A 144,179-nucleotide genomic window follows, 5' to 3' on the forward strand; every position below is an offset into this window, starting at 1 on the left:
AGGATTTTTAATTACATTTGTAAATAGGTATTTAAGTATGATGATGTATGCTTTCTTTTATTTACGTATGTATGTTCGTAAGCAAGTAGGTACGTGCGCTTTAAGACTAAATATGAAAAAATAAAATAAAATAAAGGGCTTAACGCACTGCAAGAATAAAAGGGGAAATTTAAAGAGATATTAAAAAACATTTGGCTAATGGAAAAAAAAAAATGACTGTGAAAGTAGGAGTTAATCAAGGAGAAAAAGAAATAGTGAAAGAAGTGACCAGGGATTAAGAGGCACAAAAAACGTGTCGAGTTGGTGGGAGGTGATTAAAGAGGGGAGAAAGGGGAAGCTAGATGAGAAAGACAAGATGAGATGGAAAGTATAGAGATGTATAGCTGTATGACGGAGGAGGCAGAGAAGTGATGTTTTATGAATGAAGAATAAAGGAGTTGATCAGGAGGTTGGGTAAACCACAGCGTACTTGAGATACCCAAAAACAATAATACAGAAGTCATCGACAGACAGACAAACAGACTGGTGGATAGACTGAGGCATTTGTAATCATCTCAGTATTTATTTATACATGCATGTGTGTGTGTGTGTGTGTGTGTGTGTTTGTGTGTGTGTGTGTGTGTGTGTGTGTGTGTGTGTCCAAATTCACTGGCATGCTGTTACTAGTTCTTAGGTATGTACTTTCTCTTTTCTTTGTTTATGGATCCGACCTCATACAATTTCAGGTAAGAAAGAAGGTCAGAATATTGCTGGGATATTATCATGGAAAGATCATATTACCTCTCCCGTAAAATCTGCTTCCAAGAGATTAGGTGTCCTAAGCCGACTCCGTGCCATCTTTACTCCTACACAATTGTTGACTTTAAACACGGGTTTTATTCGTCCCCGTGTAAAGTACAACTCTGATGTGTGGGGAGGCTCCCCACATACAGCTCTTCTCAACAAGATGGAGTCAAAGGCTTTTCGTGTCATTAACTCTCCTCTACTTACTGGCTCCCTTCAACCTGTCGTTTCACTACACTGTTGCATCTTTATCTTTTTCCTATCGCTACTTGAATGGTCATTGCCCCTCTGAACTGTCTGTCTGCTTCCCTCCATCACTACGACCAGTGCGTGGCACCCTTCTGCCAGCAAACTCTCATCCGTTATCTGTCCAACTCTCTAATGCCAGAGTTAACCGTTACTCCCAGTCCTTCAAGCATGCAACAGGTCAACTCTGGAACTGTGTTGCTCTGTTTGTATTTCCTTTTGCCTATGACCTCTAGTCTGTTAAAACGCTGTGTCCAGGCATCTCGAAATGAACGGATCTTCATTTTTTTTTTTTTTTTTTTTTTTGAGCATTCATGCATGCTTCCAGCCTTAATATCCTTCAGTCTTACGTGAAACACACACACACACACACACACACACACACACACACACACACACACACACACACACACACACACACACACACACACACACAGATTAAGGATACAGGTTTTGGGGCTGATGAATTTGTGTTAAACATACAAAAATCAACAGATAATTATATTCACGGAAATGAAAAATGGACGATGTCATTTTGTTGATTTATTCTATCCGCTGGCAGAGGATTTACATACAGTCTAGGAGAGCCCCGTGGCAGTGAAGGGGTTGAGGAATATTGGGATGACACCGCAGTTGTGAAGGGGTTGAGGAAGGCTAATGAAGGCTATTAAAAGTGTTTCCTAAGGTGAGTAAGATAGTGTAGAGACAGCACGAACAGATTATAATAAGCGTCATCATAGCTTAGTGGGTAAGGAACAAAATGGCGACAATATGCCTTGATGATTATTGTTCTTAATCCGCGCCGAGACGTCATACAGTCATTTCACAAGCCATGAAATGCAACGGTACTAAAAAAAAAAAAAAAAAAAAAGCCATTACAACATTTTTCATCTGCCTTGTTTTTTAAATCTGACATTGTGAAGGTGTATGCAAGCCTATACTTTCTGACAGCCATTTGTCAAACCCAGGATGAGAGTAAGGCGTTTTGGTTTCCTTATGTAGGCGAATGCGCTTTGTGTTGCATGTAGGCTGACCGCATCTAATACTCACAGTTGTTTCATAAATGACGGTATCTCTGATATATTTAAGCTTTAAGGTAGCGAGAATATTTTCGTTTGTGTGGTGAGACTAACGAGGAGTGTATGAGTGAGGTGGAGGAGGGGGGAGTGGGCGTTGGACAGGGCGACATGGAGGCGATTTGTTTGTGGCCACCCCTTATGGGATTCAGGCCTCTGGCAATAAACAGAAAGAATAGGAAAGCGTTCAGATTTTCCGACAGGTTCGTATAAGACATAATATTGTGCTGTAAACCTTTATAACAATTAACTAGAAAATTAGGAACGTCTTTGATCATACTGCCAAGCATAACGAGCTGGAAGAGAAAATATCTTAGCTACAACACGAATCTAATTAAAATGTATATTAATTAATTGTAACATCATTATTATCAACGTCAACAGCCTATGACAGATTACAGCACAACGATCGCCTCTCCCAGCTTTCTCCATCTTGACCTATTGGCTGTTGACCTGTTCCATCTAATCCCAGTGAATATGCGAATTCATCTCTCCATCTTGGTCGCGTCTGCCTTTGCCTCTTACTCTGTCTCAGGACCTGGATTTGCAATGATGATTTCCTCCCCGTACCGTTTTGATTTCACAGGATGGACAAGGACAGGGCAGAATCTACCCACGTGTCTTGTTCCTCCTGTAAAAATAGGTATTATTTATGAGAGAAAAATTATTGCAATTTTTGCTGTGCAGGAAGAACAAGGAAAGCAGAGTCCAGAATCATCCCATATCTTTTGTTACCCGTCCCCGCCCCGGAGGGGCTTGGGAACGGGTATTGTTTTCGCTCGGTTAGTCTGTTTGTTTCTGTCTGTCTGTCTGTTTGTTTCTGTCTGTCTCTCTGTTTGTCTGTCTGTCTGTCTGTTTGTGTCTGTCAGTCTGTCTGCCTTGTGCGATTTTAACTAAAATTGCGGAGATGATGGGCTATGACCTTCTGATCACCTGATTAAATTTTGGGCCAATTTGGGCCAAGGCCTAGGCTGTAGGCCCCCAAAAAAGTAAAAAGAAAAAAAATCATAACTCTTTTCAAATTTGTCATATCGACAGGAAACAAAATCCGAAAGGTGAATCTTTCACATCTGCATCCTATAACATGCCTCATTATATCAGGAGGGTCACCCCCGAGTTAGCGGTAAGGGGGGGGGGTCAGTGTCAGGTGGGTCTGGCCTAAAGTTTTAGATGGGCATAAAATCGTCAGTTTTCACCCAGTGTACTCCAAATTTAATATGTGACATCATTGACTGGATATCCTGTTGTGTTTTACGTCAGCACTAAAATGACTGCCGGGGACGGGTTTGCTGTTCCTTGGCACCGCTTCTTGTTGTTACTGCAGAGCACATCTTAGTTACGATAGGGAACTGGTCGTAAGTCTGTTTGTAAATTCTATCTCAGGGTTGCTGCTCCGTTGCCCTTATCACCCATCTGTTCTATGCAAAACGTGACTTGTACATGTCCATTGCTGCTTTTACAACGCTATGATCATATCTTTTGCGCTTTTCTCCGTTCCCTTATCCAAGCAGGTCTCTCCTTATCCCTCTGGTTGATAGCTTATAAACATCCTTTCCATTCTTTTCTAAGCGCATATACAGTAAGTGTACATTCTAAAGATTCTGTTAGACCCCTGGACCCGCATTCATAGACTTTCTAGAGCTTAAGTTGTATTCAAGTTCGTGTGTGTGTGTGTGTGTGTGTGTGTGTGTGTGTGTGTGTGTGTGTGTGTGTGTGTGTGTGTGTGTGTGTTTCACTGATAAAGGCGCCAAATAGTTCACACCAAGTTTAGAGTGAATATTAAAGTGAAAAAAAATAAGACCAAGAAATCGATTCCACCTAATCATTTCTACGGAGACATTTAGAGTGATGACTGACTTGCGTTTATGGACACTTTCTCCAGGTTGCTGATCAGTAAGACAGAATGGGAAGGACTCACTGAATGCATACCTCTGTTTTGTATCCTGGTGGTTAAGTGATTTAGGACACTAGCTCCAATGACGGTCTTGTTCCCTTGCACGTTTAGGTTCGATTCTGCAGGAGGTGACTGGGGGAGTGGGCGGGTTCAGTCATTTAGTGCCATCACGGAGGTGGATTGGTAATACGTCTCTCTCTCTCTCTCTCTCTCTCTCTCTCTCAAGTCTTATAAAGTCTTCCGGATACACCAAGAATGATATTAATCCCATCAGCACGAGCCTATCATTCTTTATTCTTGATTATACTTATTTTATTTAGTTTAGGAGAGCCCTCAGGTAGTGAAAGGGTCAATTAATACCGTACTTAACCTTTCCAATAAAAGAAGTTATATTAGAAGTTGAATCAAATGATCATCAGAGAGCGGGAATAAAGAATAAAAAAAAAATAACGTCCTCGGGTTGAAAGGGTCGAATAAATGTCATCGTACTGAATGGGTTGAGTTTTTCTATCTATCTATCTATTGCCAGACGCTATTGAGTTTTTGATTGAGAAAAATACTGACAAAATATTTTCCTGCTCATAGTGGTAGTGGGGGGGAAGGGGGTGGGAGGAGAGGACGTGAGATGAGGAGGAGAGGGAGGGGGAGAAGTGGGGAGCGGGGAAGTGGAGTGGGGGAGAGGGGTGGAGGAGGAGGAGGAGGAGGGGATGATGAGCCTGGAGTGGGGGTGAGGGTGGCGTGTCCGTCCTCAAGCTCCACCTCTGAATACAAACTAATCCCGCTTATTCAAACACTGCCAATAACACACACATAAACATCCATGTGATATAAACTTTCTCAGTGCACACACACACACACACACACACACACACACACACACACACACACACACACACACACACACACACACACACACACACACACACACACACACACACACACACACACACTTTCCCACTACTCCCACTCCATCCCTCACTACGCGACTCTCTCTTCATATAAATTCCTCACACACATCATTAGAAAAAAACTACAGATAAATTTGTGTGCCTCCTTCATTAAGTCTCTCTTCTCGCCTACTCACACGCTCCTTTCATGGTGTTCAACTCTAACTTTCCCTCCAACCAGTAAGGGGGTTCAGATTCGCTTCAAGGAGTGCGGGGCGGCCGTATAAGGGATAGGATGCTGCTACGCCACTGGTAAATGGTAGGGTCCCGGATCCTTGCTAAGGCAGGTGGTACAGTGTCCGAACCTTTATAAGGGGATGAGATAGAGTTTTTGATACTCCTTATGGGATGTAGCATTGCTCCAGTTTCTCTTTTAGGGATGTAACAGTCTCAGAACCTCTATAAAGGGACGTGTTAGAGTTTTTGATTCTGTCTGTGGATTAATATAATGCAAGATCCATCATAAGGGCAGGAAAAGAACTGTCAGCTCTTTAAATGGAAAGTCATAGAGTTTTGGAACCTATATAAGGAAAGTGATAGAGCTCTGGACTCTAGAAAGTCGACTCCAACCCTTTTACAGTGGATGTCGTTGCCAATGTTGTTTTATTCAGACTCATCGCCAGTTAATTCAGTACAGCCGAAGAAAAATCCCTCTGAGTGACAGGGTTAAACAATGCCACCAATGGAAATGATAGCTTGGATATTAGTTTAGATAAGCAATACTATTTTAGATATATATAAAATTATAATGAGACTCGGACACCCCGTTTGGGCCATAGCAGAGCTTCGGATTCCCTGCATGATTATTGATAGTCCTAAATCCTCTATGAAGGGAATTGCAATGGTGAATTTTTGTCTAGGGAAATAAATCTTAAATCCCTTATAAGGTAAAAGGCCCTGAAATTTATATAAGTTAACAGTAGTCTTCAATTTATATAAGGGAAAAAATAGCTCTGAATCCACAGCATGGTAACTTACTGAGTCCTAAATCCTCTATAAGGTGAATGACAGTCTTGATTCCTCTATAAAGTAAATAATAGAGTCCAAAACCCCCTATAAGGTAAGCAATGGTCTTGAATCCTGTGTAAGGGAATGATGATGCGTTCCTTTGGGTACACGAAGGCGGGGTCGGGTTGGTGTATCTTATGATGGCTTGCGACACCTCATTTGCGCCAGCCAATTCTGCGCGCACTTTTTTGCTAACTTGTTTTCCGGGGCATTTTTTTTTTTTTTACAGCGAACTTGTCAGCGTATTTGTAACTGCTAATTTTGTGGCTACCTTCTCTTCGAATCGTTTGCGGCAACTAATTTTGTGGTCTTCTTTTTGTGGTCGTCTTTTTGTATTGCGGCGCCTAACTACTCGTATTTGGTCTCGTTTGCCGTAATTATCCTTCTCGTGGTCGCATAATGTTTCGTTTCCTATTCCATTTAACACCTGATCATCTTATTCAGCTGAGAGTGCGTCATGGGAGTCTGAATACTAACTTCCTTTTGGTCGGGACAACTCTATCATTCCATTTCACGTAACGCCAGAGTGAGTTAATCATGACAACCTCAAAATTTAACTTTTTTTTTCCTCTGTATGAAATATTTGAGCTTCTGCTTGATTATTCTCGAGTGAACTCCCACCAGCAAAAGTAATAAAAATTTTCTCTAATTAAGCATACCCCGTCGTTCGTTGAAGCATTTTCGCCAAGGAATTATCCATCAACGTTAACAGCTTCTTACAACATTACTAAGATAACGTCATTTTAGAGTTCATTGTTCCTACCTCAAGACGATTAAATTCAACTTAGGAAGGACATCTAGTTGTGAAGGGGTTAATGGCTGCTATACCTAACTCCTCCAGTGAGAAAAGTCTTCCCACATCAAATTAAAATATTTGGCAGGACAGTTTTAGGAATTTAGTGGAAAAAATACAGCAGATAAGAATGGTGTCCACTCACTTATTTTTATCATTTTTATCACAAACAACTAACACCTCACATTATAGGAGCAAGTTTTCATTGACAACAACTTTCTAACAGGCTTATGTGAGAGTTTCATGGCCAGCTAATTTCCAGCATCCCTTCCAACACTTAACACTCACGCTTCACTGCCTCCCATCCACCCCAATTGCCGATAAATAAACAACTTAACATAATTATCAACTCAGTTTTTACCCTGTCGGAGAATATAATGGATGCTTGATGTTGGGTGTAGATTAGAACAGGTATAAAAATGGGAAAGTGGAGATCCATAAAGGTACCTTGAGAGAGAGAGAGAGAGAGAGAGAGAGAGAGAGAGAGCATTGTCGGAAAAATATATATTGCCACTGCGTTTGTTCTGCCAACTCTTTCAGTATTAGAGGTGTCTTTCAAGTTACAGTACATAATTATAATCGTTTAGCAGTAACAAAAATAAAGTACTGCTTTTACCATACCTGAGAACATGATGCCATTATTATCGATCGAATATATTAGTTCACCTGTTCACTTCACCTGTTGAGGAGAGATCTTAAGTTGAGTCTAGTTGTCTGAGGGGGCAAAGGTAGACTAGGAAAATGCGTCACTATGGTTAAGGGGTGAGTGAAGATATTTAGATTCTTTTTACCTGCCAGCAAGAGGTACCGTATCTTCTCTAAGCCGAAACAAATCGTGTGGAGATAATGAGAACTTCTTAAGGGATTAATTAAGATGGTTTTCAATCCCTTTAAGTATGAGGTGTCTTTTCTAAGCTGAACAGATAATGTAGATAACAGGTGATAGAGTGAAATGATGTCATCGTAGTGGATGAGTAAAGAAGAGCCCTAACAGCATTGTCTAAAGTAAATAAATTTAAAGTTCTTTGGGTTTGTCAGCATGAAAACTGGGTACTGGGTCATGTAGTGAGGGAGTTAATGAAGTGCCCTACTGATCATTTCGAAGCTGAATAGAACGAGGAGGGTCATTCACAGAGTTTAGTGCCCGCGTCCACCGGCTGGTCTAAGGGTTGAATAATTGATTGTACGATCCAACACAGGCCTTCGACAGGTTACTCTCAGTATCGAATTACTTCATTCTTGCATAACTATTAACCCTTGCACCAAGTTAGGTTCAGATCTGTTTCAGTTGACTTTTCCCAATGACACTGACATCTAACACTTCCATGTGATCTTGACCTTTGACTGACTTCCCAAAACTGAATTCATTCGTCCTTCCCAGACCAATAAACCCTTCCAGCAAGTTTGGTTCAGATCAGATCAAACCTGAGTTGACCTCTCCCTATGACCTTGGAGTTTGGTCTTTCATTGTGACCTTGTCTTTAAGTGTATGTTTACAGTGTTCTTACAAACGAATCTTTGTATTCTTTCCTTATCATCAACCCCCCCACACTTTTTTTTTTTTTTTTAATCTGATGAAAACTGTAAGTTGATCTTGTCGTATGACCTTGACCTTTGATCTGTTATTTTAAAAAGCACCTGATTTATTCCTTGTCAGACACTCAACCATTCTAACTAGTGTGGTTAAAAGGGGATCAAAACTGATTTAATCATTTTAATAACAAGCCTACGTGGGTTGAACTATGACCTTGTCCTGTGATCTTTGATCAAATCCTCACCCAAAACATTAGGCTTCTGCACATCCACATAGTTGCTGTTTCATGAAGGTGTGGTGAAAATTCGTCCACAGCTTTTCGAGAAATTTTGGCAACAGATACACACACACACACACACACACACACACACACACACACACACGCACGCACGCACGCACGCACGCACGCACGCACGCACGCACGCACGCACGCACACACACACACACACACACACACACACACACACACACACACACACACACACACACACACACACACACACACACACACACACACACACACACACACACACACACACTATGTCGCCTCGCCTTGCTAAATGCAAGTCATAAAAAAAAATGCTGGACTATTACAGAACTTCGCTAAAATGTACGGAAATTAAAGGACCTTCGGGATGAAAATCGTAAGGGAGTGACCGACAGACAGGGCCGATCTAAAAGAGGCTTAGTGGAAGGTAGTAAAATAAAACGAACATAACGGTAATTTAGTGAAGTTTTTTTTCTGCCTCTTTAAGAAGTCGTCACAATCGTTAATGTAATTTTTTTACCTTCATTTTTTTCCTCGTCTTTCCTCATATTCATTATTGCTCACATATTTTTTACTCCCTGAAGGACAATGGAGACGCCATTTAAGTGCCTCGTATTTCAGGGGGAGATGTTTTGGCTGAGGATAAAGTAATAATCATGTTTATCTTATTTGCGTGTAGTGGTTTTCTGCTTTCCTCACACACACACACACACACACACACACACACACACACACACACACACACACACACACACACACACACACACACACACACACACACACACACACACTCTCTCTCTCTCTCTCTCCTCCCTTCATCTCTCCATATCTTCTCTCCCTCTTGTCTCTCCCTCCATTGATCTCCCCAACTCCCAACCCCTTCTCTCCATCCCTTTCTCTCCTCCCTACATATCTCCAACCCATTTTCTCTCTCCCTTCATCTCTCCATCCTCTTCTTTCCCTCCCTTCGTCTCCATCCCTTTCTTTCCCTACATCTCTCCATGTTTCTCTCTCCCTCCCTTCACCTCTTCATCCCTCTCCCGACACCTAAACATCTCCCCTGGCAGAGTCAACACTCCCCTTCCCTCTCCTCTTTTCCTCTACTCCTTCTTACTTCCCTCCCTACATTCTCTCCTCTCTCTCTTCATCACTCATTCTCTCTCTTTCTCATTTCCCTGCCTGCATCTTTCCATCCCTTTCCCTGCGCTCCTCCTGCCACCTCCCCCCTTCCTTCACTCTCGCAGCAGGGGTGAGGGAGGAGAGAGGGAAAGCAAGTGCTACAACCTTCAACTATTATCATCTGATAGGCTCTCTCTCCCGCCATTGCACCACCGCTTGTGTTCTCTCTCTCTCTCTCTCTCTCTCTCTCTCTCTCTCTCTCTCTCTCTCTCTCCCCTGATTATACTTGTGGGCTGACTTGTACTTAGCCTCTTGTCTGCTTATGTTTACTTCACTGTTTTATGATCTCTTCACCTTACTAGCTTTACTCTGTCTCTCTCTCTACTCAGTCCTCGTCCCTGCGTACCTATACTTTCGTCATCCTTGTTGTCGTAATTTTTCCTCTTTTAATTCCTTATATATATCATTTCCCTTTCCTACGTGTTCCATTGCTATACTTTCTCCCTTTTCATCATGCTTTTATTTTTGTCTCACTTCTTTTGCACCATATCTACCTTTACCATTCTTGTGCCTTTTCATAATTCCTTATTTCTTCCTTTATCTCCATTCATCTTGCTCCCTCTTATTTCGCATACTATTCTTTACGACGTTTCTTATTCCTTTTTCCTCGCCAGTTTTCAGTTTCGTCTCGTGTTCCTCTGTAAGATCACTATTTTTCTAACGTCTCCAGCACATGATTTATCTTTAACGAGTTTGATGTTGTTGCAGTTGTTGTTGTTATTGTTGCTGTTGTTTACAGTTGTTGTTATTATTGATGCATGTTGCAGTTGTTGTTGTTAATGTTCATTTGTGTTTGCATTTTCTTTTTTTTTTTTTTTACTTTCAGGCCATTATACTCAGCTAATGAAAAGCCTCTAATACCGATGAGCTTAGTAACAGTTTTCATTAGCCGTTTCAGTACGATAACGTCACTTTTTTAAAATTAAACTTTCCATACCTCTAGACGGATTCATTTGAGTTAGGGAAGACCTCTCTTTACCAAACTTTGAGAACCTTACTGAGTAATATTTGGACACCATTTTCTCCACTATTCTATATTCTTTCATTATTTTCTTTGTTTATGGTATATGTTTTCCTTCAGACTGCTCCTTGTTTCTTTCCCATCATCATCATCTACATTATCACCTTTTCTTCTCCCCCCTTTTCTTTTTCTGTTTGGTTTCGTTTTTCTTCATTTTTATTCTCACTCTCTTTATATCCTTCATTTACCTCTTTCTTTCTCTCCCGTCTCTCTCTCCATTTTCCATTCCCACGCTCTTTTCTTGCACCTCGATGTTCTCTCCTCATCTTCCGTCTCTTAAATCATTCTTCTTCACCCACTTATTCTTGCCAGTCACTGTCTTTCCTTTTTCTCTCCACTGTACACCTCTCTCTCTCTCTCTCTCTCTCTCTCTCTCTCTCTCTCTCTCTCTCTCTCTCTCTCTCTCACACACCTACTTGACTCCTCTTTCCATTTTCTCCCTCCCCCTTTATACCTACTTTTTCATTCTGTCGTTCTGCTCTTCTTCTTTCTCACCTTTTTCTTTCCCTCCCTCCCTCCTTCTCATCCTCACTCTCGCCCAACTGCAGGTAGTGTGGCATCTTATTATTTCAAAGTACACCAGCCAATTTACGCTAGAGATAATGGTAATAAAAGTATCTTCAAAACTCTCTCTTCCAATAGGGCAAAACACTCCTTCTTCGGTAAAGCTGTAAACCTTCTGAACAAATTGCCTTGCGTCGTGGTGGAGGGCGATACAGTGCACGCTATCTGATGCTGCCTGGACAGGTATCTACTCTGATCCCTGGCTAAGCATGTTCACGTCGGGTAATGGAATAATGAATAATATTTCTTTTCTTCTCCAGTGCAGATCGCAGGTGATGCAGCCACGGTGCACCATCGTTATACGGTCAGTATTATGTATCTGTGTACTTATTTATTGCAGATTAACATCTTGTGTATGATGAAGTCTTATACTTTAATCTGGCCATCACCGGACGGATTTATTCAACTTAGGAGAGACATCGGGTAGTGACGGCCCTGGAAACAGATTCCGTTAACTAGTTTGCTGAGAGAGTTCTCCTTTAGCTAATGAACATCATTTGGCAGCAGTAACAAATAATGCAAGGGAGGTCATTGTGCTGGAAGAGTTAGAATCGTGTAGAATATACAGTATTCTCCATTAATTTTTTCCGTTAAAAATATATACAACAATTCCCATACTGGATTGTGGTCCTTCTCACTTTCTCCTGCCGGTATCATCTGGAGGGGCTGCGAAGTGGTGAGATATCCGCCCTACCTTCCTCTTTTATTCCCACCCAATCTTCTTCCATTCCTCACTCCTTACATTTCTCCCATCTTCTATCCCTGCCTTCCTCCCATCTTTTGTCCCTGCCTTTCTACGTTCTCCCCTCCCGGACGTCGTCCTTCATGCCCACCATAGGCTATCTCCTTTCCCATTTACCTCCTGGTAGAAGATATTAAACCCACATACTTAGATTGTGTTATTGTGAGAATACAATAGTTTTATTCCTACCTGAACCCTCCTCAAGTACGAGAAGGGTCCTAACAATAAACAGTTTCATTGTGTGGGCGTCATTCTTCCATTTAAACATTTTACATCACTGAAATCAAGACTCCAGCCTATTGTCTCCCGATTTTCTTCCCTTTTTAACCTCCTTATTCCTTTCCTTTCCTTCCGTCTTCTCTCTTTCCACCTCCACCTTCCACTTACTGAATCTCTGTGTCTCCTTCTGTCTCAACCCACTTCTTTTCTTCCCTCTCGGCCATCTTTTCTCCATTCCTACAGCCCTCCCATCCTTGCTAACTTCTCCCTGTCTTTTCTTCTATTCCCTGACCTTCCTCCATCCATCTTACCTTATCTCTGTCCTTTCCAGTCATCCTTCCATCCAACCCTTCCTCCCTCCATCCCTCACTGTCCTCTCTCCATCTCTTCCTATGTTCTCCCCTACCCTCGCTATGTCCTCCCCTTCCCTCTTTCTCTCCTTCCCTTCCTTCTCCCCTCCCCCAACTCTCTGCTGCCTAAAACATGACAGATGGTAATCACTCTTTGCCTACTTTAGGTTTTTGACTCTCGTCTTGTGTTCCTTTATTCAGCTATCAATTTATCCCATTCTTCATGACCTGACGATTTCTGGCTGGTGTGTGTGTGTGTGTGTGTGTGTGTGTGTGTGTGTGTGTGTGTGTGTGTGTGTGTGTGTGTGTGTGTTTGAGAGAGAGAGAGAGAGAGAGAGAGAGAGAGGAAGGGAGGGAGGGAGAGGGGGTAAGAAGGGAGATTATACATGAAGTGAAAGGTCTATGAAAATTATAAAAAGAAAGATGACAGGTACAAATGAAGGAGGAACAGAAAGAGAGAGAGAGAGAGAGAGTAGGATTTAATATACCTTAAATCTCCTACATGATCACTACGTTATCTTTTTTACGGCCGTCTCACCACCGATAATATTGCTAATGTGATTACTGATAATGTAGCTATCTTGTACTCAACCACTGCACGGTATTAGCGCCGGCAACATCAGAGAGAGAGAGAGAGAGAGAGGGAGGGAGGGAGGGAGGGAGGAAATAAGATAACAAAATGGAAAGATACTAAAGTAGTGAAGTAAACCAACACAGATAAAAAGCTAATTATGATAGAGAGAGAGGGAGAAATATGGAAAGATACTTATATCCCATTAGCGCCCAGTGTCCTCAATGTAGGACGGAACTGGACCATTTCAAAATCTACTAAAGAGGGGAACCCCGGGGATGGGATCTATGAGCTTCGCGACTATGAGCCGACAGGTGGAGGGCGGCACGGCTAGCACCCTTCCCGCAAAATCCTTCGCACAGGAACTCTGACAGCCAATGGGATATAGTGAAGGAAACCAACACAAATGAGCTAAGTATGAGAGAGAGAGAGAGAGAGAGAGAGATTTTCTCACTCGCTTGCTGGAGGCTGAAGGGTTCAATGGCCGAGGGACCTTAGAACCATCCAGTCAGTCCCCAAAGCAAGGATTATCACAGCTTTGACCTTCCTCGGTTCCCCCCCCCCATCTCCTCTTCCTAATACGCATTCACCGGTGTCTCTGTGTTGTTTGTGTTCATGATTTATTTATTTTCCTCAGTTATGCCTCAGGGGGAAATCATGGACTTCTATGACACACCGGCTGTGTAATCATCGACCTTGATCGTGGAACCAAATGGTAATTTCGGCAGTCCCTGCTGAAACAAAACATAGAGTCGCCTTTCGCAGAGAGCAGCACTTGTTCCAACGGTGATGGTCGATCTAGGGAATGCTCTGGTCAGAAGTTGGAAAAGACACTTACAGAGGCAGTACTGCTTGGTAATAGGAGAAAAGATGGGGTAACGAACAACAAAAAGTATTAAGCACTGTACACATTAGTTTTTGCAGTGCATCACAGCGAAGTACATAAAGGAAGCAACATTAAACGTGCTTCATTAGCTGGGTTAGGTTTCAAAGGTCAACTACATCGAGAATGGCAGGGATTTGCCCTGAATAACAGACCAACATTGGAGCAGATGTCGAGACTGGTGTCTCCACAAACTGATAACCAACCCCTCGCCCCACTATAAGGCGGGATAGGGATAGACAAGCAGAATGAAGTAGGTCTTCTGCCCTTAAGCAAGGCCCTTCCTCCGGCACCTACGATCCCTCATCTCTGCCCCTCGGGTACCGGAGCATGTTGTCAGATCAAGTGACAATTGCTATACTGTCAGAGTTGAGTTTTCAAAGAGAAAGAGGCCCCTCTTGGCACTCTTTAGAGCAGTCAGACACTTGTGGGGATAGTGGTGAGGGAGGAGAGGCCCCAGCAAATGTCTTTAAAATCAGAGAATGCCCCATCAGGTTATTCAGCAAGTATCATATCAGAAGCCTCCTGTTCCACTCCATGGAAGCTTGTAGTGACGCCTTCATTGATGCCTCAGCATCCGAAGGATACCCTACAAGAGGATGAATGAGTCAAGGCTTTACATTTGTGGCAGTCAGGCCTTCCAAGCAGCAGGTCCTTCCCATATCTGCTGCCCCATTTCTACCTTGCAGGCTCTGCTGAACAATAACAAGCATCACCACAATCATACTGCTATGCCGGGATGAAAATGTAACCACCCCAGTACATCGTAGAACCAAAACAGGTGTATATTTTTATGCAAAAAGAAAGAGCCCAAACAGTTGTAGAGTGATTGTCCCCTCATTGGATTCTGTGTTGGACTGGAGATCGTCTGCAACTACTTGTATGCTGTGACAGGAGCTGCTATGTGATCACGTCTCACCCACCTTTGAAGAACAGGAAGTGCCCCTCAACCATGCTTTTTGGCAACACTGCACAGTGGATAGCAACGCATCCCTCTGCCCGTGCCAGGCGTATAGTACCTCGTAGCACTCAAGCTCATATATTACTATCTTCAGTTACAGTATAACGACCGGTCCAGAGACTCCCTCTGGGGAAACCCTCTCACCTTATCGTGCAGTTTTACATCTATACATAGATTTCATTCAGCAGAACCTAGATATTGTTATTTGATGTGTTTAGTTGGCGTTTGTTCACAGTCTACAACAGTTTTTGTAGTTTAAACATTATCCACAACCTGCCTGCCCATAGCAACCGTGAGCAAAGCTGGTGGTATAACCAATTCTTTCATTACAGTTTGCATAATTTCAATTGCATCCCGTATAAAAACAGATTTGTTGTTGGACTGTGTCTTGCACAACGAAGTTCACTTCCTACTCCTTCTCCTCATCCCCATCCTTATCTTCATCTCCTCCTCCTCCTCTCACAGCCCGTTTCATCCCCACATCCTTCTACCTTTCTTTAAATTCCTTTCTTTTTATTTCCCTGTCAACCCTCTTTCCTTTTATATTCATCTTATTCTAATTTTGTTCTCCCAGCTTCCATTTTTGTCCTTCCTTTCTTCTTCTACCATCCATTATATCTCTCCTCCTTTCTGCTTCACCGTTTTATTACTTCATTTCTCCTTACACTGTCTTTTTTGTCCATCCCTCTCCAACCTTCATATTTAATTAGCATTTTTTCTTGGTATCCCCCACCTTTCACTTTGATCTTCCCATTTTCTTTCTACATCTTTCTTATTATTCGTATCTCTTATTGCCTCCCAGTTTATCCCTATTTCAACTGTCCTGTTTTATCTCCTCATTCTTTCTGTGCATATTTTTATTTTACTTTTCTTCTACTTTCCTTTGTATTCTTTCCACCTCTTTATTCTTCCTTTCTCTTCCGTCTCCCTGTTTCTTCTCCCTCCTTCCCACTCCTGCGTCCCTTTTTATTCCTCCCTTATCTTCTCCCTGTACCTTTAGTTAGAGATAACATCCTACCCTTTCCCTCTCGACCCCGCTTTCTCTCTCCCTTCTTCCTTCCTACCACTTTACCCTCCCGTCTCTCTCTCTCTCTCTCTCTCTCTCTCTCTCTCTCTCTCTCTCCTTTTCCTCTCGACCTCATCTACCTTTCATATAGTCACCATCATCGCGGATTCTTCTCTTCTTCCCTTTCCTTTCATTTTCCTCTGTTTTCAGACTTTATTTCCTTCTCTTCTTTCACATCACCTTCTTCCTTCATCTCCTTACTTGCTATTCTTTTCTGTTTTCCATCCCATCCATCCTTCCCACTAATCTACCTCTCTTATCGTCATCCTTCACCCTCCTTCCTTTTCTTCCCACATTTTCCTCTTAGTTTCTTGCTGCCTTTTCCCCTTTTTCCCCTCTTTACCACTATACTTCTGAGTTTTGTCATCCATCATCCTCCTTCCTTCCATCCATCACCTTCCTTTAACCTTCTTGCTTCTCTTTTCCCTTCTCTCTCCTTCTCTCCTCCCTCTCTTCATTCTTCTTTCTTGCTTGTTTTCTTTTTTCTATTCTCCTCTCCCTTATCCCTCCCCCCCATCAAACTCTGCCTCTGTCACCTTCAGTTTCTTCTCTTCTTCATTTTCCTTCCATTTTTTCCTTATATATCCCTTTCTTCCTTTCCTTTCTCCCTCCTTCTTACCACTCTACATCTTCTGTCACTCTGTATCATCCCTCCCTCATACATTTTCTTACCTTTCACTTTCTTGCTTTATTTTTCCTTTTTCCCCCTTCTTTACTTCCATCGCTTTCCCTTCTTTCCGTCCTTCACTGTCCCTTCTTCATCCTCTTTCTTCATTCCCCCGACATCATTCCTTTTACTTTCTTCCTTTATCTGTTATACCCGGCTTCAATCCATCCTTCACATTTACCATCCTCATGCATCCTTCTTCCCTCCTACTTCTTCCTTTCTCTTCCTTCATTCGGTTTTCCCCCTTCTTCCCACACTCCGTTTACTCCTTCCCTTCATGTATCTTCCTACTTATTCCTTCTTCCTTCCTCCTGCTTCTCTTTCATCCTTCCCTTCTTTTACCATTCTTTTTTAGTTTTTCCTTCCACTTCATTTTCTTGTTTTTTGTTCCTGTATTTCCTTTTAGCCCACCTTCTCTCTCCTACCGTCCTTTTTGTCCCCCATTCCTTCTTCCAGCTTTCCAGTTTCTCTCTCCCGTCTGCTTATCTTTTTATGACCTTTTTTTTTTCCCCTTCCTATTACCTTTTTTGTCCCTTTTTTCCCTACGCTTCGTCCAATCTCCCTTCTTCCTTAACCCTTGTTTAATCCCCCTTTCTTCCTTTGTCTCCCATTTTATTCTCTCCTGCCTTCTTTTCTCATTATTCCAACTTCCTTCTTTCTATACCCATTTAATCCTCCTTGCTTCATGTTCATTTATATCTTCTTCATTCTTCCTACATCCTTTTTATCCCTTCTTTTTCCCCCCTACTTATCTTTTTCATTTCTCCTATTTCCTCTAATACTCATTATCATATTAATCCGTTTTAGTCTTTTGCTCTGTTTTTCCATCACTTTTTTTCACTCCTTTGTGCCTCCTCAAGTGTCAGTCAGAATGGCCTAGGCAAGGTTCTTCTGTCACAAGTATGAGTGGCACAGGAGCTGGAGTCAGAGTCAGTGACTGGCTTCAGGCACAGGTATCTTGCAGACGGGTTGACGACGACTGGTGACCAGAAGAGAGGGGGTAGTCTAACTCGCAGCGGAAACTGTCGCTAGTTGCGCTTGATCTAGTCCTCAGCAAGATTAAATGTCTTGTTGCTCGTTCAACAAGGCTCAGCAGTTGTCTGAATTACCTCCTCAGAAGTCTGACATTCCCCCGGTTTCCTTAGCATCATGCCCAAGACGGTACAGGCTCACACCAGATTTTAGCCTCAAGCCTCAACCCTGGTGTCGTAGAGAAAAGGTCGCTTTTTTCCGCACAGTCACAGTTATCGTCGTCATCCATCCATCTGTCCATCCATCCATTCATCCATCCATCCACCCACCCACCCATCGATCCATCCCTTCTCCCCGTTCATCCTGCTCTCTTTCCTGCTGTCCTTTCGTGATCTGACACCCGCCCTCATATTCTTTTTTTTTTTCTCTCTCTCTAAAATATCTTCTATCTTGTCTTCCTCTCCTTCTTCCCTCTTTCCTTCTCCCTTGGCCCTGACAACCATCTCGTGCCTTTCACTGTGGCTCTCTGTGCAGCCAGTCGACCGTGCAACCTAGATACCCGCGCTGCCTGTCCTGTCCCCCCCCCCCCCATCGCACCTATATGGCTCACTTCAGCACTTTACCCTTCACTTCAGGTCAGTGTTAGTCATCGGGGACCATATTAGCCTCTCAACCCATTAAATACGGGATCACTCCAAAGGTAAACAATAGCATCTAACGGTATATAGGAAGTAGTGAAAGTGACTACGATTATATTGCAGGTGATAAGACCACTGAACACTTAGATACTTTCTTCTGTTTAACACCATGTGATTTTCTTCTGGCTAGCATCAGAGTGCTTCCCTCAGTTTATGAGACCTTGTACCTCAAAGATATGTTTTATTCCGATATATCTAGAATACTTCATTCGGCTTGAGGCACCTCTCCGTAAAGGCATATTTGTGCAGTGTCCTTAGTTTTTATTTTTTTTTTTTTTTAATAGTGTATCAGTTAGCCTATGGAATAATTTTGTGTGTGTGTGTGTGTGTGTGTGTGTGTGTGTGTGTGTGTGTGTGTGGTTTAATGCAATAAATATATTGCTTTACAAAAAAAGCAACTGAAAAGATCCTAGTAACTGTCAGCCCATTAGCTTATTACAAACTCTCCATTTAAGTCATTACGAACAGAATAACAACAAATTTAGAAGAAAACCAACCTCGTGAGCAGGCAGTATTCCGAAGTGGGTGATCATCTGCACACAATGAATCAGCTAATTGAGGAAACTACAGAATATGATAAACCACTGTGCTTAGGTTTTGTTGATTATGAAAAGATTTTCGACTTAGTGGAGCACATAAGAACTGTAATTCATTGAGGGAACAAGGAGTAAATGAGATAATTGTAAAAATCCTAGAAAACACATATAAAGAGGGTATTGCTACAGTTAAATTGCATATAGACTCGGAAAAAATTAAGACTGAGAAGGGCGTGCGTCAGGGAAATGCAGTTTCACCAAAATTATTTACAGCATGCCTAGAAAGTATTTTCAGAAACTTAGACTGGGAAAACGAAGAAGTAAACATAGATGAAGAAAACCTAAACCATTGAAGATCTGCAGATGGCATTGCCCTAATCCCAGAAACAGCAGAGACATTGCAAGAAATGCTAAATGACCTAAATAAAGGCTCTAAGTAGGGCTAAAGATGAACCGTGTAAAACTCAAGTGATGTTTGATTGAAATACACCAAACAGCGTCATCAGAATAAGTGAAAAAATTCTTCAAGAAATCGAGGAGTACAATTACTTGGGGCAAATACTAAAACTAACAAAAGACCATGGTAGGCTTGGTAGGGAAATAAAAAGACGCATTACAATTGGATGGAAAGCTTTCGGTAAACATACGAGTAGAGACATCATAACAAGTAGCTTGCCAATATATGTGAAACGAAAAGTATGTAATAAATGTACAGTATACCGGTAATCCCAGGAATGACGTACGTTTGTGAGAATTGGAAATTGATAAAATCGATGGAAAATCAACCAATCCGTTCTGGAAGAGCAATGGAAATGTCAGTGCTGGGAATATCTTTAAGAGACAGGGAAAGGTAAACTTGGGTGAGAGAGCAAACTTAAGTCAAAGACATAATGGAAGTCATAAGAGAACAGGAATGGAGATGGTTATGTCAAGAATAAGGGATAACTGATAGAACAAGAGGCTGACTGACTGGACTTCAAGAGATTGTAAACGTCGCACAAAAAGGCGAGATAGGAGGTGGAGAGATGAGATAGAGAAGTTTGCGGTCAAAACGTGGCAGAGATTGGCTCAGCGAAGGAATTCATGGAAAAGGTTGGGGGCGCTTTTGCTCAGCAGTAGATTTGCAGTGACTGATTATATATATATATTGCACTGCCTTAGATATAGCCCAAGACTGCGTTTTGAGTTAGACAAGGTCTGGATGTACAGCCAAGGGTCATCATTTGTTACCTATTTTGGTCACCTAAGGTTTTTAATAATTGCCTTTGTAGATTCTTTTGAAGGGGATTTGAGTCCCCAAGAGCCAGTGTTAATTTCCTGTGCTATGACTCAGACGAGACCTCAAAAAACTGAGATAAACAAAACGTTATACACCTGTGTCAGAGTGGTGCCTATAGACCCGCACAACCAAGCTATCTGCTGTGTCGTCTGGCATTTATGAGCAACGTAAAGCCTGTGGGAGTTACTGGCATGTCACCCGCGGCCTCCTGTTATGGCCTGTGTTGGTCCTACAAGACATTCAACTTCTTTATATTGCCCAAGCCTACATGCGCCACTGGTATAGGTCACAAGCCTGAAGGTCACTTGAAGCATACTGGACACCGGTCACCTGGAATGCCTGTGACGGGGTACCTGGGCCTGAATGTGTCTTTAGCTGGCCACACAGCCTAGATAATCAGCTCTTACTTGTTCCAGCACTTTGGGCCGTATTCGTAAAGATATATTTGTAGCAATTATCAAGATAAATAAGTGTCTATAACAATTATTTCTCTCATGGCCGGGACAACTCTAATCCTGTATTCAAGCTAATACTGATTATGACATTTTTGGTAGCTACGTGAGTGAAAAAAAAAGTATAGGCAAGCCATCTTAAAACACGTGGATGAGTAAAGCCCATATATCGAAAAGGGTTATTAAGATGAAATAGTTTTGGTTCTGACTGGACCCTCTTCAGAGACAGTCTTACGCCCAACTTCGGCCCAAGAAAGTTTATGAATACATCACCAGGGTTTAATGGTTGACCCAGGGGTAGCGTGTGTGTCGGGGTGTTTATCTGCGCCCATGGTAAGGCCCTCATTTATTATAGGCCAGGGTATTTCGTGATGGCGTCTCTGTGGAGTTGTTGACATTTTGTTTATGGAATTTTTGTTGTATAGTCTTTTTCCATCCAAAGAATTTTATAATGTATTAATGTGTGTGTGTGTGTGTGTGTGTGTGTGTGTGTGTGTGCGCGCGCGCGTGCGCGCGTGCGTGTGTCGCTGGTATAAAATCAGTCGGTATTTTTCCTGTATCACTATTGTCTTTCTTAAATGTTGCCTCTCCCTCGCTTTCCTGCATCGCTGACTTACAGGGCCAAGGAGATGGATTTCTCTTGTAGTAGTATTTCTTTTGGTGATTCTTGTACCGTATGTAACTTTTTATATTTAACCCACACACTACGATGGCGTATTTATATTGTTTGTAGCTATCAACAGACGATTTTATTCAGCTTGAAACCCCTCGTATTCTCGTAGTGAACAGGCCGAAAACGGTGTCCATTAACCATTTCAGTAATATGGAAACCTTTTTTTTTTTTTTCCGATGGATTATTTTATGCAGCTGAAGATAGACCTTTCACACTGGAAGGGTCATCAGCAGCTTCCAAGAACCCCTTCAGTACAATAGCTGCTCCTGTGTCTTGTTCTTGCTACCGACAGACAATTCTATTCAGCCTAAGAGACCCAGTGTAGCGAAGGAGTCAGAAACAGCCACCCTACATCAACCCTTTCAATAGAGTGATTATTTTTCTGTTAGTTTCACTGTTCTGTTGTATTCCTGTTACCGGCTGGAGGTTATATTCCGCTTGAGAGAAACTCGTGGTGAAGGCATCAGGCATAACCTTAATTAACCTCTTTATTTCTTTTCTGTTTCTGCTTCTCTGGTCACTGCTCCTCTGAAGTGTCTGCTTGCATCCTTCCACCTCTACGGCGGGCACGTAGCACCCATCTAGCAGCAAACTCTCATCCATATTCTGTCCAGCTCTCCAACACATTAGTTAACCTTTACTCCCAGTCCTTCTTGTATGCAACAGGTCAACTCTGGAACTGTCTTTCTTTTACTGTATTTCCTACTACTTGTGATCTCCAGTCTTTTAAAGGCAGTGTGTCCAGGTATCTCGAAACGAACGGATATTGAATTTGGCTCTGTGTTATTTGGTTATTATTTTTTCTTGGAGGGAACAATCATGCAGGCTTCTGGCCTTTGATTCCTTCTTCTTTCATAAAAAAAAAAAAAAAAAAAAATCCTTTTCTACTGCATCCAACAGATGAGTTTAACAGAGAGACCTTTAGTAGTGAATGAATTAGAATCAGCCGCCATTAACCGCTTTAGTAGTCAGTACCAGTGAATGGGTTAGAAGCAGCCTTCATTAACCCCAGTATTAGTGAATGAGTTAGAAGTAGCCTTCATTAACCCCAGTCCTTGTGCTTGAGTTAGAAGCAGCCGCCATTAATCCCAGTACCAGTGAATGAGTTAGAAGCAGCCTCCATTAACCCTTTCATTACTTTGAGTACATTTTTTCCCTCTAATACTGATACTGAGGTAAGTTCACCGTGTTTTTACCTTAGGACCGGTATATGACTTTTTTTTTTACATTTTTTTTTTTTATACATCGTGACCTTTGACCTCTGACTCACCCTAACTGTACTCTATAGGTTTGGTGGTGGTTCAGGCTAGAATGTCTACCCGTTCTTTTTCCGTTATATTGCTACCAACAAAGGATTAAATTCGTTCTCTGATGCCTTATGACCGTCATGAGAGAGTGCATTTTTTTTTTTTTTTCCTCCGACCTAGCCTAACTGCATTCTCTGGGGTAGTCGTGATTTACATGCTTGCTGACACTGATTTGCTGGTTTTACTCCTGCAGCAGACAAGATTTTTTTGTTTTTTATTTAACCCAAGACTCGTTATATATGATGCGTTTTTCGACATCTTCTTCATGACCTCTAACCTCTGACTACTTTTCTGTTACCTTCTTACTGCCGAGAAAGCGTTAAGGTCGCCCCTCCCCCTTTTTTTTTTTTGGGGGGGGGGTTGAAGTTCGATCTTTTTTTTCCCTTAGGTCCGTAAATAAGAGTACTTTTATTGACCACATAGTGACTTTTGGCTTCTGACTCACCCTTACTACATTGTACTTGCGGACACGGTTTAGACTGGACTGACAACCCGGTACATCGCTATTCTTGCTACTGACGAAGGGTTGTGTTCGCTTTCTTGTACATCTGACCCTTTGACTCCCCCTCATTCCACTCTCCAGGTCTGGCTGTGACTTGGGTGGTGAACTCCATATTCCGGTGCTTTTCTGCGTTGTTGTTGGTGCCGAAAAGGAGTAAAGTTACAATGATCCTCTTTATTACCTTAGGCCCGTCTCTCTCTCTCTCTCTCTCTCTCTCTCTCTCTCTCTCTCTCTCTCTCTCACACACACACACACACACACACACACTCATCATCTTGACCTCTGACCTCTGACTCAACATAACTGGACTTTCAGTTTTGCCGACTGCTTTTATGTTAAATTCTTGCCACCGACAGAGAACTATTTTTTTTTTTTTATCTTTTACGTTAGACCCATAGTATAGCAGTATGTTTATTGACCTCTGGTGACCTCTGACCTGAAATGATGCATTTTATTCTTGCTACCGACGAGAGGCTAAGTTCGTTCACTGTTACCTTAGGCCCGTAAATAAGAGTGTGCCCTTTGACCTCCCTGTGACACCTGACCTCTGGGTGGCCCTCTTTGCAACTCGCTAGGTTTGGTGAGTTTAGTGATTGGTGACGCTGACTTTTCCGCCATATTCTTGCCACCGATAGGGAGTTAATTTAGGGTAGTTCTCTTTTTACTTTGGTCCGTAGGTGTCTTTTCTTTCAACTTCCGTATGACCCCTGACCTCTAACGCAACCTTATACACTTTAGGTTTATTCTCTGCATTTCTATTTTATTCCTTCTACCAACAAGGGGTTAAGTTAATCCTATTTTTACCCTTGGCCCGTCAACGGGATTTTTCTTTTTAATTATTATCTCTTTGTGACCTCTGAGTCATCTTAACTGCACTCACCGTTCTGGTCATGGATTAAATATTTGTTGACTTCTTTCCTGTTACGCTTTTGATACCGACCGTCATTCTTCATCCCCTTTTTATCACAAACCTGTAATATGTCATTGCTGGGATGATTTTTTTACTTCGTTGATTAACCTTCTCATGACCTCTGACCTTTGACTCACTCTCACGCACCGTCTGAGTTTGATGGCGGCTTGGATGCTTGCTGACGCATACTACCTCAATACATTCTTCCTGCCGCAGAGAAGAAAAGTTTGTCGTGTCACAATTTAGGTCCGCAGTATGTGAGTACTAAGGTGATGAAATTATTTGCCCTTTCATCATGACCTCTACAAATGTTTACAGACCTTGAGTTGCTCTGAGTTTACTTGTTTACACATTTATCTTCACTCATGCATCCCAACACATCACAGTCAGCATGGAGTAAATAGTAAAGCAAGGAAACAAGACCAAGCAAACTTTTTATCTGATAGTGCTTCATTGTTATGGAAACTTGCTTTTCGTAAATATGGGTTAAAATCCTTCTGTATACTTTTCCCAACCTCTGTTCCAACTTAACCCCTTAAATCCAGTAACATATTTATTTTTGTAGCTTATTCTCGCTACCTCATGACGATTTTACTTATTTTAGGGAGACCTTTTGTCATGAAGTTAATGGAAGCTTTGTCTAACACCCTTACCCCCAAAAGTCTCTTAAGCTGAATAAAATCGTCTGTAAGTAGTAAGAATGAAATAAAGAATGTATGATAGGAGTGAAGAGGTCAACTGGGTTATCTGAGCTTGGTGTTGGCGTGGATGTTTGTTGTGTATTGCCAAGACGGTTCAGGTGAGACAGGCAGGTGACTTAAACATTGAGCAATGGACAAAAGGCAAAGCGTATTAAGAGAGAGAGAGAGAGAGAGAGAGAGAGAGGGCGGGCGGGGGACAGACAGACGGAGGGACAGAATAGACAGACGGAGGGACAGAATAGACAGACAGAGCGACAGACAGAACAGACTGATAGAAAGTGAGAATTCAGTGGAAACAAAAAAAGCACACGCTGTAAAACCAAATCACGTTCCTTCACTCTGTATTTTCGTGGTTGAGCATGATTTCACTCTTTGGCTGATCTGTATCTCTTACGTCACTGAACCCTTCACTCTGATAAGCATGTTGAGTTTGTTTAGTCAGCATTCATATTATTCAGGAGAGGGAAAGCTTTCACAATTAAAAAATGGAGAGAGAGAGAGAGAGAGAGAGTCTTTATCAGGCTATCACTGCGCTGCAAGAACTAATGTATTTATATTTTGATAAACTCCTGTTGATATTTATTCAGCACAATCAAACCGCACCCCGTCAAAAGAATTAATGAAACTTAAGCTCAGAGATGTGGTTCAGCTGAGGGAAATCCTGCCATGCTATCTTTCCCCTGAGTAGTATCTGTGAGGAGTATTATTTCTTTCACTGTATGGCGTTGAATTTTTTTTAATGTAAGGAAGAAAGAACCAAAGACCAGAAGCCCGCAAGATTGTTCCCTCCAAGAAAAATAAAAACAAAATAACAAAGAACCAAATTCAAGATACTGAGGGTCGTATTCTAAGAGCCTTTGAAGATCTCGTGACACCTCTTCCTCAGCGATTTATTCTTTACATATTCTGACATTAAGTAAAAGGAAATATAAAAGACATCGGTGTATTGCATTGGTTACCCTTTCCTTTGTTTTCAACACACCTGGGTAGTAAATTCAGGCCAAAACTAGGGATTTCGTTCAGCTGGATAAAATCTTAGGGGTAGAAGTGTCTGAAAAAAAATGTGCCGGTGTATATGTTTTACTCTCATTTGAAGCATGCGACACACCCTCACCTCTGACCTGCACCGCCACTAAAGGGGCGTGTGTGTGTGTGTGTGTGTGTGTGTGTGTGTGTGTGTGTGTGTGTGTGTGTGTGTGTGTGTGTGTGTGTGTGTGTGTGTGTGTGTGACAGAGAGAGAGAGAGAGAGAGAGAGATAAACGTCTGTAGGTAGGTCACTCAGGTTCCTGTATGGTACACTTAGGTCATATATGGCGCCCCAGTCGACCTATATACTCCACACCCACCCGCTGCCACACCCACCCAGGCTGCCTCTCGTGCTATTGTTTTAATGATATTATGAGTACCGTATTCTCGTCGGCTAACCCTCTCACGGGCGAAATAACTCCAGCATTCTATTCGAGTCACCATTGGATGATTTTATTAAGCTGAGAGTGAGTTCAAAGAGCCAGTATCTGTGTTAATAGTGACAAAATCAACTCTCTCTTGACCACGAAAATTGTAGTATCCCATTCCAGGTAACATCATATGATTTTATTCAGCTGAGGGTGATTAACAGGAGCCTGAAAGTGATAATACTTGTACCATTAACCCTTTGATGGTCAGGACGGCGCTGTTACTCTGTTCCAACCAACACCATACGATTTTATTGAGCTAAGGAAGTAACAGGAGCCCGAGAGTGTGAGGGAGTCTGTCTAGCACTTCTCTCAGTGAAACAAACTCTTTATGTTTTTTTTACGTGATCATATATTACAACATATAGCTATAAATTGCAGCTTACAAGTGGGTATTAAAATGCCGTCTGGGGAAACATATTACTGTACTGGTAAGAAAGTGGTGCTCGAGAAAATCATTATGTATCAGAAATCCGGCCTTGAAACTTAACCCTCCCGGAACTTCGAAATCAAATTTTGGTTTGTTTTTGCTGTCTCCAAGCGATTTTATTCAGCTCATGGGAGAATTATTAAGCGTAAGTGGTTACATACAGTCTTCATTGACTCCTTCACCACTAGAGATGACAGAACCCTATAATGGTAGGTATAAGAAAACACAAAACTTCATCGTTTGAGTGGAGTTAACTCTTTTTGTGCGATGACAACTTCCCATTTTCTCTCTGTCACTACTTCATCATTCTTATATCTGTGCCTCCCAATACTTGTCCTCCATTCCATTTCATCTTGTCTTTTTTCCATCTTTTTTTCTGTATTTTTCTTTCCCATATCTCCTGCGTTCTTATATCTTTTCCCTATATCTTCTTCTTCATACTTCTTCCTCCTCCATCCATCTCTCCTTCTTATGTCTGTCTCATCTTTTCTCTTTTCTTCATATTGTCTTTCCTTTCACCTCTTCGTTTCATCCCTCCCTATGTCTGTCTCTTTTCTTCATATCGTCTTTTTTTTTTCACCTCTTCTTTGTTGCTTTCCTCACTCCATCCTTTCTCCTGTTCCTTCATCCCTCTTCCTCTCTCGTCTGTCTGTCACCCTCTTTCCCTACTCATCCTCTTGTGTGTTTTCTCCCATCACTCGTCGTACCGCTTTTATACTTCTCTCATATATTCCTCTTTCTCTTCTGTCGTTTCTTCCCGTCATTCTTCCTATCTTCCTCCCTTCCTCTTCTGTTCCCATCTTCCTTCCCCTTTTCCCCTCTTGATTCTTCCTCTCAGTATTTTTGCTTTCTTCTTTCCACCTCTCCTCTTTCTTTCTTCCTTTTGTCCCTCCTCATGTCTCTTCTTCCCACTCTTCCTCCCGTCTTCCTCATCTTTTCAACACTTCCTTCGCTCTTTCCATCTAGTCTCCTTTTCCCACTCTGCCTCCTGTCTCTCTCCCTTCCACAGGCCAATCAGATCAAGGCTTCAATTCTAGGCCAATCAGGTGCATCTGGAGGCCTTTTAACTTCATACCTTATATCAAAACTTTTATTCTGCTTATGAGAACATCCTGGAAAAGAAAAGAGTTAATTAAGGTTATATTCTATTCCTCTAGATTGGACAGTCCCCCCTTAGCAGAAATAACTGTGTGGTATTAGCAAAAATATAGTAAAGAAGACGTCATCGTACTGAAGGGATTTAAGGGTAAAGCCACCCTGTTTCTGTTTCATGGCCAACTTTGATTTCCCCAAAGCATAATTCCTCCCTTGTTTTTTTTTCTCTCTGTCTTTCTTTCTCTCTTTTTCTCTCCATTTCCCTTTTCTTAATCTCTTTATCTCTTGTATCTGTACCTTAATCTTTCTCGTTTCCTCCTTCACTCTTTTCTTCCTTCCTTTCTTCCTTTTTTTCCCTTCTTTCCTTCCCTCGTCCGTTAAGTATACTCATTCAATTCCTTTTTTTTTTTTTATATGTTTCCTCTTTAATTCTCTCCTTTTTAATTTTCTTCTCTTTTTCCATCCTTCTATATCTTTTAATCGTTTCTCCTATCCCATCAATCTTTCTTCTCGTTCATTTATTTTTTTCATCTCTCTTCCCTTCTCCATTTTCTCCACATTTCACATCTTGTCTTTCCTTCCTTCCCTCTCCCATTCTGTTAGCTTTATTTCCCTCCTCCTCCTCCTCCTCCTCCTCATCCTCATCCTCATCCTCCCCCCTTTCATTCCTCATCATCATCTCAGTCCACTCTTCCTCCATCCTTCTCTCCATCCCTCCTTCCTCCATTTATCCTTCTCCTCTCACCTGATCCTCTCTTTGGCTCATCTCTTTTCTCTTTTTCTCTTATTCCATCCTCATCCTCCCTTACTTTTCCTTTCTCTCCTTCCATCTACCCTCTACCCACTACATTATTATCTTCCTTCCAGTCTCCAAAAGTGCCTCCTCCTATCCTCCCTTCCTCCTACACTTTATTTCTCTTCTTTCTCCTCCTTTATTCCTCGTTTCAAGTTATGTGTGTTTAAGGGAATACGCGTTTTTCATGAAGTATATTTTTCTTATTCTTCTCTTTCTCCTTATCTCTTCCTTCCCATCGTTTCTTCCATCTTTTTTGTTTTTTATCCCTCCCTCCATCACTCTTCAGTTATCCAGTCTTTGTTAGTTATTTGGGTGAAAAGAGAAAGGAAAAGAAGTGGGAGGAATGGGAAGAATGTTAATAAGAAAGATAATGTCAGCGATGGGGGATATATCAAGGTAGAAAATGAAGGTGAAAGTGAAGAGAGAGAGAGAGAGAGAGAAATGAGTGAACAATGACATACGAAAAAGAATACACATTTTACATTAAAACAAAGGGAAAAAAGCAGAAATCTCTCTCTCTCTTTCTCTCTCTCTCTCTCTCTCACACACACACACACACACACACACACACACACACACACACACACATTGCCCTCCCACACACACACACATTGCCCTCCCACATCACGTACACAGTAAATTCATCACACTTATATATTTGGCAACTATCATGTCTGTCTGGGAGATATACACGTACATACGTTTACATACATGCACACTCATTTAGGAACACACACACACACACACACACACACACACACACACACACACACACACACACACACACACACACACAGATCCTCCTACTTCTCCATTGCTACAAGGGAAAAAAAATCTGAAATGTTTGTAGAGATGAAAAACTGCATGTGAGTCAGAGTTCTTTATCAATGGGTATAGAACCCCGACTCGCCTCCCATCCTAAATGCTCTCTTGTTTTTGTACTTTTTTGTCTTGTTTCTGCACTTTTTCCATCTCTACATCTTAAGGCAATTTGGATTTTTTTTTTTCTAGTTTATGATCTCTTTAAGGGAATTAGCTACGAAATACACAATCGCCATACGAAAAAACGACTTTTAACTATGATAATCGCCTCTGTGATTACAGATGCAGAATACGTAGAATACTTGCGTGGACTGGGCATTACGAATCAATGACGTTTTACATATTCAGAGAAGTTCTGAGTGCTAGAAAATCTTTTTAGGCTGTAACTTACGTACTGCAGTTCGAATGCTGCCATAAGTATGAAAAACATCTGTTGTTACGAAGCGTTTGGGTGTTTAACACACTCGTGAACGTCTCTTCCTTTTGGAGTTATGGCTGAGAAAGAATAAAGAGTGAAATCGATAGTTCTGCGACCCGGTTTAGCGGATTCCTGCAAAGGTTAGCGGGACTTTGCCAGTAATCTGCACTTACAGAGCGAAAATCTTTGTCAGTATGCTTAAAACTGGGCATCGCGAGCCATGTGGTGCTCGTACCCCAATACCTTATGTATGGGACTTCATTTGAAACTACTCCATCCCAAGCAATTAGTAATGAAGGTATGATATTCTAACCTATTCCTGTTACCTCCAGAAGATTTTAGTCAGTTACGGCATGATTAATTGTACTGAAGGAGTTTAGGAAGACACTATATCGTCTGAGGATAGTAAGAATACATTATACGAAAGATCCTCGTTCAGAAGGGATTAAAATAAATGTCTAAGAGTTATCGCTGAACGTCGGTGTCAAGGATGAGGAAATTATGTGGTGGTGTGCTCAGAGGCGGGAGGCTGGCTGTGGCTAAGGTGAGAGAGAGAGAGAGAGAGAGAGGAGAGAAAGAGAGGAGCGGGGTAGGGGGAGGAATTAATTGAAATCTTAGGAAGCAAAGTGGGAATTAATGAAAGAAAAATTACATACAAATGAGGGACGTACAAGAAAAAGTAACTAAAAGAAAAGAGTAAGCATAATAAAAAAAATGGAGGAACGATGAAAAAGTGGGTGAGTGAAAATAACGAAGGTAACGGCAAAAACTCCATAAACAAGAGAAAGATAAAAGCATAAGAAAACGAGAGTGCAAATAGAGGTTAAAAAAAAAAAAAAAAAGAAGGCAAGAGAAAGACACACCCAAGCACAGAGGAAAAAAACAATGACCTTCCGACATTACATGCTCCAAATCAGAATATAGCAGAAAAGTCTAATAATTCTCTCTTTCTCTCTCTCTCTCTCTCTCTCTCTCTCTCTCTCTCTCTCTCTCTCTCTCTCTCTCTTATTTTGTAGTCGATATATATAGACAGCTAATTAATTTTTCTCTTCCCTTCCTTCCTTCTTCGTGTTTGAATTCGTTTTGTCTGCAGTTTTGAAGTTGTATTCTCTCTCTCTCTCTCTCTCTCTCTCTCTCTCTCTCTCTCTCTCTCTCTCTCTCTCTCCAGGTTGTAATTCTTCTCTTTCTTTCCCTTCCGTCCACTTTCCCTCCTTCCCGCTCTCTCCCCTCGTGACCTTGGCTGCCAGTGTGACCCCCCACGGTACACTGACCTTACGCCGTGACCTGCTTTACGGTATTACATGACCCCCCACCACCTCAGGCCAGAAAGAGGTTACCGGTATTGTCTGTGGGTCAGGTTACGACAGGGTTAACGTGAAATTTGGTCTGGTTTGTGAAGTTGAGTGCATACATATTTAGTTACGAAATAGAGTGGTGGGAAATTCAGTGTATTTGTATTTATATCACTGCTTCTATCTGTTTATCTGTCTTTCTATTTGTCTGTCTGTCTATCTGTCTATACATAGATCTGTCCATCTGTCTATCTATATCTATCTATGTTTCTGTCTCGTTCTGCAACTTGGATTTATGAAACTGTATGCAGCTGGTGTGTTGTGAAGTTCTGGGTACCTACTGAAAAGCTGCGAAGTGAAGGAGAATTAGTATGGTCTGCAAATTTGGCATATTCTAAGCGATAGTGGAAGTGTTAACGCGAAACATGTTTAGTTCGAGAATATGATGCATCTAAGACAGCAGCGGATGGTTAGTGTGCACCTATAGGGCTTGAGCGTTGACTACATCCTGAGCTGTTACGAAATGGTGTCACACGAGTACTGATTAAGAGTATGTTATGCATGAGGCAACATCGTAATGCCAGCACGGATGTAGGTCGCTCATCTACTCTTAAATATTGTGGATGTCTTTAATCGTAAAGACTTGCTGACACAGTTAACGAAATTAACAACGTGAGTTGAGTAAGATTTTGTTAAATATTGCAGACGGTGTGAAAATTGTGTGTTTTAAGACCTTAGTGCCCAGTTGCCTTAGGAAATGGTTAATATGGCAATTGTTCAGTCTGACAGTTGGATACAAACCGGTGTGCTTGTATGTATTATCATAAAAGATTTAATATGAAGCATCATTTACATGAGAGAGAGAGAGAGAGAGAGAGAGAGAGAGAACGTAGCAATGGATGACTTAATGAATCCTAGAAAAAATATAAATTAATCAGCACACAAAAACCAGACAAGCTAGGTGATCAGAAACTGTCGCTCGTATTCCCAAACTCTACCTACTCTCCCTTCCCCCCACTCCCCTCCTTACTTGACGCTGAAGGTGAAAAAAGAAGAAGAAAAAAAAAAATGGCTGGGGTAAAAAGAGGCGTGGCTGGTATTGGTACTGGTATTGGTAGTCACTGAGGCGCGACGAATGCTCCAGTTACGTGTGAGAACTTTCATTGCGGCTTCTGTAAAAAAACAAAAAGGGCATATTAATTAAGGGTACAGTGAGGAGAGGATGACCGAGAACTAGGTGATAAGGTAATATGGAGGGCGACTAGGATGGTGTGGAGAGGGAGGGCGGCTCAGAGTTAGGTGAAAGGTAGAGATTATGAGACAGGATGAAAAAAGGAAGCTCGGAAATAAAGCTGAAGGATTGTGGGAAAGTACATGAGGGAGGGCGGCTATAAATTAGACGGCAAAGCTTTCATTAGAACAGCAATGGTAACCTCTTCTGTATATTCTGTTTGGTTTATTTTTTACCGCCACTAGACGATTTTATTCATCTTAGGCGAAACTCTTTGTAATGGAGGGATTAGTGAAAGCAATATCTAACCCCGTGATTCTGAAGGCATCTCATAGCACAATTAATCCGCGAGGAAGTAGCAAGAGTGATATAACAATTATATCATAAGACTGAAGGGGCTAATACAAGAGACACAGTGAGAAGAGGATGATAAGGCAGGAAACTGAAAGATGGTGCAAAAGAACATGAGGAAGGACGGCGTATATCACAACAGCTTAAGAACAGTGATGCTATTAATGGCGGGCAGGATGAGAAGACGACGACCAAGAACAACGGTGAAATGAACATATGGGAGAGAGAAGCATTCCATAGAACAATTATGATGAAAGTTGTAATGCTGATTAGTGACAGAAGGGGAGAATGCAAAGACTGAGAACGAGGTGGAATGAGAAAGTGGCGGAGGGAGGCTTTCATTTGACCAGATATGCTGAAAGTTGTCTTGTTAGTTCGGGATGGAATGGAAAAATGATGAGTGGGGGAGAAAAAGCGAGGTGGTATGAGAACACCTGGACAAGGACTGGCTTCCTCATCCAAGTATACCTCGAGTCGATGCTTACCTCAGAGTCAGACTTAACTCAGTCGCAGCTTATCTCAAATCACGTGTTAAAAGGATTTAACTTCATGTTCTTGATTACCTCAGAGTCATTGTTCTTCGTCCTAGACCTAGAGCATCACATTGGGCAGTAATGGGCCGGACTTGCACTGCTGTCCCTACTCACTCGATTATCACCTGCACACCAGCCCTACCTGTACGTCATGATGGAGACCCAGCTCCCCATACAGTCCCACACCACGTCTAAAGTCGGTAGTGACACAGGGACCATTTCTCGTTGCCTGACCCAGCACTGGTGTACAGAGGCACGCAAGCTGCCCTGGACCTTGTTATCCCGAAACAGGTGACGCCTCAGCGGGTCAGTTCAAGTTGACACCTACACACTCACATAGATCTTTACAACGACGTGCTCGTCGTATGCTCTTATCTAACGCCTACCTGTTCACTTGTTCTCCACAGTGCACAGATCCACATTTTTTTAGTTTTATATGTTATAATGCGGAACGAAGAGATTGTTATCAAATGAACCTTTCTTTAATTAGAACAATATTTAAATCAGCCGAGATTACAACGTAAATGTGCTTTATGTTCACCTGCGCTTTTCTCCCATATATAGAAGTATATCTGGATACCTCTCTCTAGCGTACCTGAACATTGAAACTAGTTTAAATCTGAATAATAATAATAATAATAATATTATTATTATTATTATTATTATTATTGTTATTGTGAGTCATTATCACTTGAAACTAAGATAATAAGCAGCGCCCGTCTGTCCACACAGTCACATTCCTATTCTGTCCATCTCTATAGCGCAAGGTAACCGGTTTCTCTGCCTACGACCTCCAGTCTTTTATCTTTAGCACACCATGAAATCTGGAGGTGAAATTGCCTTTTTTTTTTTTATCTTTTTTCCACCTAACTTTTGAAGAGAAATTTTTCCCAAACATTGAGACCCTATTTCTTTTTCCAGTGCCTAATGATGATGGAAATAAAGAAGAAAGTGAAATAAAGTTGCGAACGAAATGAAAGGCGCTGCAGTGAAAGGAAGGAAAACACAATGGCGTCAGCAGTGAGTGTCCCGTTTTCTGTAGCGGGTTAAGGGGTGACTGTGAGAGACGCCCAGGGATTATAGCCTTCAGGATGGGGGGCGTCGGCTCTCGTAAACCTCTCTCTATCGACGCACGGAAATATAATAGTCATAATAAAAATGTTCCCGCTTTCTTCCCTCTTCCTCAGATTATTCTTTTGCCTCTCTCTCTCTCTCCTCATGCCCTCTCATCTTCTCTTGGCTTCCTCTCTCTCTCTCTCTCTCTCTAAGTCAGGTCTGAAACATGATACTAATGATTATACCACCAATAAAAACATTCCTTGACTAGAAAATCAAATCTTAACCATATTCAAGATTATAGAATTAACAACGGCACCAAAAACGATTATCACAATTTTTATTCATGTCTCTTTTAGCACATCAGGTAAATAATCATCCATAATTAAAATTCGAGGGTCTGAAAGAAGTTATATTAAAAAACCACTAAAGCTGTTGATAAGAGTGCATTGACAACGGTGGCGGGATGATGAAGGCAGCATACAAATGAGAAACACTAAAATTGACAATAAACTAACAGCGTCCTTACCATCTTCTTCACGAGTTTGTTTTCCTACAATTGAAAATCAGCTTAAAATATAATAATAATAATAATAATAATAATAATAATAATATGATGATGATGATGATGATGATGATGATGATGAAAAGAAAAAATAAAAGGAAAAGAAAAAAGGTGAAGGAGAAAAAGAATAGCAATAATAATAATAATAATAATCTTCCCCTGGCAGGCATAGTTTCTTAGATTTTTATTCCAAAACTCAAGCAAAAATTGAAATAACGTGAAGGTGATAATTTTCTCTTCTTGCGTACCCCTTATTACCCACGCACTTGAATTTGTCCTCAGTTCAGACGCCAAGATAAAGGAAACGTGAATATCTTAATGAAGAAAAGTATTAACGTTTCTCTTTTATTTTCGGACACTTTTAACCTCAGTTCAAAAAAGTAATAATAATAATAATAATAATAATAATAATAATACCGCCACCACCACCACCAATAATAATAATAATAATAATAATAAGCCCATTGCATTACATCTTCATTACCTCATCCGGAGCGTAGGGACCCGGGGCTAGGCTACTTAGTCTCAAACTATTCACAGAAAAGCTAAAACATCCCTTGTATTTAAGCGCTTTATGGACCTTATCCGTCTGGAGTGCCTTAACCAACTAGACCACCAGGCCTCCGTTTGGTTATATGGTTACTACCTAGTGTAATCAGTGGTATCTGATTGTACGAGAAACTGGTTTGCCATCCAATGAAGAGTCACTTGGAGGTAATACTGTATCAAGTGAATGGATGGTGGCCGACGTCACCTTCCGGTAATATAAATAATAATAACCATTACACCTTTCCCCTCCCAGCATACCATTTTCATCCCAAACATATTTCCCATATTTTAAAACCCCAGCTCAAGAAAGGAAGAAAAAAATGAATAAAAATAAAGCGTTAAATCTTCCCTCTCAGCTTTTGTGTATACATCCTCGAGAATATTTGGCACCGGTGTCGCTCTTACGTTCCAAAAATGGTCGCTCAGATGCGGGATAATCTTACGGTAAATACGGGAGGCTGAGGGAATGGACGAAACGAAAATAAACACTGGGTCCCTCTGTCAGTCTCGCCTTTCAGTGTTTTTTTTTTTCTTAGTTTTTGCTTATTATTTTCGTGCGCTTTCTCTTTTGTCTGCCGCCTCTCTCTCTCTCTCTCTCTCTCTCTCTCTCTCTCTCTCTCTCTCTCTCTCTCTCGTTCTGTTCCGTACTTGTGTGTGTTTTCACCTTTCAGTACAATAAAGTTATTGTATTTATTATTAACCACTTCCAGGTAGTTTTTCTTTGTTTTTTCTTTTTCCTTTTTTTTTTTTTAAGGTCACATTAAAGAGGTCAAAAAGTTCCTTCGAGTACCCATTCACTGTCATGACGATTTATGACTTCTTACGTTTAAATAATTTATCTTCATTTTGGAAAGGATCTCTTGCTGGCATTAAATTTTACCCCTCTAGCACCCATTCACCATAATTATGATTATTATTTCTACCACGCGAGTTTTTATTTTACTTTATTCTTATTTCTGCCACGCGACTTTTCTTAGGTCAGTTATCACCTCTCGTCTTAGAGGTTTTGAAGTACCTCCTGTAACCCTTTCCCTACCATGACTTTTTTTTTTCATTTCTTACTACTACTACCATTCGATCTTACATTACTTCACAGCTGTTTAAAGGGCCAAATATCTGACAGTAACTCGTTCCCTATGATGAGGATATTTTTTTTTCACTTAATTCATAGTCATTCTATTTTTCATCATCAGAACGGACTTGCGGTACTAAACGTATTAATGCAACTGTATTCATCTTTTCCTGCTTGCCCCTTTCGTCCTCACCTCCCTATCTCGTTCATCCCCTCCCCTCAATTCTGCCTTCTCTATCTCTCTTATTTTCCCATTTTGGTTTTCTCCCATCTCATTGACTTCCCTTTGCTCTCTCCCTTTTTCTTTTTTTTTTTCTTCCTTTCCATTCCTTACCTTCTCGGAACTTATTTCACTTATCCCTTCTTTTTTTTCTTTTCCCCTCCGTCCTCATATTTCTTCTCCCTCTCCTCCTCCCTCTCCCTGTGTTTCTTCCACATTTTTCCACGGACTCCCTTAACCTCTTGAGACTGAGGACGCCATTTTTATTGTTATTCCTGCACCAAAGTAATTTTTTTCGCCTTCAGAGACCACCTTAGTAGTGAAAGCTATTGAAGGCTAAATCTACTCCATCCACTTTCAGAAATTACCCTGAGCTGAATGAAATAGTCTGGATGTGGCAGGAACTAAGTAAATTATACATCTTATTTAAGGAGTTGACTTTAACCTCATCCCATCCCTCTTCACCCAGTTTTCCTCTTCCCCCATTCTTCATTTTCTTTATTCCTTTTCTCTTTTCCCGTACCTCTTTCTCCTCCTCCCTTAGTTAAAATTATTTCACTTCTCCCTCACTCACTTTTCTCCTTCTGGTCCCCATCTCCTCTGTCAGCTTGCTTCACCCCTTCCCTTTCTTTCCATCTCTTTTTCCTTTCCTCCTTCCTTCACCATCTCCCTTTCTCCCCTTTCCTCCTTTTTTCCCATCTTATTCTACCGATTCCCCCTTCCCTCTTTTTTTTTTCCCCCTCATTTTTACCTGCGCCAAAACTGCCAGGTCTATAAGTGGTACCCCTGGGGTATATTTTTTTTCCCCTCAAGGAAAGTTCGAATATCTGTTCTTGGAGAGCTCTGAGCGATTTTCCTATGAATTACAAAGTTGCTCGGCTTGAAATTTTGAGTTGATTTAGCATGTCAGCTGTTGTGTCAGCTGACGCTTTAGCTGACTATTAGGCGATTTTCAATTTCGACTCTGCAGCATTTTGGCGATATTGTTTTGAAATACAAAGTTGCTCAGCTTGAAATTTTTAGTTAGCTTAACATGTCAGCTGTTGCATCAGCTGATGCATACTGTATTTTCGCTGTAGGTCCATGATGATAGTCTCTTCTTGTTTTCTTGCAGTTCTTCCTTTCTTCCTTATCTCTCTTCCTTCCTCCTCCTCATCTTTCTCTCTCTCTCTTCCTCTCTTCCTCATCTCTTTTCCCCCTCCCTATCTCTCTTTCTTCTGTCACCTCATCTCTCCCTCCTCCTTTCTTCCCCGCTATCCTTTTCTTCCCTCCTCCATTCTTCTCGTCCCACTCTTTAAACGTTCCTTCCCCGTCCCCTTATCCCTCTCTCCATTCTTCTCCCCCTCTTCAAACATCCCCCCTCCCCCATGATGCGTGCGTAAATGCAAGTACCTTTTTTTTTTTTTTTTTGTATAAGCCATTCTTCACTTCTCTTGCTTTCTCTTTCACTTGTATCTCTTCTTTATATCTTTTCCACCCACTTCTCTCACCATCTTTTTTCCTACCTTGTTTTATTTTTCACTTGCATGTTCAGTTTTTCCATTCTCCTTCCTCATCATCCTTTCCCTTCCTTCTTTTCTCCTTTACTTATCCCTCTTCTTTCCTCTTTCTCCACTCACTTCCTTTATGATCCTTCCCCTCTCTTCCTTTCTCTTTCACACTTGCTTCTCGTCTCACCTCTTCCTTCACTCACCCTTCTCATCATCTTTTCTTATCCTTACTTTCTCTTTCATCCACCCCCTTTACCCCTTCGTTATCTTCATTTCCTTTACTCCTCTTTTCAGGTTTCGTCGCATTTTTTTCACTCGTTCCCTCCCTTTTCTTGCATTTCCATCCTTTTCCACATTTTTCTTTTCCACAGTTCTTTCGCCTTACTCTCCTTTCTCTACCCCTGAAAATCTTTTACTAATTTCTCAGATCACGCCCTACTTCCCACTTCCTCATCTTCTTCCTCACTCCTCTCCTGTACCTCTTACTCATCGTCCCCTTGCCTCTTACTCATTTTTCTTCTCATCTCTTACCCTTCTTTGGCTTTCCCCTCCTCTTCCTCTCTCGTCCCCTACCTTCCCCTCTTATTTCAACTTACTCTTGAGCCTCTCAGTCTTTACCCTGACTCTGTCCTTCAAACTCATTTCTCCGTCTCCCGACCTTCCTCTCCCCCTCCCCCTCCCTCCCCATCCCCATCCCCATTACTCTCCCTCCCTTTTCATCTTCCATCGCACCGTTCCTCCCTTTTCCAAACCCTTTCATCCTCTCTCTCTCTCTCTCTCTCTCTCTCTCTCTCTCTCTCTCTCTCTCTGACCTCTCTTTCAGCACTTCCTCCTTCCTCTACCCTTCCTCTCTCCTTCCTCTTTTCTTTCTCTCTCGTTCCTACCCCGTTTTTCTCCATCCTCGCGTTTTCTTCTCTCTTCCACTCCCACCCTCTTCTCCTCTTGCTTCCTCACTCCCTTCCCTTCCTCTGTCTCAGCCCACATCTCCTTCCTTCCCCTCTCTTCACCCTTTCTCTCCTTCTTTCCTCCTCCTCCTTCCTCCAAGCCCATCCATCATCCTCCACCCCTTCCCTTTCCCCCGTCCTTCTCTCCATTCCCTCCTTCCTTTTCTTCTTCCACTTTCCTCCAAACCATTCCCTCATCTTCTTCCCCAGCCCTCTCCCAAGTCCCTCCTTCTCCCCTCTTTCCCTTTCCTCCTCCCCCCCCCCCTCCCTTGAGTAGCGGTCCACCACAAGGATCATTACCGTGTCCCCTGACGTCACAGCTTTCACCACTCACACCTCACCACAACACCGCACTTCTCACTCTCACACCATTTATCACTCGCACTCTCATAGCAGTCATTTGTTGTGGTTTCTTCACTTTCGCTTCTCTCTCTCTCTCTCTCTCTCTCTCTCTCTGTCCACCTCATCACACCTCCCCACACCACACCATCACACACTTTCTAGCTCACCACAATACCGCAGTCACGCCTCCACTGTTTATTCCCTCAGTCTTTTATTCTGTATTGTTCATTGTTGCATCTTCTTCGTTCTTAACTTTGCTATTTTTTTCTTGTACCTTTTCTCTCACTTATGTTCATATCTTCGTAGGTCAGTTTATTATTCACATTTTCTTTTTTTGCCTTTCTGTTTATTTCCTCTCTCTCTCTCTCTCTCTCTCTCTCTCTCTCTCTCTCTCTCTCTCTCTCTCTCTCTCTCTCTCTCTCTCTCTCTCTCTCTCTCTCTCTCTCTCTCTCTCTCTCTCTCTCATCGTCATCTACTGTTCTTATTTTTGCTTTTTTTTTTTTTCGCTCTGTTTGCTCTTCTGAATTCTTGGCGGTAGATTTTTAACATTAGAACATTCCTAGCACCTATCCCTTAGCGATTTACTTTCTGTGTTACACCTCAGTATTTTAATTTATGTGAGTCATATGTTTCTAGCCCCTTCACTGCGTTGACGTCTTTCATTGTCTTGATATTCAGTCGATTTTATTTAACTTAGAACAGACTTTTCAAAATTAATGAGTTACCTACAGCCTTCATTAAGCCTTTTGCACTGCTAGGCGATTCTCACAAGTAAAATAAAATATCTAGTATCAACAATAAACACTAGGCGATTCCCACAACTTAATAAATTATCTTGTTGCAGCCATAATAAACTTCAAGACGGTGGAATGATAGTGAATGAATAAATAAAACCTAGTATGCATAAATGACATACAGGTGGTCAGACACAGAGATAGACTGAGAAAAGGGAAGGGAGAAACAGGCAGCGCTACATCAAGTGAGTGGATGATAGTCGTCACCACCTACCACCAAATTGCCGAATAACATCTGAAAACATACAGGTAGGCAAGAGGCGCTGCGGTAGCCTCAAAACTCACAAGACGAGGACCCTCACTGACACCATAACCCTCTCATGCTTGGGACAACTCAAGTGCTTTATATTAGCTGATGCCACAAAGTGTTATTCGACTGAGAGAGAGTCACAGGAAGCGGAAAGATTTAGTACTGTTGCCATTAACCTCTCATAATTGGGATAACTTTATAATTTTATTCCAGGTAATGACTGACGATTTTATTTCTTTTTTAATTATGGGTGAGCCAGTGTAGCCTGTGATATTAACCCTGAGGTAGCGATGAAGAAGGCATACTCCATATATATGGCATCATTATTGGAACATGCCATGGAAAATGAAAAAAGTTTAACCGTTCCATCTTACTGCAGACTCTGCTATGAAATGCAGCATAGAGTCTTACCTATCCCAGCCTCACAGGTGTTATAAACTGATCATCATTAATCACATCTTACCTACGCCTTCCAGTACTGGGTTTTAGTAGTATGGCACATAGTATTTTTATTATCCTTTTATACTGCTCCTGTTCCCCTCTGTCGCTTTGCCTACACCATTTTCTTACTTCATTTTCTCACTACATTATTATATCATCACACTTTCTTTTTGAGCATTATTTTTTCCATATTTGCTGTTATATATATATATATATATATATATATATATATATATATATATATATATATATATATATATATTATATATGTATGTATGTATGTATGTATAATGAACGAAAAGAAAGGTCAGGGGAAAAGGAAAGGAGTGACTGTGGGAAGCGAAGGGCGGGAGATTGAGGGCGAAGGGTAAAAGCATGAGGGATGAGGGAGAGTGAACGGAGATGATGTGACGGATGGAGGATGTAGAAAGGTAAAATGTAGAGGGCAGTAAGAGAGAATGAGACAGATTTTATATACAATATATATATATATATATATATATATATATATATATATATATATAAATGTGTGAGTGTGTGTGTGTGTGTGCGCGCGTGTGCGTGTGTGTGCGTGTGTGTGCGTGTGTGTGTGTGTGTGTGCGCGCGCTTACGTGTGCATGCTCATAAAAGAGAGAAAGGAGGAAGAGTAAAAATCTCTCCCCGTCTCGGCTACACCCACTCCTGTCAGGTCTCTTCCTACCCTTTCACCATCCCATTGAGGGTGTGTGGAGCCCCTCTGCGTCCCGAAAGGAGCGTGGAATATTGCAGCAGCCAGTGTATTGTTGCTGCACAATGTAGCACAGGCCACATCTTCATACCCTCGACGCGGGTAGTGCACTGTAAAACCGTTAAGTATTCCATCTTCATTTTTTATCTGCCTTTCGCTGCATCTTCAACATCTGTTCTTCCTCTTAATTTTCTTTCAGTGTCTTTCCATTAGTTTCTTTTCTCATCTTTCTCCTTTTTATCTCCCTTTCTGTCACTTAAAATTTTTTGGATCTCCTCTTCTTTCTGTGCGTTATCTGTCATGGTCATTCTCTTAATTCTTTCCCCCATCTTCATCATTATCATCATCCTCTCATCATCATCTCATCTTCCTTTCTTCTTTAATTCCTGTCACGTCTGTCATAGTTTCTCTTCTTATTTTTCTTATTTTCATCTTACCATCATCTTACCACCTCATCAGCCTCTCTTTTTCCTCTTCATTTTTTCCCCCCTGTCTCTCTTGCTTCCCATTCCCGTCTTCCTCGCCTTTACCCTCCTTCTCCAGCCAACTTTCCCTTTCTTCCACTCCTTCTCAACTCCCGTCTCCTTCCCCGTCTCTCCCAGCTTTCCTGTTTTTGTCTCTCACCGTCTCATCGTCATCTTTACCCTCCAGCCTTCTTTCTCTTCCTCTATTCAGTGTTTTTTTCTCTCCATTTCCGTTACATATTTCTATCTCCCCCACCTTTTCTCTCTGCCACCCTTTGTATCCGTTTTCCTCACCTTTCTATCCATTTATTTCTCTCCATCTCGTTTACCTTCTCTCCCTATCTCTCTCACCTTTCTCCATCTTCCTCACCGTCTCTCCATGTCTCTCTCACCTCTCCATCTCCCTCACCTACTGTCCTCGTCTCCTTCCCCTTCTCTCTCCGTCTCCCTAACCTTATCCCTCCATCTCCTTCATCTTCTCTCCTCAGCATCCTCACCTTTTGTCTTCATCTCCCGTACCGTCTCTCACCACAACCCCATCTCCGTCATTTTCTTCCCTGTTTCTCATTTCCCTCTCCATGTGTCATACCACCCTACTTTCCTCTCTCATCCTGTACATTGTGTGTGTGTGTGTGTGTGTGTGTGTGTGTGTGTGTGTGTGTGTTGTAACATCTGCAATATTTAGTTTTAGTCAAGTGTATTCTAATTTGCCCATACATTATATGAGTATAAAGTAGACAGACATCTCTTTCTCTACTTTGTCAGTCTATTTATATGTACAGTATCCACCAACAGTACATACCTACCTACCTACCTATTTCTCTTTCTATCTGTCTATCTATCTCTGTCAGTCTGACTATATCTGTCTTTCTGTCTGTATCTTATTATTTGTCTATTTCTGTCTGTCTGTCTATCTTTCTATGTACCTGTCTATCAACATTTCTGTCTCTCTGTATCTATCTCTGTCTGCCTATCTGTCCATCTTTGTATCTATCAATCTATTTATCTGTCAGCCTATATATATATATATATATATATATATATATATATATCTACCTATACCTCTTTCTGTGTATCTATCAGTTTATCTTTCTTTGTCTATCTGTCTGTCTATCTCTCTCTCTCTCTCTCTCCCTACCTGTATATCTTTGTATATCTGTCTGTCTCTTTATATGTCTATCTACGGTACCTATCTTGTTTTTCTGTTTCACAAGTTTCCCTCATAATCTCTCACCTTCCGTCTCCCACCTTCTCTCCCCATCTCCCTCACCCTCTCCGCATCCCCTAATATTCCACACCCATTTCCCTGATTTCCCTCTCACTTTCTTCCTCCTCCTCCCCCATCTCCCCTCACCCAAATTTCCCCACCACTGCGTATCACTACCCTCTCTTCTCCCTCTCAATATGGCCGCCATGAAAAAGTTACTACCATGAGCAAGTGACCAAGTGTCCTCCTATCTCTATGTACAGTCACGATCAATAGTTCCTTTACACTTTTGGGGATCCGAACCAGTGATGCAAGATTCCATCCACGTCATTATTGCTGATTTCTTAAACACTAGTTCCTAGTGGGAGTGATGATGACGATGATGATGATGATGGCGATGATGGTGGTGATGGTGGTAGTGGTGGTGGTGGTGGCGGCAATGTTGATGATGATGATGATGGTGATGATTTATTGAAGTGTCTGACAAGATTTCGACATTCATTCGAAGACCTGTAGTTTCCAGCTGTACAGGACTTTATTTACCATTGCTGTTTTTTAATTTTCTTACTGCAGAGCGTTGAACATGTTGCAAAAGAAATAACAGTTGCTTCATGTTCTCTCCAACTGTCTTCATAAAATTCAGCGGTGAAGCAAAACCTGCAGCCACTAATTCTCTCTTAAGCAAACAGAATCTCAGATATAAAGAGTATCCGCATCAACATCAAAGGCAAGCACTCACACCAAGAGCAAAAAACTCTGCTCATTTCTATAAGCGTTTTCACTTTCTCCAAACACGATCAACTTACTCATCAAAGTAAGCTGGTTTCGTTTGGTATTTTCCGGGTGCTAATTGGTTCTGGTAATAATGTGTGTGTGTGTGTGTGTGTGTGTGTGTGTGTGTGTGTGTGTGTGTGTAAATGAAAGAATTAGAAACTGGAAGCCTGAAAAATCACCCCTTTCGAAGCAAAGCAAGAAAAAAAGAAGAAAAAAAAAGGATAGTTTCGTTTGTCGAAATGGCCGGACACATGGCGTAGGTAAGGACAAGGACAGACTGAAAAAGACAGAGCCAGACTTCATTAGCTGCGCACATGAAGGACTGAGATTACTTGTTAACTTCTGCATGAAAGGACTACACAGAAGCGGTGTTAGGGTGGGTAGCCAGATGGGTGCTGCGTGCCCTCTGTAAACAAGGACACGTGTAAGAGCAGAGTTTAGAAGAGCCGTGTTGATGCAATAACATTACTAAGCCAAGTGATGCAGCACTGCAGGGGAGGGAGGGAGGAAGAGAGAGAGAGAGAAAACCGATGCGTGCATGGTGGTCGTGAGAGAGCCCAGCAATCACCGGGAATTACCAGCAACATGAAACACGTCAATTGAATCTGTAGTGACGTTTTCCCTCTTCCGGCCGCCGCTGAGAGACTGAGTGGAGTGGAGTGGTCGCGTACCAAGGAGTGCGTGACGGAATGAGTGGTTGCTGTCGCCTACTCAAATACCTTTTATTGAATCGCAGTTTTTCTTCCTTTTCAGTACGATGACGTATTCATCAACTATTCTGCATGGTAAAGGACCTGTCTTAGTGAAGGTCATATTTTAATCTTCCTATTTCGTAAAGACTCTCGTAAGCTCAATAAAATAGTCTGGATATACCAGGTATAGACAGTATATTGATGGCTTCTGGTTGCAAGGGTAATGATAAAAAAAAAAAAAAAATCAGATCGTATTTTTATTTTGCTAACTTGTTCTTGATCTTTCTTTTTTTGGGGGGTGGGGGTGCTGTATAATTGCTAGGCGATTGCTGTACCTTCTTCAAACACTTTACAGCAGTTGTGGTCGGTGTCTCTACGCAAGTGCTATTTACTGAATGTAGAATTTCAAGAAAGTGTTGTATCTTTTTTTTTTTTTTCATATCGTTGTTCTGGACATTTATTTTTGGATGGTTTATGTAGGTTTAGTGACATTTGTTGCCTCAATTGCCTATTAATTGAATGTAGAATTCGAGGAAGAAAGTGCGATTGTCTGTTCAGTGTGTATATTTGTTTCCGGTAGGTGAAGTGGTGACCTTGTGTCGGGTGAGGGTATCCACCATCCACTCACTTAATGCAGTGCCACCTTGAGGTGGTTGTACACTGAATGACAAGCCAAATGGTTTCTTGTAGCCCAGGAAGTCATGTACAACGCTGGGCGATAACCATATAGCCAAATGGACGCCTGGTGGTGTAGCACATTAAGGCACTCCAAATTCATGTAGACCAAGGGGCAACATCCGAGGACTGGTTAGGGTTTATTGCTCACATAATACCCGCCAATGAAAAACAACCAGTCACTGTCACCTAATCCGTGGGGGCTGCAAAAAGTACGAGTACCCAAGTCCTTTACCTCTCTGCCCCTCACGGAATAGTATCAGATTGGAGGGATGATATCAGGCTTGATTTTTGTGCAGTTTATACAATTTTTGTGATCGGGACCTCCTTCCCGAGCACTTTTTTATTGGTTCGAGTCCGGAGAACAAAGTGTAGTTATATGGTAAGTTTTTTTATTTTCTCTCTCTCTCTTTTAACCTTTTGGGTGAGATTTATAATAGATTTTGATTGCCGTTTCATGGTTTCGTTAATTCTTTTTCCTCTCAGTTACTTGTTGCTTTAATTTTAAACTTTAGGTAGAAAGTTTGGTTTTTGTGGCCATCTTCACAATTTTTTTTTTTTTTTTTTTTTTTTTTTTTTTTTTTTAAATCGAGCCTTCCTATGTAGGTACTTCGTATAATTTATTTTGTCCCGATTTTGAAAAAGAAATCGTGGTTATCTTGCAACGTTCATATAACTTGTTTAGTTGTTCTTGACTTCTCTTTGGGAGGTTTATATCAGTTCTTTGACCGAGAATTCCTCCTTAGTTCGTTTTACTGAATCTCTGATATGAGGAAAAGTGCGCCATTGTCTGATCAGTTGTGTATCGTTTCCAAGGTTTCTTTCTGTGGGGTACTATATATATTTTTGTGATTGTATGTTTCTTTCAGTGAGGTTCATATTTGTTTTGTGATCCCTGCTTCCTTTCCAGTCTTTTTCTTATTGAGCGTAGTATTTGAAAATGGTGTGGTTATTTGATAAAGCTGTATACCCGTTCTTTTCTTTATTTTGTGCATGTACTATCTATCTATCTATCTATCTATATATATATATATATATATATATATATATATATATATATATATACACACCTGTATATGCTTCTCAGCGCTTCCTTATTAAGTGTTTATATTGCAACTCATTTATGAAGAGGAAAATATGGTTATCTACTCAAATTGTTTAATTTTGATATTGGTCATTTTTTTTTTTTTTTGAGGGGGGGCGGGGAGGTTTATATTTGCTTTGCAGTCGATGTTTCCCCCTCCTCAAACAGTTTAAACTGAATCTCAAATTTGAAGAAGTTAACCTGGTTATCAACCTATTTTTTTTTTTTCCTGGGAGTACAGTATTGTGGTCGTTTTGTGGCCACTGTTTCCTCCTTGGCTGCTTTTATACTGAATCTCTAATGTGAGAAAGATAGTGCAGTTTTCGGCCCTAATTGTTTACTTGTTGCTGGCTTACTTTTAGCTTAATTAATAAAAGTTTTGTGGTGGCGCCTATTCACTCTTTTTCTTACTGCACCTCGATTCTGAAGTAGGTGGTGTGAGTATCTGCACTTTTTATGATTTTCTCACTTCGTATTTTTTTATTGGACTGTGATCGGAGTGTTCTCCTGAATCGCTTTTATTTTTCCTTCGTGCATTTTCTAGACGATTGTACTCAGTTTAGAAGAAACTTTCCAGAGTGAGGGGTTAGAGATAGTCATCAGTAACACCTGCAGTTAAATAACTCCATGCTTAAATAACCTCATTGAGAGGTAATATATTTATATATATATATATATATATATATATATATATATATATATATATATATATATATATATATATATATATATATAAACACATCGCGAGTAGTTTTGCACTTGAATAACGAAGGTCTTTTAGTTCATAATCGTAGAACTAAGCTTTGCGACCGTTTTCCTGCGAATGCTCCTGTACCCTATAAGAGAGGACGACACTCTGAGCCTTCGCTATATATATATATATATATATATATATATATATATATATATATATATATATATATATATATATAGGCTAACCATTGGAATGAACAGGTTAATTGAATCCCGAAAAGGCTTGGTTATCTATCCTGATGGTTACAGCTGCTTTTTTTTTTTTTTTCGTAAGTAGGCTAGATAAGATTCTGTGTGTCACATCTGACAAAACTAGCTCCTGGTATAGAGTTATCGTTTCACGTTGCCGTGAGTGTTCGGATTTCAGAAATTGTACTGAAGAGTGCCCAGCTCGGACCGAAGCTGCTCTCCTTCACATTAAACATAGTCTTGGTAAATAAGTATAATTTCTTCCACCTAGCTACTTAGTTCTGAGCCGGTTTTATACTGTTCATGTATTGCAGGAACCTCAATGTACATTTTTCATATTATGAGGTTCGCAGAAATATGTGTAATGTATCGCATAAAATATCCCTTACTGTATCCTGGCCACGACAATGAAACTTCCGCCTATTCTTGCTGTAAGTAGACGATATTTTTCCTGCACTAACATCCATCCATCATCCATCCATCATCCAATCCTAAGTTGCCCCATGAGGAGCTTAGGAGCCCGGGGCTAGGCAAGTTGGTCCAGCCATTTAAGATGAGAGTGACCAGTCTCACTCATCCGTAAGTGGCATTACGTGAGCAATGACCCCAGCCACCCCTTGGATATAAACCTACACCGGCTCAATCCGATTGGACCGCCGTGATTACCCACTAAACCACCAGGTGCCATAATTTGGTTATATGGTTACCGCCCAGCAAAGTAAATCGTTTCCTGGTATACAAGAAACCATTCGGCTTGTCACTCAATGTTGAGTCATCCACAGGCAGAAGGAAGAGGAAAGAATGAAGGACAGAAAGACAAAAGAGGGAGTGTAAAGTCATCCGTTGGCAGAAGGACCTGGAAAGAATGAAGTAAAGAAAGAAGAGGAAGGAAGGAATGGAGGGAGGAGAGGAAAGGGCAGACACCCGAGAGCAGCACTACATTGAGTGATTGGATGGTGAGCGCCCCCACCTACCAGCTGCACTAACATACACGGGGATAAATTGTTCAATATGCAAACTGTATCGCTGAGGGAGAGACTTTAGGAAATCACCAAAACCAGTTTAACTCTCAACTGAATAAAATCACCCGGCAGTCGAATCCAAGAGTTGTTCCGACAATGATAAGATTTTTTTTTTTCTTAAGCAGAACAGAGGAAGGAATAACAAATGAGTAAAAAAAATAATCCATACCCCAGATTACCGGTGTCCTCCATTCATGAAATAATTGTAACAGTTAGACTTGAACTGCTGTAGGTTGAAGTTTGGAGGGAAACAACTCTGGGGAAGCCAGTTCCAGAGAGATGCAGTTCGGGGAATGAAATAATTCTGATAGGCAGAAGCTCTGCAATATGGCTGAGTGACATTCCAGTCATGAGCGCTGCCAGATGCCCGCGTAGCATGAGGGAAGGCATGGAAAGATGGCACAATGGACGCAACTTCGTCTGAGCATTTGCCATAAAAATACTTGTAAAATAATGCAAGGGAGGCACTTCTTAACGATGATGCAGATTTTAAACGTTATTCTTTCTTTTTTCAGTTGATTATAATTAACTGTGGGGAACCTCTTGCAGTGAGGGGTGTAGAAACGATATCCCTCAAATCATTCCATGCTGAAAGTCCTCCCCAAAGCAAAAGGAAATTACAAGATCGTAGTAGGAATATAAAGGAAATGACAGCCTATGATTAAAGGGTGAAAAAAAAAAAATCATTGCGACACCTTACTACTTTCAGATGGTTCTTTTTAGTATAAGAAGAACTTTTTCGAGCTAAGATAAAATATAAATTTCATTAGCCAAATAAAATCGAGACGTTTCCCAATTTTCAACAAAATTACTTGAAGCCAAAAATTAACAGACTCAGAGACATCACATTCAAGGCCTACTAAAACTAAAATTAAGTGTGCTAAGGTGTACGAGTATGCAAGCCCATAATTTTTAATGTGATCATTCTACCTCCCCATTACAGAGTGTAGTCACCAACGATACATAAATGTTTGACATATTCTATCATTATCACATACTTTAGAATGTACGAGTATTATCAGAAATCAGATGCTTGTCGAGACCATCTCGTTTTCAGTTTTAATAATATGGCTCTGAAAGACGACAAGAATTGCAACGTGGACTTTCTCAGGGCTCTTCTTGTTCTCACGATGAACGACGTAAAAACTACATCAATTAACCCAGTGACAGCCATTATTTTTTTCCTACCTAAGATCAGACGATTAAATTTTTCCTAGGATCACATTCCACAGCTAGAGAGTTACTCATAATTAACAGAAGTCAACCCCTAGATTGCGAATGCGAACTTTGTATGTTCAAGCCAGAGACAAAAAATTTTAAGCCTCATAGAAACACCCTCGCAGTAAACACGGTGCTCTTCTCGATAATTTGGTAATGTGTTGGAAGAGGTAACATAATAGGACGCTTTCATGTCACAGCTTTCCTATTATAACATTATTCGAAAATGTGCAGTGACAGGTGTTAAGCAAAGAAAGAAGGCAGATGTGGTGTAATATTTCTGTAATTCATTCTCCATCATGTGGAAAATATAGCAGCCCAAAGATATCCCCATCCTTCAGAATCATTTTCCTTCATTGATGGAGTCATTTTTCAAACCTTCCTTAAGAGGAGTTTGTCCTAAGCTGAAAGGAGCTGTGTGATGGAGGCAAGAATTAGAAAAGAAAAAGTAGTTAGGAAGAGCAAAGTTTCGTCATCGTGCTGAAGGGATTAAAGCACTTAACATAATCCAGTGAAGTAACAGAGTACAACTGAAACACGGATATACGTTTCACCGCCTCCCACAAATTGCTTCCCGGGCCTCCAGCGTACTCTTTTGGCAGTGTGTGGGTCGCTCCCTGTGTATACCTAAATTGCTGGGGAAAGCTGGCGTACCAAACATGACAGCTCCACCCGCACTCCCTCCCGCAAGCGCTTTCTAGGAGTTCCCCCCTTCATGTCTCTGAGAAAACGCTTGTACAATTTGACAGGATTTGCGGTGTGAGTGCTTGCTTGATGGAGGCACGTAAAAACACACAAATTTGTATTGTGGTGTATATACTATCACGTTCAAAAGTTAAGGTGTTACGTGAGAAAAATGTGATAGCAGTATGAAACGGCAACAGAAGAGTACGGGAAAAAACAATATTCTGACAGTGGGGAAGGAGTGAGAAAAATGGACGAGAGGAAACAAAGGTGAGGACTGTCAGTAAAATTTTTCTAGTGATGGCATAGTTGAATTCATAAGTGATAACAGTTATGAATAATTGTTAGCCAGACTACATCTAGCTAAATGGCCTGAAATAGCTTCATAACAGTGGTCAGACCATGACGTTTCCTAAATATTCCCTCTGTGTCTATATAGTCTGGTAGTTCGAACATTCCAGACGCTTTTGAGCTCCATTGTACATGATACTAAATCAGTATGAAAATATGAATAAGGTAAATATTTACTTAAGATAACTGCAGATAAAAGACTAGAAGGACATGCAGAGAGCGCATACCCCCGCCAGTGCCGGGTCCAGATCCGTCCCAAAATTAAATTAATTCTTTCTTGGCCTATGGCCCACCCTTCCACAAAATTTCATTTAAATTCATTGAGAACTATTGGAAATACTGTGTGGTAGTATCCGGATCCACCCCAGAATTTTAAGAATTCTTTCTTGGCTTATGGTTCACCCTTCTACAAAACTTCATTGAAATTTATTGAGAACTTCTGGAGATACTGTGTGGTAGGATCAGGATCAGGATCCGCCCCCAAATTTAAGCAATTCTTTCTTGGCCCATGGCCCACCCTTTCACAAAATTTCACTGAAATTCAGTGAGAACTTTTGGAGATACGCTGTGAACAAACAGACAACAAATTCCGAATCACAACCAAAATCTAATCGATTGTTTATTAGGGCATACCATATCTCTCTCTCTCTCAAAAAAAAAAAAAAAAAAATTTGTTCATAACTTTTTGGGTAATCCAGCTAACAGACAGACAGACAAACCTCCTGGCGGAGGTAAATAAATGATGATTTACATAAACTACATGTTTTGTGAAGAGATTTACAAACCCATCAGATATATACGCTGATGATGACCGGTATATTAATTAAAGCATAAGAAATTGCTCAGGTATGAAAAAAAAGTGTGAAAGAAGAAATCAAGTATATGATAATTAAGGAGTAAACTTAACAAGAAAAATAGATGTTCACGCCCTCTTCATAAATCTTAATCCTTCACTACCACGATGTCCTCTTTTACTTATTATTTTATTCTAGCTGTCTCCAGACGATTTTGTTCATTTTCAGAGGGACTTTTTGAGCTGTATGATTAGAGACTGTCTTCATTAACCCCATTACTATGAGTGCGTTCTCTTAAACTGAATAAAAATCATTGACAGAATAAAATGAAGATTGTGTGTGTGTGTGTGTGTGTGTGTGTGTGTGTGTGTGTGTGTGTGTGTGTGTGTGTGTGAGAGAGAGAGAGAATGTAAAAAAAAAAAAATCTCCCAGACTCCTTCCTTACCCTGGCCCCATAATTCATTCTCCTCTTACGCGGAAGATTTGTCTGGGCTAAGCGGGCTCGGGTCCTGATTGGCCTCCAGTGATTTATATCCGGCTTGTTTACCGCTGCTTCTTGCCGCCCAGGTGTGTGTACTAATTAAAAAACGGGTGCCGGGCTCAGGTGTGCGTGGAGCTGTGTGTAGCGGGATGAGGGGATTGGAGGGAAAATTTAGGTAAGGGGAGGTGAGGGTACCATTTAACTTGTACTGTACGATGGGTTTTAGTTATCTATTTATTCATTTATTTATTTCATTTATTTTTGGTATACCCATATCGTCAGATGATACCTAAAAGGGCTCCACGTTGTACCGGAAATATTATATCTTTTCCGTAAACACAGTTTCATTATGCGGATATAGCTCTTCAGCTTAAATAATCCACGGCACTTTGAAATCTACATGTCATTTTTCTTATATTCTTGTTCTCGCGAAACGATTTGATTCAGCAGAGGGAAAAGATAAGCCTACCTTAATGAAAGATTTGGCGACAGTGTTCATTAACCCGTTCTATACGATGACATCTTTTGCCTTCTATTCTTGCTTCCGCCACAAGATTTTGCTCTGTTGAGATGACTTCTCTGGCCGTGAAGGGTTAAGGGGTAAGTGAAGGGTGGTTTAAGGAGCCATTGTTACGAGGGTTTAGGGGGAAAGTAAGGAGAGGTGTGATAGGGGGATTGGGGGTGGTGGTTAAGGAAGCCTAGTCAACCTTTTCATTTCGAGAGTGGAGCCTTCGGTGGTTGAGTCGAGAGCGCGTGTGTCGCCAGTCCTCCAAACTGGTTTAATTCCGCGTGGTGGTGGATATTTAAGAGGGTTAAGTAGTATATTCTTTGATACAGTCTAACAAATTCGCACCCTGTAAGTGTATCCAGGATGACATATGCCAACTCTTTCGCACTAAAATACTGCCACTGTATCAGATTTCGACATGAACCTTTTACCTTTCACGCCAAAAGTCTTCCACAATATTACTGATGCGTGCAGCAGTGGGTGACACTGAACCAATTCCTCAGAAACAGAAAGTGGTGTTGGCTGTACGGGTCAGTTGCTCTTGAGACCCATATACACGGTTTGCGCGTTAAGTAAAAGTTGCACTGCCATGTCAGGCGTACGCAAGCAACTAGTATGGTATATTCATACATACATACATATATATTCATGCATACTTACTAAAAAAAAGTTCCTCCCAAAACTGAATAAAATCGTCTGGAAATACAACAGGACTAAAATGTCGTCGTGGTTTTTAAGGTTGGCTAAAAACAGTGTTGAGTCCAAGCAACCAAAACGTTTAGTCTAAGCATGGTTAAAGTGTCCTGGAATAGCCACAAAAGATTATATAGACCGTTGAAGATTTTTTTTTTTTATTCATAAGACTGCTAGGATCTATCTGCACAATGAAAATCGTCTGGTGTTTGTCTAAATAACTACCTAGGTGTATCAGTGGCAAATAAAACGATGGAGAAGTAGGTTGTGTGGCTTTTCGTGCTAGCATTTCTTTCAGCTGAACAAAATCCTCCGGTGTCAGCCTGAATAAAAAACCCAAGTGCATCAGCCGCAGCAAAGGGTTAATGGGATCTAAGAGGCTGTTAGGAATTGTTGAAGGGAATTGTTAGGAAGTTTTTTTGATTGCAGTATGAGAGGGATGCATATTGAGTACGTAAACCTGTTAATTAAACCCTTCATTATTCTGCCATCTTCTTTATCATTTATTTGTACTGCCACCAGACGATTTTATTCATCTTTGGTTAGAGAGAGAGAGAGGGGGGGAGAGAAAAAAATATTAGGCCATCGTACTGAAGCGGTAAAGGGAATTCAAGAAGTTGTTAAGGAACTTAAAGGGATTATTAGCTATAATTTCTTGCGAGTGAGGGGGGGGGGAGTACAGTGACCGGAAACGGAGACAGGAAAATTATTTAAAAGAATTTGTATTAAGCGATTATATTGGAATATGTATCATGGATGTAATGGGTTCTGTTAAGCGAAGAGGATGCCTTGTGGTTTTGTGGTTAGTAATTACCTGGTGGTCTGGCGTCCTTGATTTTCTCCCACAAGTTCCTAAATCAAGAGGCGACTTAATGTTCATTCTCTCTCTCTCTCTCTCTCTCTCTCTCTCTCTCTCTCTCTCTCTCTCTCTCTCTCTCTCTCTCTCTCTCTCTCTCTCTCTCATCTTATAATGCCACCAAGGGCATAGGTTTTAAGTGGTCTCGTCTCTGGTTGGCGATTCTCGAACTTCTTCACCATGAAAGAGGTTTTGTGGAGCTGGTTGTTGTCACTTGGCATTTCCAGGACTGAGTTGCTGGGTCTGTGCAGTAAGTCGGAAGATCGAACAGGAATGTGTTCTTGATCTAAGAGATTATTTAGAGCATGAGAAAGTAAGATTTGATGTGATAGCCAATTGTTGTTTTGTTTTTGCTGTAACCCCAGCTGAGCATGGAATTGAAGTTGGTGGACCGTGGCACTGATATACAATTACAACTTTCCCCTTTGACTCGCAGTTTGGTTTATTATAAGGACTTGCACTTTCAACGTATTCTGTTGGCGCTTACAGGTTCCTGTGACTCACTCTCAGCTGAATAAAATCGTCTGGTGTTAGCTGGAATGCAGTACTAGAGTTGTCCGATCAGTCTAAGGTTTATTCAGCGATGCGCAATTCAAATTTTTAATAGCCAAGCCACTTGAGTCTTGGGGTAGTTTTATTAAAACGTTGTTCTTATTGTTGTCAGCTTTTATTGTAGTTGTTGTTGCTGCTGCTGCTGTTCTAGTTGTAGTTGTTGTTGCTGCTGCTGTTCTAGTTGTAGTTGTTGCTGCTGCTGTTCTAGTTGTAGTTGTTGCTGCTGCTGTTCTATTGTAGTTGTTGCTGCTGTTCTAGTCGTAGTTGTTGTTGCTGCTGTTCTAGTTGTAGTTGTTGTTATTGTTGTTGTGGCCCCAGATTCATGAGGATGTAAACCCGGTGGACTGCAAGAAATCAACCACTTAGATCGGGAGGGCCCAGAGATTTTTTTTTTTTTTTTTCCAGAGGTCAAATAGAAAGATTGTAAGTGTTGTGAAAGTGAGGTGCATGATGTGAATAAGTGTGTTGTGAAAGTGAGGTGCTTGAGGTAAGTGTATTGTGAAAGTGAGGTGCATGAGGTGAGTGTGTTGTGAAAGTGAGGTGCATGAGGTAAATAAGTGTGTTGTGAAAGTGAGGTGCATGAGGTAAATAAGTGTGTTGTGAAAGTGAGGTGCATGAGGTGAATAAGTGTGTTGTGAAAGTGAGGTGCATGAGGTGAGTGTGTTGTGAAAGTAGGCTGCATGACGTAAGTGTGCTTTGATGTAAGTGGCTGTAAAATAATGTCTGTATTACTTCTTTACTTGTAAATTACAGAGTCGAAAGAAATTAAACGTAACAGTGCACAGTGGGGCATATATAAGAGGACTCGAGGCCTCTTTAGAAACTGATAGACAATATCAAACGCGAGCGGAAATCAAGTGAGTCAACATATCACTGGAGCTCTCTTCAGGTTGATTACAGTCTCTTGAAAGTAACTTGACTTCAGCTTCATTCGTCGACCGAAAGTCAGGCTGAAGCCAAGTGTAAAGTCAGGTAATTTTTAACACCTTAAAAAAAGTGACGTATTTTTGTAATTCAGGCCACCCCCAAACGATTTTAATGAAGTTGGTAAGGAGCTGTGATAATGATAGGAATTAACGAAGACTGTAATGTAAACCCTCAAATCCCATCTGGAGGTAGTAAAAATTAGAAGAAGAAGAACAAGAAGAAGAGGAAGAGGAGGAGGAGGAGGAAGTGGATGAAAAGAAGACAAAAAATAGAAAAAGATAAAGAAAACAAAGATGAAGAAGAAGAGAAAAAGAAGAAAAAAAACAAGATATAGGCAAAAAGGAGATGGCTATGGAGATGGAGAATTCAGCCAATTGAAGGAGTCAGTTCTCACTCAAACATCCTTCAGGTTTATTCTAAGGATTGGTCCAGTTCACCACCTCTAGTTTAGGGAAGGGAGATGTATGTATGTTTGTGTGTTGGGGATATGTTTGTGTGTTGAGGGATGTGTACGTGTGTTTGTGTGTTGGGGATGTGTATGTTTGTGTGTTTAGGATGTGTATGTGTGTTTGTGTGTTGAGGGATATGTATGTTTATGTGGTGGGGGATGTGTATGTATGTTTGTGTGTTGGGGATGTGTATGTATGTTTGTGTGTTGGGGGATGTATATGTATGTGTGTTTGTGTGTTGGGGGATGTGTATGTGTGTTTGTGTTCGGGATCTGTATGTGTGTTTGAGTGTTGAGGGAGGTGCATGTGTGTGTGGGGAGTGAGGGGTGGTAGTGAAAGTAAGGAACGTTTGCACTTTTATGTGATAGTTTCTCTTACCACCTTAAAGGAAATTATGTAAGGATTCGTATTATTATTATTATTTCTCTGAAGGTATGGGATGACAGGGTGTTTCTCGCATCACCAAGTAGAGCAGATGATAGAAGAAAAATATATACTGTAAAGCTTTAGGGTCGCTGGCATTAAGGTTACGAACGGAAAATATTAATCTTGTTTCTTTTTCCACCTGAACCCTTCACTCCGATGATGTAGTTTTATCGTGTTTTTACTACCTCCAGACGATTTACTCTGCTTACGAGTCTGTACAAACAGAAGTTAAGCATCGTCCCCACTGACCCCGTCACTAGGTCTTTCTTAATTTGAATATATTTGTCTGGGAGTAGCAAAAACTATTTCAAAAATACATCCTTGGACTGAAGGATAACAGGAACTTATGTATTATTATTATTATTATTATTATTATTATTATTATTATTATTATTTTGATTATTATTAACATTCTTATTACTACTTCTGCTACTACTACTACTGCTACTATATTTTTTGTCATTATTAGCATTGGTATTGGTATTATTTCTCTGAGAGCAAAAGATGATAAGGTGTTTTTCGTATCTCCAAGTAGAGCATATGACGGAAGGAAATTATATATACGCGCATGTTGGTATTAGGTTTGGTAAGAGGAAATAATGCTTGTTTCTCATTTCGCTGCGCCGCCTTATGTAAATGGACGAATAACAACAACTTACTGAGATCATTCGCGCAATAAAATCGACTTCAGAGTGTGAGCAAGATTTCTTCAGCGAGAGAGAGAGAGAGAGAGAGAGATCCAGCTGTCTTTTTACGAGTGTGGGAGAAAGTACAGGTTAAGTTGTATAAGAGGTGGGTGATCTTTGTCGCGGGTCCACCAGGGTACTGTGTGGGTCTGCCTGGGGTTCACTGGGGCCTGCTGGGGGTTCACTGGGGTCTGCTTGGGGTTCACTGGGGCCTGCTTGGGGTTCACTGGGGCCTGCTTGGGGTTCACTGGGGTGTGCTCGAGGTTCACTGGGGTCTGCCTGAGGTTCACTGGGGTCTGCCTGAGGTTCACTGGGGTCTGCCTGGGGTTCACTGGGGTCTGTCTGGGGTTCACTGGGGTCTGTCTGGGGTTCACTGGGGTCTGTCTGGGGTTCACTGGGGTCTGCTGGGGGTTCACTGGGGTCTGCTAGGGGTTTACTAGAGTCTGCTAGGGGTTTACTAGAGTCTGCTAGGGGTTCGCTGAGGACTGCTGGGGGTTCACTGATGTCTGCTTGGAGTTCACTGGTGTCTGCTGGGGGTTCGCTGGTGTCTGCTGGGGGTTCACTGGGGTCTGCTCGGGGTAGATGGCTTGATGTGGTGTTGGTGGAAAACTGAGTGCATGAATTAGGTAGATGACTGTGAATGTGGGTTCAGTGGATGACTGGACGTGAGTTGGAGAGTTAGGTACAAGTAGGTTCAGTGACTGACGTTATGTGTGGTGTTGCAAGAGACTGCTTTAATGTAGAGTTGTGTTTCGGTGCTGTGATGCGGGAGGTAAATATTCTGTGTATGTGTTGTGCTGTATTGTTTTGTGTTCTGGTGTGCTTTATTGTGTCTGGTGCTTTCCTTATCAGTCATCATATACATTACTTCTGTGGATCACTGTAGGTAGATAAGTAAGTTTACAATGATCAGTCGGTACATGAAGTCTCCGAATACTAAGTGTCAAACATTACAACGAAAAAAAATCTGATCTGAGTCTTGAAGATAATAAAAATTCTTATTTTCAACCCTAGAGGACAGATGTCATAATGCTCACTCCGAAGTGCATCGTACCCACCTGTCTGTTTTTTTTTTTTTTTTTTTTTCCTTCCCTGTGCGTGAAATTAATGGGTGAATGTAGGTGGTTTGATAGATGACTACAGAAGAGTACCCTGTGCATAGATAATGCAGATAACATGAGGCATGTTGGCCTGCTAATGATGTTATCGACTGGAATAAACTAGTTACGCTAAAGAGATAAGCTACATGTGTGATAAATTGCAGCAAAAAATAACCTTCCCCTCTAAGCCACTTTCTCTAGGTGTTGGAGGTACGATAATAGAAATTAAACTGAAGACAGTCACTATGAGGTACTGATTTTTATCTCTACTTAATAGTGTGTGTGTGTGTATAATATTTTATATAGATAGATAGATAGATAGATTTATATATTTATATATAGGGTACACACACACACAAAACTTATAGAACACAGTTGCATTTAATTAAATGACTGCTTCCGATTCAGTTGTTAGAAGGAAGAACACGTGGGTATGTGGGTTCTGCTATTGAAGTAATCAAACAAATTTTATATGACGCCCTTGGGCGGAAACAGTGAGGAGTATGGGTGAGAGCGTACAACGAGGGAAAAAATTCGTCCCAAATTTTACCTCTTCTGTTTCTCATTTTCCTCTCCTGTCAGATATTCTTACGTTGAGCAACAAATTGTATATTTCTTAGCCGATAGACAATTCTTTTTTTTTTTTACAAATGCCTCAGGAAGTAAAGTGACGGACTTGTCCAGAGTTTGAAGCAAAGGCAGTGGAACAGCAGGCGAACTTTCGTCCCTGACTGTATCGTATTATTAGAGCCTATTGTACTGCTATATAAGGGAGTCAGTATATTTATATATTTTTCTATACATGGTTGCCAACTGTGCCCAGGAGTTTCAGTACCTGCGTTTATGTATTAGAATTTAAGCACATACACGTGATGGGTTTACTGCGAGAAGTTGTCCTTATAAGAAGATTGGGCTGCAATAAAATGGGCTTGTACTTTAAGACGTCAGCATGAATCAAGTACTTATAGCGCTGCTGGGGGGGAACAGGGGAAGGTGCAAGGCATATAAAATTTAATCTTCTCACTATGATCACGTTTTTTTTTTTTTTTTCCAATTTTGGAGACTGTCAGATAATTCTCTTCTTTTTTATCCTTAACTTTGGGGATATCCTGTAGCGAAGGGTTTTGGCAAGACATCCAACCACACAAACAGACAGACAGACATAAATTCAGAAACAGACTGGCTGAGTAACTGTTAAAGAAATGGAGAGTAGATGACAAAAACAAAAAAATAGTGTATGCATGTGTGCGCGTGCGTGAGTGTGCATTTTGTGTGTGTGTGTGTGTGTGTGTGTGTGTGTGTGTGTGTGTGTGTGGTGTGGTGTGGTGTGATGTGATGTGGTGTGTACCCGTTCCAGCGCACCTAGGATAGCAGTACACCCAGCATACCCAGACATTCACCCAGCACACTCCCTCGCTATCAGTGCCTCTCATCGGTATTCCTGTTAAGTGCTCATAATGCTTCACGCTGCCCTCCCTCACCTTCCCACAATCATTCGGTCGCAGAGAAGAGTCGAGATGCTGGGGTCCGTATACAGGTGTCACTGGAGACTTCGGTACACGTCTCCCTTAATGAGTTATTTTACCTGCGACACCTGATTAATCCCTCGTATAGTTTTTTTTTATTATTATTATTATCGACAAAATTTGCATCAGATATAAATAAATAGGTATGGAAGTGTAATGTGTAAAGTAAATCGTAAAAGAAAAGGTATTGCGAAATCTCGAGAGCGATGTAGAATACGTTGTTAGATCACTTTGAAAATGTCAGTTGCTTTCGTTCACTTATCGTCCGTCGCTTCGTCCCCAAATAATAAATCTTCCAAGACTGTTAGTTTTAATGATTTGTGGTATTAGATATGTCTCAGATAATACCGTATGTAAATTACCTTAATAAGCAATACATATAAACAGTAATGGTGAAGAGATAAATGGTATCACGAATAACTCAACTAGTAAGCATTAAATTAGTAATTAGGTTCAACAATAGATTACGTAGAGTTAATTATTTACTATACAATAACAAACTATTTAATAACGACATATTTTTCTTTAATCAGCGTGCATAACTAACAAGGAAAGCAACGAGGACATGGTCTAAGACTTCATCCGGGATTTCAAAGCTGGCTGGGAATTGAAGTGTGTTCAGTGTTCTCCTAACCCCATCAGCAAGGTGACATTATCGCAGTGTTTCCCCCCATTAATATGTGTACAGGACGTGTGCATGCCGGCCGTTACAGTACGCTTAGACATATGGTGATGCCTTCATATTTTATTCTTTTTATGTCCAGACGATTTTATTCAGCTTAGGGGAGACTGTACATACTGTGATGCCTTTATATTTTATTCTTATTATCTCAAGGCGATATTACTTACCTTAGGGGAGACTAATACATACGGTGACGGCTATATATTGTACTCGTTTTATCTCCAGGCGATTTTATTCAACTTAGCAAAGATTGTTGAAACTAGATCGAGTTTCTAGAGAAGCTACAGAGAGAGGATTTTCTAGAGAAACTGGAAGCATTAAACCCCAACCACCCCATCGATATAAACGTACACGGGCTAAATCCGATTGGAGCGCCTTAATTACCCACTAAACTTATTATTACTATTTATTATTATTATCATTATTATTATTATTATTATTATTATTATTATCATCATCATCATCATCATCATCATCATCATCATCATCATCATCATCATCATCATCATCATCATCATCACTTCCATCTTTATTCCTTCTCATTTCGCTTTTACTTCTACCTCTTTCTCATCATCATCATCATCATCATCATTATTGCCATCTTAATTTATCTCACTTCACCTTTACTCCAGCCTCTTTTTATCTCCTACTAAACAACCTTTTATCCTTTCCCATCACCTGTTCTCTCCACCCCCTCTCCCCGCCCTTCTCCTCACCACCCCCTCAGCTTCTCCAATCACCCACCACTTAATGCCAGCCCACTCCTATAAATCCCATTATTCCCGTCCCCTAAATTTCTCCCATTCTTTCTTCCCTATTCCACAAAGAACTTTCTCCAGCGATAAATAATGTACCATCGTGTTTGCTTAGAGATGCTTATTTCGATTTTTTTTTTTTCCCTTTGGTCCTGCTCTTTACTTCATTATTTCTCTCATTTTTATATGCCATTTATTTTCTTATACTCTTCAGACCCTTAACGTTCCTTACCTTCTTGTTTCTCGACTATCCTTTTCACATTTCATTCCACGTCTTTAACATCCCTTACTTTCTTTTTTCTCTCTGTCATTCATTACCCTTCATTTCCCTCCGTTTCTTGTCCATCCCTTACCTTATCGTTTAACCCAGTCTCCTTCCTCCCTTATTCCCTTGCCTTATACTTTTAATCTTTTATCATCCCCTACCTTCTTATATAGGATTCGGAGATTCTCTGGATTGCATGGAACAAGTTAACAGCCAGCAGGTCAGAGTAGAAAGAGATGGGAGAGGCTTTTGCCCAGCAGTAGACTGGCTCACGCTGCTGCTGCCGCTCCTGGTGGTGATGATGGTATTGGAGATGATGATGATGATGACCTTCTTATATTACCCAGTCTTTTACTGTATCTTTGTCTTTTTCACTCAAGCTTTTTTTTAACCCTCATCTTCGTATTTTACTCATTTAATACCATCCCTTACTATACTTCTCTCACTATTTTACTACCTTTTTTCTTCTTACTTTCCAACATTTACTGCTCTTTGTCTTCTTGTTTTTATTAGTCATTTACAGGCCATTATCAATATTTTGGTTGCCATGCCTTAACTCCCTTATCGTAGGTATTACTGTATTATGATTTTCTGGGATTTTTCTCCTATTCCTCATGTCATTTTTTCTTATGTACTGCGTTTTATAAATTTTGTTCATTTTATCATCACCGTGCACCCCAATATTAGACATTATTTTAGCACGTTCTGTCCGCCATACTATCCAGTTTCCTCAGTTTCATATAATGCAGTTCCTTAATTTACCCATAATATTTGTTTCTCCTTTTTTCTTTCCTGTTATACATTTGGGGACAAAAGTTTGTTTAATAAATTCGCTCTCCTTTTATTTTCCTCTTCTGGCTAATATTTCTAAGTTAAGAGAGGTGTGGTATTTTTCTGTGCCCATGATGACCTTCTTATATTACTTAGTCTTTTACTGTATCTGTCTTTTTTTTCACTTAATCTTTTCTTATCCCTTATCTTCATATTTTCCTCATTTCATACCATCCCTCACTGTTTTATTTCATTATGTGTTCTACCGTCACTTACCTTATTATTTTACTCAGTCATTTATTACACCTTCCAGACTAATATCACTCAGTCCTTTAATGGATCTTTTCGTCTCATTTCGCTTAGTCTTTTACTGCATTTTTCTCTGTTTCACTCGCTGCTTTGTTGCGTTAGGGAAGGGAGAAACGGACTGGCCCAGACTTTGATGCAGATGCGGAATAGACGCACTCGTATCCCTGACTGTGCTCTTTCCTATACACTACAGTATCCAGTCCTCTTGTTTGCATCCATTAGACGTATCAACCTTCCCCTATTTCAGTCATTTGATTCTCTCTCTCTCTCTCTCTCTCTCTCTCTCTCTCTCTCTCTCTCTCTCTCTCTGTGCTAACCAATCCTGTCCATCATTCTATGAAATTCTCTCGTTCTTTTCGATTTTACGTATCTCCTTACTCCTCTATTTTCATTTGCTCCGTACTTCGTCTACGCCAGTTTGTTTCTATCTGTTTCATTGTTTCTCCTTTTTCCTTGTTTCTCTTTGCTCAGCCACCACAGACGGCAATAGTTTCAGCCTTTTAAAACCACTCAGATTTACTGTCCTTTTAGTTCTTGCCCTCCAGATGATTTTATTTAGCACAGAAGAGACTTTTTGAGTTGGATGGGTAACGTAGAGCCTTCCTTAACCCCTCAGTAGAAAAAAAAATAATGACAGCAAGAATACACTAAGATTGATGTCCTCGGGCGGAAGAGGTTAATATTTCTCACGTTCCCATTCACTGGTCTTCTCATCTCCTCCTCCTTTCGTCACACTTTCCTTTCCACCATAGTACCGGTATTATCCTTCCCTTGTTACCAAACACCACAGTGCTCTCTCTCTCTCTCTCTCTCTCTCTCTCTCTCCTAATTCTCAGTCTCCTCTCCGTTCATCCACTACTTCACATTTTCTCATTCCCTGCCGTCCCCTCGCTCGTCCTCTGTTTCATCGAGTGTGTTTCTTTCCACCAGAGATTTGCCGGGGTTGTGTGGATCGGGATAATACCCAATAAGTCAGAGTGTAGAAGGATGGGCCTTCTTTCTGTGGACTGCCTCAGGTGATGATGACGATGATGATGATGATGATGATAATGATATGATGATGCTGATTCATTTCATTCACTCCGCTGTCTTCTCCCGTTCGTAATCTTTCGTAATTCCTAAATTCCTGCAGTAAAGTAAATCTTTCTATTACTTTCAGAACCGAACCGTCTAGAAAGTACGGTACCATACTGTCCGTGTACCTGTATAACTCTGTGTAACTCTAACTCCCTGTTCTCCTCACACAGTTCATATTTTATTTGTTTCTCCTTCATTCGTTCTCAAATTCGTACGGTCCCATCCACTATAAGCGTCAGTCCCTATCCTATGTATTTTCTCACACCTTCACTTTTTCACGCTCCTATTCACCGTTCTTCCTGTCTCGTTCTCCATTTCACTCGTTCATTCTTAGTCCTCTCATCCGTTCCTTGGTCCGCATGTCCTTCAGTGTATTCCTACTTCGTTCCCATACCTTGTGCTCGTTACCGCCTTCCGTGTCTCATGCACTGTTCTTTCTCACTCTTTCCCTGACTCACTCGTTCTTTTTCTCCCTCGAGCCTTCTCTTGTTCAGCCTCCCCATACATAGTACCACTTCTCTCCTTACGTTTCTGCCTACATCCCTCTCAACTTCCTTGTCTCGTATATCCATTCATTGTTCTTCTTCATTATTTCTCCGTTTCTCCCTCATTCATTTCTTGATTCGTACGTTCACATCCACCACAGTATTCTCGTTCCTGTTCACTAAGTTCCCGCACGCCAACCCTTTCTCAATCTTGTAGTCACCGTTTTTCTTCGCGTGTTCTCTCTTCCCTCATTCGCCCCCTGATTTGCATTTTCTTATCTGTCGCAGTAAATGTCCCCACAAGATTCTGTCCAAATCATTTCCCTTCTTTCGTTGTGTGTGTACTTGCTGCGGGTCAGTTTTGCGTTCTTTCAATCTCTTTATTTCTCCCGTCTCTTGATTCAGTCTCATCCGCCACTTTATTTCCTTTTCTCCTTCATATCACCATTACCATGTTTCCCATTACGTTATCGATTTCCCATTTCCAGCCGCTAGCTTATCGTCATTCATTCTTTGCGTCATTATTTTCACCCACCTCACCTGTTCCCTCGTTCACGCGTTCTCTGTCCCGCACGTTCCCATCCACCACAGCGCCCTTTTCTCGCGTTCCCAGCCACTTGTTAGCCTCACCTTGCCCATTTCACACTCTTATTCACCGTTCTTCTGTATTCGTTCCGTCGTTCACGTCCCCGGTCTCTTTCCCACTGGCGCGTCCTGTTGTTCATTTGTTCTAGACCACCATATTATTTTTTCTTTCGTTCCTATTCTTTACGGTGTTCTGTTTCTCTCGATCCCCTGTCATCTACATTGCCCTTTAGTTTGATTATATTATTTTTCTCTTTTCCACTCCTAAGTTTATGTCATCAGTCCTCCCCTAATCACATTCTCTCATCACCCATTTTCTGGCTTCCCCCATCCTCTCACGTTCACATCCAAACACCATTCCTCTTAGCTCGTTCTGTCGTCATCATCATCATCATCATCATCATCATCATCATCATCATCATCATCATCATCATTATCATACTCCTCATTCCCACATACACTGGTGATCCAAACCCAGGAACAAGAACGTACACAAAAAAGAACTATTAACAGAGTGCCCAAGTTCTCTCAATCGGCGTTCTTCCTCTCTCTCTCTCTCTCTCTCTCTCTCTCTCTCTCTCTCTCTCTCTTCTTTCCCCATCTCCTGCTCCCTTGTTAACAGATTTCCCGCTTCACACGCTCGCATCCAGCGCCGGTTTGCTCATTCGCCTTTAATTGGTCGCTATTTTTCTTTTCTAACCCCTATTTTAATCTTCATTTGTTGTCTGTTTTACGCGTTCCTGTTCAGCATTCTTTCTCCCTCTCCCCTCCCCCCCCCTCCGTTTCCTTTCTTGCTCTCTCGGCCACACGTTCCCAGGCTAACACGATCTTATCCATCACAGCATTCCAATAAACTTCCTTTTATTTGCTATTTTTTTTTTACATTTTTCAAGCCACCATCCTTCCATTCTCGTTCGCTCAGCCACCATTCCTCCTCTCTCGTTCTCTTGCCTTCCCCCCCTCGCCTGCTCCCATGTTCACACGTTCCCATCGAGCAAAGTATTCCCCTCCGCTCGTTCCCATCCGCCAGGCAGCCAGCCCTCCCCGTTGCAGCACCTCCGCCCCCCATGGCCCTATAGGCGGCCCGCTCAAATGGGTAATCAAATCCTGTGTATTGGGACTTGTACCCTATAGATTCAGCCATTTGTATTCAGGGTGGGGGAGGAGAAAGGCTGGCTGGCTGGTCGGGAGGGAGAGAGAGGAGGAGGAGGAGGAAAGGTGGAGAGAAAGAGAAAGGGAGATAGAAATGATGAAAATATGCACAAAGAGAAAAACTGGGAGTAGATGAAAGGAAGGGGAAGAGACAGGCTGGCTTTCGAGCAGGAGTGAGAGGAAGAAAGGCGAAAGAATGGAGAAAGAGGAGGATTAATGAAAGAGAGGAGGAAAATAGAAATGATGAAAATATGTATAGAGAGAGAACCCAAGAACAGATGTTGAAAGGGGGAAGAATGACAGGCTGGGAGGGCGGAAGGAAGAACGAAAGATGAAAGAGGAGGGATTGTAGAACTGATGGAAGGCATAGGTGCCCATCTATGTATCTGTCTATCTGTCTGTGTAGATAGGTAGACAGAAAGATAGATAGTCAGATAAATATATATATATATATATATATATATATATATATATATATATATATGTGTGTGTGTGTGTGTGCGTGTAGATTTTTATATATAATGCGTATATAAATGTATTTGGATGTACTGTACATATATTAGATACAGAGAGAGAGAGAGAGAGATGGGGAAAGGGAAAGTAGGATTAAGTGGAAAATGAGTGAGAGTGATATAGACGGATTGAGGGAAACAGTGGGGGAAAGGTGGATGCAGGGAAGGAAGAAAATGGGGAGACAGGAGTGTGGGAGAGGGTGATGGAAAGATACAGACGAGAGAATAGGTTTGGGAAGAGAAAGGACAGGAGAAGAAATAACAGCCAGAGACATGTTTATTAGCCCTTCAGATGCTGTTTGTTCCAGAGTACGTTATGGCCATGATATCTATTCCATGGTTCCAGGACGAGGATAGCCAAACAGTAAGAGTACCCCCTCCTTTCGTCTGCGAATCCGTCCAACCGAAACAGACCAGAAAAAGCTGAAAACGACCACCATGCAATATATATGGAGAAAAGGGATAGTGTAAAGATATGCGGGAAGAGTTAAAAAAAATAAAACGAAAAATTAATAATGTTTTAGGGAGAGAGATGACAAGAGGGTAAAATTTAAGAACACAGGGCAAAGAAGAAAGACCACGGGGAAGACTTAACAAAGGAAGGAATTAAAATGAGAGATATAGGAAAGAGGGGAAAGAAGTTAGAAAGACTGAGGAAGGAGAGAGAGAGAAAGGAGGGGGGGTGGAGACGTAGTAAGGTATGGAAAGTAAGAAAGATAGAGTAACAGAACAGAGGGAAAGGTGGATTCTGAGGAGGGGAAAGAAAGAAATCTACTGACTGAATAACGGGAAAATGGAGGAAGGTCATTAGGAAAAAGAAAGAGAGAGAGAGAGAAAGGGGATAGGAGAGAATGGATGTGGAAAGAGAGGGAAAAGGAGAGGAAAAATGTAAAAAAGATTGGAAGCATATACACGATGATGCAGGAAGTGAAGGAAGAAAAGATATATAACAGGATGTAGAGAGAAGGATGGAAGGAGATGAGTACAGGTAGGAAAATCGTGGAGTAATAGAAGAGAAGAAAGACAACAGGAAGAGAAGGAAGGACTAAAGTGAGAAAGACATGAAAGGAGATAGCCTATACGAAAGGAAAGGAAAAGGGGATGCAGAAGTAAACAATAATAATGAAAGAATGGAGTGACAGAGAAGAAGGGAAGAGGAATGTAAGAAATAAGAGAAGAATGAGAAGGAAGAGCATTCAGGGAGGTCAGAGGAGAAGGGCGAGAAGAGATGTGATAAATATGGGTACAAATAATCTCTATGCATACATGAAAATGATACAGAAAAAAAAAAATGTATAGTAGAATAAGAAAGAACAGAGAGAGAGAGAGAGAGAAGAGGGGGGGGGGGCCTCCAGATATGGCAGAAGGGAGGAAGAGAAGGGTTAAAAGATAAGTTGAAAGATAGGGTAATAAGGGAGGTGATAAAAAACAGAAATACGAGCGACAGGAATGGAAAGAGAGAGAGAGAGAAGGGGAGAAGGAGAGCAGGGCTTTAGACATGGAAGGCAGAGAGAAAGAGAAATGGGGATAGGAATAGAAAAAATACAAACAGGCCACATAACTGGATACAGTGGGGAATGAAAGAGAATTCTGAAGAAGAGGCTAAGGGATATAGAGAGAGGAAGAGGAAAGTTAACCTGTGCATTACGATTACGTAATATTTTTTAATCTTGCTACTTCCAGACGATTTTTAGTCAATTTCGAGTTTGTTACTATCAATATAAGGTTAATTAAAGTTAAATTTAACCTTTTCGGTTCGATATGTTTTCTCTAAATTGAGTAAACTGTTCATGTGGGGGAAGGCATTAAGAATGGAGACCCGTAGAGAAAAGGAAGAATAAAAACGAGAAGAGGATGATTAACAATAACTGATCTGAGTGGAGAGATGGAAGGATACAGACCTTTTCGTAGTAGGTGCAATTTTAATATTCAATTCCTGCTTTTGCCAGGCGATTTTATTCAACTGAGGAAGAGTATTGGAACCTGAGAGTGTTGATGCTAGTATTGTTACTCTCTCATGTCGGTGATAACTCTAGCATTTCTTTCTAGGAAACGCTAGGCGAATGCGCTGAGCTGAGAGTGAGTCACAGGAGAATGTTAATGAGGGAGATCCGTAGAGAAGAGGGGTAATAAAAAAAGAAAAGAGGAGGAAGTACTCTAAACATGGATTGCAGTGGAACAAAAAATAGCCCCTTCACTACGGTGGTGTCTTTTGTATTTTATTTGCCCTACCTTCAGACGATGTTATTTCAGCTTAAGAGAGATTATTCAGACTGGAGGGACTAGTTATAGCTTTCATTAACACGCTCTCTCTTACTGCGTTATCTAAAGCTGAATAAAAGAGGCTGACAGGAGCAGGAATGAATTATACGTAATCCTGGGGAATGAATGGAGCAGATAAAAGAGAGAAAAACATGTGCATTAATAGATAAGTAATGTTTGGGGGGAAACGTGGGAAAAGAAACGAAGGAAGAAGAATTGGTGAGAGACACAAAGGGAGGTAAATAAAGTCGAGGGGGAAAAGAAATGCAAATATTTACATCTTCACTGCCAGAGGTCTCCCTAACGCTTTCATCCCAAGGACCTTATAATTTATTTTGACGTAAACATTCAGTTTGGGTTGAAATTTTCCAGCTATAGGAGTTAGATTCAGCCTTCATTAACCCCGTCACTGCTTGAGTTATTTAAATGTTCAACAATGTGGTCTTGTGGTAGATTGACTGAAATGAAGAAAACATCTTTGTGAAGGGATTAAACTGACCAATACTGCATCGCGGTAGAGAGAATTCAGTAAAAAGAAAAGCCAACGTCCTGAAGTGGTAATGAGTAGATGAGGAAGAGATAAGAAAGGGAGGGACAGACAAATGAGTTATAAAGTAGCCAAGGAACGTGAAAGAGGGTGAAGGAGAGAATACTAAAGAGAAGGCAGGAAAAAGTTATAGCAGAAGATGAAAAGAAATGGAATTTAAAAGGGATGGAGAGAGAAAATAATTGCCTGACGTACCCAGGGGCCGGGCCAGAAACACCATTGTCGCTGAGTTACTGAATCCTGAGTTAGTGAATGATTGACACTGACGTACGACAGCAAGCTCATCGACCAGCGCGCACACACACACACACACACACACACACACACACACACACACACACACACACACACACACACACACACACACACACACACACACACACACACACACACACACACACACACACGAGAGAGAGAGAGAGAGAGACGCGCGCACACACACACACACACACACACACACACACACACACACACACACACACAGAGTAGAAAATATAAGAAACGAGGATTTAAAGACGATAAAGAAACGGATAGAGAGAGTGGGGGAAGGGGGATAGAGAGGTGGAAGGTAACGAGAGAAAGCAAGGTAGGGAGGGGGAGGGTACGAAGCTTACGATAGGGGCGCGTGTAAAATTAATGATGAAATATTGTATCCCAGTCACCCGTGCGTCTTGTCCGAGGCCGGGGGGTAGATGTGTTACGGTGTGGGGGTAGGTGTGCAGGTGGGAGGTGATGTGGGAGTGTGGGTGGGTGCAGCTATGTTACTGAGTGTTTCTCATGGATGTGAATGCATGCGAGGTTGCATAATACTCGTACTGCAAAGAAAAAAAAGTTGTTTGGTTAAATGTAGGAACTCGATGCAAATTTCCTGTGTTTATGTATGCTTATATGTAATCAGTTTCCTCCCAGTTTTCTCCATTCTGGCCTCTTAGTCATTACTGTAGTTTGTTCTGACCCTGCCCAGCAAATTAAGGGCTTAACCCCTTCATTACTGTGGCGCCCTCCTAAGCTGAAAAGAATATTCTGATAATGGCAAGCATAAAATAAAGAATACGTATTCTTAATAAAGAAACAAACATTTCAGCCCTGAGATGTATTTTTATTATATTCTTTCTACCCCCCCAGACTGTAATATTAAGCATCGGAGAGACTTCTGAAAGTGGATCATGTAGATGCAGCCTTAATTAATCACGTCACAAATATATATATATATATATATATACGTATTAATCGTCCTTCATGTCCCGTAAAACACGGCTTGAACGTGTACTGTACAGTGTACAGTTTCCTTCATATGTCAGGCGTTTGAAAACCGGCCGCTACAGCAAGTAATTAAATACATACATAGATATTAGCACCTTGTCATACTGCCAGCTGGACTAGTGTTACAATAGTTTTAGAGGATTAGGTTTGGACGTTGCATGTTTATTGATTATATTTGTTGACAGATTACCGTGTCTTGAAACTGAACCGCGGTCACAGCGACTGCCACGCCCGCACGCATTCACTACAAAACAACAACCGCTAGAAGGATTGGGCGGCCTTCATCCACCTATCCCTGACGTCCGTCATGAGGTCAGTATTTGTATTTATTAGTAAGTATCCACAGGTCAAGGAGTAAAGTATGGAAATGAAAGGAAATATAATAATTCTTTAGTTAAAATTGCATGTCGCTCGAAATTGTTGCCATACTTTTCGACATTCATCCCATTCATATTGTTTTGCACTGGTCCCGAGCTTGATATGCATAGTGTGTTTACGAGGTATGTTAGCGCCCAGGTGGTGATGTGGGAAGATGTGTGGTCCTGTTTGTCGGTATGTGGTTAGATTACAGGGTTTTAGGACTTTTTAGGATCTGTCTAGAATCGGCTGCGTAAATAATTAATTTGAAGGCAGCAGGCGTGTCTGTATATGCTTAAAAAATGTGTATGTAATTGTAGTGTGTGTTTATTCGCCGATTTACATGTGTGTGTGTGTGTGTGTGTGTGTGTGTGTGTGTGTGTGTGTGTGTAAAGGCAAAGTAGGAGCATGTGTTTATTTGTATGACTGAAGAGGTGGTGGCTGTGTGTTTTGAGCCTTCGGTTGGGTACTGTGTGGTCACGGATTTATCTTTGTCTGTTGCAGAGAACATTTTTAAGGATTTTAATTTCGATAGTACCCCTTGAATACAATGATGTCTTTATCACCAAACTATATTGTTCAGCATAAAGGAGTCATCTCAAGGTGAAAGGGTTAATGAAGACTTTACCAAACCTCTCTAGTTAGAAGAGTCTATCCACAGGTGAATAGAAATCACCAGACTTTAACATCAGCTGAGTAAAACAAGACATCGTAGTGAAGGGGTAAATACCATCAAATCCGTGATATCCCTAGATGGTGGACGTCAGTGCTCGAATGGTGACGGTGAGGGCTGCTGGTAATCTGCTGGAATGTGATAAGTGTCCTGCAAGGCATAGGAAATGGGCGTTCTAAGCTATGTCCAGAGTTATGCCTCCCTATATTTCGTCACATCCTGAGAATGGTGGCCTTGACTAGAATATCTCTAGGCATTTCTGTCCCTTATCAATAACGACCCTTACTCACGCGACGCGACACACTAAACCACCCTCCATCACCCACTCTGTCTCACTACCTTTATTTATTTACGTATTTATTACCTGTCCTCGCCCCGGTGGGGCTCGGGAACGGATATTGTTTTCACTTGGCTAGTCTGTTTGTTTGTTTGTCTGTCTGTCTGTTAACAACTTTACGCGAAAACTACTAGTGCGATTTTGACTAAAATTACAGGGATGATGGGCTATGACCTTCTGATCACCTGATTAAATTCTGGGCCAAATTGAGCAAACACTTAGGCTGTAGGCAAATTTTTTTTTTCTTTTTCGCCATAACTCCTTTCAAATTCTTCATATCGACATGAAACCGAAGCCTAAAGGAGTATCTTTCAAATCTGCATCCTACAACATGCCTCAGTACATTAGAGGGGTCACCTCCCAGTTAGCGGAAGGGGGGTCAATATTAGGTGGGTCGGGCCTAAAATTTCAGATTGGCGTAGAATCGTAAATTTTCTCCCGATTTGTTTTAAAAAATTTGATATGTGACATCTTTGACTAGATATCCTGTTGTGTTTATACGTCAGCACTAAAATAAGTGCCGGGGACGGGTTTACTGTGCCTTGGCACCGCTTCTTGCTTATTTAAGTATTTTTTTACTTCTTTTCCTTGCAACCACGTCTGTCTGCTTAAAGCACTCAGTCAGTTTGACATATCCTCCCCCCCCCCTCTTTTTTTCTACTTTTCACTTCCATCCACCCTAGTCTCGTGCAGTCTGTCGGTCAGTCTGTCAAGCATCATGATTTTTTTTTTCTTTTAATATAACTGAACCACGTAGAAGTATGTCTCAGAATTTCTACTGCATCACCCTCTCTACGTTTTCCCACTGGCTCCTCCATGTAGCTCCACGGATACCTGTGAGAAAACTTAACTCACTAAAGAAGATAATAAAAAAACTATGAAGGTTGTGAGTGTCCTTCTATTATTGTGTACTTATGTTTATGAAGGCCAACTGTGGATTTATGATAAGTAAATTTATATGCCTGTTTGTTTAAGCACATGAAGTACATTTTTTTGCTTATTCGTCAACACCTGCGTGACCAACCTGACCATGTGTATATGTAGGATGACATAAGAACGCTGTCCTTCCCAAAACCCGTTCTGCAAAATGGCCTAAAAGCTAAAACATCTACGTTACTTGCAGCGAATAAAAAATAAGCTTGACACTGAAACTTGTACGACGTAATACTGTAGATAAAAAACTGTCCAAACCTGTCATTGCATGGCCGTGTGTGTTGGGAGGGGGGAGTGTGTGTGTGGGTGTGGGTGTTTGTGTATGTTTGTTTGTGTGTTTGTTTGTTTGTGTGGGTGTGGGGGTGGGTGTGCTTTCGAAAGTGTGTAGATATGTGAGTGCTAGATATATAAATTCCTTACCACATCCCTTTCTGTCAATTCTTATCTATCACTCTTTATTTCCTTTTGTCTCCTGTTCAGTATTGCATTATCAATCCTCCTTCCTAGCCAAACCACCCACGTTTCTCCCCACTCTCTTCCCCTTCCCGCATCACATCCACCCGTTGTCACTTTCATTTTTACCCTCATCTTTGTTCCTCGCTTCCTCTTTTTTCATTCATCCATTTAAGTCACCCTTTCCTCGCCTCTCTCCCACCTCCTTCACCCTCTTCAGCACAGACTTTTGCCTTCACTCTTTCTTGTCCCTTCCTCCTCTCCAGTTTGCATATTTAACCCATTCACTGCAACTTTTTCTCTTTTAATTATTACAACCTCCAAATGATTTTACTTAGCCAAGTGCTGAACGCTTGTAACAAAGGGCTTAATGAAGTTTATTTTCAAGCCATTTCCTACCAGACTTCTCTCCTATGCTGAAAATATGTAAGTAGTAGGGAGAATAAGATGTAACAACGCCATCATAGTGACGTGAGTGATTTATGCCACTGCCTTTACGCTTTCCCGTCAGTTTTATTGCATCTTCGTCCTACTCGTTCATGCTTCCATCCTCATACCTTCTTCCCCTCCCTCAGTCCAACCCATTCACCTTCCTCATCCTTCCTCCTCCTTCCATCCCTTCAGCTCCTCTCCCCCGTACATTATTCTTCCTTACCTATATCCTCGCTCTTGCTTCTGTCTCCCTTTTTTTTTTTTAATTAATTTCTTATCGTTTTATATGTTCCCTACTTTCCTTTCAGCTATGGACCTTCTTCCTCCTCTCTCTTTCTTTCATCCCTTAACTGCACTTCCCGTACATTCAGCATTCTTTCTTCCATTTCTCTCTCTCTCTCTCTCTCTCTCTCTCTCTCTCTCTCTCTCTCTCTCTCTCTCTCTCTCTCTCTCTCTCTCTCTCTCTCTCTCACTTTCTGTCTGTGTCTGTATATCTGTCTGTATAAGTCTCTCTCCATCTATGTCATCTGTCTAGCTACTTTTCTATGTCTGTCTGTCTGCCTGTCTGTCTGTCTATCTATCTATCTAGCGGTTTCCCATCCTATTAGCAACTTCCTCCCGTACGTACTGTGTCAACTCAATATTCTTTTCCTCCATTCCTCCTCCTCCATTTCCCTCTCCCCCACGTTCCGCCCTCCCTCCCCCTCCCTGCCACACCCTTAAATGCTACTACGGAATGTTGTTTTTGTGGGAATTTGAACCGTCAGGAAAATACCCAGCTTTGCGTAAGAGGCTTTGCTGCTTGTGTGTGTGTGTGTGTGTGTGTGTGTGTGTGTGTGTGTGTGTGTGTGTGTGTGACTTAACTGCGTACCATTACATATTTATGACTTATTTGTTTGTTTGCTCGTTTGTGTGTGTACGCACTTACTCCTTTTTGTCTGTTGCTCTAAGTCCTGTGTTTATGAATGAAATTTTAATAATTCCTTACGCATGTGCTCGTGTGTGTGTGTGTGTGTGTGTGTGTGTGTGTGTGTGTGTGTGTGTACAGTAAACTGCACATTACTTTCCAGCCTTTCGTTCATTTTGTTATGTTTCCGTATCCGCAGTGAAAGATGCCATTTATACTACGTTCCTTTGTCCTTTGCATCAAGAATGTGCTTTTGCCTGCCTCACTTAATCCATGTACTCAATTCTAGCTGGGTAAGTGTGCGTGCGTGTGTGCGTGCGTGCGGCCAGTTTTCTGTGCGTGTGTTCATTCACTTAAGTGCTTTAGTGCATGTGATTTGGTATGATGTGCCTCTGCAGGTGTGATATGATACGCTTGTGTGTGTGTGTGTGTGTGTGTGTGTGTGTGTGTGTGTGTGTACTTACTGTGAACGTGTGTATGCATTTGATATCAGTTATGTAAGGTTTTTCTTCCGGGTTACGCGATTCATGTTCCTGTTTCCTGTGGTCTTTGTGCGTACATCAAAGTTAACTCGTGTGTGTGTGTGTGTGTGTGTGTGTGTGTGTGTGTGTGTGTGTGTGTGTGTGTGTGTGTGTGTGTGTGTGTGTGTATTTTACCCTCAGTATGTGCACATGAAACTGGACGTGTTTTTCATGTACGTTATTCGTGTACATGTCTCTGTGTCTCGTGTAAGTGTGCGAGAAGCTGACTGTGTGCGTAAATCCCCTGTGTGTATTTTCGAGCTCAATGTGTGCGCATGAAGAGGACGTATTTCTTATGTACGTTTGTCGTGTACGTATCTCATGTACGTGTGTGAGATGCTGGTTGTCTGCGTGCATCAAAATTAACCCCAGTGCGTGTATGTGTATTTTTGACCTCGCGTGCACATTCAGAGAACGTATTTCTTGTGTATGTGTTTCGTGTACGTGTGTGGGTGACTGGCTGTGTGCGGTGCGAGGCCATGTACGTGTGAGAGGGTAAATGTCTCGTGCGTGCTGTGGTGGAGGGTCTAGTTTTTCATCGGTGATAGAAATGCTGGTAAGAATTGTGGTGGTAGAGGCTGTGCGTGTGGTGGTAGGAGTGTGGTGGTGGTGATAGCAGGAGCAATAGTGACAGGAGTAATAGAGGCAGTACTGTGGTGGTGGTAGTGTGAGTAGTGGTGATAGGGTTGCAATATTTGTTTTGGTGGTGGTAGGATTGGTGGTAGTAGAAGGAGGATTGGTGATACGACTGTGGTAGTGATAGAGTGGTCGTGGTGGGACTGTAGTAGGAGATGGTGGTGGTGGTGGCGGTGAGAGAATTGCAGTAGTAATGGCGGTGATGGTGGTAGGGCTGTGGTGTTAGGATTTATGGTACCAGTAGTGATGGTAGTATTATGGTAATAGTGGTGATAGGATTGTGGTGGTAGTAGTGCTGTTGATGGTAGGATTGTACAAGGTGATGGTAGGACTGCAGTAATAGTAGTAGCACTGGGGGTGGTTGTGGTGGTGGTGGTGGTGGTATTGAGGTAGTCATGATGATTTGACTGTAGTAGCAGTGGTGTTAGTGGTGGTAGTGGTCGGACTGTCATAGGAATAGTGATTGAATTGTTGTAGTGGTGGTGCTGGTGGTGATGGTGGTGGGTACTGGATTGTAGTAGTAGTAGTAGTGACAGGTTTGTGGTGATTGTTGTAATGATGATGGTAGGACATTAGCATTAGGAGTGGTGGGGGTGACGGGATTGAGATAATAGTGGTGACAAAAGTAGTGGTGGTAGTAATAATGATAGTGACGAGATTATGGTGGTGGTGGTGGTGGTGGTGATGGCGGCGGTGGTAGGACTGTTTGTGGTGGTGGTGGCAGAGACGATGAGATGGTATTGGATGTTGTGGTGGTGGCAGAGACGAAGAGATGGTATTGGATGTTGCGGTGGTGGCAGAGACTGTGAGATAGTATTGAATGTTGTGGTGGTAGCAGAGAGTAGTAGTAGTAATAGTAGTAGTAGTAGTAGTCGTAGTAGTAGTAACAGCGGCAGCAGCAGTAGTGGTGGTGATGGTAGAAGTAGTAACACACACACACACACACACACACACACACAGAGGAATCTTTAAGTTCTTGCTAGTGAGGACACACATGGAATTCAATCCGTGCGCAAACCAAGACAAGCACACAACAAGGCACAAACACACCCTGGTCAAACACCACCACACTCACCAGGTAAACACACTGCCTCATGGTACCTTGAAACCCACCCTTCACCACTGATCTGATTATGGTGGCTGAAGGGTACGTACACACACACACACACACACACACACACACACACACACACACACACACACACACACACACACACACACACACACACACACACACACACACACACACACACACACACACACACACACACACACACACACACACACACACACACACACACACACACACACACACACACACACACACACACACACACACATATATTCCGTGCCTTTTAACCCCTGTACAGCTGTTGACTATATACAGGGATTTTATTCACCTCTGTGTGGAATATAACTCATAACTGGGGCGAACCACATACAGCTCTTCTACAGAGGGTGGCGTGAAAGGCTTTTCATGTCATCAGCTCGCTACCTCTTACTGAGTTCGCAGTGTTGGATCTTAACTTTACTATCGCTGTTTCAATGGCAACTGCTCTTCTGAACTGTCCACATGCATCCGTCCTCCATTATCTGGGTTAGTAGCACCCGTCTGGCAGCACACACACATTTTCCATCCGCCTCTCTGATGCAAGAGTTAACCTATAATTTCAGTCGCTTAGAAATGCAACAGGTCAGCCCAGGCCCTGTTTCCTTCATTCTGTATCTTAATCTGCTGATGATCCTGTCTTTTAAACACAGTGTGTCCAGGTATCCCTAAATGAACGGATCTTGACTTTTTTTTTTTTAATAACAAATTTTTCCTGGCGTCTGGCAATTAGTTCTTTTTTCTTTGCTTAAAACGAAAAAAACTCCGACGTACACACACGTACAGTCCCCCGCTAACACAGGCATGCATACACACACTGACGCGCACACACACATATACACTCACACGTACACTCCCCAGGTAGACATACTGGCTCATGGTACCCTGAGACCTGTACTGCACCATTGATCTGATTGTGGCGACTAAAGGGCACACACACACACACACACACACACACACACACACACACACACACACACACACACACACACACACACACACACACACACACACACACACACACACACACATCCTATGCCTACATAAATGTTCACATTTATTCACATGATACTACATTCACTTAAACAAATAAGTACAAATATACACACACAATCAAACAGACGAACCGGCTTGCACACAGACGATACACATCTGCACACGCACACACACATACACATGGTCGCACACGAGTACATTTGCATACACACACAAGCACACAATGCAAGCACTAGTTCACGCTACCTTATGATCCTTCCTTCTGCCTGGATCTGATTAGTAGGATAAAGGAGACATGCAGGCGCACTCACACACACACACACACACACACACACACACACACACACACACACATATACACGTACATATTCATAGCACACACACGCACAAACACATTCACAGAGAAACACACACACACCTACACACATACAAGTACACACACACACACACACACACACACACACACACACACACACACACACACACACACACACACACACACACACACACACACACAGTATAATCACTACCTCACGTCACCCTGTACACCCTCCCCTCCTCCTTCAACATGCCGATTGATCTGATTGTTGGGTCCGTGCTGGTCAACATCAGACACACACGCACACAGCTGTACGCATACACTCACCGACACACACATATATAGAGTCTTACAAACATACACACAAACCCGCACACTCTCATCTGCACACAAACATGATTCTACCGCACTTTATTGGCCTTATATTCTTTTTCGCGTTGAAATGACTTAAAATTGACATCTGTATCTTGAATGCTAAACTTGAACAACGGATTAAAATTAGAATATGATGCTAGTCACGAAGAAGTGCTAAGGAAAGGATGTAGAACCATAGTATCATCTGTTTCTGGCAGTCAGCTACGTAAAATAAGCTGGAAAAGAATGAAAATCTCAGGCAAGTTAAAGTGAAAAGAGTACAGCAGCAGTGTAGGGTGGTGATAGTGGTTGTGGTGGTGGGGAAGTTGTATGTAGGATGGTGATGGTGGTAGTGAAAGATATAAGTAGTGGTACCGGTGTAGGTGGTGGTGGTGGTGGTGGTGATGGCTGTTTAGAGTAGATCCAGTGTAGGGTGGTGATAGTGGTGGTGCTAAGACTAATAATGTTGTATGGGGGGAGGGTAGTGGCAGTGGTGATGTATGGAGATGGTTGTGGTCGTGGCAGTGGTTATTGTTGTATGTGGAAATAAGTGATGTATGGTAATGGTTGTTGTTGGTGGTGCTTTACCCTGGTCAAGCCTTGCCCAGCAGATCCGTTGACCGCAGGTAAGCAGCCACTCCTAGAGATCGTCCCAAAGGTTCCTTACATCGTTGATGTTATGCTTGCCTCTTACTTGTGTCAGAGTGCGGCACGTATTGTGCAGTACTCCACAATTTGATTTATTTCGTGTGGGTCTGTACTGCAAGAGGGGCACGTGTCATCTGATTTTCACCCAACCCAAATCTACCCTGGTAACCGAGGAGGGTTGGGTGATGTTTTTATCTAAACTTAGCTAGGGGATCTTCATCAGCAGTATTTGAGAATGCCTCTGATGGGTGAATATGGGGGCGGGGGGATTGTAGTATAGTGTTCTGACTGAGGTGTTGTACTGTCTTGCCGTTAAATGAATATGCAGCCTAGGTGTTTCTTCATTGCTGGTGTATGAGTGTCTGGAGGTGGGATGTTGCTGAATAGGGTCTGGTAATATTTGCGTAGTGATTGTCTTGTGTCTAGTTGTGTTGTGGCTCTGTTATAATGACAGGGATGTTGTGTTAACTCAGGGTGCTGGATAGAAGTCGCCATGTGCGAATTCTGGGCAACAGCTAACTTGAAAATATCAACAGTGATCATTTTCATAGTTTAAAATAGCACAGTACCATGTGGAAATAGGTTTGACATAATATCAAATACTTTCTGAATAATATTTTGTTTCCACTTGGCAGTAGATAAAGTACGGTGTCGAAGACTGTCTGCTTTACAGTGCTTGAGAAATTGCTTATTATTTATCTTATTTACTGCTGTACCTCGAATGCTTAAAGTGGTGTTTATATGGTCTGCAAGGTGTTGTAGTGGGTGGGGGCCCATGCCGAGGAGACACAGGATGTCACTGATCTGACATACTGCCGGCAGATTAGGGAGAGTATTTCTTCTTGTTGCCCAAGTCTGTCCCTGTAAGTGCCCTAAGTGCATTGAGTCTGGAGCTGGGTGGTCCGGTCTCCGGCCATGTGTGGTGGTGATGATGCATGGTGATGTTTGTGAGGGAGGCAAAAGATGGTGAGGTATGACGGTAGTGATAGTTTACAGTGGTGGTGATGGTGGTGTATGGTGCTGGAAGTTATGTGTTAGGGCAGTGATGAGAATGTAGTGTAGTGGTGGGGATGGTGGTGGTGAGATTGGGTGGTGATTATGGAGATGGGGTTGGCAAGTTAGGATGGTGGTTGAGATGGGGTTGGTGAGTTAGAGTAATGGTGATGCTGTGGTATTGGTGGTAGATTATAGTATAAGGTGGTGGTGGAGTGGGGGATGATTGAGGGTGGTGATGGTGATGATGTGTGTTGGTGGGGATGGGGGTGCTGATTCAGTGTGGTGGTGGGGGTTGAGGTGTAAGGTGGTGATGATAGTTCAGGATGATGGGTGTGGAGTAAGGTGTTGTTGATAATGGTGTTGGTGAAATAAGATCGTGATGATAGTGATTTATTAACTGATACAAAGTGGTGGTTATATACTATAGAGTGTTGGTGGTGATATAGGGTGGTGGTGATGATGGTGTAAGGTGTTGATGATGATGATGATGATGATGATGATGATGATGATGATGATGATGGTAACAGTAGTGCCAAGTGACGATGAGAACGTGTGAAATGGTGGTGGTGTATGGTGGTGTTGGGTTTGTGGTAGGGTAGTGAAGACAGTGTTGAGTGGTGAGATACGGTGATAGTGATGATGTAGGGTGGTGGATGTAGAGTGAGATGTTATTAATAGTGTTGTTGGTGAAGTAAGAAAGTGATAAGAGTAGGAGCTGCCTAGCATGGATCAAGTTCCATACTACAGTTATCCTCTCATCATTTTCAATGACTGTGATATAAGGTGGTGGTTATGTAGAGCGTTGGTGTTGTAAGGTGGTAGTAATGATGGTGTACGGTGGTGAATGCTAATGACGAAAGTTGGTGATGAGGATGGTATGTTGTTGTGGCCTCAGCCTTATCTGAAATGTGAATATGCAGGACTGTAGGCTAATGCTGCGCCTCTTCTGTAGTCCTATCCTCATTCAGGGGACAGGGTATAGAGCTGAGGGACGTTTGTATAACCTGTGACCAGTTATGTCGGTGCCAGCATGTAAAGGTGCTCCTCTCCAGCACCAGATGATGGTTACAGTGATTTCACGTGATAATGATAACATAAGGTAATGGTAATGCTGGTTGGTGGAAGTTTGCATTGATTGGCGGTGATGATAGCTGTGTACTATATACTGTAATGTTAATGACTGTGATGATGGTGGTATTGGCTGCTGTGACGGACGGCGGCGCTGTTACGTATGGTACTATGAATCTGTGGGGTGTGTAGTGGTGGTTTCATAGACGGGATAATGGTAATGAAACTATACATTAGCAGTAATAGCTGTGCTGATGATTAATGTTAGTGGTAATGATGGTAGCAGCGGTATGATGGATAGTGGTAGTGAATTGGTGTTAGAGACAGTGGTGGGGAAAAAGATGACAGAGGGTGAAAGGGATGAAGATAGTGATAATGATATGGGAATGGCCTACCCCAGAGTGCTAATCAAGGTATGAAAATAAGCTGACCTGAGTGACTGTTACATAAGTGTGCCATCATTAAGGATTTCTACGCAAGGGGTTGGGCAGGTAAAAGGGACCTTGTAGAATGGATGGGGTGAGACTGGTATCTGGGGGAGGTAAAGTGAAACCATGGAGAGATTGAGTAATGTAGTGGAGAGATAATTATTGCCTTGATCACAGACTGTATTAGAGAGTTTGAGAGCTGGGTCGAGGGTGAGTTGGAAGGGCCTGTTGGATCGGTTGGTAGGTGAGGTTAGGTAGATTGGACTTAGATATAGTGAAAGTATGTCAGATGTAATGGTTCTGTAAATTGGTATATGGTTAACTGTTTGCATGTTAAATGGCCATTACAGGTTTCATGGAGCGAGGGAGAAATAGTTGTAGATTGGAAAGGGATGGAGGTAGAAGAAGAAATTGATGGTGGGTACTTTATTACACTCATAGATTAGATGAAATAAATGGATGTAGAATTTAATGGTAGGGGATTCATAATTTGAGACAATGGTAGACAGTGATAAGGTAGTGCAGTGAGTGGCTGCTGTGTGATAGGTAATAACGTGATGACTGACAGGAAGTATAGAGTGACGGGCGATGACACAGAGTTTAGACAGTAGCCATTAATGCATAAAGTGTAACTGTTGGGCGTGTGTAACACCCTAGGCAATCAGCTGAACTACGACACAAATATATGTATTAAAAAAAAGATGAGTGCAGTTCTCCTCTCTCTCTCTCTCTCTCTCTCTCTGTGTAATCTGGTAACGCCTTCTTAATTCTATTGTTGTTATCTTCAGACAATTTTACTTAGCTTTCATGAAACCTAATTTAGTACAGGTGTATGTGAAAACCGTATAAATAACTTTTCCAGTTCAAAAAATTTCCCCTAAGATGAGTAATATTGCTTAACTGATGCAAGAATGAAGTATATTAACAGTATAATCCGTTTTCGGCAGTGGAAGCCACCCTGCAAGCCTACTGATACCCACCAACTAACCCCCCCACCCCTCCACTGTCACTGAAATCAGGGAGCGCTCCGTCATTCCCCTGGGGTTTCCCAGATGGAAGATTCAGCAAGTATCCACGCAGAGAGAGAGAGAGAGAGAGGGAGGGCACATGACCTTTTACAGTACACATAATACGTCACGGAACTGAAGGTATTAATCAACAAATCATCTCCGGCCGTCCGCCTCAACAGTTCATTAAACACAGTATACAAACTCTCCACAAACACTGCAACTCAAACACCTTAACTCCTTCACTACAGTTACTCATTCTATATTTCGTCCCGGCCACTGATGGACTCTTATTCAGCTTAGATTACGTTCCGACCTTCGGCAGTAAGATTATAGATTTTATTAAACCCTTTTCTACAGGATGACCCTCTAAGTATAACAAAATAGTCTGGAGGTAGCAAGATTATTTAAAAGAAGTCCTCGGGCTGAGAAGGTTAAACAAAGAGGCCACCAACACACCTCAACACACAGACATTTTAAACAACACACATCACAAACACCTCAACACACAGACACATAAAACAACACACCCAACAAACACATCAACACAGAAATATTAAACATCAAACCCCACAAACACCTCAACAGACAAACATATTAAGCAACGCATCCCACAAACACATCAAAACAAACAAATTAATCAACACACCCCACAAACATCTCAACACACAAATCAAACACATTAAGCAACGCACCCCACAAACACATCAAACAACACACCCAACACACACACCTCAACACACAAACACGTTAAACAACACACCCCACAAACACCTCTACAGTACACTAACACACACACACACACACACACACACACACACACACACACACACACACACACACACACACACACACACACACACACACACACACACACACACACACACACACACACACACACACACACACACACACACACACACACACACACACACACACACACACACACACACAGGCTCCACTTTTTGCTCAGATTGTACCCCGATAACAAACAGGTTAGCAGGGGATAATCACACACTGGCCTAGTACCCTTACCTTGTACTTACTTTCCATATTTTAGGCTCTAGTTTCTCTCTAGTTTTTATTTTTATTTTATTATATTATTAGTAGTAGTAGTAGTAGTAGTATTAGTATTATTTTTATTATTGTTGTTGTTATTATTATTATTATTATATTTTTTGAGAGGGTCTACGTGTAAGTTTATGGTGTGGTTAGGTACTGGGTTAAATTATTCTGCTTTTTTTTTCTTAGTTTTGTGAGTGAGAAAGTTGGGTGGTTTTAGGTCTGTCTGTCTGTCTGTGTGTGTGTGTGTGTGTGTGTGTGTGTGTGTGTGTGTGTGTGTGTGTGTGTGTGTGAGAGAGAGAGAGAGAGAATGTTTCCACTGGTTCGTCTACTGTCCCATTGTTGTTGTCGTTGGCAGAGAAGGAGCAGGTATTCTGTGTCCAGCACATGAAGGAGGATATGGGAAATTAGACGGGCTGAGAGGGGAAACCAGGGACAGGAAGTTGACAGAGGAGCACAATGGAAAACAAACACTGGGAGACATTGATTTGTTCGAGGCCGTTTGTGGTGCCGTGATTGTGGTATCTTTTTTCTGAGTCCAAAGATAAATAAGCATAGAAGTTGATTGGTAGGTTTGTCGGTAGGTGAGTAAGTGAAACAGGATTAGGGCAAAGTAGGTGAAGTATGGCTGCGTGGGTAACAGAGGATGAGGGATATACCCTGTGTGAAGTTAGAAAGGTAGGTTTATGTGTCAGTGTTGAATTGTACTAAAGCTGCTCTTCGACTAAAAAGAAAGAAAAAAAAAATCTAAGTGAGCTGGTCTTTTCAGATTCAAGTTCTTCCCAACCCTCCAGGCATCTAGTCAAAAACGTTTCCATCAGTTTTTGCCTCTTTCTCTTTCCCTCCCTCGTTACACTTAGCTAGATGCTGCTTACACTCTGACCTCTGACTCTACCCTTCACGATCCCAGTCCTGTTCCTCATTCCACTTCAGCATTTTTCCTGTTCCTCATTCCACTTCAGCATTTTTTTTTTTTTTCATGCCTAATATTAAACATGCTGATAGATTTATATTTTGTTCTCTCCATCCTTACTACTGAAAAAGCTTTATGATCATGATGGAAGCCTGCCTTATTGTTGTTGTTAAAGAAAAAAAAAAGTGCTTTGTACTCTTAACTCTTTCGTCAACATCTATCATTCTGCGTCTCCCCTTACTAGAAATATATTTTCTGTCAGCCTGTCCAGAAAAATATCGCCCTGTTGATTTGATATACTGCCCTCCAGAGTCACTGACTCGTTCCTAAATAGGAAGACTGAATAATTTCTCTCTCCTTAAATTTTTGCTCGTAAGTATAGGTTCTGTCAGTTTTGCTTCGCCGGGATGTCTGCTTGCATTAATTTCAGATTCTTGGTCATCTTTTAGGTGGGATTTAAGGGAAACCCTGGCTTTTGTTCCAGGCGTGTCAGTGGTCTTCAGCAGAGTCTGGAACAGATCTTAAATTTGCTAAATGCCCTGTCCTTCAGTCTGTACTTATACTCAGATATTCTTGTCTGGGAGATCTGTAGTTTGTTATGTAAAAGACTCAGGTCTTCAAAAGTTATCAAGAGAAGTGTTTCTCAGTGTCCCTGTCAGCAAACCTGTCAGCAAACCTCTGCTTTTCATAAACGGTCTTCATAGCTGTATGAAAAAAATCTGGCCCTTTGCACTCAATGATGGTGTCATCCTTCACATGTCCACGCGCCTCTCGAACCATTCATCGTAGCAGTTGCTACAAAACTAATGTGATGATATTTCGGTGCACATAACTTAGATTTATATGCAGTATGTGATTGGAGGAAAACATTTGTGTGTGTGTGTGTGTGTGTGTGTGTGTGTGTGTGTGTGTGTGTGTGTGTGTGTGTGTGTGTGTGTGTGCTTTCACTATTCTTAAATTAGATAAATCCGTTTGACGGTAGCAAGAAAATGGTGCAAAAATCATCATGCTGAAAGGGTAAATGCCTCAAATTTTATTCCAGGGATATCTAAATAAGTATATACACTTTCTTTTACCTTTGGAAGGGAGGAACTTTGCAAATGTTCTGCATTTGAATCCTCCTTCCTGCTTATAAACGCAAAATAAATGAAAAAAAAAAAAACACTTAGGAAGAATTAAGAAAATAGTATTTATTCAGTAACCACTGAAGATCTGGACAAAGTGTGATGAACCACGAAGAAAAGATTATGAAAGATGAAAGACCAAAGTAAAGCGTGTAGATGAAATGTTATGTGAACAACAGGAGAACACAAATAAGACGTAGGGAACAAATTGAAGTACAGGAAGCATCAGCACAGCATCAGACGTTAGAGGATACTAATGAAAGGTGTTGGGTACAGAAGGAGATAAAGAATGCACCGTATCAAGAAGAAGGTTGAGGTAAAGGTGATGCAAGGTAAGGAGTAGAAAAGAGATACGAAAACTAAATCAAAACAAAGGGTGTAAATGGGACAAACAGTGTGTGTAAACAGCGTGGTATATACTGTGTGTGGGGAGGTGAATGCCAGGTGGAACTACCCGAATATCACAGCCGTATATTTGAAACTGAGTGAGCCAGGGTGTAGGTCAGCTCCTGATTTATGACTGCCAATTCCAAAACCCCTGTGAGGATAGGAAATAACCAGACAGCATTCCACTGGACATAATGCACTCAGGAGCTAGGTCAGAGCTCTTTTATTTTCCATTATATATTTCACTGATGGTGTAGAAAAGAAAAAAAAAAGTGTCTACCTCTTAACGTGATATTAAATTTAACCTTTTCAACCCCATGACGTACTTGGTATTTTTGTTACTTTCAGAGGCTTTTTCATATTCCGCTTACAAGAGGGATTTTTCGAAGTTAAGGGTTTTGATGTAGTCTTGATTTTTTCTTTCACTACGAGAGATTCCTTGTTTACGTTGAATATAATCGTCCCGTGACAGCAAGAACAGGCTGAAATAATACGTCGTTGTGGTGAAGGGGTTCATTGTACATTTGCTGAAGTCAGTATGATTATCCTTGTCTGTCTGTCTGTATCTGTCTGTCTTTGTGTGTGTGTGTGTGTGTGTGTGTGTGTGTGTGTGTGTGTGTCTATTTGTCTGTCTGTCTGTCTGCCTATCTGTCTATGTATCCATCTGTCTGTCTATCTGTTCACCTATGTACGATATTTCCATCTATTGTTTCATCTATCTGTTTATCTATGTCAGAGGTGGGTTACACAGGCAAGTCAGTATTTAAGCAAGGGGCTCAAACGCGGGGTGGGATCAGCGGAGTATGAAGGTGAAGTGAAAGAGGGAAAACAGCGGTGAGTTAACGAGCCTGGAGTAGCATGTTTGTGTAGGAGAGTATAGGTGTAGAAGGACGATGGTGGTGTAATCCCAGGTAGACGTGAAAGTGATCCTGATGAAGTGTAATGCAGGGAAAATTAATGGTGGCGACCGACTTCCGCTCCCCTGATGTACTGCTGCGGCCTACTTCTTCCTTCGCCTTTATCATTCTTTTAAGTGTCTGCCCTCGTCTTTTCCTATTTCTCACATCCTTCCTGTCACTTTTTATTCGCATCTTTCCACATCAGGGGTATCTACGCTGAGTGATAAGCCTAATGGTTTCCTGTAACCCAGGAAATCATTTACAACGCTGGGTGGTAACCATGTAGCTAGATAACGGGGTGATTGTGTGTGTGTGTGTGTGTGTGTGTGTGTGTGTGTGTGTGTGTGTGTGTGTGTGTGTGTGTGTGTGTGTGTGTGTGTACGGCAAATGCTGGAGGGTTTGGAGTGTGAAAGAAAGCCTTCTACTGTACTAACCTTTTCTTTTGCTTTTGTAACTAAGTATAAATTTTAGCTCTATAATTATGGACGAACTGTTTCATAGGGACAGCGTGATCTGTCTGGCCTTTGTATCTACGTAACCCTATGTAGCTATGCACCTTCCTTCCTCTTGTCTTGTCTTGTCTTCTCTTGTCTTCTCTCGTCTCGTCTCAGTAAGGCTCGCCATTGCCATTTACATAATTGTCAGTGGGTTAGGTCACATGAACCCGGTCTTTACTCAGAGCTAATGTTACGTGCGTGCAGTCCTTCAAACACACGCTGGCCACAAACATCACAGGGCAAGGTGGAGGCAGGATCCAAATAGCAGAGTTGAGGAGTCTTTAATGCTAGTGCAGTGTGTGGCTGAACGGAGAAGTTCGAATGCCTTGCCTCTTTGAGTGGGGATTTTTTTGCTCAGTAAAATCGGGAATTAACCATAAACAAGACCAAATTTGTACCATCGGAGCGAAAGTTAAGCTGGATTTAACTTCTTCTGTCCAAAGACTTGGTTTATCCGGTATAATGAATGGAGAAGGATTGAGTGTCTTAAATGTGGGGCATGCTGATAATGCTGTGTTGCTTGCAAATAGTGGACAAGAGCTTGGTAGACTGTTGCAGAGTTTTGTGGATGTTTGGGAGTCTCGGGCTTTGAAAGTAAATGTGGATAAAAGCAATGTGATGTTTGATGGGAAAGAGGGTGATTTACAATGCGACATGATGGTGAAAGAAAAGAGACTCGAATTTGTGAGGGGGTTTAGGTGCCTGGGTGCAATGACTGAGAGGAGAGGTATATGTGCAAAAGAAGTAGAAAGTAGAGTAGCATAGGAAAAGAAAATGGTTGGTGCTGTGAAGACCTGATACAAATCAGAGGCCTGATTGTTGCGTCTGCGAGAGGCTTGCATGAAGGCGTTTTGATATCTGCATTAACACACGGGTGTGAGAACTTTGATTGACGTAAAAATGAAAAGTCAAGAGTAATAACGGTGGAAATGGAGATGTTGAAGATTATACGTGGATTGTAGAGAGTGGATAGGATAAGGAATAAACTGTTTTGTGGAAAACGTGGAGGAATAACGTCTGTGGACACCAGCGTCGAAGAGAGTATGCTGAGATGGTAAGGCCATATGCAGAGGATAGGTGTGGGTAAAATGGTGAAAAAGGGTTTATCTGAGAGAGTTTTAACGTGGGAGGAGGCCTGGTAGACCAAGAAGATGGATAGATCAGGTAAATGAGTGTACGAAAGCAAGGTATGTTAATGTCTGTTGGATGGAGTCAGGATTCTGGGGGTTTAAAAGGTGAGTGAGGGTGTCGCTTATTTGACTGGGCAGACTTTCTCCTGCTAGGTTTCCTCTTGCTCTCTACTCCCTACTTAACCCCATTCTTAGGTAGGAAAGATGTTTGGATGATGATGATGATGATGATACAGTCTTGCTACTTCCAGACAGTTTCATTGGAGACCGCTTTGGTAGTGAAGGGTAAAATCGTCATGACAGCGAAAATAACATAAAAAGAAATCCTCAAGCTGAAGGAGTCGTTAATGTTAGTGCTGTGTCCAAAATAAAATATCCAAATTCTGCAAAATCTGCGGTCGATACGATTGTGTTTAACCTTTTGACTATGCATGATTTCATCATCAAACATAGTTATCTGTAATTACTGAGAATTTAATATCCTCAGTCCAGTGACATGATTATCATTTCAGTCACATTACCACCTGACTAAACTGGTCAATGATTTATTCTTTAAGACCACATTTATTTTTTTCAGGTTCAAAAATCGTCCCATATCTGAGCAAATTTATGTGGAGATGGCAATAATAAATTAAAGATTATGTTACGTCACTGGATTCAGGATGTCAATAAATGAAGCTGGACGATCGCAGTAACAGGATTAACCCTTGGACAACGGGAGGTCTTCTTGTGACAAAGTTGATTCTTCAGGCTTTAACTAGAAGAAACTGATGAATTCGTCAACAGTCATATTAGAGTTAATTAAGAGATTTTTTTTTTCCCTTGGACAACGGCAGGATTCCGTGTGGCAGGTAAAATCGTCCATTGTTAGCCAGAGTAAATATCATATGCATGCAGCCATCGCTTGAGAGATGATGATGAAAGAATGGTGGTCTAAACTTTTATCGCTTGGTACTCTCATCATTGTTCCTCTAATTTTGTGTTGGCCCTTTACCTGTCGTTAAATCCTACACGCCCATTTGTAAAAGTGGGGATATGATGACGATGATGATGATAAATGAAGTATGTCAAGGGAGGGCAGGGAGTGTGTGTGTGTAGGGAGGGGGTGCAGTGTTTGTGTAGGGTAATGTAGTGTTTTGAGTTAAGCAGCCTTGACTCATAGGTGTGTGTGTGTGTGTGTGTGTGTGTGTGTGTGTGTGTGTGTGTGTGTGTGTGAGCCTACCTGTGTACTCTGCTTAAAGGTGTAAGTGTATGTATACTTGTAGGTGGAGACGAATGTGTGTGTGTAACGGTGTATGTACTGTACATGGGTGTGTGTGTGTGTGTGTGTATGGTTATTGATGATGGGTCTGTATACTACATTTCCAAGACTGTTGTACGTGAAGAATAATGTGTTGTTACTGTATTAGTCACTGTATATTCGTGGTTTTATTCTTCACTGCTAGACTGCCGACATCTAAGTCATGCGTCGTACCTTTGATTATGCTATTGCCATCCTGTATTTAGGACACCAGACACAAATGGGTTAACTCCCTCAATACTTGGGTGCTCTAGCAAGCTAAATGAAATTATTATGATGTAGCAATAATATTCTACAAAATACATCATGGCAGTGGAGAGATTGAACAGATATGGACGAGTTCGTTGGTAGGCCATGCCAGAGACGCGCTAGAATTGCTCCACAGATGGCCTCAGTTATACCTGTTATTAAATTGACTTATAGGTATGGGCATGTAGGATGGATGGTTTAAATACACCGCTGGCCCTTATCATAAATCACGGCCACGCCACTACCAGCTTCTGTTGACAGCCCAATTAGAGGTGCGGTGAAATCCAGACCTGTATGTAGGGTATCGAAGACATTGCGATGAAATTGAGACCTCTATGAAGGGTACTGAAGACAGCTCTATTAGGGAGAGATCTATGGTACGCAGGGTACTGAGGAGAACCCTGTGAAATCCAGACTTGATTAGAGAGACGGATTTGATGAAGAGTAATTAAGACAACACGGTGAAATGATCTTTATGTAGGGTATTGAGGACAGCTGTACGGGAAATTGAGACCTCTGCTTAGGGTGGCCTATCGAAGACAGTGTCATGAATGCCAGATCTCAGTATAGGGCAGTGATGACAAATCGTTTAAGGAAATGGAGACCTCTACGTAGGGACTGACAACAGCGTAATGAAATCGAGACATCTTTGACGACTTTACTATCACCCTTTTGGTTGGAACAATTTTAGTATGCTACTGAAGTTAACGATAGTCGATTTTACTGAGCTGAGAGTGAGTAGTGTGAATCCGGGTGTTAATACTGGTACTGTTAGCCCTGTCTTGGTTGGAACAGCTCTAGTAGCCTATACCAGCTAACGTCAAACGATTTTTTTCTTCAATCAGGAGTCACTAATAGGATCCTGAGAGTAATAAAGGTTGGGCGGCAAAATTAAGACTTGTGTGTAGGGTGGCGAGGAGAGGTGTATTAGGGAGGCGTGTGTGGAAATGGTGTTACCTTTGTGATACAGAACCATGGTGTAAACAGAGACTGGACAATACATTACTCACCTTTGTGCTGTGCCAAGGCCATTGTAAGCACTAACTTTTTTATTTATATACCTGTCCCAAAGAATGTGGATATTCTTGTAGTGCATGGGATATGTGGATGTTCTTTGGTGCACAGATGCATTTGCTCTAGCCGAATAAATGTCCCTAAGCCCTTTCAGCTGGGTTTATGGCTAGATGTGATCAGACTGGAAGGTCAGCGTAACTAGTAGCCAAGGAAGCACATTTTTTCCTCACAGTTAAAGATCATGGAGTTCATAAAACTACGACCTGGTATTCATATTATGATCGTGACTCAGGTCTGTCAGGCGAAAGCTAACCGACTATAGTTATAAAAGTGATATTTGCGTGCCTCATTTTTAATATTTGGGTTTTGTATGGCCGGTGTAGAATACATGACTGTCCTAGCAGTACACGAGGTTTAACAAGATTACAATGACATGATCGGTTAGGGTAGTGTGGGGAGTGCCCAGCCCCTGTTAATTATAGTGAATCGTGTCGTTGTTCACTGTGAAGGTTTTGTAACACCTTTTCTTCGGCGAATATCGCATATTTCAACTTGATATACCTTTGCATATTATTGATGCAAAATATGTTTATATTAATAAGTTGTAAATAATATACAAGAGAATATTATGGAAACTAATTCGCAAAGGAACAGGTCTCCTTTGTCATCGAGAATGCAATTCAGGGTCTCCGCTTCGAAACACACTGCGGGAAGTTTTGATCACTCTTGGTTTGCCCACTTTCACTGAACCCCTCTTGAGGTTCTTCTTTTGTTTTGTTTTGTTTATCTCTTGTGTAGGATGGCCTGTGGTCTTTCCAATCCTCCTTTTTTTTTTTTTTTTTTTTTTCTGTAGCTTCTTTGTAGGATGTCTCCTGCTAGTCTTCCGCTTGCAGTATAACTCTTGTTCAGGATTTCAAATTCATTTCTTGTTTACATTAGCTCAGATATTGCGTAGGATGACTTCTTCCGGTTCATCATTTACTTTTCTTTGCATAACTCTAGTAAGGATATATTTTTGCTGTTCTTGTTTTGTTATGCACAGGTCCCATGTTGGATGTCCTCCTGCAGTCTTCCCTTGTTTTGTTTTTCTAGTCCTCTGCAGTTCGTACAATTCTCCTTGGCTCATTGTTTGCTGCTGTTTATACTGTGATAATTGCCGAAGCAAATGAACAAAGTCGTGACTTGAAATTAGTGATACCTTACAGTGCGTCCTTGTTGTTCTTATGTTTTTCCTTTCAGTATCTTTGCAATTCGTACTCTTATTTTTCAGCTTGTGAATGCTATGCTTATGCAGTGATCGCTACCGAAACAAAAGAGAGAAACCGCTACTTTGCATGCATCATGTATTTTACTTATATTAGAAGGAACGAGGGTAGAAGTTTAAAATACCATCTACAACCGTAAAGTTATCAAATCCGGGAAATATCTAGATTGGAACTTGCGTTGATATTGAAAGACGAAGATTCAAAAGGTTATCAAACCCTACAAATACGTAAACTACAACCTCAGTGTGATAGAAAAAGCTTCATCCAGTCCCTTTAAATACATGACCTGGAACTTGGTGTGATATAGAAAGGTCAAGGCTGGAAATGGTGCAAAAACTTAATAGCCACGTCCCGTACATTACCGTATCGCTGCTGCTGAACCCTTACGCCCAGTGAAACAAAGGTTCTGCGCCGAATCTTGCCGGAAAATTGGAGCGTCGACAAAAACAAGACCCAGAAGCCAGTGGGCCATTATGTGACCTCGTGGCTGTGTTGGGCAGAGGGAAAGATGCAACACGCAAGGACCAGTGTTGTTGTCGGCCAAGGAGGCTAACCAGCACCTCCTCTTTACCTGTTTAGGCTACCTCCGTCAAGGAGGTTGTGTTTAGCTGACTGTCTGTCTGTCTGTCTGTTTGTTTATCTGTCTCTTAGCAAACCTGTGAAAAAATTATTGGATGCAGTTGTACCACATCTGAAATTATGATTGAGGATTACCAGAAAAACAAGTTATTAAATGTACGACAGGAAAAAAAATTGGTCACGGTCAAGAACACGAAAGCGGCGATAGTGCTTCTTTGCCGGAGGTATGCACCCTCTGAGTGCTCCTGTTTCTGCACATGACACGTTATGTGCCTTTATACTATAGTCATGCAAGCTACGACGATAATGACCTCCTTCATTATGAGAGATTTCTCAATCTGTATAAAATCGTCTGGCACAGCAGGAATAAACCAGGAAGTCCTCATCCTGGAGGTGTACAGAAGACGTAACATAAAACAATGTTCATGTGGCATCAACAGAAATAAACCAGTAAGGACGTGTCTCCTTACCCCACGAAAATGAAGCCCAAGAATTATAACATTACAATCAGCGCCTAACCGCTTCACCATATATATATATTTTTTTTTACCAACAGACGGTTTTATTCAACTAAGGAGCGACCTCTTCTAGTGATAAAAATGACCCGTTGAGTCAAAATGCATCTTATAACATTAATAATGATGATAAATTTAAAATAATAATAATAATAATAATAGTAAATAAAATAAAGTTATGAGTGATTTTAGCCCGAATAATGTATTTTGGTACCTTCATGGCAGCAAAATGATTATTCGAAATAATTTTTAGGTGTTTTATTGCTAGAATGTGTATTAGCTAAAGAAAATCGTCTGATGTTGAAATGAATGAAACCAGTAAATGTCTTCATAGCAGCTACAGGTTACTTGAAATAGATTATGTACTTTGACTGCTGGGATGCACTTGGCAGAACAAAATCACCTACTTATTTCCTGCACATAACAGCAGAATGGTTCGTAACAGTGGGCTTGTTGATACAGTGTCATCTTAGCTTCGGTCACAGCTTGGGTAGGCACAGGAAAACAATCTCCAAAGACAAATTTCTGATATTTTTGCGGTATATCATATCAGGAACGTAAAGTTAACATTCTGGTCTCTGATGAATGTGGCTGCATTTTGTCCAACAGGCTTATGTTATCTCTTTAACAGTAACGTTGCTGCAACTGGTTTATTCCAATATCTCTATTGTTTCGCTGTGAAAAAAGTATATGTTATAAACGCTATCATGTAAGTTATGACACAAGTGAGTAAAACTGCTAATATGTATTGCATAAAACATATCTTTGTCCTTGTTGTTGTTAGTCATCACATCTTACGAAGTGTATAACCTTTTTACTACGTGATATTAATCGTCAAATATCATGTCAAAGCCTTTATGGCCTCATAAAAGTACAAGTCAGCCTCACACATTCGTTTACCCACAAACAGGTAGATAAGCAACCCCTGACGCACCGCCAGAAAAAAAAAAAAAAAAAAAAAAGATAAAAGCCAAAGAAAACGAGACCATCCGTTCCGCCCCTTAGAAAACGGAGGTGGTGGGTTGGCGACTAATAACTCACCTGTAATGACGCCTTCACCTGGGCCCTCCGCCTGGGGGCTACAGGGGCCTTGAATACCAGTGTCTGTAAGGACGAGGGCACAGTAACAACACGGTGGAACTTTAGCCCTTACAGGTTGTAGATCGAATGGGGGAGCCTTGGACATAGATTAGGTTACTGATTTTTTTTTTTCTCATTTCATTTTTTTCTTTTTCAGTTTTTTTTTTTTTTCTGCCCTCTTTTTTTTAGGGACATGTGAGAGTTTGTACAAGGAGAGTATTTACTTTTTGTTGGTTTAAAAGGTGGTCGGGTCGTTTTATTGGTAGCTGTTAGGGTGATTTATGTATGGGGCGAGGGAATGAAGGTGGGGAAGAGGGGGGAGGCCTATGTGGGGAAATGGAAAGGAAGGGGGGAAAAGATAAGTTAATGTGTGTGTGTGTGTGTGTGTGTGTGTGTGTGTGTGTGTGTGTGTGTGTGAAAGTGAGGGTGTGGGGAGGCTTGGAAGTTTTGAAAGGTGAGATGTGAGGAAATAGGAATGTGACAGAGGAAGACGGATGAGAGAGAGAAAACGTGTTAGTGAGGGGGTAGGAAGTTATGCAGTGTGGGGAAGGATAGAGAATCGGGAAGTGTGACGTATGAGAAACTGTAAAAAGGTAAGTAGAGTGTGGATTGAGGTGTAGGGAAAATTAGGTGTATAGGGAGCAGGGAGACGTGGGGAAATGGGGACTTGTGGGAATCAGAAATAATGTGTGGGGAGGATCTAGGAGTGGGTATGTGTGGGGAAGAAAGGGAAGCGGGAAGAGGAGATGCATGGGGAGGTGTGGCGAGATGAAGTGTGGTGTAGCTCATTTGAAAGATAAAGAGAAGTGGGGATTGTTGAGGCGTAATAATGGGTAAGAGGAAGTGGGTTTGCGAGATGTGGTAATAGGAAGGGTAATGGGAAATGGGATTGGGGAGGCGTGGTAATAAGAAGGATAAGGGGAAGTGGGGATTGGGGAGGTACAGGAATCGGAAAGGTAAGTGAAATTGGGGACTGGGGTGGTGTGGTGGAAAAGCACGGGGATGTAGGGGTTGGGGAAATGTGGTAAATGAGAGAAGTAGGGGAACGTGGGGAGATATGAAAAAATTAATAGGTGTATAAGGTGATAACTAGATAACAATAGAAGTTAGGGAGGTTAGAAAATGTACAAAGAGCAAGAGGAAGAAACATGAAGAAATAAGAGATAGGGGAGTAGATGAGGAGAGAGACGAGAGTGGGTGAGGAAAGAGAGGAAAATGGGTGGGGAGAGAGTGAAGAGTGGGTTAGGAGACTGATAATAAGGAAGAAGAGGGAGACCTGGAATAACGCAATGGAATATTTCGGGTCGACGGTGAGAAATATATAAAGAGAATGTAATTTATTTGGAAGACATTTAGGGTCGTGCAGTGAGCCTGATGTGGATTACTGCATATAAAGTTACAGTATATTTGTCGTTCATGTACTGTCCTTCTAATTTCGTCGCCGAAGCTGTTTGTCCTAGGAATGTGTGTGTGTGTGTGTGTGTGTGTGTGTGTGTGTGTGTGTGTGTGTGACAGAGACAGGGGGGGCGGAAGTTGTCTTAAGCGAAGGGTGAAGCTAAACATTATCGAGAAGAAGAAGAGGAAGAAGAAGAAAAAAAAAATCGAGAAAACATGAAAAGAAAGGAATGAAGGGGATACGAAAATCAGCTGGCGCAGTCAGTCAGGGAGGAGGGAAAAGAGTGAATGTGAGAAGAGTGAAAATGGTACAAAAGAGAAAAATGAAGAGAACTGTGAAAGTGAAGAGACTAAACAGAGGAAATGAATTATGCAGAATGAGTACAGAGGGGACAGAGATCAAGCCAGATGGAATACGTAAAGAGGAATTATTGTTGGCTTAATTTCGTGCGATGAAAATCCATAACTCCTTTCAGCTGAGTTTATGGCAGTCTAGTAACCAAGGAGACTCATTTGTACCTCAAAACCAAGGCTCAGTTACTTTCATACACTCATGATATAGTGTTCAAGTTGTGTAAGTGACCCAAGTCCCCAAGATGAAAACAAACAGACTATAGATACATGCAGAACAGTATGGGGCTTGGCTAAAGTGAAAATCCCTAGGGAGTGACAGACCGACAGGGCCGCTCCTAGAGATGCACACACACGTAGAAATCTGCAATAACTGGGAGAAGGTGAGCATAATAGAAACTGGAAAAAAGTGGGTTTACAGGAGACGAATTGATATGGAACTGAACGAAAAGGAATGGGATGATGTTCGTAGTACGTCAAAAAGAACTCTTCCTTGCATATAATTATTCTTGGTCTAATGTCCTTGATGCGTCGATGAAATTGCGTGCGGTTTGTACTAAGAATTCAGAATTACTTTGAGTGTGTGTGTGTGTGTGTGTGTGTGTGTGTGTGTGTGTGTGTGTGTGTGTGTGTGTGTGTGTGAGAGAGAGAGAGAGAGAGAGAGAGAGAGAGAAGGAGAGAACGTGGAGAGAGGGGTAGAGACAAGAAGAGCAATTTAGCCTAACATGGTAGAGATAAAACCAGGATACGCCCACCATTCATTCCTCCCCCACCCCACCCCACCCATCTCCCACTCCATCCCACCCTCTCACTTCTCACCCACTCTCCTCTCTCACCCCACCCACTTTCCTCTCTCTCCTCACCCTCCCTCCTCTCTCATCATACACACTCTCGTCTCTCTCCACACACTTCTCTCTCTTCCCACACACTCTCCTCTCTCTGTCTCTCTGTTCACACACTTCTCTCTCTCTTCACACATTCTCTCCTCTGTCCTCACCCACTCTCGTTTCTCTCTCTCTCTCTCTCTCTCTCTCTCTCTCTCTCTCTCCCTTACACTCTTATTCTCACTCTCCTCACCTTTTTCCCATCCTTCACCTTTCTTTCCTCCTTGCTTAATTGCCCTCCAAAGCTCATTCCTTCGTTAATATCAAAAATTTCGTTCTGCTCGCTTCTTTCTCATTTATTTCACTTTACCATCCCTCTTCTTTCCGTCCCTTTTTCGTCCTCTCTTCCTCTCATCGCCATTCACGTTTCTTTTACTTCTTTCCCTCTTTTCATCTTTTACACTTCTTTTCCCTTCCTTTAACTCTCTCCTCCGTCCCCTCCCTTTTCATCTCCCCTTATCCCATTCCTTTTCCTTCCCTTTTCCTCTCCCCTTATCCCTTATTCCTTCCCCCACCCTTTAATGCTCTCCTCCATCCCTTATCCCATTTCCCTCCCTTTAACCCTCTCCTCCATTCCCTCCCTTTTCTTTTCCGTTTATCCCTTTCCTTTTCACCGCCAACCATAAGGCTCAAATTACACTGGCTAAACAGTGAGGAATTCATCTTTAAGACCCCCACGCAAACTTAGGCCTGAGGGAATGGTCAGTAGGGATGAAAAGGCTGTGTATTCCGATAAGATCTTCGCCCTTGTTGGGGTCCTGTTGGGAAGCTCTTTCTTGCGGGTTATTCTTCTATGCTAATTATGTTTCTATCGGGGTCCCTAATCTTTTCCATTTATCTGTAATACTCTAATGAATATTCAAATACAGTGAAGGGTGATACACATACATACAGGTGTACGGGAGTGCATACATAGATACCTATATTCTTCCAGGAATACTTTTCTCTCATTTGAATGTATATCCAAATACACACCTACTTGAATAGACAGTACACACATCCTTACTTTGCTACATATTAATGGACAGATATACCGGTGTATGTTCCGATTCTTACGCTATTGTAGTCTTACTTTTGTTTGAATACATATATATATATATATATATATATATATATATATATATATATATATATATATATATATATATATATATATATGTGTGTGTGTGTGTGTGTGTGTGTGTGTGTGTGTGTGTGTGTGTGTGTGTATCTACAACCACTTACTACTAAATCCGTGATTTTAAAAAAATCCATATATGTGCATGTGCGCAGCAGGGAATGTAAATACGAGTATGAACACGGTACACGGAAAAAAAAAAAAATCCAATCATTTAAGAATACGGAAGTGAAGGTCTGTTGTAATGTTTGTAATGTGGTGGTGTGCGTCATGTAACCCTAGAGATAGGTAAACAAATGGCTGGAGTTACTGCCCCATGACACGCAACTTCTCTGCCTTGTTTCTCCTCTGCCTTCACTTCCTCCTCCTCTCTTCTTTCTTCACACCCTAACTCTCTCCATTCTCTCCTTCTCTCCTTCCAGCATTGTTTTCAATCTGCTCCCCTCCCTCTGTCCATGCTTTGTTTTTCCTTCCGTATCTCCACCCTTACTTTCTACCCTCTGCCATCTCCCTCTGTCATTTGCCATCTATTTCTCCCTTTCCATATTCCTCCATTCTCGCCATCTGTTTCTGCCGTTCCTCCCTCCTATCTCCATCTTTGCCCTCTTCCCTTCCATCCTTTACCCGTACCCTTCCTCATAACTCTGCCTTCATGTCTTCATCAATCCCTATCCTGCCTCTTGTGTCTTCCTCTCCTTCCTTTATTCCTTCCTTCGCTCTTTCTTTCATTCAGTTTCTTTCATTCTTCCCTTTTTTATTTTTCATTTTTTTCCTTTCCCCCTTCCTTCCTCCTCCTCCTGCTTCCATCCGTATTTACTTATTTTCCCCTTCCTCCTTCTTACTCTTTTATTCTCTGCCTTCTTTTTCTTACTGATTTTATTTCGCCATCTGTTTCACTTGTCCGGAAGATTCTGTTTCTTTTTCATGAAAATTTCTTAAAGTTCCTTAAAATCGTTTTCCTCTGACTTCAGTTAATTTCTCTTCTCTCATATTTTACATATATTCCCCATACATTTTCTTCTTTTTCCTTTCTTTTCTCTCTCTGGTGACTATCTTTTCCTGCTCCTTTCCTGATTTCCTGTTCCTCACCCTGTCTTGATTTCTTTGCAGTGTTTAGACGCGGAAGCATCACTTGGAGCAGCATTGTCTGTCCGCCTCTGATCAACGATTTTCGGAAACGAGATGCTTCATTCCCGTTTCCTTTAGCGACTTCAGCGACGCCACACTACACCACACAACACAGCATACCACCCTCTCACACCTCTCACCACACCACACTTAGGACACTGTATTTGTTTCCTATTGTAGGTTTTAGTCCTCCGTTTTCAATTCCTCTAACTCGTTTCTTCCCTCTCTTCCCCATTCCTTTTTCCATTTTTCCTCTTTCCATCCCTTCTTTTCCCTCCATTTCTTGTCTACTCTCTCCCTTTTCAAATCTCCCATTTGGATCACTTTCTGTGGTTCTCGTTGAAGTCCCTAAGGCAACCTGCAAGACTGGATAGTTATAGACGCGAGGGTGATGGTGGTAGTTGTGGTAGACTGGGTGGTGGTAGTATATTGTCGGGAGAGAGTATAATGTTGGTAAAAGGAACTGAGGTTGATTAAAATTATGTTGATATGTGATTGAAGGAATTGTGGTACCGGGTAGTTAAAGTGACAGCGATAAATTGTGATGATGGTAGTTTGGATGATGGTAATAGTAGATAGGGGGATGGCGATGGACGGGATGATTGTGATAGTGGTGGTTGAAGGTACTGTGGTTGATTTAGATGATGTAGGATAGGGGTTGAAGGGACTGTGGTAGTGTTTATTAATGGCGATTTTTTTTTTTTTGTTATAATTATTATTATTAGAAAGAACGGTAGTAGTTGAGAGGGGATTGTGGTGAACGGGGTGATACTGGTAGCGGTAGTTGGAGGTGCTGTGGTAGTTTCGATGGTTGTAGCTGATAGGGCGAGGGTGGTATGAACGATGATTACTGTGGTTGAACGGTTGTGTTTGGCTGGGGAAAGGGGATACGGTAATGCTATAGATTAACCCCCACAATCAGAAGATTATATGCTTATTTTGTTCTTGCTGCCAGTGGACGATTATATTCAACTTCGGATGTGTCGTCTTAAAGGGATTCATGAGGGATTTCTCAAGCCCATGCAGTTCAAATACTCTCCCGGTCTGAATAAAATCGCCTGGAAATAATCTGAATAGAATATAAGTAATCGGATTCATTGGATTACGGTAAGCATGATGTAAGTGGCCGATTTAAATGATGGGAAAAAGTGTTGAGAATACTGTTAGCCTGAGGATAGTTTTAAAGAGAAAAGAGAAGAGGGGACAAGTATATGGAGTAATGATGAAGGGGAGGAGGGAGAACAGGCAACAGAAGATGAAGAAAAATGAAGTACATATGAAAAATAGTTAGGATAAGACGAAAAAACAAGCAGAAAATAATTATGCCTTTAATTTAACTGAGAGAAATATAGAGAAACAAGAAGAAAGACGTAACGACCAGAGATAATGAGCAGAGGTGAGGCAGTGCGAGGGATTAAACTGTAAGGGAAAATAATACTATGAATTTAACCACGAGAAATATAAAAATAAGAAAGAATTAACGGTGTAAAACCAGGATGAGAAGGGGTAAGGTAATGTGAGAGATTGTAAAGTGGGCGAGGTTGAGGAGATATAAGGGTGGAAATGGAGATGATAGTGTAAGACAAAGGGATGATAAGTGGAGAGAAAGTAAGAGGCGAGAAGGCAGTGGATGGATTGACTGAAGGATATTAATGACGGAGGAAGGATCAGAGAACACGCAAGACGAGAGAAAGTGAGCGAGACAATGAGAATGTGAGATAATGAATAGACGAGAGAGAATAAAAAGGAGAGAAAATGCTGAGGAAACTGAGGAGCAGAGAAGTAAATGAAAAGAGAGGGGGCGTTAAAAATAAAAAAAAAAGTTGAAAAAGGTTAAATTAGGCAATTAGTGAGAATAAGCAGTATGAAAAACAGTACAAAAGAACACAAGAAATTAAAACACGTAAAGAAAGAAACAGGAAAAACCAATCAGTGAGAAGAAATAAGGAATGGAGAGGAGGAGAGAGAAAGAGGAAACAAGAGAGAGGTAAGAAGAATCAGAGCGTGAAAGAGAGGGAGAGAGAGAGAGAGGGAGAGAATAAAGTTAAATTTAGAGGTGAACCATGAAAGTAAAAAGAAATGTTCAATGACGAAAGAAGATAAATGGAAGACAGCGAGTGAGATATTGCGTGAGGGAAGAAGGGAGGGAGGGAGGGAGAATTGGAATAGAAAATAATAGAGGGAGAGAGTGGAGTGAATGGGTGTATGGAGTATGACTTGAAGAACTTTTGTATATGGAGACAGATAGAGAGAGAGAGAGAGAGAGCAGACGGGAGGTGAACAAATTTAAAAGGGCGTACAAACCCGTTTTTCCTGTTTTCCAAAAAGTAGTGGACCCGCCCTAGTCTAGTTCACTGCTCAGAGAGAGAGAAAGAGAGAGAGAGAGGTGGCGGGTGGGAAGAGAGGAGCGTAGACAGGGTGGGATTAACTGACTGACTGATAGATTGATTGGTCAAATATATCACTCCTTGCAGCGTGACAGGAAAGGGCGAAGGAGAAGGGAGGTGAAAAGAGTGAAAGAGAAAGAAAAAGAGAGATATATGCTGCATGTATCAATGTATGAATATATCCGTATGTTCATATACGAATAAAAAATGAGTGGGAGATGTGGCATAGCAGAAGAAAGAAAATAGATAGATAGATAGAGAGAGAGAGAGAGAGAGAGAGAGAGAGAGATTGTGGTATCTTAATCCCTGCCATGTCAATACTCTCTCTCACTTTCTCTAGCCCGTCATCTTTCTCGCTCTGGCTACTTCCTCTTTTTTTACTCTCACATTCCCTCACTCCCACACTTTCTCAATCCCCTCTCTCTGTCTCTCTCTCTGTCTCTCTCTCTCTCTCTCTCTCTCTCTCATTTAATTTACTTTCCAATTTATCAGTCTGTCTTTGTTCCATATTCTCTCCTCATTTTCACTTTTTAATAAATTTTCGTTTCCATTCTCTTCCTATCTCAATTCCATTCTTTTTTATTATCGCATTTCTGAATCACCTCTTTTCATATTCTTATTTGCTTAGCTTGCTTCCTAAAGATTCAACATTTATTGTTTTTCTGATCATTTCGTTCCTTCCGTTTTCATGTCACTCCTGACTTGTTCCCCTGGCCTTTGCATAACCACTTCCTCCTCCCTCCTCTCCTCTCGTATACTGGCTCACGTTATGCGATGCAATCAAATACTCCTACACCACCACATGCACAACACCATCCACTTCCGCATTCACCCGTCAGACTGTGCAGATTGCGTCAACTGGCTCCATCAGGCACCTCTCGACTTTTCACTATACAGTACAAATTAGCTGTAGTCCATGAACAGGGTTTGAGGAGGATGCATAATTTTGATTAATCCAAGTTGCAATCTCACTTTGAATAGACTACTCGGCATAGAGGACCCGATCACACTCTGTACATAGCTACTCTTTGTTCCACGTGATTTCCACTGAATGATCGTCAGTAATATAGTTAGCGTGTGATGAAAACTGTATGCCTCCTCTAGTAGCAGTGCCGGCAAACTTCAATATTTTAGTTCGTCAGTGAATTATGCAGTTTTTTCCTCTCATCTTTCCGTCCTTTTTTGTAATTTTCATTCCTCTTGCATACCTGCTTCTGCCATCCTACTTACATTATACATACATTCTTCCTTCCTCCCTCACACCTTGCCATATACAGTATATACTTCTTTTCTCCTTACACATATGTCTTTCTTACCCATCCTTATTTCCCTCTAACACAGCTGTCCCTTCTCTCACTCCTGCTCTCCCCCCATTTCCCATTCCACTTTAGCACTGACCCCTCCTTCTCTCCCTCCTCCCACACACGTCTTTCTTATCTCCATATTTCCCTCCCACATATCCTTCCCCTCTCCCACTCTCTGACCCTCCTTTCTTTTATTAACTGTAGTGTCTAGGTTTGGGGGAGAGAACGTCTTGTAAATTCTTGCTGTCTACAGAGTATTTTCGTCACGTCAGGATAGACTTTTCTGACTGGAGAGGTTAGAAATAGTCTTCATCAAGCCCTTCATATTTAGACACGATTCCAAAGTTGAAAAAAAAATTATTAGACTTAGCATTAATAAACGAAGATAATACATTCTCGTAGTGAAGGGGTTAAGGGAAGCAGGGAAATAGGGAGACTAGGAAATACACCAGTTGTTGTTTGGAGATGATACAGCCTTGGTCACAGTCTCGGAGGGTAAAATAATTCTGTATTTGGTATCTGAGTATGGAAGGGTTTGTGAGGAGAAAACTGAGTGAGTGTGACAAAAAGCAAGGCGCTGAGATATAGGGAACATATGGAGGAAGTAGAATGTTTAATGGTAGCGCAAGGAGTAATAGAGGTTGTAGTAGCTAATGTAGTAATAGTAGTATTAGTAGTTGCTGTTGTTTTTGTTGTTAGTGTAGTCTTAGGGGTGCCTTTATTTACTGTAGTTGACATTTTCAACATCATGATCGCTTGTCTTTAAATTCTTGCTAAATTCAGACGATTTTGCTAGGCCTGGGAAAGAGTGCATGGGTTAACAGCAATTTACCCAAGATCACTTTCTTATGTAAATCACCTTAACAAAGTGTCAGCTGAAACAGAATGATAGAGTTCTTCCGTCAGTGAGAAAGTTAATGGTGGCAGTATTGAGTCTCTTAGGTTCGTGCCATTCACTCTGAACTGAATCAAATCGTCTGGCTACATCTGGAACATATTACGAGAGTTACCCCAACCAAGAGAGGGCTAATGTCGTTCTAGAGTATCAGTATTAATATATGCACATAGCGTTCGACCAGGCACTGTATGAGGAGGATCGGCTTCTGTGATATTGATGGTCTGTGTGGGTCTGCTCGCCTGTCATCTCTCTTTTATTAATGTGGGTCTGAGGCACACGTGGCATGCATCTCTCTCTCTCTCTCTCTCTCTCTCTCTCTCACACACACACACACACACACACACACACACACACACACACACACACACACACACACACACAATAATAATAATAATAATAATAATAATAATATTGATTTTTGATGATGATGATATGCCAACAGAAGAGGAAGGGTCACAGGAAAAACCTTTGGAACCTTCGTAATTGGGAACTTCTCGTGGCAACACGCAAGTAGTATTTTATTCTGCCTGAAGTGGCCCTCACACAGTCAGTATTTGCAGATGAATAATCAGTGACAATAATACTGACCATGTAAGAGTGACACTGACGGTACTAAGTGAGGATGGAAATATACTGAAATTTTTGTAATTACGTCTGATATCGTCAGAATTTATAGACAGTCTGATATTTCTATTGTCAACAATTATTCAGTCAGCAAACAGTGGTCTCCACGTCGCCTGTAACACTGTCATATTCAGGACAAATCCAATGTTTCTTTTTTTAAACCTGACGATTTACTGCAGTCTAGTGTGAACCAGATACGTCTGAGTGTGACAGGTGCATCGTAATCCAAAAATTGCCATGAGCAAATATGTAATCAAATAATCACACAGAGTAGAAGTACTACCTTCATAATTATCACAGCCACCACCACCACAACCATCATTATCACCTTTAAAATTTTATTAGCATCATCATCATCATCATCATCATCAGCATAATGTGACCCATTGTCTCTTAAATGAATGGGGAGGGGAAGATCCACAAATCGAAATAGGGACAAAAAAAAAAAAAAAATGACCTGAGTGCTAAATGAGAATGGCTAATACCTCCATTCGCATATCATTCAAACCTCCCCTAAGTAACAGCTCTAGCGGTCTTAACCTTAAGACGGCGAGAAACCACTCCTAAACTTTACATATAATTTGATATCAGCTTGAATAGAGCAGCAGGGATTTCAGTCGTCAGCTAATTGATACGTAAAAAGATGGCACTGCCTGGCATGTTTGTCCAGAATACTGATAGTCTGGGCTTGCGATCGTTTGTAATTATGATATGGGTACTTTAATATTATAAATAAATATTGACCGTGCGAAGGGTTAATAACATCAAGCGACATTTCCTGGGTAATGCCAACCAATATATCATTCACAGGGATACTCACACCAGTTAAAAGGATAAAAATTCTCTCTTCAGAACGAGGGACTCTACATCACCTTGATTGATATACTACTAGCAATGTAACTGACCAGCACACATAACTAAATGGATAAAAACAAAGATGAACCGAAGGACATTTACACTGAAGCGTCAGTAGACAAATAATGGCTACAAATAATCGCCACAAATAATCGCCACATGGATTGAGATACAAAAATAATAATAATAATAATAATTTCGCACTGTCTGCCGCCACACGATTTCTCTCATACGGGAAAGCTCCTACCATGTGAAATTTAAATTCCGTACCATTTTTCTGGATCATACTGTTTTTAACTAATTATTTATCGCATTTTTCAACTGAGTTGAGGCTACACTGTTCTATGTGCAAAAATCTCGCCCCATGAATATTCAGTTTCACAGTTTGGTCAACACACAAGTTTGAAGCAATGAACACAAGCCCCAACTCTCCGTCCACTGACTCCCCTCCACTTCACACCTCCACACTCACCCTCCTCCCATTTGCTAACTCAGTCTCATGACTTTAAAAATGCCATGTCCGAGGACTTTAGCCCTAGATTGTACACATAGTGAGTACCATTTGGTGAGCCGACAGGAAGTATTTATTAATGGTGTATAAATCCCTTATTAGATCAAAGGTTGTTTGTGGCTCGCAGGTGTATGAGTCGGCATCTGATGCCACATGGAGGAGGTTGGGTATGCTGCAGAGTAAATGAATGCAAACGTCTTGGAACCCTGAGGTGTATGCCTGTAGCTCGTATGGAACTGGCGGCGAATGTACTATACAAAAAAAAAAAAAATAAATAAATAAATAAATAAAGCCTCATCTTTCCAAAGAGATTAAAAGATACAGTCTCTAATCCCTTCATTACAATGGGTCTCGCCAAAACTGAATAAAAGTGACTCATGGCAGCGAGAATTAAATAATAAGACGTCAATGGAATGAAGAGGCAAAGGACTTCAAATTATTCCTGTCAAAACCTTCTTAAATTTTAAACAAAATTTAACACAGACTCCCACTGAAGGTTGGTGGTGGCTACGGATTGATCACTATAATACATATTGAATCAAATAAATGTAAAGCCAGGGTTACAGGTGAGGACCAAAATGTTACAATAGTAAAATATTAAAGTGTGAGGCAATTTCTACGAGTTCGCGCGAAGGTTAGACATGGGACACAGACAACTAAAAAATATTTGCAGAAAATGATCAAAAGTTTTGTGGCTGTGTTTTTTAAAGCATAGTTGTAGTATATAATTTTATTTCGAATTCCTCTGCATTTCGAATTCCTCTTTTTCGGATATTCTTGCTGTTTCCAGAAAATTTCATTTACCTTAGGAAAGACCTTTAGGAGTGAAGGGATTAGTGAAGGCTATACACAACCCCTCCAGGCTGGAAACTCTCTTCAGAACTTTAAAAAATCGTCTGGTGGTAGCAAAAATTATGAAAAAAAAAAAATCATCCAGTTAGAGCAGTTTATGTTTTCGTCCAGTCGTATACCCTGTCCACTTCAACTTGTCTTTAAGCTCCCTTCTCTCCGTCTTGAATGTTGTACTGTAACAGGAGAATAACACTGTAAGAAAGTGCTAACAACGAAGAAGTGCCGTGGAAAGGATGTATCGTATTATTGTGCCATTGAATTCCGAGAAATCAGCAAAAGGAAGAATCTTCCTACTTTGTATGCGGTGGTTGGGCTTGTGTGATGTTGTTGGCTCGTGTGTGTGTCTGCTCACCTGTCATCCCTCCGTCATTAATATGGGTCAGAGGCAAACGTGGCATGCATCTCTCTCTCTCTCTCTCCAGGGCTTCGATCTCCACTCTCACTCTTTTCTCCTCCTCCTCCAACATGTATCCTATGCTTACTTATCATCTTGCAGTCTCTGTCCTTTCTCTCCTTCTCCCACATTCTTTTCTTCCCTCTCCCCCTTTCCTTTTTTTCTTCTCCTACTGTCTGTTCCTTCGTCCTTCTGCCCCTCTCATATATCGTTACCTGTCATCCCTTATTCATTCATACATCCTCATCGTCCTTCAGCTATCCGTTTCTCTCTCTCTCTCTCTCTCTCTCTCTCTCTCTCTCTCTCTTCCTCACACCTTTTTCACTCCTCTCAGATGTTCTGTTCCCAGTTCCTTATTCAGTTCTCTGTCTTTTCTTTTCTCTTACTTCATCCTTTCTACCCCTTTCACTGTCTCCTTTTTTTTTTTTTTTTTCGCTCCTTCATATACCCAGCCTGTGTCTCCTATCCTCTGCCACAGTTCTTCTCTTTCATTCAGTCTCCCTTCATCCCTCTCCTAGTTTCTCTCCCTTCTATGCCGACCTCTTACCATCTTCCCTCCCCTCTCTCTCACTGTTTTCCCTCCTCCCTTTTCGCAGTTTATCCCTTCTTTGCCCTCCTCAGTCGCATTATTTTTTCACCTCGTCTATCTACCGTCTTTTCAACGACCTTTTACAGTTTCATCGGAATCATCATAAACACAAAAAGCAGGCCGGTATTCACATTAATCTCAAATCAAGGTTGTAGGCGACAGGTCAACAGCAAAATGTTAAAATGTCAGGGAATTTTAATAATTTCATGAGGAGGTTACACTTACCACATGCCACACCTCCCCCTCCCCCCCCACAAAAAAAGAAAATGTGGAAAATAGATGAAAGGTTAAGTGGTGCTTGTTGTTGTGGATGATGTTCGTATCCATTTATGTAGAGCCGGAGGGAGTGTTTTCTGTTGTAATTAATTTCTCACTACGAGGGCGTATTTTTCACTGTGCTAAGGCTTCTACCAATTTATTTATTCTGTAGTCTATTTGATTGACCTTTGCACCTTGATGTATGGGGCAAGTAGGGTGTGTTTGATTCGCGGCTGCTGATTGGCTGTCTGTGATGTCACTGAAGTAAATGCAGGCATGTACTGTAGTGCAACATGCGGACGTAGGTGTACACCGTGGGTGGATATTACAGTGCATCATGCGGACGATGGTGTACACCGTGGGTGGATGCAGTGCAACATGCTGCAGTGCGAGTACACCGTGGATGGATAATTTACTTCAAACGTCACTCATCGTTTTATAATACTTTATAATCAGCTGTAATTTTCTTTGATAACAGTAAACTTTTAAAGTTAATTTTGACCTCTTTAGCTTTGGAAATTATTCCATATTTAAACTGGCTGCTTATATAGCAGGTAGTTAAAAAATAAATATAAATATGTTAAAATAAGAAGAGCTGTAGCTTTACGTTATTGGCGGCCAATCAGCAGCCGCGAATCAAACACACCCTACTCGCCTCATACATCTCAGCTGCACAGGTCAGTCATATTGGGTATAGTTGGTAGAGGACCTCTGATAGTGAAGGGGACAATCTCTTCCGTTCGATGTCACTCAGGGTGAATAAAATCGTCTGACGGTAGCAAGACTAAAAAGGAAATTACACCATCGGGCCGAAGGGGTTGATGTTATCGTACAGTACTAATTGTAAAGATACTCATTCAACTCGTTCCTATATTGCATGCTCTTGTTCGGTTCATCTGCACAGATGGTTTTTATGTTGGTGCTTTTCTGTCGTATATTGCCGGTACTCTGAATAAAAACTAAACTTGGCATTTACGTCGCACACTAAGTCTGACAAAATCGATGAAGGACAGACTTAATCCACAAGAGAGTAAACTACTTTTATGTCATATATTTTTAGTCCACCCAAAAATGATGTTCGTTTGTATATTTCAGGCACTGAGATGTTATGGAGATGCTTATCTTCCTGTTCTCCGATTGCTTGTTGCAAATGATTGCCACTGAGTCACCCTACAAGGTTTATTCGAGTAGAATGCGATCCCTGGTTTGTTCTTCCCCATTAGATTATAGTTTTTTCATCATTACTGGTGTTCCGCTACACTTTCTCTTGCCGGCTTCGGCTGGAGCGTCTGATGGAGGAGAGGGGAAAGGGTAGGCAACTACTTTACTTTTTCTCATTCATGTATTCAGACGAACACCTTTATCCTTAGTATTATCTATAATGGCAGGAGCTGCTTTGTGTGATCCAACAGACCTTCCTTTCTTATGTTCCCTCTCGTTTTCTCTCGCCCAACTCTTCCCTCTCCCGTTCTCCCTCCTTTCCCCTCCCATACTGTCTCCTCACTTCCTTTTTTCACTCACTTCCTCTCTCATTCATTTTTTTTTCTCTTTCTTTCTTTCTCTCCCCTTCCCCTCCCTCCTCGTTTTCTTCATCCTCGTTCGTACTCTCCCACCATCCCGCTCTTTCTCCCATTCCTTTTTCTCTCAGCCAGCCTCTAACACCTTTTCACCAATATTCTTTTTTTTCCCTCTCATTACATGCCCGTACTGCCCTCTCCCTGCCCTCCCCCTCTATCCCAGCGACTCTCTCTTCTGTTCCTCCTCCCTCTCCTCCCCCAGTTTCCCCCTCCAACGCTGTCCGCTATCCCCTTTCTGCCTCTCCCTTGGGCACCATTTAACCCTTGCACTGGGACTGTCTCGCTTAGGTAATCCATTCTACCAAACAACAGACGTATAATGCTAAAGTCAACCCTTTCACCCTGAACGCCTTTTTTTTTTTTTTTTATGCCATTGTCAGGCGATTTTTTTCAGCTTAGTGGGGATGTCTCGCAGTGGAAGGATTAAAAATAGTCTCGATCTAACACTTTCACTACAAGAGGTCTCGCCTAAGCTGAATAAAATCGTCGAGCAATGGCAGGTATACAGTGCAAAAAATCGTCATCGTAGTGAAGGGATTAACCTGTTCTGACACCTCTTTTACAATTTTTCGACCTTGTATGACTCTACATTGACAGATGGGGAGGCTGACTGATCGGTATACAAAACACTGAATCCAATAAGTCTGAAGTCAAGGCAACGGGTCAGGATTGAAATGTCAGAGTGTGAGATGGAGAGCTGGAATGTGATCATGGAAATACTTGAGAGTGAGAATGAGAGTTGAAGTGAGAGTGAGAGTCAGCAGAAGTGAAAGAGTGAGTTGGAGCAAAAGTTAGAGTGAGGGTTAGAGGGTGAGTTAAAGTTAGAGTGAGAGTTAGCTGGAAAGAAAGAGTGAATGGGAGTGAAAGGTACGGTAAGGGTTTAGAGTGAGAGGTAGCTGGTTTAAAGAGTGAGTGGGAGTGAAAATCAGGGTGAGGGTTACAGTGAGAGTTAGGGTGCGAGTTGTGAGTTAGACCGAGAGTTAGGGTATGGGGTTGGAAATGTTGAGTGTGAAGGTATCTTAGTTACTTCATGCGGAGGATCGACATTTACCACAGACAGCCTAAGTAATCTTTTTCACAGAATGGGATCAAAAGTAAAGGGCGCAGATGAAGGTTGTGTGGGCCCCCGTAAGTGTTCAAGGATAAAGATTTTGTGTGTGTGTGTGTCTTGACGGGTTGTGTATCTTTGTGTGTATCTCGATGTGCCGGGTTGTGTGTGTGTGTGTGTGTGTGTGTGTGTGTGTGTGTGTGTGTGTGTGTGTGTGTGTGTGTGTGTGCGTGTGTGTGTGTGTAAAACTAAGAGGCAAGGAGATCATCGATACAAAAAAAATATACCGTAAATTATGCATCATTTCTTACGGATATACATAAATTTAAACGTAATGATACTCAGTAACCCCTAAATCTGCGTCATTATCACAAGTATTAGTTTTACGTTACTATGGGAATTCAGTGATTTTAAAGCCAATCAGTGTTTCGCTTCACTAAATCTTCAGGCTTTGTGAAATGTGTTGTCTCGGTGTAGCTTACTGTATGAATATCTTTTTTTCCTTTTTTTTTCCTCGTGTTATTATAGCTTACTGTATTATAAAAGCCAGGTTATATTCCAATACTCTACTGTTTTAATTTTGTATTTTAAGTTTTTTTCTTCTTCTTTCAGTCGATTTTATTCCAAGGAAAACGCCTTGAAGTGAAAGGGTTTATGGAAGCTATATTGCACCTAATCTCCTATTTCTAAGTCTCTCTTAACCTTTAAAAAAAATCTTCTAGAGGTAACAAGGATAAAATAGAAAGGGTGTCAGCGTAGTGAGGAAATTAACTCCGTTTTCCCTGCGCGGCGTTCAAGGCGATTTATTTAAAAAAAAAAAAAAAAAAAAAAAGACTGAATTAATGACTAACCTTAGTTTTATCATAGGCTTGTGTCCGCCCCGTTGCCGTGGTGTTACAGGCTGTCTCGTACCTTCAGTGACACGGGAAGAGAGAGAGAGATTATAGCTGAATCTTTTCTTCTCTGATTTTAGTCCGCAGAGAGTTCCAGGAGCCTAGTTTTAGATCTCCCTACCTCATAAGTAAGGTAAATTAAGTTAGGTAATGATAACAGATATTTTAAAATGTACAAGTACTATAATGCATTAACCTAAAAAGCTCAGTGGTTCTTCAGAGTAAATCGTCTGTAGGTGGGCATTCAGAATTTAATATGTAAACTCAGCAATTGCAGTGGTGGAATTTTGGAGGATTTTTTTCCCTCCTTCATCTGCTTAGGGATTGTCTCGGCTGAATAAAATTTTCTGTAGGTATCCAGAATTCAAAAAAAAAAATGAAGTCGAATGTGGCAGCTAAAAGGTTAAGTATTTGCCTTATCTTCCTCACAGACTTTTTTTTTTTTTTTTTTTTTTTTTTTTTTTTCCCCCGCCAGCAGCAAGTGTAACGGTGACGGGGTGAAAACACTTGAGACTGTTCTTAATTATTTTGTTTTTTTGGTGATCCGGTTTGGAAATAGTAGTCTTTTATTTTGACCGTGCAGACCTCCCCTGCTTGAGGCCAGTTGTCTGAGAGGGTGACGGTGTGGAGGAGGTAGAGGGGAAGTGTGAGGATGGGAGGGAATAGAGGGGAGAGGGGGACGTTGTGCAAGAGCGTCAGTGGGAAGGAGAGGAAGAGGGGGAGGGTGGTGGAGAGTGTGGGGATGATGGGGAGGGACAGGAGGAGATGGAGAGTGGAGGAGGGAGATTAGAGGCAAAAACGCGCAGTACGTAAGCACAGATAACGGGAGGTCTGTTGGCCTGTAAGAAGGTTACCTGCTGGGGTATAACTGATTACACTAAAGATCTAATCAACGGGTATGAGAAAGAAAGAAAAAAAAAAAAAAAAAAAAGGAAGCCTCTCTCCCACCCACCACAGCCTCCGGTATGATAACCGACTGGAAAATAGTAGAGGTGCACCGGGATTGTTGGAAAGGGTAAACTGGGAAATTTTTACAGGAAAAGCTGGAGGAGGGATACTGTGATGTTTTACCAATATTTAATTAATCTGAACTAAAGAACACACGCAATCGCGGAAAGTTTCATTGATCCATTATTTAACAAGACACTGATTACTTGCCGACTTGGAAATTAATGGCACTCAGCTGAGAGCCATAGCGTTAATATAGTTGTGCAGTCAAATGTGAATGTATCTATTGTTTTTGCACTAGAGACTGTTTCTGGTAATACATCCAGTGTTCAGTGTGCGAGTAAGGTAATTCTCCCCATATTTGTGTTGCATCTCCAGCCTTTTGAGTTTCATCGTATCGGTACGGTATTAGTTTTAGGAACAGTATCATTCTGAATTCCGAACAAATTTTCGTAAGTGACGTCGTCGAATTTATTCAGATTTTTAAAATATTTGGATAAGATCTTTTAAAATCATCGCTGTTTTAGAGAGAACATTTACTTTCTTATTCAGTCGTCTTCGGGCATATTTCACTGTGATGGGAATATTTTATTGGCTTTGCTGCTCCCTCTCGAATTTATCTTCGTTCTTAAACCTTTCAGTAAGATGACATGTTTGTTATTCTCGTCACCGCTGCACACTCATATGCATCCTGGAGGCGACCTTACTTAAGAGAGGAGTTAATGAAAGTTGTATCTCATCCATCCACCTCACAAGTCTCTCACGAGGTTAGGAAAATCGCCTGATGGTAGCAAGAATAAAATGAAAAAAAAAATAATAATAATATCATAGTGAAAGGGTTAATAAGGTTCAGTGGTCAGTGCTGTATAAAATATGATAGACGTGGTCTAGCTAATGATGTTTGGAAATTTTTGTTGGGTGTTAGGTCACTAGGAGCCCGAGATTTTTTGCAGTGAGGCTAGCATAGCCATTGTTTTGTTACTTGCTGCTACACACTGTTTAGAGGCTTTCACATTATTGCTGATAATGATTCATATCTCTGTCATCATTTACTTCCTCCGGTGATGTTTCACACATCGGTATCCACACCTATTGAATGTTATCACCAAAGCTAGGTACTGCTGTAAAGACCGAGGGGGCTGCACGAGGACTGCATGTTGTGATAGTGCCCACATTAACATATGGGTATGAGAGAGGTTTGGTATAGCAAGAGTGAAAGAGTAAGAGCAGTGGAAATGGGGATATTGAGGAATGTGTGTGGAGTGCGTACAGTGCTTAAAAAATAATTTGGCTCATGATAGATGTATAGTAAGGAATTCTGTTGATTAATAGCGATGAAGAGAGTGAGTTTACATGGTATGGTTATATGCAGAGAATTGATATAGCTAGGATGGTGAAAAGAATGTATGTTACTAGATATGAAGGCGGAAGGAGGCGTGGTATGGATGGATATAGTAAATCTGTGTATAAGAAATCATGGTGTGGAAGTTGGTGAGGCCAGGAAACTGAAAAGGGATCGAGTGGGCTGCATGAATTGTGTACGATGGAGCACTTGATCAGAATTTGGCATTCGTTTTGTAATTTGACAGTCGACGTTTCCATTCTATGTGGCAGGTAATGGGAATCGCATCCATAAAGAAAAATACCCCCAGATATGTATAGATGTTCAGGCCCGTGAAGTGGAGACAGGATTCCGTGGGTTTGAATGGGTGTGTGAGTGAGTGACTGGTCCGTTTCATTGGCTGTGCTCTTGATAGTTCTCCCTATTTCGTGTTTTCTCTTACCTTGCTTTGGGGAGTCTGCCTTACCCCAAAGTTAGGTGGGAAAAAGGTTATATTGATGATGATGATGGTGATTGAAATTTCGTCTACATATTTACGTTCCATTAAATTAGCCTGTTCAACTCATTCAGGATGGATCAGAGTCAGTTTTATCAATCACTCAAGCTCCGATTTTCACGTCGTCTGCACATTTTGACACCTTCGATACAAGTCCGTTTATAGATTATTTATTTACGTACTGAAAAGAACTGGATCAAGAAGTAAACCCTGGGGAACTCTAACCTTTGGATCTCCTCTGGTTACTTTCAGCCAGTCGAAAGATTCTTCATTTTTAACTACTGGTTGCGTGCGATTCTTAGCCAGTCACTGTTGTTTGTGTGTGTGTGTGTGTGTGTGTGTGTGAGTGAGAGAGAGAGAGAGAGAAAGAGAGAGAGAGAGGAAGAGGGAGGAAACGAGAGTGAAGGAGAGGGTGTAGGAGAGGTAGTGGGCAGCGATGTGGCGGGGGGGTTGGAGTGGGGGTTGGGTCTGGTGGTAGGGGTAGGGGCAGGGGTGTGGGTGTGGCCTGTAGACACCTGGCAGGGCGAGCCACCTGAGGCTGGAAGATAACTGTCCCACACCACACTAAAGAAGAGGTACTTGTCTCTCTGGCCGGCTACCTCCACCACCAGACACTGTGGCGGGATGGGGGAAGGAGGATAGTGTGTTCAGGGTAGGGGGGATGGAGGGAGAGAGAAGGGAAAGGGATAGAAAGGGGAGGAGAAATGGATAGAGAAGAGGGATGGAGGAGGAAAGGGGAAGAGGTCTGGAGAAGAGAGGGGAAAAGGGATAGGGAAAGAGGGAAGAGCGATACAGAGGGAGAGAAAAGGGATAGAAGGAGAGAGAGGCGGGAGAGGAGGAAAAAGAAGAGGGATAGAGGGAAAGAAAAGGGGGACAGAGAGTGAGTGATGATGTATAGTAAAGGGACAGAAAGGGAGAGAAGATGAGGAATGAGGAAGAAGATGAGAAGGATAAATCGTGAGAGGGGGAAAAGTGGAGGAGGGATAAGGTGGGAGGGGGAGAGGAGGAGGAATAGAGTGGGAGATAGGGGAAGGGATAGAGTGGGAGGACGGGGGAAGGACAGAGTGGGAGGGCGGAGGAGGGACAGTGTGTGTGAGTGGGAGAACCGTTGAGATGACAGTCTTACTAATCATAAACTTCTGTATAATTTCCATGCGTGTTAGTTCCTGTTTGGCATGTAGTTTGTAGTGTAGACTCAGTGGACTTGTCATATCAAAGATCATTATTTAAAAACGTTGCTTAATTCTTACAAATTTTTCATCCTTTCACAGACCTATGACGCTGAGAATTCTAACGTGGCTATCACCGATGAAGTTGTGAAGCAGCCAGTCTCGTCGTGCCTCTGCCAGTCCAGTAAGTACAGTAGATGCTGGCGCGTTTGGTGGTTCAGTACGTGCAACTTTACGTGCAACTTTTTATTTTGGTGCCTGTAGTATCACGACCAAAAGTTCACCGATAATTCACTGCCATCATCATGCTTACCATCACATCTCATAACTCTCAGAGCGTCAGACGGTATTCATCCTTTGCATGTATTTCTGTTGTATAAGTTATATTACTATCTCTCCCATAATACAGATTTTATTCAGTTGCTACTTAAGTCACAGCGTCGGCGAACTTTTATTATTGACAGTAATTACGATTTCACATGTGCAAACCCCACCACTGCGCAAGGTCTCTCCAGGATTGTTTTACGGTAACAAGAATGAAAGAATGAGGACGTCATCACACTGAAGACGTCAGGTTTTACAAAAATCTTTAAACCCCTTCATTACGATAACACCAACTCAGTACTGGTCTTGCTACCACTGGAGGATTTTATGCAATTTGGAAATGATTTTCCATAAGGAACAGAGTAGAAACATTTGTTGTAGACATATTCAGTAGGATTACGTTCATGTTATAATAGTCTCATATTTTTGCTGTCGCCAGACTGTATTATTCAGCTCTGTCTTATGGTTCTTGAAAATCAAATTGTAAATTGAAGGTTGTACGAGTATGCCGAAGTGAATGGAACTGTTTGAGTACCTGCCTTTTCTGTCACACCTGGCAGTCATTATGTATTTTTCCTGATAGGGTTCCGCGTCCACACTTTTAACCTCTCCCAGTCCCTTCATCTTGATTACTTATTTTCTTCTTACTGCCTCTAGACGATTGTATTTAATTGAGGATAGATCTTGTAGTATCGAAGACTTTAATTAAGGTTGTATCTAATCCCCCCCAGTTCTAGAAGCCCCCTAAACAAAATTAAATCGTCTAAAGGTAGCAAGAATACTGTGCATAATACAGTACATAATAGGTCACCGGAACGAAGAGGTTAACATCCACATCCACACTTCTGTCTCTCCTAATTTTTTTTTCCGTACGATGACGTCTTTACGCTAATCATGTTACCAGCAGACGATTTTGCGCAGCTTAGGAAAGGCGCCACATAGCTGATGATTTAGTGATAGTTGTATCGAGCTCTCTTGCAATAAAACATCTCTAAGTTTAATCAGTTCATCTGATGACAGCATGAAGAGAATTCAAACGACGTCCTGGTAATGAATAATTTAACATCAGTTCCTTTAAAAAAAAAAAATTGTTTTACCTTCTTGTAGCACTGTTTGTTTCTGTTTTTACCAGTCTTTCCTACTTGACATTGCCTCCTTTAGATTCTGTTTTCTATTATAGTAATGTTCTTATCGTCACTTCAAGTATTCTTATTCTGTTTTAGCATTCTTTTTCGGTCCATCCCTCTCTCTTCTTTTTCAGCTTTCTTTTCTATTGTTTTTCCTTGCAAACCATCGTAGAATTCTTTTTTTCTTTATCCAAATCCTCCTTCCCTTTTCTCTTCTTATCCCTACTTTGCTCCATTTTGCACCACCAGCTCCTGTGTCTTCCCCATAATCTCCATTTTCTTATCTCACTGTCGCCACTTTAATTTTTTATTTTTCTTTACTTTGTAGCTGGAAGATGCCTTTAGTATTAATGTTCTCTTCATTTCCATCACTGCTGCGTAGGAACTGAAATGCATAAATACCATGTTTTCAAGATCTCAGATTACAGGATGAATGCACTTCCTTACTCCTTTTCTTTTCTGTATCCTATTCCTTTCCTCTTATCCTTCCAATATTCTCTTCTTACTTACTTCTCAGTTTCTCCTTTCAGTGCACCTTTTCGCTACCTCAGTATTTGAATGCAACTTCTTTTTTCAGACTTACTCTTTCATCTGTCCTCTTTCTCTTCTGTTCCTCCTCTGTCTTGCTCATGCTTCATCTGAGAACCATTTCCTTACCATCCTCTCTCCCTCTTCCTACACATCTCCACCCTCTTCTTTCATTTCCTCTCTTGCTGTCTTCCATTGTCTTCTGTTTTCGTCTCTTTCTCCTCAAAGTCATTCGTTTACCTCTGTGTCTTTCTCCTCCTATCCTACACACCTCCATCCCCTTCTTTTGCCCCTGTCTATATCTTCCCTGTCCTCTTGTCATCGTCTTCTGCTTTTTCCTCTATCCCACTCTTCCTTATCCTCTTTTGTCCTCTCCTTTCTTCCTCTCCTGTTCTATCCTAACCACTTCTGTGCTCCCTTTCTCTTTCTCTCTTACTTTTCCCTATCCTCCTTTGTCGTCTGTTTTTCATTTCCTTACTCTTTCTTATCTTCCTGGCCCTTTTTCCCCTCTCCTTCGCTGCTCAGTTTTTTTCTTTCCCTCTTCCTCTTCCTTCATTCCTTCATTCTCCTCACCCACTCTTACCTGGCAACTTTCCTGTCTCCTTCTCTCCCCTTCCTATTCTTCCCTGTTCTATTAAGTCTCCACCTTTTCGTGTTCTATGCTATACCTCTCTACCCTCTCTTGTCTTCCTTCCACCTCATCCTTCACTGCTCCATTCCTTTCATCCACCTATGCTTTACTTTACCTCTGCCTTCCTTTATTACTTTCCTCTGTCCACTTGTATGTTTCTCTTTCTTTCTGTTCTTCTTCCTATACTTCGTTTCTTCATTCAGTTTTAACCCTTTAATCTCCTCTCCTTCGGTTCTTCATTCTCTTTTTCCTCATCCCTCCACCTCCTACACGTTCCTCAGTCACCGTCTTCCTTTCTTTCGTCCTGTCTGTTATTCTTCCATCCTCATTATACGCGACTTCTATCCCCTTCGCTCCTCCATTTCCTTCATCTACCCATACATTTGCCTTCCATATTCTCCTCCCATTCTCTACCGCGGCTATGTTCTTTCACCCTGTTCTGTCTACCTTCTTTTTCCTTCTTCTATGCTTCCCTATCGTCATGTGCTTTCTCCCTCGCCTACTTCTTAGACTCGTGTTCCTCTCCCCCTGTTTCCTATATTCTTTTTGTCCCTCTTTCTCCTCTGCTTCCAACCTCCCCATCCCCTTCTTTGTCTTTATTGCGCTCCCCTATCACTTTACATTCTCCTCCCTTCCTCTTGATATGCTCTACATTCTCCTCCCTTCCTCTTGATATGCTCCTCTTCTTGCACCTCTGACTTACCTGGTCCCCCCTCTCTCTTTCTTTCTTTCTTTTTTTTCTTATCACCTTTCATACTCCATCGTCTTTCTTTCTGTTCTTTCTTCCCTTTGTTCTGTCTTTAACCTTATGATCTTCCCTCTCTCCCTTTATTACTCTTCTCTGTAACTCCATCTTTCTCTTCACTACTCTTTTTTCTCTGTGCCGTTAACCCCCATCTGTGTCACAATTGTAATTCTTTTCTATCACTTTACTTTCTCTTCCTCCTCGTATTCACCTTCTCCCTCTTCCTTTAACCTCCCTAACCCCCTTTGCAACTCCTCCCTCCCTCATTCCCATTCTCTCTCCATCGCTAACCTCCCTCGCCTTCCCTTGCATATTCCTCCCTCCCTCACTCCCTTTCTGCCCCTACCTTTAACCTCCCAGTACCCCCCTAACTCTGGCCCCCTACCCACACCAGGCAGCAGCTAGCCACACAATACCCGAGCCTTCACGATACTTGCCGACTCACGCCTTGACATTTGTGGCTGTCGACTCTGTTTACCCCAGTCTGTCCCCCCGTCGATCCGGCCTTCGACACCCCGACTTCCTCCTCTCTGCGGTTCGGGCTTTTTATCGGCGGACTCAAGGGTACCGGTGTTTGCGGTGTCGGGTGTACCAGCGGGCCTCGTGGCGGATGGTGGTGCAGAGTCGATGTGAGGGAGGGGACGGGCAGCCTCGCAGAAAAATCATGTATGTGGCTGTTGGACCTTCATGAGCCAGGACGACTTTGGTTTGTCAGGGGTAATTGTTTTTCTGTCTTAGGTTAGTCAGGGGTAATTGTTCTTCTGTAAGGTTTGTCAGGGGTAATTGTTTTTCTGTCATTTTTTTTTTTTAGGGGTAATTGTTTTTCTGTCGTACTTTTTCATGGGTAATTGATTTTCTGTGTCAGGTTTGTCATCGGTAATTTTTTTTCTTACCCCCCAAGACGATGACGTATTAATCATTGTCCCTGTCTCCAGAGGATTATATTCACAGCAAGATGTGTTTTTCAAAGAGCAGGAGGTAGATAGGCTCCATGAACCCCCATTACGGGAGGTCTCTATTAAATCCTTTGAAATCGTCTGTTCGGTAGCCGGAATAAAGTAAGAAATTAATCATCGGAATGAATGGGTTAATATTCCACTGAGGCTACTTCACAGTTATGGCATGTCGTCACTTTCCTCCCTGCCTTATCGTAGAGAGTTATCTCTTGGTAGAGAAATAAGTCAAGCCCTCCTCAGCTTTGGAAGGTTTGCCATCAGAATCCAGTGAAAAGTAAAATGGTGGCAGACTTATATGCTTGATTGTACCAGAGAGCCTTGTGGCAGATGTTGGTACAGCGTCGATGGGTGTGAGGGCGATGACGAGCAGCTTCGCCGAAAAAAGCATGCTTGTGGCGAGTGGGCCTTCATGAGATTTTCGGCACACTCTCCTGGATGACGTGTATTTATCTGGGGTATTTGGTGATCAATCTTAGCTCTCGCAGCCACTGTTGCTGTTTTGCAAACGTGGATAAAAGCTTCCTGCAAAATTTTGCCGCAGAAGTGGATTTCAGGAAGGATTTGGGCTGTTTCGTAAACAAATGCAAGAGTGAAGACTGCGGCGCAAACATTGGCGCGAACGGCGAGGATTACCAAAAACACGACGAAGACAAACAGTGTTCTGCGAGAATCACAAGCTACTGCAGCCCAGGAGGTTAAGATCTCTGCGCGTAATAGTGATGTTGTCAAGAGTATTTGTGACTTTAGATGTAACATAATTTCTTTAATAAAACCAAGAAGTGTGTCACTACAGCTTTGTATCTTGACACACTTTCTCCAATGTAGCGAAAGTTTCTCTCACCTTTGAGCGTCACTCAGTCTGTGAATAAACATATCACCGTCAAGTGACGCATTGGCTGAGAGTATCTCCCATACATACGTCAGTAAGTGTAAAATTGCTTTCTCTGCCACTCAAGTCCCACAGTAATGGCCGTGACGCCGTGCTTTACGCTCATTTGATCCGGGAGTGGGACTAGTTTGGCAAAAATTCTAATTCAACGCCAAGCTCCTCCATTTAACCCGCAGCTTTCTCTTTCACCAAATCTCTCCTCACAGACCAGGCTGCCACTTGATTCTTTTCCCTTCATTCGCACGGTCAGGAATCAACCCAGTAATCCACATGAAAACCCTCGGCCACGGTGGAGTAAAGACGGCCATTGACGGAGTTTTTATGAGGCCCCGGGTGCGACAAAACCCCTTGGTGACGCGACCTGGTTGAGTATCCCGTAGACAAAAGAAAATGGGGGAGAAAATTAGCCAATGAGAGCGCCACCTTCCAACCACAACAAAAACACGAGACCAATCACGTCGTGGGAAAGGAAATCGAGGCCTTTATAATCCCCCACGTATTTTTGTGTCAATTCCTTGTGCAAAAAAAGTTAAAATAAAAACACAATAGAGATGCAGAACAGGCTTAGGACTTCGATAGATGGATAGAATTTCATGTGAGGCGCGGCAAAGGGCAGTTGAGGGGTATCCAAGTGAAGTGATGATCTAAAAAAGGTTGTGGCCCGAAGCTGAACCAGAATATGACAGCAGGTCCAGAAATAGCAACAAGGAGTGAGGGAGTGGAGGAGTGGAGGTAAGAGGGGATGGAGGGAGGTAAGAGGGAGGGGAGTAGGAGAGAGAAAGATATCTAAGAGGGGAGAGCAAGGGAGATAGCAGCTGAAGGGAGAAAAGAGATAGGGGAGAGATATTATGGAGGGGCACAGGGTGGAGATGGGAGGGACTGGGGGGAGGGAGGGGGAGAGAAGAGAGAGGAAGGGAGAAAAAAGGGAGGAGAGTAAGGAAGAGAAACTGGGAGGGAGTGGGGGCATAAGGAAGTGAACGATTAGCGATAGAATCTGAAGGAAGAGGAGAGGGGGAGGAGTAGAGAAGAGAAGAGGGAGGGGAGCAGGGGAGAGAAATTAGTAGGGGAGGGGAGGGGACGTTAAGGGAAGCCAGGAATAGAGAGAAGGCAAAAGTAAGGAGGAGAAAAAGGAGGGAAGTAGGGGAGAGAAGAGGGGGGGGGTGAGCATGGGAGACAAATGAGGGTATTAAAAAGGTGAAGGAGGTAATAAGAGCTGTAAGGAGAGAAGAAGGAGAATAGGGGAGTTGAATGGGTTGGGGGAGTTTAAGGGGAGTAAAGGTGTGGTGATAGAAGGGAAAGACGAACGGGGAGATGCAGGGTATGGAGAAGAAGAAGGAAAGTAAAGGAGGGAAGAAGGTGAGAGTAGAGAGGAGGAGGTAAGTAAGGAGAGAAGGAGAAAACTAGATAAGAAGAGGAGAGGAATGGGAGAGAAAAGGGAGAGAGTGGGGTGTAAGGGAAAGAAAGAGAAGGGGGAGGGAGGTAGCAATATAAGAGGGGGGAGTAGGGGAAAGAAGAGAAAAAGTAGGGGAGAGAAGAGGGAGAGAAATAGGAGGAAGAATAGGGATGGGAGTAGGAGAAAAAAAGGGGAGGGAAGTAGGAGAAAGTAGACGGAGGGGAATAGGATGAAATAGAGAGAGTAGCAGTAGTAAAAAAAGAAGGGGGAGATGAGTAAGAGAAAGAAGAGAAATGGAAGAAAGACGGGGAGGGGAGAAGGGGAGAGAAGAAAACGGGGAAGTAAGGAAGAAAAGAAGAGAAAACGGAGAAGTAAGGAAGAAAAGAAGAAAGAAAGTAGGGAGAATCTGAAGAATAAGAAGAAGAAAAGAGGAATAAGACAGGGAGTAAAGGAAGAAGAAGGAAGAGAAGAAGAAGAAGAGGGTGGAATAGAGATGATTCCTAGGCAGGTGGAGAAGAAAAATAAATAGGAAGTAAAGAGAGAAGGAGAGGGGAGGAGGGGTAGAGTCGGGGAGAGAGTTGGGAGGAAAGGAGGTGAGAAGAGGGAGAAAGATTTGCGGGGTAGAAGAGCGAGGGGAGTAAGTGAAGAAGTAGCGTAGTAAAGAAGAGGGAGGGGAGCTGGGGAGAAAAAAGAAGGAAATGAGGGAGGGAAGAAGGAAGGGAGTAAGAAGGAGAAGAATGAGAATAGGAGGAATGAAGGAATGGAGATAGGAAGTGAAGGACGATGAGTAGGGGAGGGAAACGGGGGGTAGAGGGTTGCGTAGAGGGAGAGGAGGAGTGTAGGGGGGGCTGGAGAAAGAGGAACTGGGGAGGAGCTTAAGGGTGGAGGAGCAGAGATAGGAGGGATGTGAAAGGAGAGATAATGAGGAGGGTAGGGAAGGAGGAGGAGGAAAGAAGGAGAGAGAGGAGGAGGGAGGGGAGTTGAGAGGAAAAGAAAAGAAGATGGGTAGAAAGGAAGGAAAGAAGTTGGGAAGAAAAGAGAGAGAAAGTGGGAGAGAAAAATTAGGAGGAGGGAACAAGTCAAGAAGAAGTGGTTTAAGGTTAGAAACAGGAGGGAAAAAATAAGATAATATTAGTTGAGAAAAAATAAAAAGAAAGATTAAAATGTAGGAGAAATAAGCAAGGGAGAAATTTAATAAAGGAGAGATCGTAGGAGGAGTTAAGACAGGTCAGTAAGGAGTTTGAAGGAGGATGGGAGAGAGAGAGAGGCGGAGGAGAGAAAACAATAAAGGCGAGAGACATGAAAATTTGGGAAGGAGGAATTATGAGAGAGAGTGAGGGGCGGGGGAGACGAGGGAGAGAGAGAGAAGAGAGGTACTGGAATATAGGGGGAGTGAATGAGAGGGAGGAATAGAGTAGGGGGAGATGGGTTAGGGAAAAAAACAGAGAAAAGGAGGTGTGGAGAAGAGTAGAGGGGGAGGAGGGAATGGGGAGGCAACAGTGGGGAGGTAGAGGGGGCATTATAGACCAGTAAAGTGAGCTTTGTGAGCGCATGACGAGCGAGTGAGCGTTTGTACATAGGCCTTCATCATAATTTCACTTTGGTGTAAACTTTCAGCATTTCTGGTGAAGTAGTTGAACAATAACAGAAGAATAATTAAGCTAAAATATTGACTTTCTCACGTTTTCCCTCTTACACACACACACACACACACACACACACACACACACACACACACACACACATATATATATATATATATATATATATATATATATATATATATATATATATACATACACAATGCACTCACGCGCGTGCAGTCAACATATGAAAGTGAAAAGCAACCCATACCTCGCATGTCACATTCATAGTGCATTAAATCGATTTCGTTGTGGAGCATGTCAATTGAAGGTCCCGGTACATTCCCTTGGAAAGCTGGGATACCAAGGGGTTTGTTTGGTCTCATCAGTAAATATATACTGTAGCTTTAAAAAAATTACTGAATATCTACAACCTGCTGAAAGAACCTCTTCTCCATCTCACATAGTAGAAAAGTTATTAGTCTCTGAAAACCATTGCGGTCGGGCCGCTCATTTCTCAGCTGAGCGTAAACATTACATCGCTTCGCTTGCTCGCTTCGCTCGCTCGTAAATAAGACGTTATGGAGAGACAGACAGACAGACAGACAGTCAGACAGACAGACCGACAGACAGACAGATAGACAGACAGACAGAGACAAAGAGAAAGAATGATGTGGAGGAAATGAAACGCGGGCGTCGGAGAAAATAGGCAGGAAAGAGAAAGTGAAAACAGTGAAAATCGTTAAATACATTAGTGGAGAGATGAAAGGAGAGAGAGAGAGAGTGAGAGACCGGGCATGAGAAAGTGTAGTATGGGAAACAGTCATGGAAAAAAGAAGAGAAATTAATGTCAGAAGCAATAATAATAATAACAATAATAATAATAATAATAATAGTAATAATAATAATAATAATAATAATGAAAATAGGAACCAAAACTTCACTGAACTGTAACCCCTTCCTTGCGCTGACGTCTTTTTTCTTTTATTCTTGCCACCTCCAGACGATTTTATTCAGCTTGGGATGGACGTATTGCAGTGAAGGGGTTAGGAACACTCGGATAGCAGTGAAAATAAGAGAAACGAAATAAGGTGCCCAATGATTCCTCTCTCTCTCTCTCTCTCAGTATTCCAAGAGTCAGTACTTTCAGACCGATGATGTATTTCTCACTTAATTTTCTTTATTATTCGAACTGGAGGGGTTGTACGTAGCCTTCCTTAACCCCTTTCTTTACTAGGGTTCTCTCCTTACCGTAAAATCGTCTAATGGCAGCAAGAAATAAAAAAGAAATGACGTCCACGGAGAAGAGGTTTAAGCGTTGTGACTCCCAGGTAATATACAAAAGAGAAAGCAGAGAGCGGTAGTAAACTGGGATCACCTTTGAAGACCTGTTCCCTTATCTTCTTCTCCTACTTCTTCTTCTTCCTCTTCTTCTTCGTCTTCTTTGTCGTCTTCTTCGTCTTCTACTTCTTCTTCTTCTTCTTCTTTCTTTTCTTCTTCTTCTTCTTCTTTCTTTTCTTCTTCTTCTTCTTCTTCTTCTTTCTCTTCTTCTTCTTCTTCTTCTTCGTCATGTTTTTTCATACGATTTTGTTTGGCTGAGTTGTGAAGGAGTTAATGAAGTTACTGGGGGCTAATTCCAACCCTTCCAGTTCCAAAAGTCTCTCCAAAATTGAATGAAGTTGGAGTTTGTACTAAAAAGAGAATTGGCAAGATACGATTGATACTGACAATTAACGTCTTCAACCCACGAACACATATGTTTTGTATTATTCTCTCTGCCACAAGACCATTTTATTCAGCTTGGCAATGCGCCCCACTGCTGATGGGGTTTATGAAGGCTTTATCAAACACCTCCAGTTCCGAAAGGCATCTCTTAGCGTGTTGTAAGTGTCGGGGAGTAGCAAGAATAAAGAGAACAGGTATAAAAGTACTAGATACGGGACCTTCGGGATCCTACGATGAATGCCGTTTGTGTGGTGTGGTGTGGAGGGGTGATTTTTTGTGGTGTGGCCTTAAGTCTCAAGAATCTAAAGGAGTAAAGCATCTCGCGTCTGAAAATCGTTAGTGAGAGACAGATAGACAGAGCCGCTCCTTGAGATGATCTTGCTCTAAAAAATACTTCATAAAGCGTCTACTTTGGTGGAAATTTTCGTCCATTTTGCAACTTATACCCGTAGCTCAGTGACAGAAGAAGACAGTATTACAGCTCTAAAGCCTATCCATACCACTGTGGCTAGTCTCGTTTTCCGGTGTTCTTGTTACAGCTCAGCATTCAAGATAGAGAGATGGCAATTATCGATAAAACTTCTAAACGGCGATCCCAGTGGTGTACGCGGCGTAATTTTAAACCCATCTATCCGAGGATTTTTTTTTTTTTTTTTTTTTTTTCTCCAGTTCTTGCCACCTCCAGGCGATTTTATTTAACTTAGGAGAGACCTTTTATAGTGCAGGGGGTAAAAAAAAAAAACTATCGCTACGACTATTTCAGTTCGAAAAGGTTTCTTCTAAGCGAAATAAAATTGTCTGAAGTTAACAAACCTAAAATAAAAAGGAAGTCATTATGCTAAAAGAGTCAGCGGTAAAGTGTCGGGTACTCCAGATCAAAAGCTATAACGAAGAATTCGAGCCTGAAATGTTAGAGCGGAAATTAAATTCTTTCAGCAATATACGCTGAAGATGGAAAGATGGATAGTAGTATGCAACATCTTTCAACCAAATTTTTAAATATGAAGGCCCAATCTTCTGGGTACACAGGAGTCTTTTAGGATCACATCTGGGATATTGTCGGCAGTTTTGCTTGCACATATCACCAGCTAAAATCAGTGTACAGCAATTAAACTAGTTCCCCCCCCAAAAAAAAAAAAAAAAAAAAGCGCAGGCACCTTTTCATTTTTTTAAGATCTAATTTTCATTTTACCCTTCCACTACGATGACTTAATAGTTTAGTTTCTTCTTGTTATCTCGAGACATAAACCCAAGAATGACCCACGATCATGCATTTATACCCATCTAAGGAGAGGCCACTAATCTAACCCCTCCTATTCCAGTAATTTCTCCTCAGCAGAATAAAATCGTCTGGAGGTAACAAGAACAAAATATAAAAGACTTCCAAGAGGTGAGGGGTTGGCAACTTTACATGCAGTGACATAATACCTTCCCTTCGAAATAAACCCAACCATTAAGGATCTAAACATATTATCCTCTTGAGCAATATTTCAGCTGGGAAGAAAACAACAAATCGCTAAGGAAAATCCACATGAAGTTTGCAGACAGAAATCGTAATTCTTTTTTCACTTTTGCTTCATGAAAAGAAAAAAAGAGAAATTAATTTTTCACCTGTGCTCCATGGAAAATAAAAATCGATATTCTTTTTTCACACTTGCGCCATACCTGCCTACACGTGGATACAGTTTCACACACGAAGGTCACTGAGATTACCTTCGTCACAAAAAATATATATATCTTTCAGTGATGCAATTATAAATGGAATAGAATACCGGAAAACGAAGCATATAATTCCGCCGTAAGCGTGTTATACTGCAAAGCAAATTACATCACAGTTATCAGTAAGTGGCACGTGTGTGTGTGTGTGTGTGTGTGTGTGTGTGTGTGTGTGTGTGTGTGTAATCCTTCATGTACACAATACAGTGTGCGTTTGTGACACTCATTCGATAAGTATATGTATAAACACTTTTAACCCTAATTGCACAAGAGCTGTAAGGCTGAACCAGAATACGCGAGTATGTGTGGTGTTAATCAAAACTTATATCAGTTAAACACCATTCTGCCTGCAAGTTAGAGAATACTAAAAAGAAAAAGAAAAAAGGCTACAAAGATAATTATAGTTTAAAAAGTGCATGATCAGTGGATGTAACTTTATTATTACTTTATGACTGTATAAGCTCAGATGTTATTCCAAGCATTAATTTCTCTACCCATCCGTCATTCTTCTTCTGTCATGCAAGGTGCTAGTTCCTCTGATTGATACTGCCCGGCTCATGACTGCAGGGCATGTAAGATGTGGGCGAAATCGTTCTTCTGTCTTTCCTTTTCTTACATTGATTAGGCTATGTTTGTAAGAAGGATTTTTTTTTTCTTTTTCACAGTAAAACATTAGGATCATAATTCTCTCTCTCTCTCTCTCTCTCTCTCTCGCTCTCTCTCCCTCTCTCGCTCTCGCTCTCTCTCTCTCTCTCTCTCTCTCTCTCTCTCTCTCTCTCTCTCTCTCCACACACACACACACACACACACACACACACACACACACACACACACACACACACACACACACACACACTAAAGAAAGCACTCCGCCTGATTGACACAGATCTTACCGTCTTGTGCGTCTTGTTGTCATTGCCTCTCATATCCATATCATTACCTGCTCATCACTGCCTGCATTGTGTTCTGGGAGAGAGAGAGAGAGAGAAAGAAAGAGAGAGAGAGAGAGAGAGAGAGAGAGAGAGAGAGAGAGAGTTCTTTGTCTCCGTCTCTACGTGTATATGTATGTATGCTTTGTCTGTGTGTGTGTGTGTGTGTGTGTGTGTGTGTGTGTGTGTGTGTGTGTGTGTGTGTGTGTTTTCTGGCCTCTTTGTCCATTCGTGTCAGTGTGTGTCTGTCTGTATGTCCATTAGTCTCACTCTATATATGCCTGTTTGACGGAGTAACTGCTGTCGGTCTTTGTCGGTCTGTTTACTCATTGGTCTTCGTCTGTACTTGTCTGTCCATTAGTTTGCTGGTCAGTCTGTATCTGTCTGCCTGTTTTCCTGTCTGTCTGTCACCTGTCTCTACGTCTGCCTGTCTCTCTCTCTTTTGGCTGTCTGTGTGTCTGTCTCCCTGCCTATTGATTTCATTAATTGTGGCTGTCTATTTGTCACTCTATCAGCCTGTCTGTCTGTCTGTCTGTCTGTCTGTCTGTCTCTTACCCTTAGTGTTAATATAGTTGCCTTTTATTTGCCTGTTTGTGCGTCTTTCTATCGGTATTTATATGGCTGTATGTCTGTTTGTTTTATATCTGTCTGTCTGTCTTTTAGGCCCAGTTTTTACATGGTTGTCTGCTTATCTAGCCTCTCTCTCTCTCTCTCTCTCTCTCTCTCTCTCTCTCTCTCTCTCTGTATATGTCTGCCCGTCTGTCTAACTGTTGTCTGTCTTTGTCTGTCTGCTGCCTAGTCGATTATAGTTGTATATGCATTTGTCTGCCCGTCTATCTATTTGTGTGTGTGTATTTATCTCTATGCCTTTTAGTCTCATTATATACATGGGTGTCTGTTCCTGTCTGTCTGTGTCTGCATCTGTCCTTTAGGGTTAGTATTTATGTTTGTCCGTCATTCTGTCTGTGTGTATGTCTGCTGTCAGTGTGTGTTCATTGGTCACAGGGGCTATTTATTTGTCTATCTAAGTGTCTGTCCTGTAAATTTTTGTTTGTTGTTATTCGTTAGTTTCGTGTGTTTAACCATCTACCTTTCTCCTTGTTTTAGTATCAGTGTCTGTTTCCCCTGTCTGTCTGTCTAGTCTAAATCTGTCTATCTTGCTTGTTTGTCCATTAGTCTCAGTGCTTATCTGTCTGTTAAAAAATCTTTCCTTCCATCTGTCTGCCTGTTTCTGCTCTTTATTCTCTGCCTCTTGAAGTAAGCATAATCTAGTTGCCTATCTGCCTACCTATCCATCTACCCGTCTCACTATCTTTGTCTCCATCTGTAAATGTCAAGCCGGAAATGCCACCCAGTCAAGCTAGTGTCCTTAGGTTGCCAGACAAGGGATAACTCTTGTCAAAAAAATAATAGTTCTCCTTGGAAATTATTTATAGAAGGTCAGCAGCATGAAGAACCCAAACCATTCACTCACACACCGAGTCATACCTCAGTTGGTTGATGTCTTAACCGTGGCTGAACATCAGTATGCGGGGAGAGAGAGAGAGAGAGAGAGAGAGAGAGAGACGAAGAACTTGTAGCGAAGAGAAATCGAGAAACATCAATGCATGACTAGATGTGTGTGTGTGTGTGTGTGTGTGTGTGTGTGTGTGTGTGTGTGTGTGTGAGAGAGAGAGAGAGAGAAAGAGAAGGGATGCAAATAAGTGTTGTGAATGGCAGGGCGGGCGGCGGGTTGCATGAATGTAACAAGAAGTAGTGTGCCGCAAAGGATCCGGGGCTTGGCTGTGTTACTTCCGCTTCTTGCTGTCTCCATGTATTTAGCACTTGTTTGTTTCCTTTGTTTATCACTTATTTATTCCTTTCATCTCTCCCTCCCTCTGTGTGTGTGTGTGTATATATATATATATATATATATATATATATATATATATATATATATATAGTATGGTGTGTATCTCGCAGGAAAATAAAACGCAGAGGACCACCAAGCTATCGTCTGTATTTCAAGATGTCTTGAAGTACAGACGAAAGCTTGGTGGTCCTCTGCCATTTATTTTCCTACCTGTTACGCAGCATACTTGTCATCACGTGCTCATATGATATTGCCTTTATATCTGTATCTATATCTATATCTGTATCTATCTATCTATCTATCTATATTTTAATGAGTCCGACTTTGGGCGTAGGCTTCACAGCCTGCTCCCAAGGCCCAGTAGTCCTCCTACATAGCCTATCGTACACCTCTACATGTCACCACTTCGGCGATAACACCCACCGTCCATATGGAATACATGCTAGGGCTTTCTCATACAGGCAGGACTGGTGTATTGGTATAAGCGGGGATATTTTTACGACATGGCGGGTCTTCCGGTAGATTAGTAAAGTCTGATTTTATGACATTCAAATCCTTAAGCTCTTCCCTGCCTCTGCGGGGATTTGAACCTGGGTCCGGTAGGACTGCAGGCCACTTCTAATGCATTATCTCCTTGAAAAAGCGATCTGCTGAAAATAAGGGAAAATTAAGGAACAGACACATATCAAAAGAGGACAAGATCTGCCTTGTTAGAGTGGTTACGTGTGACACTTGGTGTGTAGGCTTCGGTTTTAATGTGCAGAAGAAAGATGTGGATTAGCCGGTTGTTCCTGGTAACAGGTCTTGCAGGCATCGCACTGGTTGATGGGGTTTTGTCATTCTTCACTATGCAGTAGTGACTCAGAATAACGAGATCCATGGAAGCGGCAAACCGAGCAGGTGTAGTGGCAAAATTACCCTTAGTAAATAAGATGAAGGAGACAGATCTTAGAATCTTCTAGGAGAAGACATAGAACCTGCCATGAAAAAGAACAGAGTAAATTCAGGCAGAGATAAATGAGGCTGAAGTCAGAGACAGGTGGCGGCAGACTTTGAAAGTGGTGAAGTGGCTTCTTCTAGTAGAGGGATTAGGTTGTTAATAATGTGAATGCCAATACTGAAGGGTTTGTTCTAAATTCAAGTGCCCCTGAAGGATTCTTTACTGTTATGCCTGAGTTCTAAAGGATCAGAGGTGAATGCCAGGATAACATATATAACTTGTGCTCAGTGGCAAGTTCCATCTTGGCTCATATAAGCCTCATGTTGAGACTGAAAATGTTGGCAGCACTAAGCCAGTCTGTAACACTACACGTACATTTTTACCAAGGATGTCAGATTTTTAAGCCTTGAACAAGGCTAACCCCATCATTCCAGACTTGTCTTATGGTAGGACTTTATTCAGGTAGGTACTGAGTATCGGGATTGACAATTTAGACTCGACTATGGTAGTAATTAATAATTCACTCAGCCGAGGTGGGTACTATTTTAATGGACACTTAGATATCTTACATCCTGAAGAGTTAGATCACCCAGATCAAAACTTAGATATGTAGACAAATATAAAGATATGAATATGGAGATGTGGTATTGCTTATGGGCTGTAAGATTGTAGCAATGGATGGTTCACTGGGAGGAAGAGATCAAACATTCAAAAACAGTGAGGTAGATATAAGAGGTGTTGCCTTATTTTATACACAAAATACGAGAAGAGTAGGAGATAAGGTTTGGGAGAAGTTGCACAGACCAAACTAGAAAGCATATCTCCGCCAATACCATTGCCATTAAAAAGGTTCCTGATCCGGATCCAGATCCGTGGATATAGGATCCGGATCTGGATACGAATCCGCCCCCAAATTTAATCAATTCTTTATTAGTCCATGGCCCACCTTTCCACATTATTTCATTGAAATTCATTGAGAACTTTTGGAGATATTGTGCGGGATACTCCGGATCCGGATCCGGAGCCGCCCCCAAACCCAGTTATTTCTTCCTTGGCCCATGGCATACCCTTCCACAAAATTTCATCAAAATCCGTTCATAACTTTTTGAATAATCCCGGATCCGGATCCGTGGATATAGGATCCGAATCTGGATCTGGATCCCCCCAAATTTTGATAATTTCGTTTTGGTCCATGGCCCACTTTTACACAGACTTTCATTGAAATTCATGCACAAACTTTGGAGATATTGTGCGGGATACTCCGGATCCAGATCCAGATCTGTCCCCACCGGGTGGTGGCCCACCTTCCAGAAAATTTCATCAGAATCCGTTCATAACCTTTTTGAGTAATTCTGCTGACAGACAGACAGACAAACAAACAAACTCCGGCAAAAACATAACCTCCTTGGCGGAGCTAATGATTCACTGACTTAGTTGTTTTTAATGATGAAAAATTTCTTATTTTGTAAAACTTTTGTTTAGATTTTTTTTTTTTTTTTTTTTTTTTTTTTTTTTCAGTGGAGATAATTGAACGAGCCAGAAAAGAGCCCAAGATAATTAGCACGGACCTATCCTGGAAAAAGGTAAATTGTAAATCAGTAATAAGAAATAATGAAACATCTACGGAAATGCTTGTTTTGTATTAAGCAGATGTATGTGAAGACGTAATGAAATTGTGTGAAAATGAATACAAGGATTATCTTAAAAAGAGTTATTGTTTTGGTCGTCTGCACTGCAGCTACATGTTGAAGGATTGCAAACGAAAGAGAATTTGTCCGTGCAAGAGAATGCATCTTATGGTCTTGCATGCGTACCCTCCAATAAAAGGCAAGGTAACTCAGATCTCATCTAACGAACAGTCTGAAATAGAATATGTGCATAAACCAGTGACAGTGAGCACAGAACGTGTGAATGACACACACAAGTCATCATGTATTGGAACGTCCATCAGCCCCTTGAGACTCGTGCAAGTAATGGTCAGTTAATTTCCACTTATCATTTTCTTGATAATGGCAGCACAAATTCATTTTGCACAAATATTCTTCAGGAGAAATTAACTTTAAAACGCCATTTCAGTACAATCGGCAGTTCCTACAGTGCGTGGTGAAATAATTAAAACTGACAGCCTCATGGTCACTGATATAGAGATACTAACCCAGAAGAAAATAACCTACACAGTATACAAAATATCAGTCAAAAAAGGATATAATTATGAAAGAATTTTTCGAGAGCTGCACATCTACATGTAGACTAGTGACTTAACAGTGATGATGCCGAAATTGGTTTAATGTTATGAACAATGCATGAGAAGCTACGGGACCTTGAGTTTTGATCTATAGCCCATATGAAGGTGGTCAGTTTATCTTAAAAGAGCTGCATCAAGAAACTGTGATAAAGGAAAACAGGGGCGGAGAAGAGAGCAAATGGATGAGTTAAGTGTGCTCACAGATATAACTAATGGATTGTCTCTCAGTGGGTAGTGGCCTCCATGTCACCTTACTGTCCTCCCACACAGTCCCCTCACTGTCTTCCTCATCCCTCCTTATCCCCCTCATCCTTCAATGTCTAACTCACTCTCCCTGTCCCCCTCATCCCTCCCTGTCCCCCTCATCCCTCCCTGTCCCCCTCATCCCTCCCTGTCCCCCTCATCCCTCCCTGTCTCCTCCTCCCTCACTGTCCCTTCATCCCTCCCTGTCCCCCTCATCCCTTTTTGTCTCCCTCATCCCTCAGTATCCCCTCATCCTTCACTGTCTCCATCATCCCTCACTGTCTCCCTTATCCCTCACTGTCTCCCTTATCATTCACTGTCCCCCTCATCCCTCACTGTCCCCCCCATCCTTCACTGTCCCCCTCATCCTTCACTGTCCCCCCATCCTTCACTGTCCTCCTCATCCCTCCCTGTCCCCCTCATCCCTCCCTGTCCCCCTCATCCTTCACTTTCCCCCTTATCCTTCACTGCCCCCCCATCCTTCATTGTCCCCCCATCCTTCACTGTCCCCCCATCCATCACTGTCCTCCTCATCCTTCAGTGTCCCCTTCATCCTTTACTGACCCCCTCATTCTTCACTGACCCCCTCATTCTTCACTGTCCCCCTCATCCTTCACTGTCCCTCATCCCCCACTGTCCCCCTCATCCTTTACTGACCCCCGCATCCCTCCCTGTCCCCCTCATCCTTCACTGTCCCCCTCATCCTTCACTGTCCCTCATCCCCCACTGTCCCCTTATTCCTCGCTTTTTCCCTCACTCCTCACTATCTTCCTGATCCTTCACTATCACTTTAATTCCTCAGTCCCCCTCATCCATCAGTCTCCCTCATCCATCATTGTTCCCCTCATCTCAGTATCCCCCTCCCCCCCACTGTCCCCTTTTATCCTTTACTCTTCCCGCTCCATGCTTCCCTCCCTCTCCCTCTCTCTTCCCTGCCTTCATATCTACTCCCTCAATATTCCCCTCTCATTTCCCCTCCCAACTTCTCTCCCTGGCCCCCCCACTCCCAGTCCTTCCTCCGTGTCCCTACTTACTCCCTCCCCCGCCTCCCCATTTACTGTTCCCCTCTTACTGGCCCCTCACTTCCCCCGTTACTCTACCCCCCTCACTTTCCCCCTCACTTTCCCCTTCACTGTCCCCCTCACTATTAGCCTCTCCCTCTCTCACTCTTTATTCCCCCTCACTGTTCTCTCACTGATAACCCCTAACTGGCCTCTCACTTCCACCCTCGCTCTCCCCTCTCTCTCCCTCTCCCCCACACTCTCCCCTCTCTCTCCCCTCTCTCTCTCTCCTTCTCCCCCTCTCTCTCTCCCTCTCCCCTTCACTCTCCCCTCTCTCCCCCTCTCCCCCTCACTCTTCCTCTTCACTCTTCCCCTTCATTGTCCCTTCTCATTCTCTCCCTCACTGTTCACCCTTACTGTTCCTCCTCACTGTTCCCCCCCCCCCTCACTCTCCTGTTCACTGCTCCCTGACTGTCACCCTTTACTGCCCTCCTCACTGGCTCCTCTCGGACCGTCACCCCTCACTGCCTCCCAATCCCCCCTCTTCCCCTCTGAACCCCCTACCTGCTTCTCCATCCTCCTTCCACCAGTGTCCCCCCTCCCCGCCTCTCTCTTACCCTCTCTTATCCTCTGCTTTATCCGTCTTTCTCATCCACGTCCCGTCTGTTCTGAAATCCTTTACTGCAGTGATGTCTTCTTTATTATTGCTGCCTCAAACAAATTTTTTTTAGCTTAACATCAAGAAACCGGTGACGTACTTCGTTGGTATATTCTCGCTACCTTTAGATGACTTTATTCAAATTAGGAAAGACCTCTCGTACTGAAATGGTTAACAAAGATTGTACGTAGCCCCTCCAATTCAGTAAATTCCAGCTAAGCTGAGAAAAGTCGCCTGAAAGAAGCAAGAATGTAATTTTAAAAACATCAGATTAACGGGTTAAAAGAGGTACTGAGGGACATAGTGTTAAATACCATCTCCATCAGTCCCTTAAATAGGACGATGTATTGTTAATCTTACTCTGAGTACCCCAGAACGACAGTATTTCAACTTAGGAAAATATGTTGGACTGGCAGGCTTAAACATATCACACTGGGGGGTCTGTTCCTGAGTGACGTGCTCTGTCTCTTTATCTTTCCTATGCCAGGCGCCCTAATCCCAAAGTTCACCCGACAAAAACGGCTTCAGGCATATCTCACATCATATATATATATATATATATATATATATATATATATATATATATATATGTATATATATTACCATTTCAGACTACCCACTTTCACTCAGTTTTATCTCTGTCAATTCAAGTAATTAAGCAAAATTGTTTATCCAGGTGATTTTTAATATCGTAACAACTTCTCAAAATACCAGAGAAGTTTCATGAAATAGATAACTTGAATAATTTCAGCAGGAGACCCACCGAATAAAGAAATGAAGAAAAAAAAAAATCTATCTATCTATTACCAGACGCCATAATCCCGTGAGGGGTGGCCACTTGACTTTGAGTTATTTATTTTACGGGGAGGGGCACTAACCCTCCACCAACCCACTTGTTGACACGTAGGGAGCACGTATGGTTTGGTTATATGGTTACCACCCAGCGTTGTAAATAGCATCTTGGCTTACAAGAAAAAATACGGAAAAAAAAATAATGCATTAATGTTGCAAGAACGGCATGTGTGCGAATAGAATGAAGTTACAACTGCGCGCGCGCGCACGCACGCACACACACACACACACACACACACACACACACACACACACACACACACACACACACACACACACACACACACACACACACACACACTAATAGCGACAGTCACTGCATAGCCTTCCAAAACCCAAGTCATATGGTCCCGTCGTGCCGCCTGTGACCTTCGGTTGTAGACACTAACCTCTTCACTATGATGCCGTCTTTTTTACCTGCTTCACACAGCGCCAGGTAAATGAGAGCAAGGTGAGTTTATTCTTCCGGTTGGAGAAAACTTTGAGAAAACCTTCACTGTACGCAGATACAAAGTCCAGCAGCAATATTTTTCACGGGGTATGCTCCCTTGGCCCTTCCCCCACCCACAACACAATTCCAGCTCACTCCGTCCGTTTCCTAGTCCCACGCTGATTTCATTTTCTCCTTGACACTCTCATGCTGGTATGATATTTCAAAAAAAACATCACTGCAGCCATTTTCATGGGGTATGCCTTCTTGCCCCAGAGCAGCCTTTTACCAAATTTCCATCCCATCCCATCCATTCCTGTGCACATCACACCCATTTCTTTACTTCCCTTTGACGGTTTCGTGGAGCGACACACATCACACTACCAACGACCACGCTTATTGAGTGTAATTGCGATTCACTTACTACAGTCACAAGAATCACTTGAAATATCTTGAAAATAATTACCTTTTCTTAGTAGTCATTTTTTTTTTATTTCTTAAAATAATGTGGATGCTACATGCTACCATCATTTTTTGTGAAAATTAAAATATGGATTTGATACTCCGTACTACCATCATTTTCTGCGGAAATTTCTGTATATGATTTGAATGTTACTTGGTACCATCATTTATTGCTGGAATTTCTAACACTGTCAAACTGTTACTTGCTGCCACCATTTTTGTAAACATTTTTAATATTGACCACTTTGCTACTATCTACCATCATTTTTTGTTGAAGAATCTATAATTGGTGAAAATGTTAGTTGTTACTTTCAAATTTTTGCTGTAATTTTAAATACCGATCAAATTCTAACTGGTTACCATCATTTTCCGTGGAAGTTTTTAAAAATGGCTTGAATGTTACTCGGTATCAACATTTTTTGTGAAGTTTCCATCACTGTCAAATTCTTACTTGCTACCATCATTTTTGTGGAAATTTTTAATACTGACCAAATTTTTGCTTTGTACCATCATTTTTTGTTGAAAATTCTAATTTTGATCAAAATGCCACTTACTGCAATTAATATTTGTTGAAATTTTTAATATTGATAAAATGCTTCTTGTTACCATCATTTTTTGTTAAAAATTCTAATAATCATTAAGTGAAGGCGTCCACGGGGTGGAATGCTGAATCGCGCCTGAGGACCAAAGGGAATGCACGATAATATGATTAAAGATCTGCAGTTTTCCCTTTGGCCTTCGGCCGCGTTTCAGCGCTCCACCCCGTGGATACCTTCACTTGATCAATTCAAGACGAGTTTATTTAATATTGGAAAAACACCTCACTGGAGGACGGTATAGATATCGTCCTCACTGACTCCCTCACTATTAGCCTACTCCCGTAAGATGATTAAAATTATCTGGTAACAGCAATAATAAAGTAAAAGTGATGTCCTGGGAATTATAGTGTTGATTTTCATAAAATAATCAATCAATCGTTGAAATACTCACTGAAAGAGGTCCCACCAAGTTTAATAAATTTGTGTTGCGTTGGTGAGACTAAAATAGAAAAGACGTCATGGCAACGGGTTTAATGGGAAGCCTTTTAGTTTATCACTGAGAGAGTTATGCCTCAAGGTGAGAAAAAAAATATCGTGTGACTGACGCAAGTTTAAAAGAGGAACGGTGTTATGGTACTGAAGGGGTTAAGAGGTTGCCATCGTAGTGAAGGAAATAACGCCTTTTAGTCTGGTAGCGTATTATTTTAGTTTATTCTTGCTGTGTACATGGGATTGGATTCAGCTTAAAGGAGCTCTTGTAGTGAAAGGGGTATTGAAGGCTATATATCACCCCTGCAGTTCAAAGTCTCTTTCCTTAACTAAATTCAATCGCTTTGGCAGTAGCAAGAATAAAAGACAAGATACGCCATCATACTAAAGGGGTTAATGGAGATTTTCGGTGTTTTTCTTTGGGCAAGATGAATGATACAGCCTGGCGGGGAAGATAATAGATTTTTAAAAACTCGTCATCGCATTGAAGGGGATGAGAAGAGATAAGAGGAGGAGGAGGGAGCGGACAAGAAGAAAGAAATATAATGCATTTGACAGGATAATTTACCGTGACGAGAGTGAGAGTGAAGGGTATGGCGTTGAGGACACAGATGAAAATAGAAATGATGATAGAGATTTTAACACTGACAGTAAGGATGATGATGATGATGATGATGATAGCAGTGGCGATAATTGATAGTAGTGGCGATTGTAAAGTTCCTATCATTAATACTATCACATGTCTTGGATTCGGAACAACAGTAGAGCGAGATGAAGCATGAACATTACTGGATCGTTGGGCAAGCTCTCGCTAGTTTCTGACACTGTCAAGGACGTGTGAAGGATATTGGCGGCAAATGTGCATTGGATATGATAAATATCTTCAGTATGTTGATGTCTTTATCACTGGACGTTTTTTTTTTTTTTTTTTCTGCTTGCCAGGAACTCTTCAAACTGGAAAAGTCAGGTAATACATCCTTCAGTAACTCCATCACTCAAAGATGTCCCCCCCCAAGCCGTGTAAAAGCGTCCGGTGGTGGTAGAAGTAAACCAAACCTTTGCATTCATAACCCCGTCACTACAGTTATTTATTTCTCATCATATTCTTGCAGCTGCCAAACAGATACATTCGTTTTAGGAAAGACCACTGCTAGTGAGGGGCTAATGAAGGCTTTATCCATCCGCAAATTATAAGCCCTAAGCTGAAGAAAATCATCAGGTGGTATCAAGAATAAAACAGAAAATGTTTCCTTTGTCTGAAAGAGTTGAGTGTGTAAAGTCAGGATACAACGAACAACTCACTGAGAGGGTGATGATAGTTTTCTTGCTGATGTAGAGAAAACCAAGAAGGACAACCCAGGAGACTAAAAAGGTGAAATACTGTTGCTATCGTTTTGGCAAAATAAAGAACTTTGTATTTTATTTCAACTTTGGACGGGACATTTTATTTGGCTAGCAGAAACTATCCGCAACTAAGGGATTAACCACTTGATTTTTTTTTTTTAAGCTTATTCTTACTGTCTCCACATTACTCATATCACGAGAGACAGCACGATTTGGGAGAGTCAGACTTAGACTTCATGAACCCACTCAGTACGACAGACCTTTCCAAAACTGAATGAGAATGATTTCGTCTTGAGGCAGCACATACATATTACAAAAATACTTGATCGTACTGAGGATCATGAGTACACTTATGTAACTGATGTAAGTTATCATCATCATCAACATCCTAACTATGTTCATACTAACTTAATGGAAGTGAGTTGGGCAGGGTCTACACGGGAAAAAATAACACACACACACACACACACACACACACACACACACACACACACACACACACACACACACACACACACACACACACACACACACACACACACACACACACACACACACACACACACACACACACACACACACACACACACACACACACACACACACACACACACACACACACACACACACACACACACACACACACACACACACACACACACACACACACACACACACACACACACACACACACACACACACACACACACACACACACACACACACACACACACACACACACACACACACACACACACACACACACACACACACACACACACACACACACACACACACACACACACACACACACACACACACACACACACACACACACACACACACACACACACACACACACACACACACACACACACACACACACACACACACACACACACACACACACACACACACACACACACACACACACACACACACACACACACACACACACACACACACACACACACACACACACACACACACACACACACACACACACACACACACACACACCATTAGTGCGCCCAACAAAAATGGACCACACCTCATTCCCTCATCACTCAAGCCTGGGAAATGCTCGGCTCCGTTTTAATCACGAATGCCTTGAGACGCTTGGTGGTCTGGTGGTGGGGATTTTAGTCGGAGGGGGCCGTCTCTCGAGCTCTGCGGTTCGAAATCAGGGTAATACAGGGAAGTCCTCAGCCGTATACATAGCTGCCTGGGACGTGGGTCGATCTCTTACGATATACATTTTCTGGACCACGAGAGCCTAGCCAAGGGTACCTACTCCTCTAAGGGGCTAATACAGTTAGGGATTGGTTGTTACTGTTTATTTATCTCAAGAAATTTCCCAGCCCATCGACAGGTACAGCCAGTATAATCACCCTCTGGGTATTTGACAGTTTCCCCGGGTTAAATAAGATCGATTTGTCAGGATAAAATATTAAAAGTGTCTGGGATCACTCCAAAGGTTAATGAAGCCATCCACTGCACTGTCAGGGGGGGATGTTGAGGTGTGTGTAAGGCAGTCCCAGTCGATGTGTTTAATTAGGATATCGACAGTCGTGTACATTAAAAACCCGAGGGAGAAAAACAGCCTGACTAATGGCCGCCCTCCGCTCCTCGATTAAGGCGACTGACGCTTGAGTGATGATGGTGCGCGTGAACTCTGATGTAACCTTTTATAATGTGTTCCTCTCGCTTTCATTTTTCACTCTGGCTTCGGCACTCTTTCATAGCCGTCCACGTATAGAGAAGAAGGGAGAGGGTAAGAAAGTGGGAGAGAGCCAAGATGCAGAAAAGAGGGACGGATAAACACGGAGGAGTGTAATAATTTGAGATGAAAAAATAGCAGAAAGGAGGAGATGGAAGTGACTTAAGTGAAACAGAGAATGGTGGACAAAAGGGAGAAAAGGCACATGGCTGCGTGAGTACGTTGTTCGTCAGATATACAGTACACATAATTTATACACTTACCTGCATTTACACACACACACACACACACACACACATATATATATATATATCCAAAGCCACTGCAACACTACAATCACACTCACAAGCACTTCCCACCCTACATGCAATCTTTACCAGACAGCCTAAGCCACTGGGTAGACATACATAATATATATATATATTACATGCAATCTTTACCAGACAGCCTAAGCCACTGGGTAGAGATAGATTATATATATATATATATATATACCCTGGTAAGACATTTGATAGCTAAGGTTAGTAGTAGTAATAGTTGTGTGTGTGTGTGTGTGTGTGTGTGTGTGTGTGTGTGTGTGTGTGTGTGTGTGTGTGTGTGTGTGTGTGTGTGTGTGTGTGTGTTGACGGGGCAGCGCCATCAATCACCAGCCGTCACAGGATATTTACATTTACATTTCGCATTAGCTTTTTTTTTTTTTTTTTTAGTTACCCGTTTCTTCCGTGTTCAGTGATTTTTCATTGACATTATTCATTGTCAGTTTGTATTGGTGTATTTGAGTTTGCTTCTCCTTCCCTATGTACAGTATGTGTTTCTCTTCCTTCATTTTATCCTTAGTTTTAGGTTAATATTCAGAAACTAATCGCCACATTTCTCCACACATATCATCTCTAAATTCACCTCTCTGTCTGTGAGTGAATCGTGGAAGAAAACTTTCCCACAGACCGAAATTGGGGAGAAGGTCCAGGTCGGGCCGAAACTGCTGGATCTTAATCATAAGCGCAATTTCAGCATGGACGTATAATATATACAGTATATTTACCATCGGAGCTCTTTACGGTACTCTGAAATGTAGACCTTGTGAGTAATCAGTTCATTTTAAGCTCTCTTTAACCCATTCAGCTCAAAGACGTCATTTTCATTTTGTTCTTGCTGCCACCATTCATTCATTCAGCTTACTTCAGCATCGTAATTATGAAAGGGTTAATGAGAGCTACTTTTAACCCCTCTAGTTCGAAAAATATCTCTTGATCTAAATAAGTAATCTGGAGACAACAATCAAAAATTACTTCATCACAAAGCACTGGGCTAAAATCAAGGTAACATGATGTAAGGGATGGCAGTGTTGAAAATGGTGGTGGTGAGTGATGGTGGTGATGGAAATGGTGAAGGTTTTGATGGAAAGGGTGGTCGTGGTGCTGAAAATGGTGGTGGTAGTGATGTGAAGGGTGGTGGTAGTGCTGAAAATGGTATTGGTGGTGATGGAAAGGGTGATGGCAGTGCTGGAAAGGGTGACATGAAGGGTGTTAGTGTTACAAGGGTCACACAAGGGATGGTTTGATTTGTCCACTTGCCCTAAAACTGCCATCCCACCCTTTTGAATTCTGAACAGCAACAAGAAATTAACTTACAATCCGATGGCGTGTTTTTTGTTTATTCTTATTGCCTCTAAACACTCAACTAAGGAAAGATGTTCTTGTCCTGAAGGGGTTACTGAAGGCGTAATTCAGTCCCTTCAGTTCAAAAATTCTCTCCTTAGCTGAAGAGAATCGACTGAAGGTAACAAGAATGAAATGAAAAGCACGTCATGGTAGTGAAGTGATTACCATAAAAATATGGTACTCATGAGGAAAGGCTACGAAATAGATCTGGAGCAGTATTATTATCCTCTTCTGTCTTTAACCTCTTAGTTTCGAGTGACGTCCTTTCTACTTTACTCTTCCCTCTAGCACAAAAGGCCTCTTTCACTTGGAGATTCATTAAAACTATATCAGACCCCCTCTAGTTCGAAACATCTATCCAGAGTAGAATAAAATCACCAGGAAATGAAGAAAGAAAAAATCCGCGGGCTCACTGGGTCAGGCTACGGGAAATAATCTGCAAAATGACACAAATCTCCGGCAAGCTAAGGCGGACGAACTGCAGTGATTGGGGTTACATTAGAGATGACGTAGGTGCTGAGGGTGGCAGAAGATATGGATGGTTAACTGACTGGTTGCTTGATTGAGGTAAATTAACTGATTGACCAAGTGACTGATTAGATCGATTGTTCTTGGTAGTGTAACATCATAGGTCTTTGTTGAGGGATGGTGGAAAGGGTGACAAAGGTTGGAAGGTTGGCAGAAGGGTTAGAAAGTTCAAGAAACTGTGGCATAAAGGACAGAAAGTGCTGAAAATGTTGCCATAGGGATCTGAACGTGCTGGAGAGAGCGGCATAAGGGTTGGAAATTGCTGGAAAGGGCGGCATAAGGGTTAGAAAGTGCTGGAAAGAGTTCCATAAAGGACGATGATGCTGGAATGGGTGGACCTGTAGGAATAAAATAACCTGCCTCCCTCTTGTGTGACCCAACGCGACCCACAGCGGGAGGCAACGGCGTGTCACTAGACCTAGGGCACAGATGGCTTTACCTTTCTATCACCTATTCACTTATGTATTTTCTTAGCTGTATATTCTGTGTGAAGGGAGGGGATTACAATTACCTTAACGATACTGTGTTAAAAACCAAGATGTCAGATAAAGCCTAACGATGCTGTGATAAATTTTGAGATAACGTCAGATAGTGCTACGTCACACTGGTTGGCACAGACACTGAGGATGTGGTCGGTGGGCTCAAGGTTGCTGCCTCGTTTGGCTTGGTGACACTGGCAAAGATTAAAGGCGCAGGGAAGCAAAGCCTGTTGGAAGAGTTGTGCTTTAAGGTGTGTTAAGATTAAGCGTGTAAAAAAAGACTTAATAATATGGTTGAGCCTGTGTATGGAAATCTGAAGGACTGAGAGGCGGGTGTTCCATGACTCTGAGGTATCTGTGCGGATCACGTATATGCTTGTAGTAGTATCTGTAATATCTTGTCTCATGCCTTTATCTGGTCTTCAAAACTGAGCTTCATAAATTACGGAAAAGTTATTGTACCTCTCGTGGATAAGACGATGGTAATATTATGTAGCCAGACATTAAAATTCTCAAGCATGTTAGTATCATCT

Source organism: Coenobita brevimanus, chromosome 98 (genome assembly GCF_032717465.1).
Source record: "Coenobita brevimanus isolate Jiangsu-jjx chromosome 98, ASM3271746v2, whole genome shotgun sequence".
NCBI lineage: Eukaryota > Metazoa > Arthropoda > Malacostraca > Decapoda > Coenobitidae > Coenobita > Coenobita brevimanus.